At 32.7% G+C, this 144,179-nt stretch overlaps 2 protein-coding genes and 1 long non-coding RNA gene across 3 annotated transcripts in view; 1 reads left to right on the top strand and 2 right to left on the bottom strand.

Moving 5' to 3' along the window:
* Positions 1-57,363, top strand: part of LOC148277725 (G protein-coupled receptor Mth2-like) — a 149,173-nt gene extending 91,810 nt beyond the window's left edge. The window contains exons 5-8 of the mRNA XM_088232495.1: positions 41,543-41,727; positions 49,148-49,319; positions 51,030-51,215; positions 55,842-57,363. Coding sequence (XP_088088621.1) covers positions 41,543-41,727; positions 49,148-49,319; positions 51,030-51,215; positions 55,842-55,989 — 691 coding nt within the window. The 3' untranslated portion in view covers positions 55,990-57,363. The remainder of the gene's footprint in view (positions 1-41,542; positions 41,728-49,147; positions 49,320-51,029; positions 51,216-55,841) is intronic.
* A 13,791-nt stretch (positions 57,364-71,154) lies between these two features.
* On the bottom strand, positions 71,155-85,727 carry LOC148277724 (retinal guanylyl cyclase 1-like). The gene is made up of 8 exons (XM_088232493.1): positions 85,717-85,727; positions 84,799-85,023; positions 83,375-83,503; positions 81,421-81,550; positions 78,508-78,844; positions 75,187-75,405; positions 73,850-73,944; positions 71,155-71,274 (listed from the first exon to the last, which is right to left on the bottom strand). Exons 1-8 carry the CDS (start codon positions 85,725-85,727, stop codon positions 71,155-71,157), a joined length of 1,266 nt encoding a protein of 421 aa, XP_088088619.1.
* A 6,945-nt stretch (positions 85,728-92,672) lies between these two features.
* LOC148277723 (uncharacterized) lies at positions 92,673-141,500 on the bottom strand. Its single transcript, XR_015823378.1, has 3 exons — positions 141,466-141,500; positions 113,699-113,728; positions 92,673-92,757 (listed from the first exon to the last, which is right to left on the bottom strand). It is a non-coding gene; the product is annotated as an uncharacterized LOC148277723 (long non-coding RNA).
* Between the last annotated feature and the right edge of the window lie 2,679 nt (positions 141,501-144,179).

Genomic DNA, 144,179 nt, shown 5'->3' with positions numbered 1-144,179 from the left:
ACTTCGCCCCTAAAGAAATAAGCAACCATTTGTTTTTTTTAATATTTTATTTTTAAAAAAAATATTTGTCCTAAATGTTTTTTAAAAATGCTAATATGTCTTCTTGTCCATACTGATCATTGTTGTTTAGGATGTGACAGGGTTGAAAAATCACCCTATATCTTATGGTTAGTTTCTTCTTTTTAGACTTTCGACACTTCTCCATAGTGAGATCCTAAAGTATTATTGACCGATGTGGACCTAGATTATGATGGGAAGATAGGGACGTCATACCTTCACCAAGACGGTATAGTTGATGATAAATTCTCTGTAGCGATTACGAAGATCCACTACCGAACCCCACCTTCAAGTTTTGGGTAGAGACATCGATATAAAACAAGGGGATGCGTACGTCACGGTTCACATATCTACGCACTAAAATGACATAGCGTCAGTATGACGTCATAGTTGAAGATAAAATTCTCCCGACCGATTACGAAGATATACTACTGATTTCCCCAGCATCAAGTTTTGATGTGAGTACATCAGTTTGTTCCGACGGGTCTAGAAACTTTCGATACGTTTATCTACGCATTAAAAGTGACAATTTTTTTTGTTCTACCGAGCAATTTTTCCTTTAATTACAATTAATTTCAGTTTTCAATCGTTCTGAGGTTGGCACTATTTTTCTTAAAAGCCTATTAAAAATATGAGAAAGAAATAAGTAAATTTTGAAGTCGAATTAAATTTCAACATAACTGTCAGTTTTGAAAACGAGCAGCTAGATGCAGTGGCTAGACTGGCTAGATGCTGGCCAATCAACATACTAGAGCATCTAACCGTAAAATGTTACCACTGTAAGAAAATTTGCTTATTCGTTGGCGCGTTCGCTTACCATTCAAATATTTACTCGAATTCATTTTATTAATATTTACTGTTTGGGGATTTGAAATCCTCACCACACCTGACAAGATAACCATTCACTTAAGTTACCGTGCAAGGAGTTGGCAGCCTATAGGAGCATGGAGACTCTTTGTGGATACCATATGCTCCAACTAGGGAGTGGACATGGAATGATGATGATGATTAGTTACCGGTTAAAAACACATATTTTTCAATGCGGTCACTGCGTGAGCGTAGCCATTCTTATCTGGCGACGGCTATACTAAAATGCAAGTCTATCCTCACTGACTGCAAGATATTTCTGTAGAAACGAGATTACGAAAAGGAATGTTGAATGTTCCAAGGGGAAGTAGGTATAATGGGTGTTTTCATTGTGAACTATTTCAGGAATGAATTCTAGAACAGGTCACACATTGTAACAAGCGCTAAAAACTTAAACCAATTCTCACTCAAACCGACCCGTTTTTATGCTGTGATCAAAACAGCAATCAGTATCCTTTTCAGGAAATAAAAGAAAACTGAATGATTCGTTATTTTTATTTAAAATATTAAACTCAATATTTGATGATTAAGTTGTTCTGAACTGTTACAACTAATTCACTTGTGAGTTCCGGGCCGGGTTACCTGATTTAACAAACCATTCTATTAAAAACAATGTGCATAATCTCATAATCTATATCTGCAACAAATTACAGTGCGCATTCGCCAAAAAGGAGAATTCAGGCGTTTGCAAATGAATACGCAAATGATGTAGATATATTTAATATAACACTTTTGAATTTTAAAAAGCGGCGTATCAATTTACCATCTTCAAATTGAAATACCCAAATTATACTGAGTTGATTTCAATTGTTTACCGTTTATTGACTTATATATGTATTCTATTTTGTGAGTTCGAACTTTGAAGACTTTTTATAATTACTACCTACTACAGTAATTGACTGACAGTTTAAAATATGGCATTATAAAATTAAATTTGGTGTGTTTTTTTTACTAGAAATGCTTCCTTAATTCAAACTTTCTTGTTTTTTAAATTAGTATTTTTCTAACTTCTAATTTTAAGATTCTATAATTTATACGAAAAAATGCACTTCTGTTCTCTACACTGCAATATATGTATGTATTACTATGCATACTCATATATTTTCTACTAATATGTAATGATGATTATTTTTCTTACTCTTCTTAATTCATTTTTATTTTTTGCTTCTTTTGTGTAAAATGCATGTCTGTCTTTATATTAAAAACTCACTTCTGTTTATTCCACTGCAATATAAGTATGAATTTTATGTTGAGTAGGTATACTTATATATTTTATACTTATATGTAAAGATTATGTTCTTAATAATTTTTTTTCTTTTTCTTCTAAAAATCATTTATATTTTTTGCAACTTCTGTGTAAAATACATGTTTGTCTTTATTTGTATATTATGTTTGTAAAACGTGTAAAAGCCTACAAGACGTTTAAATAAATAAATAAAATAAGTAAATATGGGTAGATATTTCAACATAGATAAAGAACCAGTCTGAGAGTGGAATATTTCCGTCTAGACATGTAATTTCTCTTTCACAGTAGTAGCTGCTCGATTATGGAATAATCTATCCACTAAAATCAGAGACGCCCCTTTTTTATTTACATTCAAATCACGTATGAAATGTCACTTATTGAATATTTGAGTATTTCCTTTATCCTCCTTTTTTTCTTCCCTTTTTACCTCCTCGTCTCTTCATAGTTTAGTGTAGATATTAAGTCAATTTTTATTTATTGAAAAAATACATGTTCATCAACATTTTTTTTTATAATGAAAACATTTTAATATACCAACAATATGTTCATATACCACTGATTTTCTCAAATTGAACGGTTTGGGTAGGAAAATTTTTTTTTAAAAAAGGAATAATTCACTAAGCTTCTATTTTAGAAGCTTGTCAGCAGGTGGAAAAGGGGAAATATGGAAGGAGATTATGAAAATACACAACAACACCCAGACCAACTGAGAAAATAAAATTTTTGGATTTTTTTCTTGCAACTTTCGACGCCAGTTTCACAGTCGGTCGTCTAACTAACTGCGCCACCTCGCCTATGCCCGGACTTATGCATATGTACTCGTATGTTAACTGTATGTGTGTATAAGGTGTTTAAATAAATCATTTTCATCACTAACTTATCCGGATCTATTTAAGAGGTCTTGTGGGCTCTTTTCAAATCCGCACCTGAAGAAATATGTAGAAAGCCTTAAAAATATTTCAAATCGATTTTTAAAATGTTCGTGAAAAATTTTGAAATAAATTGTTGTGTTTTTAAATACTTATTATAGTTCTCAAGATGTTATGAACTAACCAATAAACTATTTTAATGCAACAGCAAGGCTTATTACTGGAGTAAAAAAATATTCTCACATCTCACAACGCCTTCGAGATTTGCACTGGCCCAGAGATAATAAAATACAAACTTTGGACGGTATTCTAATTCCTTCATAAAATGGCTTCAAGATACTTATCGGACCTTTGTATAAAGGAACAGACATGTCAAACAAAATCTACTCATAGATCAGCATTCGATTTAGGCAGAAGAAAACTTGTCAAAATCCGGTGCTCCCTAAAGACTAGATTCGGAGATCGTGCTTTTGCCGTTGCCGGCCCCTCTGCCTGGAACCAATTGCCTTTAAACTTACAAATCATCAACAGTCCCAGTCAGTTTAGATTCCAACTAAAATCTCACTCATTTAGATTATCATACCCTCAATTTTAAATAAGCAAATATAATTTGCCACTTTAGTTTGGCGCTATTTAAATATTATTTTAAAGTTTATATTTGAAGCACTAATTTTGTGGTTATTCGTTATAATAAAATAAATAAAACAATTTTGTTTTTAACGACTAATTTTTTACTATCGATCGGAAACCGGTCGGTGGAAAAAAAAAATGAAAATTAGTGGTTAAAAACAAAGTTGTTTTATTTCTTTTATTGTTAATATTATTTATTATTACAAATAAGTACATAAACTTACACAAAAAGCAGTACCAATTTGAAAACTTACTATAAACATTTTTACAACGTGAGCATATTATTAATTTGCGCAACATTTTCATAGTCTTCTTTTCACAATTTCGTTTAAATACAAGATTTAACTATCTAATCTTATTTTTTTTTAAGGTCTTAATTTTTCCTTCATATTTCTCCTGTCAGAATAAAATACGGAAATTTTAATAAGGTGTCGCGCGTGTCTTTATTACGCCACGCCGAAAATAAAAATTACCATTTGAATGAGCGAAAGAATTTTGGTATTTTTTTATTGACGAAATTCACTTTAGTACATAATATAATTCTGTCATAAAATCTTCTGGGACGCTAGGACAGACTAAATATCTAGACAAGTTTTTTGGGAAACCGTTTGAACCTAATGGCGTCATTTGTTTGCTGCTTTTTCCATTTTGATGTCAGTATTTGTTCTTCTTTGAAATGTTTCTCTTTCTTGAAATATCACAATAAATCATCTGAATGTATCATTTATTTGAATGTTGTTGTTTTACATTTATAAAAACTGTCAGACAAATTCATCGTATTATACAAACCAACGAATCGTTATTTCGGTGGTAAATAGCCTAATTGGGTATTTTCACATTTTTTTAAAAATGATTATTAAATAAGCAAAACATTACAGTGGTATTATTTTTTTTCCATGTGATATCAGATAAATTTTCTATTAGCTGCTAAGAAATGAAGAGAACACGAGGACACAATAAAAACAATTACAACAAATTGGCCGATGATATATTCTCCTTATTTGTTTTTTCCTTTTTCGATTAAACGTGAACAGAAGGTGTCAAAAATGCTCACTTTAGTCTACTTGACATTCCAGTTTGTTATAAACGTAAAAACAAACACAAAATTTTGTAAAACAGAAAAATTTCTTTTGAATGGCTTTGGTTTACTTGAAGTTTTTGTTTACTTGAGTGCCCATTTTCAAATTAGAAAAAAAACGGACACAACTTATGTTAACACCTAATACAAAAATTTAAAATTTGCATAATTTAAATTACTTAAAAACGAATCGTTTCTCGCACTATGGGACAAACGGCACCTATTAGGTTACCGTGACATACTTATATTTATTTATTTATTTTACATTTTATATAATTTATACAATTTATGTACATATAAGAGCGGGCATGTTGCCTTAAAACAATTTATTTCTACCTACCCAAACCGTTTAGTTTGAGAAAATTACTAGTACGTGGACATAGTCTAGGTAATTATGCAGAATCTTATAATTTTATACATAAATTTAAAACAAAAATTAACTAAAAAGTGCTTCCATCCAGTATGCGTATAGTGATGATTAGCCGCAGTAGTTTTTATTCTTCGTAGAGCGAGGCATCCAGTTCTTAATACGGTCCTATGTGAGGCTCTTTTTATGCACCTGAAGCATACAAGACTTTCCGTAAATATCCCCCACTCTTAAAATATCAAACTCTCTAAAAAGTTCCTAAGAAGAAGAAGAAGAAAGGTGGTTTGCGGAGTATTATTTTAATGATTCTTTTCGTAAAACATTTGGGTGTCTAAGATGAGTGTTGAAAGCCCCTCCCCATCCAACTATTGCATATCGAATCTGAATGAAGACCGTACTTGGAGCATAATAAACTGTCCTTAATTGATCTGTTGATTAGAGCTTTCTTCAATCCGTGCCTCATGTCTGAGGATGGTAATTACGCCTGACTCCAGGCATGGCTCGTCTGTGGACAGTCTCCCTCCCTCTGAAACGGTTTTGTGCTCTTCTATAGGCATTCCTTAGGGATGATTCTGATAATTCAGTGACTGTGCCGCTCTCTCTTGTTGGTTGACGTCCACTTGACCTTGTCCCTTAGACACTTTCCAAGAGAACAGTCTTCTCCAAACTATCAGAGTTCCCCCTGGAAATATGCCCAAAGAGCTGCAGGATTCTTTTTTCGCACGTGGATTTTAGTCTTTCTCCTATATTGATAAGAAACCTCTAAGCTTTAAAAACATGTGTAATAGTTTTTTTAGTCTAATGCACATTGAATCGATTTGTTCTTTCCATTTAATATTTTGATAGATTATTGTTTCCAAATATTTTATCTTAGATTTTTTAGTCAGAGTAACACATTGAGAAGGAAGTTTAATTTTCTGATCATGAATAAACAAAAGCGAATTGAAAAACAATAATTTATTTATCAAACGAGAACTGCCCCTTTTTAAAATGTTGCCCATAATTTGTTAGTTTTAAAACTTTTAAAGGAAAGTGTACCGAATCTGCAGTGATTACTCAAAGCGGGAAACAAAGCGGGTAATTAATCCTTCCTAACCTAACCCGCCCTTACTTTACTGACCGTAACTTGCGTACCTAACCTCTTTGCCACCATTTTATTTGTTTTCCCGCCATTCTTAAGCGCAAATAGACGCAACAAATATGGCGACAAACAAACAAGACGGTATAAAGGCAAAACTTTTATATTAATAAAAATTTCAGACAACTAAACTTACTCATACTAATAAAAGTTTTGCTTAAGGAAAAAAAACACTCTTTAAATATTCGCACTTTTCACTTGTTTTTTTTTCTCCATTGGTAATGCGACTTTAAAAAAATCACAAAATAAAAAATTTATCAATCAATACCTCAAAAGCCATTTAATATCAGAATAAATGAAAAAAAAAAGAATTTTTTTTCTATTTTATTTTATTGGTGGAATAATAACTTTCAATTATATTGAATTTGCTAGAGTATTAATAAATATGATATTTTAGATACGTAAAAAAATAAATTATAAAGTGTAAATGAATGCCTAGACACGGGTTGAGCCGAGTGAGGTGTTCTTACAGAAGAAAAAAAGTCATATTCATAAACTTATTTTTTTATTTGACAATTGTTGTCTGCGTTATGTATATTAATATGCATTATGTTATTTGTGTACATATTGAAATAAAACAATATAAATTAACATAACTATTTTGCGCCCCTAATGGTGCATAGGGAACTGTATTAGTAAACCAATCGTACCGTATCTTGATCATTTTTTATCACATGAAATTGTACAATTTTTCAAGTTCGACAATGTTTTTAGTATGTCTAAATGTTTGCAGATAAGCTGAATTTACTCCCTAGAGAGTTATTCAGATCTGTTTAAACATAATGAACCGATATGTTTAAACATATAATAGTGAATGTTACAAAGTGAGTAAAGTGGCCACTTAAACCAGCCAACGGCAGGTCATAAGCCGTGTAAATGCCTAGACTTTCATATCCCCATCTTAAAAATGTTTTCCCTTTGGTGCAACAAATTTAGAATTTTTCAAGATTTAAAAGTTCTAATTCAAAAGCTTCTTCAATTACCTGAAATATTCTAGAGTACAAACACTATAAAACAAATATTTCATGTCAATCATGTCTGGATTCGAATCCGAGACCTCTTGCATGTTACTCAAACATACTAGCCGCTGCACTATGAGGTCGACAAATGTAAATAGATACTTAAAAATTTAATCTTTACTGAAAAAAATCATTTAAATAATGGTAAAGTTACATGTCAATTATGTGAAAAGATTGGTTTCCGTATTTTTATCAGTATGTTGCAATATTTTTTATTCATCTAAATGAACCAACAGCAAAAATAAAAAATATAAATGTTTACTTTTACTACTTAATTAATTTGTTGTGTAAATAATTCATTGTAAACTGCTGTAATAAATATGTAAAACATAAATAAATAAAATAATAATAAATAAAAATTCCATCCATATTATTTTCCTCCGCAATAAATTCGTCAGAATGTACCTCTCTATCACACGCTAAAGCTCTACGTATATTTTCCTCGTCAGTATGTAGATACGCCGTATGAGCTTTGTGCAATAGAACAAGAGGCTGAGAACTTGAAATAAATCCCGAGTGGCGCAGTGCGACAACAGTAGAAGTCACATAACGCCAATTACCCTAATCTTAACAACAGTTTCCTTGGAACGATCGCTCAAGATGCCCGGAATACTAAATCAGATATACCCTTAAATATTACTGAATAAACTACCCCACAGATATCTATATTATGATGCACTATTGATGCTTAATATAATGTTTCTTTTGTATACCTATATTATTATGTTCCGTTTATGCAAACTAATACATTTACAATATGTAAATATTTGTATTTCACCACTTACCGACTTTTTATCGGGACAATCGGGACATTGCTGCACGCAAGCCATAGTTTGTTCTGTGTTGATCAAGGAACAGAACATTATTATTTCGCAACCGGCGGATCGAAACATTGAATGCCACCTGTTCCAGTAACGATGGTACATCAATTAAGCCATTCAGTAAATTAAACATAAATATGGAGTCAACGTTATTTCTACGTTTTTGTAGACTTGAGATTTTTAACATTGACTCCATTTCTCCGTAAGTGTAGTCTCCCCTCTCGAGGCCAATCATCCATGCTACTTTTCTTAGCAAACGATTTTGCACCGATTTGATATTATTTATCCGGCATACATAGAAGGGATACCAGAACACGGATGCATATTCTAAAAGAGGGCGAACAAGTGAGCAATATAATGTTTTAACCGAGAACATATTAGTAAAGTCACTAGATGTCCTGCCAACAAAACCCAAGAGTTTTAGTGACTTGTTAATCATAGTATCAATATGTTCATTAAAGGTAAATTTACAGTCCATGATTACTCCGAGGTCCTTAAAAGACTTGACTACATCTAAATTAATATTTTCTATTTTGTAATCAAAGGAGAAAGGTTTTTTCATTCTATAAAAAGACATTACTTTACATGTTTTAATATTTAATTCTAGGTAGCTAACTTTGCACTACATATTAAAAGAATCAATATCTGACCAAAGCAGCAAACAATCACCGGTATGTTTCTTGTCCACCGGTTTCGAGACGTACCCGTCTCTTCGTCAGAAACTCCTTACACCAACATGCAAATACTAAAATACATTTTCACCGTTACCATCACCGTAGTACACAAAGTTTTTACAAAAAAATAAACATAAATTACATGCAGATTTAAAGAGGATGCAAACACCGCCATGCCCAAGTGCATGTTTGGACATGGTGGTGTTTGCGAATATTATTATTAATATTTAAAGCATTATATACATGACCCTAGTAAGAAGCCAGTTACAATATGGGCCCTCAGTTTGGTCTCCTTATTATGATATGATATGATACCCATTATGATACCCACATAAAAAGTGTGGAGAAGGTTCAACAAAAATTTTTAAGATTTATGAATTTCAAATTAAATATTTCAATTGAAGTGCTAAATTATAAATGTTTGATAAAGCAGTTAAAATTCATATAAAATTAATAAAGAAGGGAAATTTCAGATTTAGTGCTGCTTTTTAAGTTATTAAATAATGTTCTTGACAGTCCCGAACTTTTAAATTGTGTGAGTTTTATGTGAGACAGCGTGAGACTAGACAAAATACTTCTTTTGCCGTTAGTTTTCATAGTTTAAACTATGTCAAATACTCACCTATTCCACGGTTCCACGTGTTAGCGAACAAACTTAGAAACTTGGATTTATTTCATTTATCTTTATACAAATTAAAATCATAACTTTTTAATCGCTTCTTTTCTTTATTATAAAAATGTACTAAGTGTTATACTTGTTTTACTGTTTATGCTATGATACATCGCCTCTGTTACTTCAATACTTTTTATATTTAAACCCTTTATTTATTGTTAATTTGTTGCATACCTATGTTATAACTTCTTATTTAATTTTTCTTTATTATTTCCTTACTTTCTGCTGATTATATTTTATGTATCTATGTTTTCTATACAGTGTACAGGTGTTTTTTTTTCATCATATTTATTTTTCAATATTATTTTATACTTTGTCAAAGGCGTAAGCCGTCGAAATAAAAAAAAATAATAAATAAATTAACTTTGCGGTCAAACATTTTGCTAAATGTTGCTCAGGGTGCGCTTAAAAACCAGTAGACATAAAAAAGTGGGTATGTAGTCATAGAAAAATATTTAATAATATTTTGCGAAATTTTAACAATTGGACTGTTTATTTTATTTTAAATTTATTCTGATGTATGAGATAGGTATTTCAAGTAAAACGTTGTTTTTTTTTCTTTATTTTCAGGTAAGGAGACAAACAAATAATAACAGACGCGTTTTTTAGGTAAGTTTTCTATAAACATATTACAATCGAGGTGAAGAATCTTTAAGAAAAGGGCATATGGTTTTGTAGGCATTTACAGAGCTTATAATCTGTACTTAATTTATTTACATACATGTAGCTTATTACACATTATTTGAGACATACGTCCTAATCTTTTGGGACTAAAAGTCTTGTGTTGAGATGGGACGAGCAATTAGTTGACACAGACACATAAGTATATCATCACAAATATAGGATCAGAAACACAAAAAATAATTCAAAAACACATATATATGGCACATCAATATCGTTAACTGTAAACTCAAACATTCGGAAAATCATCAACTTCTGGAAGTGTGGGAGTGTTTTTTTTTTGGGATTTGGTAGAATAATTTGCTTTCACACACATAATTATTCTAGATATATATAATTGCCTTATATCTAATATATTGAATTTCTCAAACAACTTGACGCTAAAGTACCCGAAGGGCTTTTTAAATTTTATTTAAATAATCGGTTTTTGAGCAGATTCGAGAGGTTTTAATGTTGATTTATTAGTGCCTTCCCATCCTATTATGTCATAATTTAGAATTGGGTTACATAAAATATAACATAGTTGTTTGAGTTTCATTTGGGATAAGATGTTACGTTTTGACTTGAAGATTTGGGAAAGTTTTCTAATTTTTTGTGTTATATATTATACTCGTATGTGTTCTGTCCATTTAAAATATTTATCGATAATTATTTCCAAATATTTTATATGGTGTACTGGTTCAAGTATTTCAAAGCATATTTTTAATTGAAGGTTTTGATAAGGCTGTCTCAATCATATAATACAAATTAATCCAATTCCCATGAGTTAGTACTACTCAATAAGGTACTAAGGTAATACTTACAATTTTCAAGCGACCACATTACACGCTGCGCTGTGTAAAATTCACCATTCTAGAACTAAGGGTTTCACTGCCTTTCATATACTTGTGATGTTATTCTGGGTTGTTATAACGTATATTGTTTCTCCTTCTCGCTGACGTTTCAGATAGCGTTGCAGTATCCATCATCTGGGTTAAATTTTCTAAATTTTTACAATTGTTTAATTTTTTATAATATTTTGTAAACTTGCCAAACACAAGAGCCTGACTCTTTTTTGGCAAGTTCAACCTTAAGCGTTCTATTTTTTTAATGTATGTATTATTTTTTTGTGCTAATAAAGGTTTTTTTTTTTAAATTTAAATAAATAATTTTCCACAATAACAAAGTTTTATTTTCATAATAATTTATAATGAAGTGTTACGAAGTGAATGCCGCTTATATAAAAATACATTTCCATTTAAGGCATGGCACGACAATCCAGAGAAACAACAAGTATTCACTATTCTGGCTGAGTTTAAAAATCCGTATTTCTTTCATATCTTGACTTTTGTGAATTAAAAGTCAAAAGTGCTGAAAGAAACATACTTGGTTATCATAACTCATAGTTATCATTTTTCACAAATAATAAATCATTTGTAATACGTTTAAATAAAAATATTAAATTCTATAACCTAAGCGTATGTACTTTTATTTTAAAAGTAAACGAACAACTTAAGTAAATACAAGATTACACGAACGTTTGTTTAAAACATTTAACTAGCATAATTGCTCCTGAGAGATTATATTTATTAGAATTCGCAACTTTGAGTAAAATAACATTATTTAACTTTTTTTTTGTATCTTTAATCTAACTAACTAACGTGGAAAACAATTCTCTACTACTATTACCATCAGGCGATTTCTTTGTAGGGGTAGGCAGAGAGAATGGACCGCCACACACGTCTGTCCTGGCATATATTTCTAGCTTCTTCCACATTCACACATCTTGTCATAGATACCCTTCGGTTCTGCCTGCTTTTGACATAACCAGACTTAAGATGTTGGTTAATCTGATCATGATACGTCTGCCTTGGTTGTCCTCGTCCCACGTTACCGTTCATTCTCGCCATATATACCTGTTTTACCTATCTTTATCTGATATATTAATTACTGTACATCTTAGATACCTAAATATACGTGTAGAATTAATAGTTCAACTGTGGTGATACTGAGAGTTTTCTGTCTCTCCACATATGGAAATCGCTATAGGCTCAGTGACAACTTTGTAGCTCGTTTTAGGAATCTTTCCAACAATTTGAATTTATTTGAATAAAACATTTTGTTAGTTTTTTATTTATTTATTTATTTATTGGGGATATCAACAGTAATACATGTAACAAAAATATAACAAATAAAATATACAGAGAATAAAACCAATGACAGATATCCACAGAAATACATTAAATACACGTACAATACATACTAGTGTGTTTGTGTGAGTGGAAGTGAGTGAGAGGGTGGGTAAGTGGGTGTTATATTCAAATGAGGGTGGGCATGTGTGTCAATATTGCACAAGTGTCAAGTGTCGAAAATAAAAATATATATTAAATATTAAAATTAAAAATTAGAGAAAAAATCAAATAAAATAAAATAAAATAAAATAAGACTTTATTATTAAAACTAAGTATAAGACAAAAAAGTATGTTTTAAGACGCGCATTTTAAATGTTATTTTTTTCAATTAAATGGATCAATAAGGGGAAAATTCAAATTGTATTCACGAGCAAAACGTATAAGTGTAGAGTTCTGGGCATAGTTCGTACAAACTGCTACCACATAAAAGTTTAATATATTATAACATTACTAGTTTCAGGTATTCTAAATTACCCATCATCAGGTATAAATATCAGTTTATAAAAATAAAAATTACAAAGTGTTCTATTTTAAATAAATTCAAAATATCTTTCCACAAATTAAATGCCGAAACAAGACATAAAATCTTTCCAACAAGTAAATATCCTTAACAAAATAGGGATCCTATGTCTGAAACCCGTATTCGAGAGTAGGTTTGATATGGGATTTGTATATTTTAGTAGCATATTTGGTTTATGAATGAGAAGGTCTTTTTATCAAGTAGATAATTGAATTGAATATTTTTGTTACGTTTAATATGTGACATTCCCATTCTTTACCATTTAGATTATATGTAAGTTTGAGGTTTTTCGAGCCGATGTGAAGAACCGTAGATTTGTTAACATTGAGTGTGAGAAATTATTTCTTGGTCCATTCATAAATACTTGTACATAATATGTATTACCTTTCTACTTTGCGTGACCTTTTGCAATTATAAAATTAATTACGCAATACACTATAAACTGACTTGTGAGATAATAAAATGGACTCGGAACAATAAATCAGCAAGTCAATTAATCAGCATCCTAATGATATAATTGGACATAATGGCCAGTAGTAGACAGCTAAAGATGGACATGGATAACACTTACCACTCCTTTTCTCACTCGACAACATGAGACATTGCTCATTACTCATTACCTCATTAGATACTGTATAAAGTTAATTACCAATGTCAACCGTCAACGCGCCCATTTTCTAACAAGTAACAATGATCGGAAAATGTACCCACAATGTCAGATAAACAAAACGGAATAATTAAATTGTAATTAAAACGTTTTACTCCATAATCAATAATACAATTGATATATTAACGCAGTAATGCAGAAATCCATTCAACAATCTCGAAAACTGCACTTATGGAGAAAAGAGTCAATGTCAAAATCTTAACTCTACTAAAACGTTGAAATAACATTGATTCCATATTTATGTTTAATTTACTAAATAACTTAATTGATGTAGCATCGTTACTGGAACAAGTGGCATTCAATGTTCCGATAATAATGTGATGTTCCTTGATCAGCACAGCACAGACATTGGCTTGAATGCGCCAATGTCTCGATTGTGTCGCATAGTAAAGTCGAAATCTGGACTTTTTTGGAGTCTTCTAGAATCAAATGATCACTAAGATAGACCAGCTCTAAAAGCACTGAGCTCTGTCGAGATAAATTCTAAATTGACCTTGGAGTGCCTACAGGCGCGTAATTGTGTCGGTGAGTATAATCATGTGACAATAATTTTGGTGCCTGGACACTTGAATATCGACGGTTACAAGGCAGCTGATAAATTGGCAAGGCTAGGAGCTGAGACAGCTCTAATAGACCTTGAACGCTGCGGGGGGTTGCCTCAATATGCTCATCGTAATGAGTTCGGTCATGGGCCAGGAAGCAGAACGTAATGCTTTGGCAAAAAGTACCTGGTCAGCACCATGCAAAGGAACTGATAAAAGGGTACTCGCAAAGTCTTTCTGTTGACCTAATAAAGCTCAGCTAAAATTAACTGAGGGTTATTACTAGAGCCTTTACAGGGCACTGCAGATTGAACAAACGCTTTGCTAAAATAAACCTTTCCATAACTTCTAGATGTAGGTTCTGCAGTTCAGATGAGGAAACACCTATTCACATTCTAACATGATATGTAAATGTTATGCATTACATTTATCATAAAAGGAGCCTCGGAGGACCACTGATTAAACTTGAAGATGATAAAGAGCTCGCCTCCTACCTAATAGCCCGATTCTTTACGGATCTGAGCTTGGAAGGGGAGATTTAGAAAAATGTAAACTCTCTCCTTCCACTCAGTAGTTTGGCTCTTTATAGATCTGGGCCTAGAGGGTGAGAAAAATTCACGGGGACCCGTCACAATTGATCTTCACAGATTGCAGTGACGTCAGGATCTTGCATATCGTATTATCATATCAACACGTTTTGCTACAGAGCGCCATGGCGGTTGAGTTTCTAACCTCCATTTACATTTTACATAAAATGACTGAGAAGCGCATTGAATGAAAAAATAATCCAATAAAATAAACAAAACAACTTCGTTTTTAACCACTATTTTAACAGATAGAAGTGGACTTAAATAAATATTGTTTATTTGGTTATTAATGATTATTTTCTTATTATGAATAACCACAAAGGTAGTGCTTCAAATATAAAATTTATATCGGAAAAAATAATCATTTACAGATAGAATTCAGATCACATCATGTCCTGCAGCTACAGAGCGCATAAGCGGTTAGAAATCTAGACCTTATTTACTGTCGAAATTTTATATTTACACTACATAAAAACTAATGTTACCAAACGTCTTGCAGTTACAAATCGCATGGTGATGAAATTTCAGCAACTTAAAATGATTTCAAAAAGTCAACAATTTTATTTTTTTTATAAAATAGTAAGTTTGGCAATTTTGGTGTACACGATTCAACGATACAAAAAGTAAACATAAAAAAACTAAATGAAAGATAAATTCGATAACCGAATTACATCACGGCAGAAAACCCAAAAAAACCTAATCAGCATTCGGAAGGCCCTAAAAATCGAGGAACTTCGGTATTTTTTAATCAATTTCGGTTTATTTACACTAGTGAAATTTTAGATACTAGCTTATTGAGTTGAATTTTAGGCTAATGAGGACATCAACTAAAATAACACATTGGACTTTCTTATATTATAAACTTGGTAATACTTTTAAATATCGGAATTTAATTAAATAAAGTACTAAAGATCGAGAGAACAATAAATTTAAAGATAAAAATAGCACCCTTCTAACCCATTTAGCACAGTATTTTCTTCGTGCTAACCTCCCAAGATCCTAAGCTAATTTGTTTTTCGTCTTTTCGGTTCCCCTTCAGCCGTCGTGTTTATTGCCCCTTATCGAATTTCCCAACCCTTTCGTGTAAATTTCCCCATCGCGTTTATCAATAATAACCTGTCGGCTCCGAGCCAATATTTTTTATCAGAGTTATGAATTTGTGGCTAGCAACGAAATGAATACCGATAGAGGTTGATATTTTGTATGACATATGATTTCATACGAAAAATGAAATAAATAACCTGGCTTGTGATTGTAAAAAGCTATATTGAAGCTCATCGATTAATTCGATTCTTATTTTCCTGATATCTATTATCGAGTTTTTATTAAATATAAGTATTTTTAAATAAGTATAAAATACGATGGTTATGCCATTATAATTTTTTCCTTGTGACGTCGGATATGTTTCCAAAATGGTTAAAAGTACGCATATTTTAATAACCTGAAAACTAGACATTTTGCGGCTTATGAAACAAATGGCACGTATTACGTTACCGCGCTATACTTTTCGCAACGTTTATTTTTAGCACAATTGGCGGGCATGACGTGTCACATCGGAGCCGTTTTGTAAGTGCTTATTTTAAAACCCAATTATTATTCATGAAAACTTGCTTTTCATACATTGATAAAACCATGTAGGACTATCATATGATTAATTGTAAAGGATCTTTACCGACAAGCCATATTCTTTGGCTTGGTGAGTCCTGTAAAAAAAAAAAAATGTCAAAAATGTCTTAAAATAACTAAAATGTAATATTGTATGTACATAATAAATAAAAAAATAAAAAAATTGATAGTTATATTTCTTCTTCTTCTTCACGTGTCATGTCGGGTCCCTCCGACGTTGACGATCACTTGGAAGAAAGCTTCCCTATCCTGAGCAGTGCGAAACAGCTTCTCCACAGTTTTAATCCTGGTCCATGCTCGGATGTTTCGAAGCCAGGAAAGCTGTTTTTTTCTAATCTTTCTACGTCCCTTGATCTTCTTCTTCAGGACGACCTGAAGTATGGCATATTTATTACCTCTCAACACATGGCCAAAATATGAAATCTTACGGAGCTTAACAGTGGTGAATAGTTCTCTATTAGTATTGGCTCTACGTAATAATCCATTGTTGGTTATCATATCGGTCCAAGATATTCTTAACATTCTACGGTGGATCCACATTGCAAATGCTTCAAGGTGGTTTATAATATTAACTTTTAGAGTCCACGCCTCTACACCGTACAGTAAGACAGGCCATATATAACATTTGACCATTCGTTGTCTCAGTTTAAGGTTTATATTATCGTCACAAAGAAGATTTTTCATCTACTTTGTTATATTTATTTTATTTTATTTATTTCAAATACAAACAGATGTACAGGTTAAATTAATTAAAATAAAAACTATTAAAAAAGGAATACATAGTGGGGCCTGCCATCCAATTATACGTATTCACTAAATTATACTGCAATAAAACGACGGCGGTATAAGGTTTAAATTATATAAATAATAAATATTGTACATATTAAAATAAAATAAATATAGACAAAACAAGAAGATGGTGGGAAGGAAAAGAAGGAAATTGATGAGTGGTGAAGGATGATCAAAGGATTAGAATTATAAAAATTCGCACTAAATATTCAAACGTTTCCAATGTTATTCCTGATTTGAAAAAATACCGTTTTACAATCGTGGTTGAGCCAAAATTATTGCGATTTTCGTATTAAAAAAAATTGTTTCAATAATTAATTTTATAAGACAAAATAAATCCAAAATTTCAATATAAAATAGCTATCAAAAATTGATTGAACTTTATTCTCTTTTGAAAATTTTATTATTGTTTGGGACATGAATAAGTTCTTACTTTTTTGTTCGACGTCTCTCGGCTTAAATTCGTACGGCACCCGATTACATAGTTTTTGAATAATTTCTAATGCTTTAAATGTTTGGAAACTGTTGTGTGATCAACTCCTGATGATTCTGCAAGCTCCTTTTGCGCCTGATGTGGATCTTTATCGAGTAATGCTTCCGATTCTTCGTCGTCACTCTTTCGGTGGCCAGAGCGCTCTTTAACTTCAACATCAAAATAATTATTTTTAAAGCTTAGAAACTAATCTAATACATCAGCATATTTAGAGCTATGAAAAAAATATGTATGTTTATTTTACTTCAGCTGAGTAACAAATCCTGTCATTCACGATGAAATTGGCCGTAGTGTTGCCCGATATAAAATACTAAGATAACACCGTCTGTCTGTCGGGAAAAAGCGAGAACTTTTTTCAGTCCCTATTATTATTAATCCGTTATATAGCGCCATTTCCGTAATATAAAACCTCATAGGGGCTTTTCAAAGTTATTCTATGCAATATTAAATATGCAATATAAATGGCGGCCTCCGTGGTGTTGTGGTCAAGACGCTTGACTCACGCGCGGAAGGTTCCGGGTTCGATTTCCGGTGAGAACACAAAAATTAATATGAAATTTTTCTCAAGCCTGGGTGTTCTGTGATGTAATTCACCACTGTCATTGGACCTCCAGGCCTGTTGTGGTGCAAAAATAAATAAAGTAAAATAAAATCAATGTAACACTTTCTTTAGCAAAACAATTCGTTTTATCCTCACATCCTACGGATTATTCAAATAATTTAGAGAACAGTTAGTCATCAATTTTACACTTCTACTTTCCTTTAATCATCCTATACTTCTCCTTATCTATTTCTTTCTTTTCCTTTCCACTATCTCCTTGTTTTGTCCATATTTATTTTTTATTAATATATATTATATTTATTCTTTATGAAGTATAACTGAGTGAATACATATTATTAGATGACAGGCTCTACTATGTATACATTTTTTATAGTTTTTATTAGTATTCGTTTTAACCTGTACATCTGTTTGTATTCGAAATAAATAAAATAACTCTCACAGTTCCGCACTTCTGCTGGGAGAGCATTCCATAGCATAAGACTGGCGACGGCCAATGCGCGCTCACTAAATTTCGTGCGCCGGTTACGCACAGGTATATTTTTTAATAATATGCATTTATATGTACATCCATTTTATGTTAAACATGCCAGGAATTGAGCCCAAGATCTCATGCATGGTAGCCAAATTTGCTGACAATTACTTGAACCTTTTTTAGGCTATAAAAACATAGAAAACTATTTCGAATTTAACCTTAGACCAATAAGTAGATTAAATTATTAAAAACAGTTTAGTCCGACTTTAATTATTTTATCATTACAAATTATATGCATTAATTAACCTTTACAAAATAATGTAATAAGTGCACGTGTGATATTTTGGAAAAAAATACTTTTTTATGTATGAAAAAATAATATGAATGATACAACAACGATTTTCGTTAGTAGACCAGGGCCCGATTACAACGGGAAGTTAACATTTATCTTTAATTTTATCTACAAAGTAAAATTAGGTTTTCTGTATGAAGGGCAGAATATGATTACATTTTTTTCATTTAAACATGTTCCAATTATAGGTTACCAACGAAGATGATTTAAATGTTCATGAAAATATACTCATTTTCATATACAAATATCGGTTTTTTTTATAGACAGTCAAAGATAACTTCCAATTATAATCGGGGCCTTGGGCCGCGATTATAAGCTGCTATCTTTATCGATATATACTGAGACGGTATTTATTTATTTATATATAAATGGGCCCAATGGGCATTTTTAAGGACATGTTTGTATATAGAAAATTATTATAAAGGAAAGTAGAAAGACACAATAGCATATAGTAGACGTGATGGGAGTGAAAGCGGGGGATATAATTTAATTTGATTCAGTGATCGTATGAAAGAAGACAACTTGTTATCAAAGAAATCAAGACTGGTATATTTGTTGGCAGACCTAAGAATTCTGGGCATAGGGGAATAAAAACCACAGTTAGTTCTTTTATTATTATTATTATTGAAAACTTATATAGCGCCATTTTTTTTATTAATACCTCAAAGGCGCTTTACAAAGTGATTATATAAAGATATAAATTTAATTTTAACTTTTTAATTTAAGAAAAATAATGTACTTTGTCACCACATACTAATGACTTATTCAAATGATTTAGAAAACAAGTGGGTTTTAAGTTTCTTCCGAAACATCACTTCACTCTCACAGTTTCGTCGGACTTCTGCTGGGAGAACATTCCATGCCGTAGGGCCTGCGACCGCAAATGCACGTTTGCCGAATTTAGTGCGCTGTTTGCGTAGCGGTACAATGACTTTTCCTTTTGACGTAGATGTAGCTGATCTAGGCGTAAGACGTCTGTCAGCTAGTTCATCTGGAATGCAGAGTACCCTTAGATATTCTGGAGCAGAGTTTTGTATTCCACCCTTTGTGGAAAACGTTGCCAGTGTTATTCCTGAAGTAGTGGAGTGATATGACTGAACTTAGAGATTTCAAAAATAAGTCTCGCTGCGGCATTCAATACAGACTGTAAGCGAGTCATTTTATTCATTGGTAGACTTGCGTAGATAACATTACAATAATCGACTACAAACGCATTTATTAATCGACAGGCGGCATCTACTAGCAAATTTTTGCGTAAGCATTCAATCCGTCTCAGCTGGTAAAAGCATGAAATTATCGTTCTACTAATTTAAGCGTCAAGAGAAAGGTCAGAATTAAGGATGACTCCCGGTAGTTTAACGGTGGGTAAAGCGGTACTCCTCACATCGGGTAGTGCCGTATCCTGAATCAAATTCTGTCATCTGGCTGAAGCCATCCATAGTTGTTCCGTTTTAGATGGTTATCGGATATCTATGGTTATTGGTATGAAATAATAAATTTTGTCTGAGGTTTCTAGTTAGGGTATTTATTTTATTGAGCTCAGCAGTTTAGGCGTATCAACTAATATCGATATTTATGTACGAAAGTGTGTATATTTGTGTAAAAATTCATAGTTTCTTCGTCGGTAACCGGTAATTGAACATGTTTGGAATTTTTTTTTATAAATATATTCTATTTTTCATACAGAAAACTTAATACTACTTTGTAGATAAAATTGAAGATAAATTTTAACTTTCCGTCAGAATACGTACCCTGAAAAACAAAATTCTTGAATGTGGTACGAGTAATATGATTCTCCCAAAGGGTTAGCGAATTCCCGAATAAGTCTTTAGTCAATATTTTTACCGATAAAGTATATTTACCTTGCTTTTTGTTACACTGTCAACAGTCGATGGATGTTTTCCCGCGCGTTGAATTTAACCCCAAATTAGGATGGCCGACCCAATATTTGCAGCTTTCCCAGCGTCTGGCGCCCGACCCTTAAGAGGACATGCGGCGACTGAGAATTTTAATTAGCTATTGTAACATTGTATTAATGTAATAACTTATATTTACATATAATTCATTCATTTAAAAATACTTGGTACACTTCCACTTATTTATTTGACCAGTTAGCGCTTTTAACATCTAATGGACATCTTCAAACTGGTGAATATTATGCATTGTAAGGATGATTTATATAAAACTAAATATAATCTTAAACACTTAAGCCCCCTTAGTTGGACCCCGTACATTGTAATAAAACAATAAATGTTTTTCATACAATAGAATCTTCTCTTAAAGTACACCGCCAACACATGTTTCAATAATTTATCTCCCTCTGTTCCATTGAAATATTACGTATAGTATCTTTTTCAACTTATTTTTAAATGTACCTACACTAAAAATAATATGTAGTTTTCTATAAATTATCCTTCACTGTATAATATTCACCAGTCTGAAGATGCCCATTAGAGGGTGAAAGCGCGAATTGGTCAAATAAATAAGTGGAAGTCTTCCAAGTATTTTTTCAATTAATAACTCATATGTAAATATAAGTTATTACATCATTACAATGGAATTCCATCAAGAATTGTCAATAAATAATTTATGTTAAATATTGTAACATTGTTTTTCTGTCACTTTCTCGCAAACACTGTGTGAAAAAAACAACTGCACATCAGACTGATTATACCGAATAAAAATCAATGGCTCACTATCCCGCTTTCCACACCGATGAACCGATTTGGTTGTTTTTTTTTTTTTTAAAGTATCATAATGAAATTTCTGTCTAGTACTATTTCCATTTTCCAAATTATTCATCATTTCTATACCGTACGTCCAAAAACTGTGGCCTTATTTTGGAAGTAATTCGTTTCGTATGAGAGAGAACGAGAGCAAAATACGATTTAATTGCCTTAGACTGAGATGGATATATGACGAACGAACGAACTTACGAAAAAATTGTGACAGAATAAGCCTGCCAAGCGCATTCATGGGTTTTCAGATGGTCCTAACTCCTATAAAAAACTGTTTATCACAAAAATCTATAAACACACGTCATCGGCAAATATCTATGGTGTGTAAAAAAAACACTGCTCTTGAAAATACGAGAATACTTTTGTACGAAGAAAAATCAGACCGCGTTTTCTCTTAACTTTATTACTCGCGGGATACAGACTCCACTACTATAATGTCTTTACCCAAAATGTTTTAAATTTGTTCAAATGTTCATAGCCAAGAACTGGATTTTGAGGCCCTAGAGAGTTATTTTGACTTGTCAATAGTTGGATTAAGTGGCCACTTTACAAACTGTGTAACATTTACCGTTGTAATTGTAATAATAAAAATAAGTGCTTAGTTTAATTCCACTTTATTTATAATTTTCGACCTGGGGTGGTATTCTGAATCCTCTCTACTCCCTAGAGAGTAGTTGATTTGGGAATTTTTATGTTTTTTAATACTAAGACACTTTGCTTCATATTTGCTTTTTAAAAAAAAACGAAAAAAACAAATACGGTTTGGTAATTTCAACCTAATTGAGTGTTTGAGTAATTTTTAAGGTCGCAATAATGTATTTTATGAAAATCATTAAGTTTGGTTTCACGTGTTTATATTTATTTGACGTTTCATCACCAGTGTGGCCAGATATGAAGCAAAATGTGAACGCATACAAAAAATAATAATCCGTAAATATTCACTTTCTACAGGGTAGAGAAGATTCAGAATACCACCCCTGGTTTCGATAACCCGATAAATGATAAAAATTATATATTTAATTAGAATTAAATTTAATACTGTTTATTACTGTAATTAACTTGAAGTTCCTAGTTCTAGTTTTCTTATATAAAATAAAAGTAAATATTTTCGAAAATATTTTTATTTTTATTTTTATTTTATAAATTTGTGTTTCTACTGAATATAGATTATAGTTGTACATTAAAGTATTATTATACGAAGTACATTGTTTTATATTGAAATGTGGTCAAAAATTGCCAACGTCAACATTTTCTAAGTAATTTAATATTAATAAACATATTAACAAATTACAACATGGATGGAGAAAATTTTAAAGAAGGAAATATAATAAAAAGGCAAGTCATTTACAGGGTTTATGACCTGTTATTGACTGGTTTAAGGGGCAACTCTACACACTGTGTATTATTTATATTTCTACAATTATTCGTTTATCTGTTGATTAAATTAAAATAATTTTTATTGTTATCAAAAACATTTTTCACTTTGTGGTATGACATTTTACACTTACTTGTTTATAAATTTGTATAAACCACTTAGTTTTTTGTTTTATTAAATTAAGTGGTTTATACAAATTTATAAACAAATAAGTGTAAAATAATTTTAAATTAAGTGGTGTGTACAAATTTATAAACAAATAAGTGTAAAATAATTTTATTAATATTTTAGTTAATTATACTTTGATAAAAAAAATTGTGTGGTTTTGGAACCGGGTGGTAAAAAAATAAGTGGTTAAAAATCTAGTTCTTTTAAATTGATTTTATTATAATCAATAAATATTAGGTGTTCAAATTTAATTTTATAGTTTAATATTAATCGTTTAATGATAATTGTACTTTATGAAAACTTCTGAAATAAATAGTATATCCATCAGAATACTTTACCATAATAGGTGTTTTTTATCCATGACCTTAGTTTTGAAGCCTATATAATTTAAACGTAAAGTTCTCTATCATTACAGACCTTAAATATTCGGTAAGAAATTCACAATGATAGGTTTTGGGAACGAAAGTGAAGCGAAATGTGAAATATCGGTAAAGTTTTATTAACCGTTATACTACCTATCTAAGTTGAGCGCGAAATAAATATATTTCTTTATAATATTTTTAATTGAATCGGCATTCACTTCGTAACACTTCATTATAAATTATTATGAAAATAAAACTTTGTTATCAGTGTTACACAATTTTATTATTTTACAAGAACACAACTATAGTTTCGGGAGAGCACTCCTCCCATCGACGGGTGATATAAAACTAATATAATAAACACAGAATATTGTTCACAATGTCATCGAATCTAAACGAAAAATAAACAGATTAATCAGTGAAACTTAGAGCAGGGGGTTTTTTTCTTATCTAAGGTGTTGGCATATGAATGGATGGTTATCTTAAGTACAGATATGAAAACATGGACAAAACATTAAGTCGAATTTATTTCTTCAAATTTAGCACATAAGTGGAAGTTGCAATAAGTAAGTCTAAGATTTAATGTGTGGGAAGACATCGCTCGGCTAAGAGAGTGTTAACAGACGCGGGTCTAAGAGGGAGAGTGCGGTGAGGGTGGTCGCAAAGGGAACATAGTCAATAAAGGCGAGGGGTGGTTGAATGTGTGATTATTAATTAGATTGTTTTCAGAATTTAAATTTTTGTGAATTTCTATAATTTCTAAATTATTCATATTACTGCCTTTGTTATTTACTTGGTGCAGGAGTTTTAAGGTGTGATTATGAAATGAGTGGTTACTGTCTATTATATGATTCGCGAATTCAGAGAAATTATTATTGGTCAGGCAACGGCGGTGTTCGTTTAGCCTAGTTTTAAGATTTCGCGCTGTTTGTCCAATATAGACTTTTTTGCATTCGCATGATATCTGGTAAATGCCACTCTTGTTTAGCAGCTCTGTTTTTGACTTAGAATTAAATAGTGATTTGGCAATATTATTATTAGTGTAAAAAGCGGGTTTTATAGCTGTGGGAAAGTGATTACTTATTTTTCTAGACAGAGGTCCAATGTATATAATTCTACGCCAGGTTTGTGGGTTGTTGGATATATCACCACCGCTAGAATATAAAAACGTTTGACTCAATTTGTTATTTTGTTTGCGTTTTATCATTTTATCAATTATATTGGGGTCATACTGATTGTTATGGGCAATAAGTTTAATAATGTTTAGTTCAGTTTGGAAGTTGGAGGGACTCAGTGGGATATTGATCAATCGGTTAAGCATTGAGTGGAAACTGGCCAATTTATGTTGCATAGGGTGTGAAGATGAAGCCGGAATGACCGAGTCTGTGTGAGTAGGTTTTCTGTAAATATTAAATGCAATTTTATTGTTCTCGATTTTTAAGGTTAAGTCTAGGAAGTTTAGGGAATTATCATCATTGGATTCCAGGGTGAATTTTATATTGTGATGTAGGAGGTTAATGTGGTTAAGGAAGGAATCTAGTTGTCGGGATGACCCTTGATAAAAACAGCAGATGTCGTCCACAAAACCGAAACTATAGTTGTGTTCTTGTAAAAGAATAAAATTGTGTAACACTGATAACAAAGTTTTATTTTCATAATAATTTATATTTCTTTATGTTCAAAGCTTTAACTTTGTGGTCAAACTAGTAACATTGTGGTAAATATAAGTATTTAACCACTCGCTGTATAAAACAAAATACGCAGCAGCGTTGGGAGGATCATTACCGCGCTTCTTCTACAGGTAAAATCACTAAAATGTTTTTCCCGACGCTGGCTGAAGCAGCAAATTTCCATCGTCATCACCAAAGTACTTTAGACACGACCCAAATTTTTACCGGACACGGAGCTATGAGAAGTTATCTATATAGGTTTAAATTAAGGAATGATGACTATTGTCCATGCGATGATATTTCTTCACAGAGTATAGAACATCTGTTATTTCAGTGAACATTTTTCAGTTTGCAACGCCATAATCTTGAAGCAGAATGCAGGAAAGATGGAATATCCTTAACAGATACCCACACTGTAGTTAAAAGTAGTTATCACGCGCCATTGTTCTTGAACTTTGCAACAATGGTGATTGGACTCATAAAGGTAATAAACCAAAATCAGTGATCGAACATCCCATTTCTAAGACAAACAAAAACTTCTTTTTTTTCCGAGTACCTTAGCCTTGTACATGACACGTAAGGCTTCTAAATACAGGGGTCCAAATATATATAAAAAATAAAAAAAATTATAAAAAAAAAAAAAACACTCGCTGTCTTTTTAGTAAAGAATTCGATTGGTAAATAATATCTCAACTAAAATTTAAAATTTCTTGCCAACACATATTAAACCTACCTTTTATACTAAAAATAACATTGAAAATTTACTAATAAAATGTAAAAATAAAAATGATGTATTGAACAACTCAGGGGTGTACCAATTACAATGCAATACATGTCTATCGATGTATGTTGTGAGAACGTCACGTAGCTTTAAGTTTCGCATAAAAGAACAAATGAAATGTTTAAATAATAATAATTTTTCAGAATTTTCAAATCACGGTTTTAATAAGGATTCAGGAGTTAAAATTTTACATTAAAAAAAAAAAAAGGACTTAAATTAAACAACACACAGGTATTTCACATTGAAAACGAATATTCCTCTTATAAATAATCAAATATCCTTTCAATATATCCCTCTTTTTTATTTAAAAATTAACGAATTGTATAACGTTCAAACATTTCGTTTATCTCCTTCCTCATCCCCACCACCTAAAATTCTGCAACATATTGTTGAATACTATTAACCTAATTTTAGTAAATGTTCGGACATGGTGGTGTCTGCATTTCATTTAACTCTGCATATAATTTACGATACGATGCGTATACATAGTATAAAGATTTCATATCTAAAATCCTAAATATTTATATTTTTTTTATGAGTTAGAAACTACTTTGAATATATCTTCTCTTCAAGACCGTCAAAATAAATCCGACCTTATTGTCCTATTTAAAATTCTCAACTCACTCTTTGATGCGCCTGAACTACTGAGCTTAATAAAATTAAATATCCCAACTAGAAACCTCAGACAAAACTTACTCTTTCATACCGATAACCATAGAACACACTATGGTTTTCATTCCCCTATGCCCAGAATTCTTAGGTCTGCCAACAAACATACCAGTCTTGATTTCTTTGATAACAAGTTGTCTTCTTTCAAACGATCACTGCATAAAATTCAATTATAAACACCTGTCTCCCGCTTCCACTCCCACAAAGTCTACTTTAAACCATTGAGTCTTTCTAATTTTGTTATAATAATTTTATATGTATAAATGTGTCCATAAAAATGCCCATTGGGCGTATATGTAAATAAATAAATAATAAATAAATAAATAAATGGACAATCGGAAAAATAGACGGGTATTTTCATATAACTTTTATATGTAACATTATATCATACTTTTACTTAGGATAAGGCGTCAGCTAATGGAAAAATCTTATTTCAAAAAAGTCGCCGCAACGCAAAATCGTATGAGAACCTTTGGCTTAAGGTAGTGTGACATTTTACACAACTATTATTGACGCATGTAAAATATAATCATAGGATGTGTGACCATAACCAAGTAATGTGGTTTCCTGGATCTATTTCATTATATGTTAATAAAACATTTTTAAACATATAAATAAACTTAAACATTTAAGAAAACCTTATATCATCATAATTCCTCCCACTCTAAAGTCAGGTTCGCGTCTCGTAGTTCTGTTACGAACTGCCGATGGACAGTCAGCAGCGGGCGTCCAGGACCTCAATGAACTTTTGATTTTGTAATTTTTTTAGGCCGAGTATCAGAATAAAATATTCTGTAGCTGTGTGTTTTTCAAAAATAGTTATATTTGTATACCGTGCGCCCGATTTACGGGTTTTTGGATGGTTCTAGCTCCCATAATAAACGATTTTTCACAGACGATTTCAGCTCTTTAACTACACAAAACTCAGCAGATGGAAGAAATGGGAAAATGTGAATGTTACACTGTGTGTAAAGTGGCCACTTAAACCAGCCAATGATAGGTCATAAGCCCTGTAAATGCCTAGACTTCCAAATTCTCTTTTAAAAATGTATGCCTTCTTTATTACAACCAATTTAGATCTGGATAATTTACAATCAATGTGTCTATGCTTGCCTAAATACAGAACACATAAACTTAATTATGATTGTAGAATTCAGCTTAATTACTTAATTAAAACTTCCTATTGTTTAAAAAGTAATTACTTTTGATTCCTTAAATATTGGTACAGAACGATTAATAATTTTTAATTTTTAAATTCTTCCATCACATCTATGATTCTAATCGTGAAAATAAAACATTACACACGGTTTCAGAAATCTGTTATTTAATAACCATTTAAGAGGGTTTGCGTGTCAGAGAAATTTATTGAATTGGTAATTGAACATATTTTTTCTGTGACTATCTCGCAGGTGCCTTCCAGATATTGTGCGAAAAAGATAACTGCTCGTCAGACTGATTATGCCTAACTAAAATCAATAAACTCTGTGGTTTCGTTCTCCCGTTTTCCGCACCTCAAAACTAAACCGATTTTATTTTAGAGAAATAGTATCAAAATAAAATTTTCTGCATTGATACGTTTTCCGTTTTACAAAATTGTTTATCATATTTGTACGCCGTACGTCTAAAAATTTTCAGATAGTTTAAGTTCCCATAAGAAACAATTTTATAATATAGAATCAATTTAAATATCCATATATTTAAAAAAATACTCTTATGCCATAATCCAGGGTAAAAATAAGGGAATACATAAGTATTAAGAAAAGACTGACCGCGTTTCCTTTTATTTTTAATTTTTATTTTGTTTATTTAGAAAAACAAAAATATATACAATACAAAAATATATACACAACATCATAAAAAAAACATAAAATATAGCCAAATCAGTTTTCCACATAAATACAATTATAAAAATCCAGTTCAGTTAGATATTAATTCATAGAAGTGCATGTGTGCTAGTTTTTTTGTGTGAGGATGCGTGTGTAAAAAAGTGGAGTGTGGTTTTGGTAGGTATGTGAATGTGTGTGATTGTATATGGGTGTGAGGGTAGGTTTATGGACAGGGTGAGTGTGTGTTTGATATGAGTGAATAGAAATAACTGAAATTTCTAATGTAAAAATATTTTTTTTATTTTTTATAAAGAAACATATTTTTTTTCATTTAATAGTTTTTAATTTTGGTTTTAAAAGTGAGTTTACTGGAGTTAAATATGTCTTTGTTATAAAAAAATACATTATAATTACGAGTCAAGCGAATCATGGGAGAGTTCTGTGCATAGTTGGTGCGAACTGTAGGTACATGGAAAAGAGATAGATTCGTGTGACGGGTGCGGTAGCCCGGTACATTAAGGGCCAGCTCAGAAACCAGAACAGGACTATCAAGACGTCCATTAAGAATATCATGTAATGGGCGTCTTGATAGTCCTGTTCTGGTTTCTGAGTTGGCCCTTAATGTACCTGGCTACCTAGTAATGTTATTTATGGGTTTCAATACATTCTTCCTTAAGGCTGTAGTCTAGTAAAACGCACGCAAAATGAGGAAATCATACGATTTTGCCATTTTGAAACGAATGTTTTTTTTCAATCGCGCAATAATTAAAAAACATAAAATACCTTATGTTCCACTTTCCATTATGTTGTATCCCAACTCAACACAGGGCTGTTGGCCTCATAGAGATAGGGATTTTTTTTTTGTTTTTTTGTTTAGTATATTTATATGTATTTGTGTGAATAAATAAAAAAAAAAAGTTATTTAAACTCCAGTATTTATTTATTTATTTGACACTTTATATACATATACAATATATATACATATAAGGGTGGGCATATTGCCTTAAGGAAATTTCTTCCTACCTACCCAACCGTGCAGTTTGAGAAAATTATAAATACACGGACATATTGAATCTTACAATTTCATACAAAAATTAAAAACAAAGATTAACAAAATAAAAATATTTAAAAAAATTAACACTATATTATGAAGAGTGGAGAGGGGATGGGAAGGAAAGAAGAAGAATAAAGGAACAATATACATATTTAGATAGTGACATTTCAATCTTGACCTTAATGTAAATAAATGGGGTCTCTAACATTAGTGGGTAGATTATTCTACAATCGAGTGGCTACTACTGTGAAAGAGGAGGCAAGAAAATTAGAGCGATGACAGGGTATTAAAAGGGTTCTCTCGTTACTAGAACAAAGAGATAGTCCGTGTTGTGAAAGAGGTTGGATGAGCTCTCTCATTCAGGTAGATTCAGGCCCTTTTTAGGGCCTGTAACACAAATTTATACTCTATAGTACCCCGGTATCGCTAAAGTCAGACCCGAAAGTGGAATATTCATCCTTTATTGTAGGTCCAACATTTAGCCTACAGATACCGGGGGCCCTAACTATATTATTGCATATTTTATTCACATTCTTAACCTAACCGTCCATTACAACAGCTATTAAATAAAACAATAAGGAGAAATATATTAACAATACTAGAGCCAATTTAAAAAAACCATTGTAAATCTAATAATACATAATATATAAGAGAAAGAATTTACATAATTGTATGTGTATGAAAGTTGTACTCATGTGTGTGAATTTGTGTGTGTGTGTGTGAATGAATGAGAGAGAGGGTGCATGTGCGTGTGTGAATGAATGAGGGAGAGGGCTCGTGTGTGTGGGTTCGTGAGTATAAAAATGTAAATAATTAAAATCTTGTAATTATATTGAAAAGTCAACAGAAAAGAGATTGGTTAGAAGTTTGATTATAAAAAATAAAATAAAAAAGCAATAGTTTATATCTACTATCGAAACCTTTTTGTTAATATTTAAGTCAAGAAATGTTCAATTGATAAACAAGTTAAGTGGAATTATTTAAAATATCGTGAAGAAGTGATAGAATGTATTTCGTTGTTTCACTGAAGCGTAAGACTGATTACCTTGGCTTCATGTAACAGATAATCGAAATAGCCTTTGGTTTACTAATGACACTGATTATGAATGACATCCGCTTTATCTTACACATTCGTTTGTTATATATAATTATATTATAGTTCATTGTCTTATAGCCTAGTGATTATAATTTATGGTATCTCTCGGTGTCACGTACGATAAAATGGCGCGTCATTTCCATTGACGCTATTTAGATTATAAATCATTAAATTACACACCATGAGTTTACACCTCAGGCTCAAATTACCTGAAGGTAGGATTTCAATTTATCATTTTGACGTTTACAAGGGTCGGGTCGCGCCTGGAAAAACTACGAATCTATCAGAGACATGCGTACAATTTCACATCTTGTTAGGTCATTCATCATAATAAAAATAATACATTAAAAAAAATATTAATAACCGTAGTATATACAATGTGATAATAAAAAAATTATACAACAAATTTTTAAACGGTTAAATAGCCGACTTATTGCCGCTAGCAATTTCTTACGGTCAGACCAAAAATAATTCAAAAATATAATAGCAATTACAATATTCTGAGTTTATCCAAATGTTTGTAGACTATATACTGAATATCACCCTCTAGGGAGTCATTATGATTAACAAATTCAATTTCAATTTTTCAATTCAATTTCAATTTATTTATTTTAAATATAACATATACATTACAAAAATATATTCAATACGTACATATAATAAAAAAGAAAAAAAAATACACGAAAGAGACTCATGTCAAAGTAGTCGAAGAATCCTGCTCCGGAAAACCCCTTCGGATACATGGAACAGATCAATATCCAGAGCGATGTTGTTCAGCATAGCGGTAGCCCTTCCAACAGGCATAACCATAGGCAGGTTGGTCCTGAATATCGGAATATGAAACAATCTATGCTGACGCTGTCTTAGGTAATTATCAGGAACATACAAACCAATGCTCATCATAATTTCAGAATTATCGATCATACCGCGCAACAATCGATAAAAATGTGTAGTCAAATACACATTCCTTCTAGTATCTAAACTGTTGTAGCCAAGCATACCCTGGAGAAACTCGATCGGGTAGAGCCAAGGATAATACTCAATCTCATGTAGAGATATCTCAGATTACATCAGGGATGGAGAACATTTTGAAGAAGGGAATATGGAAGTCTCGGAATTTACAAGGATTATAACCTGTCATTGGCTGGTTTAAGTGGCCACTTTAAACGCAGTATAACATTCACCATTTTGCCTATGTTTGAACATCCATATTTCTTCAATTCTTCTGTTTGTTGATTTTAGTAAAATTAAAGAGCTGAAACCTTTATATATACCGCGTAACTACGCTTAACATGTAAAAGTGTCGCTTTTTCATTTGATGAATTAAAAGCTGTTCCTTTTTAATTGTTTTTCTCTCATTTTCAACATACATACAGTAATTGTTAAAAATAGACCTTGTTATTTTTTTTTTAAATACAACTATGCGAATAGGGTCCGATCCCAATTGATTCGAATAATTTGAGTTCTACTGTACTACAAATTAAAAGCGAACCACATAAAATTTACTTTTGAGAATTCGGAAAAACTATTATTTTTTGTGAACTTGTCTATTCATCACGGTACACAAAAAGTTAGCTGGTCCATTAACCTAACACCCTTATAATTATAAATAGAGATTTGTAATATATTATATACAATTACAACAGGTAATACATTACCTATTTAAGTGCTTTATTAAAAACCTTAGGAAATTGGGTCATTTTTTTTCCAATTTCCGTTTTGCCATTGAATCATATTTAATCCCAATTACTTTCATCAAATTTCCGGGCGTTTCCATGATCACCCAATGTAAACAATGTCTACTATAAACTGTATCGTCTATCACACGTAAACACGAGAACAATATATTCGCAAACTGCCACACGACACGCCACTTACCCGTTGTCTGCTTTTGCTGCGAGCAACTGAAAAATTAGCATTAGCAGCGTAAAAAAACGACAAAATATAAATAGCAAAAATTCAATCAAATCAAAAGTTTCAATAAATATAACAGACTATCAAAACGCGCTGTAATGTTGCACCAATACAGTCACCAGTCACCTATGCATATATAAAAGAAAATCATGGGGAATAATCAAATCGGTGTTTAATACAAACAAACACAACAAACAACAAACAACAAACAACAAACAACAAACAACAAACAACAAACAACAAACAACAAACAACAAACAACAAACAACAAACAACAAACAACAAACAACAAACAACAAACAACAAACAACAAACAACAAACAACAAACAACAAACAACAAACAACAAACAACAAACAACAAACAACAAACAACAAACAACAAACAACAAACAACAAACAACAAACAACAAACAACAAACAACAAACAACAAACAACAAACAACAAACAACAAACAACAAACAACAAACAACAAACAACAAACAACAAACAACAAACAACAAACAACAAACAACAAACAACAAACAACAAACAACAAACAACAAACAACAAACAACAAACAACAAACAACAAACAACAAACAACAAACAACAAACAACAAACAACAAACAACAAACAACAAACAACAAACAACAAACAACAAACAACAAACAACAAACAACAAACAACAAACAAACCATTACGCCGTTTCCCCGTAGCGTTAGGCAGAGAGGATAGAACGTTATATCACTCTGTCTTTGCACACAGACCTCGATTCCTCTACAATCATACATTTTCTCAAGCACGCACGCTGATTATTCCAACCCTTGACATGACCATCTTCAAGTATTTGATAAACTTAATCGTACCATGTCTTTCTCGGTCTTCCTCGTTTTCTGTATCTATCGACATTCGCATCTTAGATCCTTTTAGCCGGTTTTTTCGCTGTCCATTCGCTCTACATGTCCAAACCAACGCAGCATCCCTTTCTTGATTCTGACGATAATGCATGTCTCAGCCTTACACAGTTCACGGATCTCGACATTTGTGCACCTATCATGCATCTTTTTACTACACATTCGTCTGAAGGATCGCATTTCGACAACATTTAACCTACATTCATCATTATTTTTCCAATTCCATACTTCGCTCCCATACATTAAAGTAGGCACTAGAACTCCATTGTGAACTGCTAGTTTTGCCTACCACAATAAACATTTGTTCGTCAAAGTAGATTCCAGTGCACCGTTCACCCTGTTCCCGGCACTCACCCCCCTTTCAATATCTTTCCATCCCTAGTTAACATACTTCCCAGATACACAAATTCTTCTACCTGATTCAGAATATCTCCGTTCACACTGATCTTACATTGAGTTATATTTTCATCCCTTTCAAAAACCATCACTTTCGATTTTTCACCATTCATTAGCAAATCGCTTTTCTTGCATACATCGTAGGTTTTTAGGAAAAATGTAATCTTGTGGAAAAAAGTCCGCCATGTAGAGTAGTGATTGGCTTTATATTTTAGTAAAGCTAGGGTTTCTTAGGACAGCGGTGCCCGTATCTTAACGGCCGTAGTAAACGGTGATGCGGTGGACAGCCGTCGTAACGGTGACTAGAGAGTGGTTTCCTAATAAAACGATGTTAAACGGTGTTGATAACACCGTTTTCCTATGAAACCACTCTCTAGTCACCTCTACGACGTCTGTCCACCGCATCACCGTTCACTACGGCCGTTAACATACGGGCACCGCTGTCCTATGAAACCCTAACTTTAGACAGTAATTATATTACCTTCCATACAGCAAAAAAGATTCAGATTAATTATTCTGTCTATAATAATAATTCAGTACCTTTTGCACCACTGGGTGCGCATAATTTAGATGCCAAACCAAAAATGGCTTCATAAAAATTTTTTTTATTTTTTTATCAGGCACTTGCTAAAATAGACTTGTAACTCAAAAAAGCAGAATTTCCAGCATAGTCAAAACACCACGTTGCGTTGTCCTTTTTTTTATTGAGTTTTTTTGTTTTCATTTTTTATCACCTTTTATGAAAACGCCTATGAGTCATATATATTTTAGATTTTTCTTTAAAATGCTAAAACACTTTTTAAAGAATATCTTGATTTAAAAAAAATATGACACCGTTTGAGAACGGCGGCGTTCAAATAAGTGTCAGTGTAAATGCTTCATCCAGTCATAAAGCAGGTAAATCGTTAAGCTAGATTTATGTGATTTTTCTATCATATGAGAGTTTTTTAAAGTAATTTATTCTGTACATGACTAGAAATCTGATTTTTTTAGTTATGAATCTATTTTATCGGCTCTGCGATAGATATAGAAATTGATTACATCCTTGAAAAGCTGTAAATAACATTTAAGTATAACTCTTTTTTCTTTTTTGCCTGTTACAAATCACGCAATGGTAGCCATCGTTCCGATCCAATATTTTTACGCTGAGTCATTACTTATAACCGTTAAAATAGCCGAACTATTAAAACTACCCGCTCATTTTAGATTATCTATTGTTAAAGGCAGGGTTGTTACAAATAAGAATTCCCCACATTCCCATGGAGGTGAAGGTCGTTTTGGTGTTATGGTAAAACCGTGGTTAGGTTGATATTTAACCAGCTATAAACCAATATCACATCACGAACTGTTGCACACTTAATATACTTTTTTACTTCCGCGTCGCGTGACTTTCAGCCATCCAAGTTCATAAATTATTTCGTTGTAACTTTTATTATTTTTTACCATAAATAAATGTTATTAATTTGCAATAATTGTTTGCATTTATTAAAAAAAAAACTAAGGCTGATAAAAGGTAAGGAAATCATATAATTATGCCGTTTTGAAACGTCGTCCAAATTATTTTTTTTGAAAGATCTGACTACAATTATTGTTTCGCCTTATAATGAAATTCTTAAATAAAAGTTATATGTCTAGTTTTAGGTCTGGGTACTTAAATAATATTATCAAATTACAACAGGGATGGAGAATACCTTAAATAAGGGAATATGGATGTCAAGTCATTTACAGGGCTTATAACCTGTCATTGGCTGGTTTAAGTGGCCACTTTACACACTGTGTAACATTCACCATTTTGCCTATCTTCGAACATCCATATTTTTTCAATTCTTCCATCTGTTGATTTTAGTGAAGTTAAAGAGCTGAAACCTTTATTGTTGTGAAGAGATTCATCTGACTGAATTATTTCACATACTAGGCAACGCCTGAAAACAATTTTTCAATTTTTAAACTTCTTCTTTCATTTTGAAGTTAATTCCGTAAATTTCTAAAATGTTTACTTTTCGATTTGGTTTTGAGTTTGTTTGGGTTTTGGATTTTGGGAACAAAATAACGATGCTACGTCTCCATAAACTAACGAATCTTCGTGTTTCTTTCAAAGCGATAGTTGGAAGACCAAGCTATTTATAAACCCGATAAAATATATCATTCCGTCGGGAAAACTCTTATTGATAAACAGCACAACTATTCGATTACCTAAATAATTTCTCCCTAATACCACGTGAGCGAGGCCGCGGTAAAAGCTAGCCGATAATAAATTGCTATAGTAATTTGTGAATGCTTGTAATGGTAAGGGGAAGTAAGGTTACTGACTGCATAATAAATGTAAACAACGAATGTCTCGAACAAGAATTTTTGTATCTGAAAAGCATTTTATAACTAACATTGAAGTCCGAGAATGAACGCAGCAGCCTCCTATAACGAGCGTCTTGAGGATGCGGCGGTGAACATGGCTTTGACACGTGCTGCGCATGCCTCAGGAGAACCTAAACCCTAGTTGCCTCTTCTTTAAACTTGCGGGATCACGCCGTCCTGGAAGACCGTCAATGACGATCTTTTGACTTTATTCGACGGAATTAGGGGGCGCTGGATTGACATGGGAAGAAACGAGAGTGCTAGCTGGCAATTGGATCTCCTGGAAGCAGCTAGTGATGTCCACATGCTCCACTTAGGAGCGGATGTGGAAAAGAATTGAAGAGAAGAAGAAAAGCATGTTTTCAAGAGATGGAAGAGAGAAAAAGATGTTGAAAGGAGAGTGAATGCGGGCAACAAAATGAACGGAGTACTAAACACAGTAATTGGTAATAAAAATATGCCAATCGAAGCTAAACTGGCAGTGCACAACGGAGTTTTAGTCCCAACACTTAGGTATGGAAGTGAAACGTGGAACTGGCCGAGGAAGGATGAAAGCCGAGTGAACGCGGTTGAACTGCGATCTCGAATGTGCGAGAAATCAATTTATGACAGGGTACGAATAATAAAATCAGGCAAGAGTGTAAACCTGAGTCAAGTATAATTGATAAGATTAATAAAGAATCTCTTAGATGGTTTGGTCATGTAGAACAAACTGACGACGAAAGAATGGTAAAACAAGTATATGTGGAGAAAATATACGGTAACGTGAGACGAGAACGACCAAGGAAGATGTGGCATGATCAGATAAACCAAAATCTTAAGCCTGGTCATGTCAAAATCAGACAGAACCGAAGGGCATGCATGACAAAATGTATGAATAAGCTAGGAATGTATGCCAGGATAGACATGTGTGGCGGTCCATTCTCTCTGCCAACCCCTACGGAGAAAAAGCGTGATGGTAGTAGAAGTAGCAATAGTATTTGTAATATACTTTCCTACATTAAATAAAAACAGTAATTAATTAAACTGTTACTTCAAATGAAACATCCTGTACACAGAAGAGGTTAAGTCCACTATCTACAGTAATTTGTATATACATGCAATGTTATCCTTCTTGTACTAATTAATTACTTTAGTAATTTCCCTAGCATTATATTGTAATCCCATACTTAGGGTAGGGAATAGAATATTATGTTCCTATTAATCCTGTCCACACTATGTGTAACCTTAATCCTGTAATTAAACCAAAAGATACGTGTCATAAAATTTTACGTTGTGTTTATTCATTATAATTAAAATTTAAATAAAACAACTTTTTTTTTTAAAATTTTTTACTGGAGTATAATTGGGGTTTGTTTTTCAAAACGCGATATTCGCCCCCCATGGCAATTTGTTTTTTTAAACATTTATTTAATGCCAGTATCGAAAAGCATCGATTACCTGAAAAAAAACTCACGAAAACTCGCTAAAAACCGGCTTTAAAATTAACAATGTTTTATCGTTTTTTCAAAACACGAAATTGTATTGATGCTTTATAATTTATACTGGGTGCTGTTGATCTGTAAAAGAAAGTTGTAAACTCTATAAATTAGATGACGTTTAAGTTTATTGAGAGGCGTAATTCAATCACAAACCCTCTCCTGACAAATTGCGTTTCAAGCAAATGTCAAGTTTTGAAAAAACGGTTCTCAATTTAAAAACCGGTCGATAAAAAAAAAGATGGCGGTTAAAAAAAACAAATGTGTTTTATTAAATTTTTATTTTATTATTGTACTTATTCATTTCACTCAATAAAATCGATATTTATGTTGATAGATATCTTAACAGAGACGAAGAAATCAAATGAATAGGTTTATCAAATAAAACATACCTTTAAGGTTTTTATTAAAACGGTAAATTATTTTTTTTTCTAAATTACAGATTTTTCAAAAAAAAATATTGTATTACGTCTTTATCAAAATTTTGGTGTCAATTTTAACATTTCGAAATCAATATATTTTTAAAAATGATAATTAATTATTCATATTATTTTCAATGATTCACAAAATATTTTTACCAACCTTCCACTTGGCAAAATAACCCCAAGTAATTATTTACTATATTGTACTATTTTTCCTGGTGATTTTAACGATCTTTCTGACTTTAATCCATAAAAATATTTACGCATTCTGAATTCTAATGTACCAAAGCAATATTATATATTATGTTAGCATGCCACCATCACCACGTCTCTTATACGTGAAAAGCATAAAGTTATTTTGAGGAGGTTCAGACAGGATCTAATACAGAATCCGACGAGCTGAAGAATTGCAGCACCAGAACCCTTTCAAAAATTTGAACTTCAACGCATTATTTTAAGTAATGGAAATAAAAGATTTCTGCCGTAGTCATTCGGTCATATAAACTGACGAACCGAAGGACGATCATTAAAAAATATACCCAATATTCCAAATATATTTTAGAATTTAGAAAAATAAAATTAAGCACCCACTCGTAAACTATCGTCAAAATGTACATTTTAATAACTACGAAGAAGCTGCAGTACATAACCAAATCGATATATTGCAATCTAGAAGAATCGTTAATGATACCGTCTTCCTTTACAAAATATGCAACAACTTAGATTGCCCTCAACTGCTTGAGAAAATTAAAATTCGTATCCCTAAACGTACATCTTGGCTGCAACAATTGTTTCGTGTTGGTATTTCAAGCACAAATAACAATAAGAATGCATCCTTTTCCCAGAATTCTAAATTATTACATCTTTTTTTCTGAAATCGATAGATATTTCCTCACTCTATATAACCATAAAGAAAATGCTACGACCTTAATCGGAAATAATAATAATTATTTTATCTAACTGTACCTACCCAACATTTCATTTTTTGGTAAAGAAGAAAGGAGGGAGACTGATCTTGGGTTACTCCGTGTGGATCCGCCGGTAAAAGTATTTTTAAGACCGAGTAAACCAAAAACTTTTTCTTTTATTTTATTATTTCATAACTATTGTTTTTTTTACTAGTGGAATGATGTAGAGTAGCTTTTTAAAGGTATGCTTTTAAAAAAAAATGTATTTAGTTATAATTCATAACATATTATTTAGAAAACTATAATTGGCCTTTAATTTTGTTTTATTTGTAAATGTTGTATTTTTTTGTTATTATGGCTGTTGTTTTCTTTTAATAAATAAAAATAAAAAAGTTGGGATCCCTCATTTCATATTATGGTATAATAAAAGCTATAGCTGAGCTTCCATGAGCACCTTGCGAATGCTTGCGCTGCCATCTAGCGGCGAGATTCACAAAACTGAAAATTCTCACTCGCACATCTAAGAAAAACTACTTTAAAATTTTTAACATTCGCATGTTTTGACCTCAGATCAATACAAGCTAATACAAGATTTGAATATATTAAAATTGCATTCAAATTACAAATAGTATTATAAAGAACGTTACACATTGTGTACGTAAATCGGAAACCCGATTATTCTTGCGTTTGTTAATTTCTCATAATTTCCCCCAAAATTAGTATTGTATCTTACTTAAGCTAGTACGATAAATCTTATTGTGGTCAGTGTGATAATCTAGCCCCGACAATGAAATTGTAATAACGTCTTTTTAGCCATAAAAGCAACCCCTTTCATGTTAACCCATTTGAATAACTGTGGAACCAAAATCCTACCGCAATTATTGTGGTACGATTTTGGTACCTCAATTTTGTTTGTATTATGTATGTTTATCTACTGTACTAAAATCTAAATTCGGTTATTTAAAACAATAAAATGAAGAAGAACCTTCTTGAAAAGACAAAATTGTGAGACGTTGTAAGTATTTTTATTTTATTTTTAAAATCTTGCGTTTATCCAAATGTTTATAGAAAAAAAACTGGGTTTCACCCCCAAGGGAGTTAGTAAGATAAACAAATTACAACAGAGATGGAGAACACTTTAATTTGGAAATATAGAAATCTAGGCATTTACAGGACTTAAAATCTGTCATTTGCTGGTTTATGTGGTCATTTTACACCCTGGTCCAAAATTGTTTTTAAGCATTGCTTAGTATGTGCAATATTTTTTTCAGATTTTTTTTTTCACAATAATACAGGTTTCAGCTATTTAACTTTACTAAAATCAACAGATAGAAGAATTGAAGAAACTTGGGTGTTCAAACATAGGCAAAATGGTGAATATTAGACAACGTACAAAGTGGCCATTTTAATTTGTAAATGACAATTTGTAAGCCAAGTAAATACTTAAACTTCTGTATTTCCTTTGCTTAAATGTTTTTCAAACGTAACAATATGAAATATGAAGTAATTAGTAATTTGAATAATATTCTTGATAAAAATAAAATAAAAGAAATACAAATAAAACAAATAAGACATAATAAATTAATCCATCTAATGATTACTGTGTGTGGATTTATTTGTATGACCGGTGTAAAATCGATATATTAAGATTCAACCCTGTGCTTGTATAAAGAAGGGTGTAATAATTTAGTATCGGGCGGGTCAACGAGTTGAAATAGTATTTTTAAAGCATTTATCCCCTGCTTAGCGCGGGTTATCAAACCGATTTATATCGAAAAACAGTTTATCTTTCCGCTAATATAAAAGTAAAAGGTACTTTGGCGGTTTTACCTTGGCAAACCCAAGTTTAGCCAGTGCTTAGCTTGATAAATGGGAACATTTAGTCATAGGAAGAGGAATAATTTATACCCCTTGAATATGGGGATAAAAATGAGGTCGCTTTTCAGGTTATACAGTTTTTTTACTTACATCCTATTTTATCTTAGTATTTAACTACCTGTTTATCACATTTATATTTTTATTTAATCTAAGTCCATCTTCACAATGCCCCCTTATACTCAGTTGAAACATACCTATTACATATTATGTGTTTAGTCAATAATATTTTAATTGTGTCTAATTTTTTTATAAAATGTCTTTCATCTCCGTTGTAACATATTAATAATATACTATCGAGAAGGTTGAATCCAGTTCTTATGTACAAAATTTTGGACAAACTCAAAATGTTGTTGATAAAACCAGCTTATTCAAGAAGAAGTTTAAAAATTAAAAAGTATTTTCAGGCGTTACCTAGTATGTAGTTGAAATAATTCGATCAGGATCTCACCGACATCAATAAAGGCATCACTTTTTAAACTTCGCATAGATCATAAATGAAAATATTGAATGTGAATGTAACTCAAGGTATAAAGTGGCCACTTAAACCAGGCATTGACTGGTCATTAGACCTCTAAATGCCTAGATTTCTGTCTTTCTTGCTATAACATGTTCTTCATCTTATTTGTAATGTATTAATATTAAATTTTAATTTGTTCCAGCGGGTTCCGGGCCCCGCGCCAGGGGCGGCGCGTGGCGGAGCGCCGGCGCTTCCTGCTGTACTGCCTGTATGCCTGGGGCGCCCCCACGGTCCTGACCGGGGTCTGCGCCCTCATGCAGTTCCACTCCGGGATCCCCAAGCACCACGTGCGCCCCCAGTTCGGCGTGGACAAGTGCTGGTTCTTCGGCAAGTGCTCGAAAAAAAAACAATTATAACTTATTAAAACTAGTTGTTTAGATTTTTCTTATAACTATCTAAATAAATACATTACGTAACGATTATCAGCTTCAACATATGAAACAATACAAATAAACTGTAATTACAAAATATGTAAATTATCAGCTGAATTTCAAAATGATGTTAGGGTCAAATTTTTCTTGGAAAACATTTCTATAGGCTGATTTCAGGAAGTATATATAATCCAAATATACTGAAAGAGATCAGTTTGTATGTTCCTAAAAATAATACTAGAGTGAGATTTCATGCACTGTTTTACGCACCCAGAAGCCGTACAAATTGAAGTCAGAATTCACCCATTAATATGGCAATTCGCTTGTTGAATACGACTTTTGCGGATAATATGGATCTATTTTTCTGTACATATCGGCAGTTTAGCAGCTATCTGCTTTCTTTTTATTAACTTCTAATTTATATTAAATGTAAATTTTACAGTTTGCATAACGTGCTGAGAACAAAAAAATAACCCGTAAACAACCGTTAAGTAATGCATACTAAAATCGGCATGTAAATAATTACATACATTGTTAGACAGGAGAAAAGGTATGCGAATTCGTAATTCTTGTTTTTTAAAAATCTAATTTTTTTTCTTCTTCTTTTCCCTGGCACCATTCCAACCCAATGTCTCCATGGTATGTTGGGGCCAGCTCTTATCATCCTCAAGCTGTAGGTCTGTCTGTCTCGGAAGACGTCCCCCAGGCCGCACCTCGGTATCTGGTTACCTCTTTGCACTACCCCTCGAATTATTCGGTCTTCCTCTGGTTGTTATTCGAAGAAGATCCATGGAGATTGCTTGGCTCAAAGTGTGATATTTCCATACCATATCAATAAAAGAATGAAACATTCTTAATTATAGCTATTTTTAAACAGATGTAAATTTATTGAAAAAATAAAAGATCAGTGATTTTTAATCGCCAAATTTGGAAACGTGTTTATATTTTTTGACGTTTAATCATGTTTGGCCATATATGAAGCAAAAATTAGTCGCACGGAAAAAATCAATATCCCCAAATTAACCGCTCTTTAGGGATTATAGAAAACTCCGCGATTACAAACGCTATTTTTATCGGTACATATCGAGACGGAATGAAAAATAATCGATATTTAAGTAAATGTATATATTTGTATGAAAATTTAAAATATCTTCATCGGGTACCTGTAATTAAAAATGTTTGGGAAAAAATTAGAAAAAAAATTACACGATTTGGTTTTAGGAATGAATATGGTACAAAAGAAGCTCTCTGTTGTATTCAATTGCTTGTTGTTGCCGCGACATGGACGTAAATGCATACGTATGTTTCATAGACTATGCCAAAGCTTTTGATAAACTCCGTCACCAAGAACTTCTAGAAATTTTAAAAATAAACAACCTAGATTCTAGAGATATAAGGATAATTGGTAATACTGGCATCAAAAAGCTGCAGTGAAAGTGGATGACGAATTTACATCGGATATAGACATATGTCGAGAAGTCCGGCAAGGATGCATTCTGTCTCCTCTCCTTTTTAATATGTACTAGAAAACCAGTTTTAGAGATGCGCTAAATGAACTAACAAACAGCATTAGCATAAATGGACAAATTATAAACAATATCCGATTCGCGGATGATACTGTCCTTCAAGCAGATAGTGTGGAAAGCCTGCAACTATTATTGGACAAAGTTCACACGGCAAGTTTGAATAAAGGGCTAGAGATGAATATTTCCGAGACTGAATGTATGGTTATTCGGAAAAAGCCACAAACTTTCCCAATGACTTTAAATTTGGAGCGCAGGTAATTGAGCAAGTTCATCAATATAAATATTTAGGGTGCTGGCTGAATGATAAATCGGATCACTCGCAAGAGATCAAAGTCAGAATAGAGATGGCGCGAGACTGCTATTTCAGGATGCGTGACCTTCTTTGCAGTGGAGACTTTAATTTAGACTTCCGAAAGCGCATTGTTCGATGTTACGTCTTCTCAGTACTTTTTTACGGCGTCGAAACGTGGACACTCACCCAAAACACTTCAAAAAGATCGAAGCCTTTGAAAAGTGGTGCTACAGGAGGATATTGAAAATCTCCTGGGTGCATAGAGTCCGAAACGATGATGTTCTCCGACGGATGGAAAAAGATAAAGAGGTACTGAAGACTATAAAGAAAAGAAAACTTAAGTACTTTGGGCATGTGATGAAAGGCGAAAAATATAAAATTTTACGAGTCATTCTACAGGGAAGGATTGAAGGAAGACGCAGTGCATGTAGAAGGCGCATCTCTTGGCTTAAGAACTCGCGCGACTGGTTCCATTGCAGCACTCGGTCCTTGTTCAGGGCAGCTGCCAATAAAGTAAGAATCGCAACGATGATTTCAATTAGATGAATCTCACCCGCATAAATAAAATTTTTAGCTCTTTAACTTCACAAACATCAACAGATGAAAAAATTGAAGGAATATAGATGTTCAAATATGGGCAGAATGGTGAATGTTACACAGTGTGTAAAGTGGCCACTTAAACCAGCCATTGACAGGTCATAAGCCTTGTAGATGCCGAGACTTCTATATTACCTTTTCTTAAATGTTCTTCATCTCTGTTGTAATATGTTGATATAAACAGCTCCCCAGGGAGTTGAATCCAGTCCTTGTTTACAAAAATTTGGACAAACTAAAAATATTATTAAAGTAAGTATTTGTTGACATACATGAATGTATTGTGAAATAGTTAATGAAGCTTTATAGTTTTATATCTTTAGATAATTGTTGTGGAAATTGTATAAATAATATTACAATAGGTTGGTGTTCTTTTTGATTTTAATACGTGATTAAAATATTATAAATTTCTGTTTTTATGCTTGTAAAAAATAAATAAAGTGTTTGATTTCTTTTATTATAAGTCCAAAAACGTAATTATACTTTATAAATAAATGTTAACTTTCCATTGAAGTACGGGCCGTGGATATTTGTCTGAACAGCATTTAATTGCGATTCGCATTTGAATTCGGCAAACATTTCTATTTCTTTGGGTTAAAATAATATTTCTCAGAAATAGATTATTTTCTAACACTCCATTTTAACATCAATGTTGAATAATAATATATTCCTTCAGAGAGAGGAGGATATTTGCTCAGAGTTCCGTGAGAAATGTAACAACTAACAATATTGTGCGCGTGTGTTTATTGTTTCTACGCTCGCGCTGTTCCAACCAAAGTGTTTATTTGTTATTTGTTGTATTTGGTATATACATATTGTATACTATTGTATGCATTCCTGGGCCCGTATCCTCATGGGAAGATAACGACGTCATACCTTCACCTTGACGGTATAGTTCTATAGTTGAAGATAAATTCTCTCTAGCGATTACTAAGATACACTACCGACCCCCCCACCTTTAAGTTTTGGGTAAGTACAACGATATGAAATAAGGAGAAGCGTACGTCACGGTACACATATCTACTCACTAAAATGACATAGCTTCAGTATGAAGTCATAGTTAAAGAAAAAATTCTCCCGGCCGGCTACAAAGATATACTACCTCCATCATCGGTTTATACCGACGGGTCTAGAAACCCTCGATACGTTTATCTACTCATTAAAAGGGACAAAAAATTTGTTCCACAGAGCAATTTTTCCTTTAATTACGATATGCTCAAATTTTAAATCGTTTTGAGGTTGTCACTTTTTTCTTAAAAACCTATTGAAAATGTGAAAGAAAAATAAGTCAATTTTGAAGACAAGTTCAATTCCGACATAACGCTTAGTGTGCTAAAATGAACGCCTAGATGCATAAAATAATGTCGCTAGGTTCTGACCTATTAACATTTTTTCCATCTGTTTTACTATATTTCTGAATGTAGGTATCGATACGTTAAAGAAGCTGGCTTTGTAGTCAATCGGTAGATAAATACAGACGATCGTTAAGCGTAGCGTCTAAGGTATTTCCAAAATTCGTATAAAACTCATGTTTAAGCGAGCATTTTTTGCTTGAATTAGGATTTATTGGAGTTTATAATCACTTTGAAGTGTGCTCTTTTTATCACAGAAGCCTTTTTATTACAATATGAATGTGAACTATTTTTTATGTAAATGACGTAAAGAACGCGGACTAATTTTTTGCAGTCATTCATTGGGTTGTGTCGATCATATTATGATCTCCATATGACAAGTAGGAAGAATATACCGAGGTAGATACAGATAGTGCAGAAGTTAAGGATACCGTCTCGACATGAAAAGATGAAGATAATGTTCATAATCGAGGCGCTGGGCCCGTATTATAATGGAAAGTTATAACGCATCTTCAATTTTATCTACTATTAAAAATATGTTTTCTGTATGAAAAATAGAGGGAGAGACTAACAGAGAGACTATCACTCCCTCTCACTTCTGTTCAATGTACTTCATAGTCCTAACGCTCCTATATACCTGTGTGAAAAATTTCAACGCTTATCAGTTCATGGTTTACCTCTTCGTTCTCATTCTCAAGGCACTCTCTTAATACCCATCCACAATTCCTCTTACTTCTCTAACTCATATAGTGTCCATGCGGCTTGACTGTGGAATCATCTCCCATCCACCATCAAAGATGTTACTACATTATCTCTGTTTAAATCACGTCTGAAGAAACATCTCCTTTCTCTTCCTTAATATTTCCTCCTTTCCTCCTTTCCTCTTTCCTCTTTTTTTCCTTTTTTCCATTGAGTAATTTAAGGTAATTTATTACGTTTATTTAAATTTTAATATATGTATATCTTTTGCTTTTTAATCTTTTTTTCTATTGAATATGTTCTGTAACTTGAATTATAAAAATAAAACTATTTTGTTATTGGTTGGTTGGTTGGAAGAAATTGCCATTTGGCAATAAGCCCGCCAATGTACAAATAACATTAAATATGATATTCATTTTTTTTTCTAAACATGTTCACTTATAGGTTACCAACGAAGTTTTTACCGAAGAACTTTGAATTTTTATACAAATATATACTTTTTTGTAAGTAAATATTGAAGTTTGTTTATACCATCTCAATACGTACCGATGAAGATAGCGTTTGAAATCTCAGCGGTTTGAAAACACGTACTGAATTTGCCAACACATGTGTACTCGTTTCTGGTAGAAATTTATTTATCAGTTCCCGTATTTTCTTTCAGTGTATCAGCTTGCCTCATGAGATATTGGATAAAAAGAATTCTTTCGAATTACTAATAATAGTAAACCTAAGCATTCTTATAATAGTACGCTTTTAAAGTCAATATTATTCAAACTCTTTTATTCCTAGATGTCAGCATGAATATATGTACAAATTTACACGTACGTACATACATATAAATACATATACATACATCTTTTTTCTTTTTTCTCTGCTGCATTGGCATGTTTTTATACTTTTAAACTACTTTTAATTACTTATATTACATATGTAAATAGAAATCAATATATTGCTGCTCTTACTATAATGTGTCATTAATTTTGAAGATGTTTTTTAAATTGACCTAAATTTATTGTCTTATATTTCACTTAAAGATTCTTCTCATCGTTTCTTTGAATCCCTTAAAATAAATATGTGTTTCCTTTTTTCAAAAAATGTTATTACTATTTTATTTTATTTTTACATCTGAGCATGTTTTTCATTCTTTATTTCAATTCTTAATTTTCAATTACTCTTACGAATTCTCTTCATTTTTAATATTATTTCCATTTGTAAATACTCATTATAAACTACAAACTTTAAAATATCTTTTTTTCACTATATTTTAATTATTAAACAACGTTCATTTATGTTCTTCTTTTTCCTTCTCTTTTTTGTACTTTCATAATTAACCTTACATATAATTGCTTTATAATATGGAAACTTCACTGGTCCATTATAATTAAGTCTAATTTGTAAAATATTAAACTTTGTAACTGTACTGTATGTTTCCTGAATAAAAGAAAATAAAATAATAAAAAATAAAAATAAAAATAAAATATAAGTATATATTTTTTGCAATAAAAATTATCCGCAGTGTAAATATTTTAGTGTTAAAAAAAAAAGAAACCTATTTTACAGGAAATTTAGCTGAAGTAACCAAGCTCATATCTTTCCAAGACTCACTTTTTGAATAAATAAGTGCGTATGTTTCCACGGTCACTAATAACATTATGTATTTTTTTTAGTGATCCCGTGTAAGTTGGATTTGTTCCGACGTTTCGGCTACCATTGCAGGAGCCATTTTTAGGGTAAACTGTGTGGTTTAAAAAAAAAACATATCCTTATGGACGGACCAAAGATTTTTTTAAAAATGGACACCATTTTCAGAATGTGATTCATACAGTTGTTTTGTTTGAAAGTGGTCTAGTTGCTTTTAGCAGAACATAGAATTGACCTCAATGCACCCGACAACATCAATTTCTCATTTTTCAAAATTGTGCACTAGCTGCTTTCCGCATTACTACGTTCAAGTACAGTGGTGATTTACATCACAACACACCCAGACTTGAGAAAAATCAAATTTTTGTGTTCTCACCGGGAATCGAACCCGGAACCTTCCGTGTGTGAATCAAGCCTCTTGACCACTACACCTACCATTGTGTGCTGTAAAGGAATTAAGAGATCTGTGTGTATTTTGAAAAGTTTTGCATCGTTAATTTTTTTAGGCTATTAGTGTCATAAATTTTTACCCATCCGCAAAAGTTCACAAAAAAATTCTTCCCAATAATAGCAATTTTACAATACGAGCCATGAAACGCGTCTTAAAAGAAAACAGCTATACATAGCACCTAAAATGACAACATCATTTGGTCAAAGGAGTCAAATATACCTTGGACCAAGAATATATAACAATATACCATTAGCCACAAAATCAGATAAAAATCTTGAGCAATTTAAACTATTTGTAAAAAAATGGCTACTTGATTTGGGTTCCGAAAACTGTCTCGAGATAGTCACCCCACCAAAGCAGTAAACTTGTTAATATATAATTATTTTTGCATTTCGTATTTGTATCCACACAGTGTCTCTATGAATATTTGTCATATACTCGTATATTTGGCATTTGTGCGGATGTTGGGCCACCGGGAGCTGACAATAGCTTGTTACTTGACCTAATGTCTGCGCAGTAGTTAAATGTTTGAGCTGTACTAATAATATAATATTGTTTTCTTTTTCTTTCTTTTTCTTTCTTTTTTGATTTTTTTTTCTCTCTTACTATTATATATGTACATATATCTGTGTGGATTTAAATGTGAATATGTAATATTTTATATGTATTTTATATATATTTTTAAAACACTATAAGTATCATATATTAAATCATGTAAATGAATGCCTCGACACGGGTTGTGCCCAGTGAGGTATTCATATTTTTTTTTAAGTTTTATGTAAAACGTGAAATAATAAATAAATTTGTTTTTCTGATTACAGACTGGCGAGCTGAGCTATTTTACTTTTACATGCCCGTTATAGTTCTGGTGGTATGTAACCTGGCCCTCTTCGGTAGCACCACCCTAAAGATTCTTCAGATCAACAGAGAAACCGCCGTCCTTAAGTCGGGAGACAACTCTAGACACGACCAGTACAGCAAAGACAAACAGAGGTAAACTAACTACGTGTTGATCAAACATAACCAATCTTCTAATTACAAATACCATGTTTCCATTAGTAAGAAACACTAAGTAAATGGTAATTTATTTTGAGTACTACTACAACTACTATCACGCCATTTCCCCGTAGGGGTAGGCAAAGAAAATAAACCGCCTCATACGTCTATTATGGCAAATATTCCTAGCTTTTTCTTCTATGCTTATACATCTTGTCATACTTGCCCATCGGTTCCGTCTGCTTTTGACATGACCAGACTTAATATTTAGGTTTATCTGATCATGCCACGTCTTCCTTGGTCGTCCTCGTCTCACGTTAATTTTCGCCATATATACTTGTTTTACTATTCGCTCTTCATGACCATACCATCTGAGAGGCCCTTTTTTAATCTTATCAATTATACTTGATTCAGATTTACACTCTCGCCTGATTTCATTATTCGTAACCCTATCATACATTGATTACCCACACATTCGTCGAAGAGATAGCAATTCAACCGCGTTCACTCGGCTTTCATCCTCCCTCTGCCAGTTCCATGTTTCACTTCCATACATAAGTGTTTAGCGTCGATTGACATATTTTTATTAGCAAGTGAAGTGCTTAGTCCGCCGTTCATTTTGTTGCCCGCATTCACTCTCCTTTCAACATCTTTTGCTATTCTTCCATCTTTTAAAAAAATGCTTGCCAGATTCACAAATGTTTTTACTTGTTCAAGACGGATATTATTTTGAGAAAAATACTAAAGATATAATTCCAAAATTGGTGCATTTAAAAACTGTAGGGAAATATTTAGTTTTTTTTTACAATTTCAAATTAATAAGGGTCTATAAAATACTGTCGACATTGAACATATTTTAAAATTTATAATTTTGAATTCCCACTAAAACGGTCCTTTGCAAGGCCCCTAATAAATCACGATTCGTGTAAATTTTAAACTTTGTTTGTTACCGTTGAAATTTAAATAGAACATCGTCACGAATCTTGACGTCATAATTATTAGGTCCAAACAAGGAGCGTTTTTGTAGGAACATATTTTTTGATAATTTATTTTTTAAAGTAATGTATGAAAATATTTCTCCACAATATCCATATTAGTTTTGAAAATCCAATTATTTTTTGTAAATCCATTCCAGCTGTAATTTTTACCGCTCGTAAAATGCAATTTACCGTTGCACTGAACTCCTTCATTGTACTGACTAGTGTCGTTTTGACTGTTGGGGCTTTTTCTGTTTTTTTTTAATATTATTTTTTTTAATTAAATATAAATATTTGCGTTCTTATGATTTACCCATATATAATTTTTTGGGGTCATTTTCAACGAGTTGTAAATAAATTACTATTAGAAAACGGGAATCAGGTTGTGGTAGGGGAGGGGTTCGAACCTCGGACCTATGATTCGTGAATCCGTGACACTAGCCACAGGATCATAGCCCCCTCTACTCTTACTCGCATTCAAATTTCACCATTCTCCGGTTAACGTGGGAATGTAATAAAACTATGAACTAAGATTTTCTTTTGGGTTTGATTGGTATTTTTTTATGATAGATTTCTGAATCGGGGTGTCTTTGAAACAACGTAAAAAGGTGTCTTTGTAAAACCTGTATAATAATTTTAATATATTTCCGGTCATCCTAGATTCTACTTATCATTTTTTAATATCAACTAACTTATTCCTATCTAAATAACTGAAATCTTCGTCTTCCAGATTTAACCTCTACCTGAAACTCTTCCTGGTGATGGGAGTCAACTGGGTGGCTGAATGGGTTAGTTGGGTGGTCGGCGGATCTCACTACCTCTGGATCGTCACTGACTTCACCAACACCTTGCTGGGACTGTTCATCTTCATCATCTTCGTATGGAAGAAGAAGATTAAGAATCTCCTCATCAAAAGGTATTTTGGTCCATCAAAATCAACACGATTCGAGTATTTGATGCTATTTATAACACAGCTTACGACACAGTTGAAATCTGTTGCCATGCTGATTTGACGTTGTGCTCTGAAATGAAATACTGTCTTATTTTCATTACTAAGTTTGATAAATATACTAGGTTAAGGAAGTTTAATGAATCTGTTTGTTTTGTGATGTGATTTGCAGAAGAAGCACCGCACGGAGCTCAAAGAGCCAGAGAATCGCGGAACAGATATTAGTAAAAGACGTAAACAATCCACCTTTTACTCGCTTCATTTTGTAATTTCCTTCTCTTATCTTAGAACCGTATTTGTTATTTTATTTTTCAAACAATACCTGCTCGAGCATTTATTCACAAATATTTTAAAAACTTTTCTAGTATTTTTTTTACAAAACAACATAATATTCTTAATGAGTCTTGGCATGGCGATCCTGTTAATATTGCTTAAATCTGCAATACTTTTTTTGCTTGAGAAATTAATTTAAAGGTTTGTAATAATTAGAGTTAAGTCTATAAATTGGAACCCAATCTGGTATTCGGGAATGTTCTGTAAATTCTGGATGTTTTTAAAACTAAAGTAACATTCTCTATTCAATAAAAATCTAAAAGCAATATTTTCTCTATGGTTAAGGCAATTTGCTCTGTATTTTTTATTAATTTGCACCACGGCATACCGCAGCCTAATAACAGTGATTAGTTACAGCTGTTCTAACTATGCCAGACTGCCAAGCCTCTATCATCATTCAAATCTAAAAACAAAAAGCGAATTACTTAACCTTTTTCAAATGCTCTTGCAACGTAGGTTGTAATTTAGGTACGCATGCTTGTAGTAGCATCACACCCTTATATTTCAGTACATATAGCATCAAGTACCCGAATAAGCAGCGGCTTCTCGGTAGCAACATCTGCACGACCTGTATGCATAGGTTACTTTCCCAACAGAGCAGCCCTGCTGCGGAAGTTGGCAGCAGCCGTTCTACCTCTCCTCAGGAGAACTTCGGTATCCGGGTATGGAAGTCCACGACGTCCCTGTTCACCACGATTTCCTTCCAGCACAAATGATTGGACTAGGTACTATGTGTATGTGGGTTGATCGTGCGCAAGGAATGACCTAACCCGGTTTATACTTTCTGCCATTAACGCAACTCCCTATTGATCTTCTGGCACTTGCAACCTGATGCGGCCACTGCGCCAAACTGTCAAAATATTTTTTCATTATTCTTGGATACTTAAGATATATCACCCTGTCCAGGCGAGGAACATTAAAAGATCTGCGATTGAGGATAAGAGAAAAGCATCTTTTGTCTTTTACATAGGCAATGAACATCTTTATGCCATTTGAAACTCGGAGAGAGCATATGGAAACGACATCTTCTCTGCTCTGCTATAAAATGATATTAGACGTCATATTACCTATTCTAGTCAAATAAAAATAAGGCTAGCTATGCGTAAAGTTACATAACAAACAGTTAAACCAAAGTCCGGGTAGTCTTTATACCCAATTCTGAGAATAGAGGTATGTGACAGCCTAAGTCTTACAGACCAATCAGTCATATCTCTTTCTTTATTAAAACTATGGATAAGGTGAATTATTTTTTTCATTTTTTTTGTGTTAATCAACATGCCTATCATAAAAGCGAGTCCACAGAAATAAAATAGAGAAGGTATTCGAAGACAAAGAAATTGCCTTTTATGCCATTTTGAATTTTAAGAGAGTTTTTGATGAAACCTAAACTGAAATCATTACTCATGTAATGACGAAACGAGGCATTGACTCGACATCTGTAAACTGGATTGAGTCAATTCTATCGAACAAAACGGCCCGGATGAGACTTCTTATAAAGAGCTGTCCTCAAAGAGTTCTATCGCAACTTGAACGGTATATTGTGAATTGTGGTTAACGGTCTATTGTGTGAGCTAAATGACGCACTATTTGTAACTTAAGTGTATCCTGACGACTTGCTGGTCTCAATAATTGTGGGTAGTTAATAATTTCGTCCATTGAATGTTGGTATTATGATCATCAAGATAAATTTACAATTGGGAAATAAAGTGTTTTTTTTTACATTTTTAAAGTAATAAAGGTCTTTAAAATACTGTCCAGTAAAATAAAATTTGGTAGCATAAAAAATATTATTAGATTTGTAGTTTTTAATTCACGCAAAAACGGTCATGCCATTGGCCACGCCCCTAATACGTCACGATTCATGTTTATTTTTTCCTGACGATTCAAATTGTTTTAGAACATTGTCACGAATCTTGACGTGACAACTGTCAAGGCCAAACGTTTTGCGTTTTTCTAGCGATGTATTTTTTTGGAGTTCCTTTTAAAATTTGTGTACGAAAATGATCTCCATAATATCCATATTGATTTTGAAAACACAATTAATTATTCTAAATCTATTTCATATATTTTTATCGATATTTCCCTATTAGCAAAAAATACTTTTTTATTGTTTTTATTTTTTTATTTATTTATTTACAATTTTAAAAAACCCGTTAGGGTTACATTAGAAATTTAATATTGTCTAGTCATTTTATGTCTCGTCTAGTCTAGTTAGTTCAGTCATCATGTGCTTTATTCTTACTCAGTATTTCAATCGGTAAAAAAGCGATATTTTTTAAGTATCATTGTTTTGACAGTTTGGTTAAGATGTACGTATATATATGTTTGTTTCCAATATAAATATTATGGGTGTGTGTAACCTTTTTACTGTGTTAAAAATGTCATTTTGTTAAATAGTATTGATTTCATCAAAGATTGTAAAACTAGATTCTAGTTTAGAATAGATAAATAAATCAGAAAATACAAGGCACAAGGATATCATATACCATGATGTCAGATGTCATATACCATACCCTGGAACTTTTTAAATTTTAGTATCAGATATGAGAATGTTCGTAAAATGATGTATGTATTTGTTTGTTACTAAGATTTATTCGTAATTACCTGCACTGGTTTTGATAAATGTTAAGGTTGATTGAGATTTTACTTGTATGTTTCAAAATCAGCTTTATTTTTTTGTTAATTCACATAACCTCGCTTATTTATATAACAAATAATTTGTTTCATGTTAAAATTCATCAACGCGTTATTTTTTGAGTTGTGAAATTTATATACGTAATAAAATATAAAAAGCATGATAATCATTTATAGCAAATAGTTCACAGGAAATGTTTTAATTACTTTTTTTTTTCAGGAATGATTTTATTTACTGTATTATTTTGTATTCTCATCTATGTAGTATTAATTTATCGTTGATATTTGTATACGTATCCTTATAGACTTAATAGATATACGTTTTTTTATAATCACGTTACTACCTGTTCAAAATTTTTAAAGTATTTCTTACTTCGCACGTTACAATCTGCGTAATGAATATTGTATGTTCTTTAAAATAATAATTATCTAGAGAAGCCCTTTAGCTATACGAGTATTGCATATTACAAAAGTAAAGTATTCCAAATTTTTGGATTGATTTTAGTTTAACAACAAACGTGTAACGGACTGTTTTGATTTGCGCTTACCATTCTCGACGCTAGTACCTACGGCGCGTTGTATCGCCGCAAACTGTTTGTAACGCATAATAAATTAATACTTTATTACATGTCAACGTGTAAAAAAAAAACGCTTCAAACTGTAAGTCAAAATTATTGCGATGTTTCACACTTTTGTTGGAACAGGGTGTAACGTACCTACGTAAACGTTGGGTACAGCATTGACTTAAAAAAAACAACTCGAATTTTTCATTCGTATCAAACACAAATCATTCATTGTCTTCCCGTTATTGAGTGTATCGAAATTGTCAATAAAATTTTTAACAAATCACAATTATAATAATATTACAACTTACATCTGGAAAATTCGAGATATTTTTTTTTCTTATTATGCCTTTTATGGTGTTGATTATTTTATAGTATTGTACCAATTTATGCATTTTTAGGCATTTAGTCGTAAAAAATCTTATTTTAAGTTATTTGTTAACATAATTATATGTCTACGGAAAAACTCGATGTTTTGTACAAAACAGCATTTATCAACTTAATTCCGGGACAATTACTTTTCATTTCTCTCCTTCCCTTGACCCATCTTAATCAAATATAAACGGAAAAGCAGACCTTTATTGTGTAAAAAATATAAATTATCATTCAGTTTTGTAAACGATTGGAATATTTTAGAAAAGGGAACGATAGAAATCAAAGCTAATCGACCAGGAATGGCATCAACAAACACTGTTTTGTACTAAACATAAAAAACGAAATGAAACACATTAAATTAAATTGACTTCCCTTTTCAGATCGAAATACTGTACCTTTTAAATTGCCTTTTATAATCATAATCGTAATATTAAAGATTTTGACCAATCAAACAATACAAAGCTTCTGTTAAAATAACAGCAAAATTTGACTCATGGGTATTGCTGAAAAACCCTAGCAACTAACAAAAACAGCTTATGTTCACTGCGTAATTTTACTATTCAATTCCTGCAACCATTTAACTCTTAACACACAAGTGTGATGATAATGTTAGCGTGTCATCTTCTTCAATGATTATCATGAAAACCTTCCAGTGTATGGTTCTTAATGTGTGATGAATATTTTGCAGATACCACCTGTTCCGTTACGGGTCGACATCCCAGGGTAGAAGCTCCTCTCGATTCCGCTCTGCTAATACTGCTTCAACCTCCGGAATGGAAACTGAGAAGTCGTTCTTGTCCCAGGACGAGACTGCCATGCGGATGAGTCGCCTGTAATCCAACACTTCGAGCATTTCATTTCACCATTTTGAAGAAGACCGCGTCATGAAACTATTATTTCAAGATTTAAACATGTGGTTTATGGATAAAATGTATCCTGTCATGAGTATATCATGAGTATATCAAGCTTCGAAACAGTAGATACTTGTTGCACATTGCTAATTGAAATTTCACACAATGTTTTGAGTATGTCTTTGAATTTCCTCCCTAAGGAGTTATTCCGATCTACATTTGTTGCAATAGAGAGAGAAAACAACAATCTGCTAACTGTTAAAAGAAGAAGTATGAAAATTGGATTTTTTTTTTCAGGTGTTGCCTAGTAGGTAATTGGGTTCAGCCAGATGAATCTCACCCACATGATAAATGTTTTAGGTTCTTTACTTCTAAAAGTCGACAGTTGGAAGATTTGAGGAACTAAGGATGTTACACAGTTTGTGAAGTGGCCACTTAAACCAACAATGTCAGGTCATAAGCCCTGAAAATGCATAGACTTCCATATTCCCTTCTCAAAAGTCTTTTTCCTCTCTGTTGCAAAAATTTTAGATCAAAATTTCACACTATCATTCCGATTTTTTGCGAAAAATTCTAATAGATTTTATCAAAATTAACAATATCCAGTAGGTCCGGGGTTTCAACGTCACTATCACAACTTGTTTTTTGCGAATAAAATAATATGACAACAGAATTGAAATATTTGAGTTAATTATATCAAACATTTTTTTTTAAATGGGTGATTTTGCTCTAATCTTTCTAGTTCCTAGACAGGGTCAGAAGCGTATGACAGATCATCTTATCTTTGTTTACCAAATGATCAAGATAGCTTCAATCAGAGCACCACACGGTGCTTACTTTTAAGTCTCGCGTTTAATAGTCAAAGCAAAAAATAAGCAACTCCCGTCAAAATAAAAATACAGTACTCTATGCACCATCGAGAAGTTTTTAAAACAACTGTTCCAATGCATGATGGTGCAAGATATGAGACAATTGTACCTAAAAGAAGCACTTACACACTTTTGGTCGAACAATAAGGAAAGATCTCAGCAAATGTTTGTCCGAGATTTTCCCAGAGTACGAATTATGTCGTACCCAAAACCCGTACGGCTTTTGCTCAGAGACATTTCTCCTTTATCGCACCGAGAGTGTTCAATATTTTTGGAGGGGCGTATTTAACTCTCAAGGACAAAAACTATTTTCAAGAGAGGAGTTAAGGACCGAATTTTCCTTAGTGGGAGGGATTTGAGTGGGAAACTCCTAGATGATTTTCTGAATGTTTGAGTTTACTGTTTACCATATTGATGTGCCATATATTTGTTTTTTATTGTTATTATTATTGTTGTGTTTTTGATCCTATAAAATATTTGTGATGATATACTCATGTGTCTGTGTCAATTATTTGCTCGTCCTAACTCAACACAGGACTTTTAGCCCCCTGGAGTTGGGAATTACGTCTCAAATAATGTGTAAGAAACTGTCTTTTATTAAATAAATAAATAGATGATGATGTGTTGTTCTGATTTCTAATGAGATCACTTTTACTATGGAAGCGTAATTAGATACATTTCCAACTGTTCTTGTACATCATTTTCATATCATCCGCACCCATTGGTGCATAGGGCACCGTATTGTAACACCAAACGCAGCGAATCACGATTATCTGTTAGGTTGAGATAAAGTGATTAACCCTACGCTTCTGCCCAGGGATAGTTTAGTATTATAGAGTAAAACTACCTATATTTTAGATCATTTCCTAGAAGTCGTAAATAATTTGTGCTAAAAACATGGGAATCGAGTTGCTGTAGAGTGTAATTTTAACCGTGGACCTTTTATTCGTGAGCTCGCAACTCTACCACGGGACCGTAACCCGGTTCGATTAATACAGTAGAACTCCAATTATCCGAACTCCGACTATCCGAATCGCTTTCAGAAATTCAGAAAAAAAATTAAGACGGAAACGCACTGCGACTCGCAAAATAAAGATTGTGCGCGCTATTGTCCTTCCCTCCGCGAATTGTCCTCCCTTCCTTCACTGTTCGTGATAATGACAGTCTGACAGCTTACTTTGACCGAGATGTTTAGCAAGCAATGACATTCATTTACCGTACGGTACGTACATACTGTACTAATTAATGTACAGCTCTTGTAAAATTATTAATTTCATTGATAAAAGCTTTTTTCTTTGAAAATAGTTATTTCTACACATACAGTAATTAATTAAAATAGACCCTTTTTTCGGAAAAAATCCAACTATCCAAATAGGGTCCGGTCGCAATTGTTTCGGATAACTGGTGTTATACTGCAATATAATTTCTTCAAAAACTGATATAAAATTACATAAATCGAATTGTTTTAGTAGATTTAAGTAAATCATTCAGTATTTATTAATCTTGTATTTTTTAACACAGTAATTTAAATACATTTAATATATTTTTAAGGGATGATTTTAATTTTTCCATGCTTATTAAGTGGCTATACCTACAAAGGTTGTTGGCGTGTGGAAAAAGAAAATGTAACAAACCTTTTTTTATTTAGTATTATACCAAAGAAAAATGGAGAATTCATTAATTGAAACTGTTTATGAATATGTACTGTTAATATTAAAATAATGTTAGTTATAATTTACATGTATATTTTATTAATTCCAAACATATATTTATTTAGTGATGTGACATTTTAAATTATTTGTTTATAAACTCGCATTAAATACTTTAATTGAGAGTTTTAAATCGTATCGACCGGTTTCTTGTTTACTACCTCATCATCGGGACTTATCACTCCGCTTTCCCCGTCCAGTTGTGAATAGGGCACTGAATTCATCAACCAAATGCAATGTATTTAGATCATCTGTTACACGAAGTCTTACGCTTCAAGTGCAAGTCCAATTTTTCGTAGCACTGAAATTCCTCACGAGTGTCATCGGAAAGCGTCTGGATTTTATAACAATGTTTTGTTTTTGAAATTATTTTTGTATATATATTGTTCATTAATTAAGGTATAACTAGGTGTTCAAATTTTATTTGTACAACTATCTAAATAAATACATTACATTACATATAACAAACTATTTAAAGAAATGGAAAATGCAAGAGAGAGATAAGGTAGATGATAATATTTGTCAAAACGGAAATATTTTCAAAATAAGAAACAGATAGGATTTTTTTTATTTCATCTTCAACCGATTGTGTATAGGCCATTATACGTATCATCATTCCTTTTTCGCACCTAATGGTGGCTTTTAATAGGTGAGATGATCATTCTTACATTTCAGGTACCAGTCCAGGGAAATATTCTAGTGTGCAAACACCCTTTTTAACAAATATTTCATATTTTAACGTATATATTTCATCTCGCCCTGTTTTTGAGCACCGCGCAAATACTTAAGTTTCCGACGGTGTATTTTGTTGTGTCAGCAAACATCTTTGGCCTGGCAATTTCGAGTCTTTCTGAATAGAAGTTTGGACTGCCTTCTTCGCTATATTTTTTAAAAGTGACGCGGGTTCTAAGAGAAACAGCCTTGACAAATGGAGTTAAGTTGGGCAGCTTTTGGAAAGCTTTTCAGAAATAAGGATATATCAAACAATCTGAAGGTCAAAATCTACAGCTCTTGTGTTCTGCCGGTGACAACAGACGGTCTTTAAACTTTTTAAAGATAATTCAACTCCTTACGATGAAGTAAAATCCCCGAAACCGATCAACGTATATTTACTCTTAATTAAAGTGTTTAAATATATTTTTAATAAGTTATTTTTACATGTATTTTAAATGCTTTATTCTTAACTCTTATGATTTATTTATAGTACAAATATAATGTACACAGATTTTTTTGTTTAATTTGGTATTATTATAAAAGAAAACATATTTTTCTTTATCAAAATGGATTTCAATCAATTGAATGATACATTTTTTATTGATAGGAAGACGCCCTAAGGCTTTTAACCTTGCTTTTTTTTTATTAAATGTCCAGTATTTTACAGAATCAGGTCCTGTATTTTTAATGAAGAATAGTATAATTAAAACGGTGAATTCTTACCCTTAAGGGAAAAAATACATCATGAATAATCATGTACTTTTTAAGAATGAGAAAAAAAAGGTTGCTCATCTTATTCAGCCCCTTCTTTGAGATCCATCTTATCGGTATTGTGGGTAGTTAAATTATAATATTGCGACTTAAAAAGGAAATCAGACTTAGAATTATTTTTATGGTAGATTTTATTATTTTTCTTATTATTATAGATTTTATAAGACATATTCTTACGAATGAGTTTGTTTTTATTGTGTTCGAAAGAATAAAAACACAAATTTATTTTTTGAAAATAATAGTTGCTAAATGTCCCCGCGATCAGCAATTACGTTACACATTCTGTCGTTCCGATTTTTGGCTAATTTTTCCAACAAATCCGAAACGTTCCGTTATGTATCGGCTACCAATGCTTCGAGAGCAGAAGGATTGTTTGCGTAGACCACAGACATAACAGGAAAAGCGGTGTCTGGGAATTTTATGAATAACATTTTAGCATTGTTTTTCAGTCAGTCTCTCGCAGCCTCTCCGGTACTTTGCAAAAAAGACAACTGCATAAAATCGACGTTTCGTTGCCTCGTTTTTTGCACCCCAAAACTGAACTGATTTGGTCGTTTTTATCAGAGTGAAGTTTTGTTAGAGCTTTTTAAGTTTTCCAAAATGATTAAAAATATCTGTACCCAAAGTAATAAAACACGGAAGTTCTCTTTTTGCTGTTTTGAAGTTAAAAATGACGAAATTATCGCAATGAGCTATTTTTACGTAAATAAAACACCGAAGTCCACTTTCGTCGTAAAAATGTATTTTTTAAGTTGAAATTAAAATTTTAAGTTCACATTGTTTTATTCCAAAAAGCATCAACAGTCTCGGATCAACTTTTTTATAAGTACTAGTATTATCAAAATAATTATTATTTTACATTGAAAGTTCTTTGTAGATTGAAATTATCTTATTTGGTTCAAAAGTTGATATTTTAAAAATCACACAATAACAAAATCTTGTTTCCTGAATATTTTGTTCAATGTGACTTACGTGGTTTATCCTTTAACGTACAGATATTTGTATTCTGTCCGAAACCAGCAGATAAAACTGTGAGTTATTATCAGCGGCGTGTAAAAAGATCACTGATCAAGTGCCAAATTCCAGGGAGAAAATACGGGAAAACGTTTGTATGAAAAAAGTCAGACCGCCTTTCTTCTTAACTAATATAAATCTAAATTATCCAATGGAGTCAAATCACAGGACCGCGCAGGTCGATTAAGGGGACCAGAAAGGTTTCAACGGCCGAAAACTGGCTGAGATTTGAATGACGGTTGTGGACGAATAAATAAACATACACAATTTTTTTTTCGCATATTGTTTTATGCATTCTTGATGAACAAAACGAGCTTAGAAATTTCCAATAACATTAATAATTGGGAGGAGTATTTATATCTAAAGGCGACTGCGCAACTCGCGAACTGCTTTCATCTTGCCGCGATTCCGGGTTAACGAGTTAGATTTTTTAAATTTTCTTAGCACCATTTTATTGTTGAGATTTCCATCTTTAGAATGAACCTAAATTCTGTAAAGGATTGTCAAAATTAGAACAATGGCGGCCAAGAAATTCAAAACTTCAAAAATTCTAGTTATTTGTGGTTAAAACGTTATTAAAAAATCAATTTTTATACACCGACATTGGTTTAGTTTATGTAATACATTTTTATCTTCAATTTAAAAAAAAAATAAGCCGATATCTTTAGTCATCGCGGCAAAATTAACGGAAAATTATGTTTTATGAAAAACGCAAAGTTAAAGTTGATCGCGGGCGTTCTGCCGGCTGTGCACGGCCTTACATTTTTGGCTCTCCTGAACTGAATTTTGCAAATATCGAAGTTTATTTTGCGCCAAAATGTTTTTAAAAGATTGTTTTAACCGATTATGTAAAAACACAACTATGGATTTTTTCGAAATTTCAAATAATTCTAGTCCCCTTAACAAGAACATTTCTGAAAATAATGTCGCCAAACTTGCCGCGCAGCAAATTTATGGTTTCAAAAAGAGCCCTAAACGTCTAGCAAAAAAACTGATTTTGAAAATATGTTTCCATAATTTACAATCATTATTCGAGTTGTGGTGTGCCATTATTTATTGTTTGAATATTGTGACAGTTCACCAAACTGTCAAAAAAAAAATCTGCCATCATTTATTAGTCTGACAAGAGACAGCATAAACAATCGATGAAACCAAAATATAATATCCGTTGTAGGAAATAGAGGTATAAAAACAAGAAGTACCTTTAAATTTGTAAAATTAAACTAACCATTTTCTTTTTATTCGAAACTGCTTAGTTAAAAAAAGATTGGCATAAGCAAGTAACCTATTGTTTCGTTGTTACGAAAGAAATACAAAATACATCCATTTTCAATCAAATTTGATCTCCTTAATTTACTTTAATCACCATTTTGTTGTTGTCACTTTTTATTGATCACCAAAGCATACTTTTTTTATTTTTTTAGTCAAATTATTGTACAAATTACTAACTTATGTGCTTTTATTTGTATGTCTTAATTATTAAATCTTACGAAAATTCGATAACAATTAATCAATCTTGATAATTAATTAATCATTACCTAGATTTTTTATTTTTCATTTCTGTATTTTTGTGTTTAGTTCATAGACGTAGATGGAAAGATCTGTGATTTTCCGTAATTAGAAGCTCTTTAAAATGAATTCAAGTGGTCTTAAAACAAAGTGTTTAATTTATAATATTACATTAATATATTTACTTTTGGTTTATAGGAACCCGAATTTTTCACACTATGAGAAAATGTTTTTGTTTTCAAAAATATACTTTAAAGTACAAAAAATATTTTAAGTTAGTTTTTAATGAACGCCTGATGAATCTCAAACTTTTTATAAATTGATTAAGTTCATTAAGCAATATAAAAATCATAGAATTTAGAATAGTCCAGAGGAGCGTAGAATCATATTTGAATACATCGGACGGTGTCCGAAAAAATTCCCCACTTTGTCTCACTTTCGCCACGCGCATGCGAGAAGTCGCCGCGTAATGTTGTCAGATCGCAAAAAATATAATCATAACACAAATGTAAGATAATTATATTCTTTTTTAAATGCAAATAGTTAATTTCTCTAAAACCGCGGAAACATTGATTGACACAACAGAGTAGATTAGTAAAGCTTCATCAAATAAGAGTTATTGAATTAATGAACGTTGAACTTAAAAAATGAAACAAATTTTATTTTACATAAAGCGATTATTTTTGGCATGTTAAATAATATTTGCTACCATTATGTTTTAAAGATAATGTCGGCCAAACGTCCACCACAGCGTTGTTTAATACAAGAGGTCTAATTTTCGTTAGGTCTCTCATTAGATGAGCAAAGTAGCGAAAACCTGACTATCCTGGCAACACTAACAAAATGTCTATTTTGTTTTCTTTGAAAATCTGATAGATGGAAAATTATTTAAATTTTGAAGTAATGCATTTGCTACTTACAAATGCATTTGCAACTTACACGTGAAATGTGATTCCATCTTGTTTCTTTTTGATCCCAGCAGTATTTGTACACTTTAAAATGACAACACTGCATAGTTGAATTAAAATCGGGAATCGCGTACCTACTGAGCGACGTCTGCAAAAAAACTAATGGGTCAAAACGTAAAACTACTTGATTAAGAGTAGTTTAGTCGCCTTTTGTTTGATGCGCGTATGTGGTTTCTGGACTATTCTTAATTCTATGATATTTTATAATGATGATTTCAAATAATAAATATTTACAGTCTTTTTTTAGATTTATCCTCGTAATGTTTTTATTAGTATAACATGTAATTATTACTTTTTCTTTATTATACCCGGCTTACCGCCTTTTACAGAATTTGATTGACAAAATTAAATTTACCTGCACTTATTTATGCAATATGCTTACTTAAAGTTACAAAATTTAGTAGTAGAATCATGACTTTCTTGGAAATATTATCTAATCGGGGATAGTGTTTATCAACAGGCACAATATTATCTAGTGATTCAGTTACTTGCAAACATTTATCATATCCAAGAACTAGATCGAAAGGTATCTAATTACAGTTTTTGTTGAGATTAAATGATTTAGTTACAACACAGTCATATTTAAGCGTTTGCACGTATTATTGATTTTTTACTGGTTCTTTGATTTCTGTTAGATTTACATATTAAAAAATTGGTAAAACCTTACTCATTTGAAGATTGTACTAAGCACAGTATCGTAGGAACCATGTTGCCGTTTAAAATATAAAATCATTTTTGATATTTTAACTTCTGCATAAATATTGTTATGAACGCATTTGACGATTACTTTTTATTTAAATTTACTGAATTTGAAACTGTAAATTAATTTTAGTCCAGAAAGCAAGTAGAGGAATGTAATACTACGCTTTCTGTGTGCATTTTTGTACTGCATTTTATGTTATAATTATTCGGCGACAAAATTCCATCAGGGAGGTTTTTACAAGTCCAACCACTTCAGTTTTACTTGCGAATGTAGCCATGGTTGGACTGCAAGAATCGGAAGGTTCCTTCATCTTCCGACAATCTTCAGAAACCTGCGGACCCTGCATTTCAGGATATGAGGGAGAACTTAATTATATAAATTAATTATATTTGTCACTGAGGCGTTAAATGTTACTAGGTTAATTCTTATTTTTCATTATTTCAATTTACAATGTTGTAACAACTATTGTTAAAAAATGTGAGCTTTTGTAATGCATAAAAGTACATAAATTATTGTGCTTGGAATTGCCAAATACATATATTTACTTAAGTAGTCATAACTCACCTCAAATATCACAATTAGTTAAATATTTTTTCACTTTTCACTGTGTGTATTGTTGAAGGTAACTTTGTAACATTGATGTTTATGCTTAACTTTGAAATGAATTAAAAACTGTAGGCCTGTTTCGTCCAGTTCGTTAGTTCCTAAGACAAATCAAAAAACAGCGAGATTCTATAACAATGCATTTGTTAACAAAACGCAATGTATTTCAATGATAATTTCTTCTATTCCGCGTTTACATTCCTTAGCCAACAAATTTACTTGTGATATAGACATTTTCAAAACAACAATTATTCGTTCTTAAATGCAGTGTTTAAAACTAATTATTAATGTCGTAATAAAACGTTATTTTTCATGCAATTTTTTCTCTGTTTTTGATGTGTATTATTATTATCCCATCTCTTTCTGAAATTAATGTATGAAATGTAACATATAATATAATTATATCTTATATTTACTTACTGTAAACTAATTTTTATTATTTGTTTTTAACATTAATTTCTTAATACCATTTTTTTATACGTATATATGTATATATATATATTTATATATATTTGTTAAAATTTTTTACAAGTTATTTACAATTTGCTTTTTAATTCAATCGCTTTTCTCATATGCATATTTTATTAAAACTTTTTTACTTTGTAAAGTTTCACTTTTTATTTTGCATGGCAGTATGCTTTTATTGTTTCTACATGTATACAAAAAAGCGTTGTTTATTTTTTAAATTACTACTTACTATGTTTTGTGCCCTAAATGCCCCATAGGCGTTTTGTAAAATTAAATAAATAAAAAAATAATAATTTGGTTGTAGTCCTCGGATATAAATACAATATTTCACGTCCAGAAACGGAATAGAACCCACGACCTTAAGAACAGTAGGCGAACGCGCCATTTACTTTACGACGATGCGGACCTCTTGTCCATTTGATTTCCGTATTCAGAATTTTTACGTGAGAGCAGTTATTAAATCTAAAATATTTATCCAGAATTTTGATTCTTTTTCACATACTGAACTGTATTCTTCATCCGTCTGGACATATAAAAATGTTAGTATAGTTGCCCATAAATTCAATTTTTAAATTACAGCAATTTTTTTGAAACATCATCATCATTACCTTTCCGCACCAAACGATGCATTGTTGCACCAATCATAGCGTTTCTTAAACACGTTTGTTACATGAAGGTAAGATGGTCAGTCTCACGCTTCAGGAGCTAGTCCTGGGGACTATGAAATATTTGAGTGTAAAAACACATTTTAAAAAATATATTTTATGTCAAACATGTCGGGAGTCGAACCCGGGACCTCTTGCGTGCTAAGCAAACGTGTTGACCGCTACACTACGAGGCCGACGCGTTTTACTGTAAAGTTGTTAAAATCGACTAAACAGTATTTGTGAATAAAAAATAGCAAAACTGGGCAGCATTTTAAACTAATTTTCTTTTAAATAGTCTTTTGATTTAATTAAAATTTTTGTAGAAAATGCTTGACATCGACAGGGCTTCTGACCTGTCATTTGAATAAAAAGATGTATAAAAAGTCCACAAATAAAGGAGTTGAGGAAATGTGGATATTTAAACATAGACAGAATGCTTAATGTTACACAGTGTGTAAAGTGTCCAAACCCGTCAATGACAGGATTATCCCTCCAAATCTCCCTTCTTAAAAACGATGTTGATGAGAATCCAATATTTAGAGCATGTCAAAATAATTTTTCCTATTATCTCTGAAATTGTATTTTATCTTACTAACGAACTGGACGATTGATGTTATATATTTAAAAAAATTAAAAAAAGTGTATTTTTATGAAATTTGTTAAAGGATTACCATTAAACGTAGTTTTTCAGAAAGCCAGCCATAGAAAAGTGAGACTGAGATGATGGCAAATATGTGGATAGAGTGAATAATCCAATCTACACATTGGAAATGTTTTTTTACTTTGGCAATTGATAAATAATACAAACATTTGTTTTTTTATTAAATACAAAAAATAATTTAATTATTTATTTTTAAATTATGTTTAAAGTCTGGCTGACCACACAACTTAAGACGTGCAATTTGCAGAAAACAGCCAGCCATAATAAAACTTTGATGTATGTTGTGTCATTATGTATTGAACAAACTACTTTTAATTTGGGTACTGAATTGTAAAGAATAGCTTTATTAATTTGTTATTATAACTTTAAAAATCATTTTATTACGTATTAAAGGAATTTTGGTGATAGTTTTAAGTATGGCTGATTACACAACCGACAGTATGCATTTTGCAGAAAACAGACAGATTTAATATTGAACGATACTTCATTCAAACTTTGAACGTATGAGATGACATTCTGCATTAAAACATATTTTTTATTACAAGTATTTTTGAATTAATAAATTTATTAAATTAAAATACTTTCGTATTTATCCACTGTAAGTATCTTTATCTTAAGGTGATTTTAGTGCTATGTGTGTTTTCTGCAAATTGAAAAATCCCGTTTCTGTTTTAGCTCCATTTTCAGGTTATTGTTAAAGCTGTTTTTATGAAAGCGGCCTGGCTGTTTTTAGCAAAATATAGAATTGACCTTACTGCACCCAATAACCTGATACGCATTTTCAAAATATTTAATGCTATAAGTGATGTCCCATCTATGTTGCATTCAATTTCTTTTCATGTTCCCAACCGTGTCACTCGACGTCAAAATTTGCTATTTATTCAATCTTCTAAGAGCAACTTTTTTTTATGCCCTAATGTCCAGAATGTGTAGATTAGTAAATTCATCACACGACTTGGAATTCTTCGGGAGATCTTCCGGCTTTTTGTAGATCTCTTTGCGACTAAAACAGTGTGGGATAAAGTTGGATTGGCATGGTTTAGCTCGAAGTCTTATGTTTTTATTTTTTATGAATATATTGTATGCCATTATTGTACTGCCCTTGTTTGTCTTTGCCATATAGTTTTATGTTCTTTTTGTTCAGTTTCTTGTTATGTTTCTTCATGTAACTTTTGTAACTGGCTTAGGCCGTATTAAATAAATAACACTATCTAATTTTTTTTCAAAATTTTGGACTGGCTGCTTTATGCATAATTACGTTCAATTGAAACTTTGCCTCCATTAAGTATATAGATCATAAAAAATATGAACATATATTTTTTTTTCCTAAACACGTAATTTTAGAAATTACTGACATTATTTTATATGTGCCCAAATGTTGTAGACCAGTACTGTATTTTACCATCTCTAGAGCTTATAAAGATTGACAGATAAAACAACAGAGATGAAGAACATTTTAAAGGATGAAATATGGACACTCGCCCACGTCAAAAAAGGTTTCACCTCTATCGCGTCCCCAAACTCAAAACATAGTCTTCAATCTAATCAAATTAATGTAGATGGTCAATCATTGGCGGAAAGGTGAATATTACAGAGTGTGTTGAGACAATACATAACCCAACCACTGAAAGTTCATACCCTCTGTAATTATCTATACATCCGTTTTGTTCTCAAAAAAGTTCTCCATCATTGTCGTAATATATGGATAAAATTACATTTGTAAAACAAAGAGCATGTGTTTTAAAATTTGTAAAACCTTTATATTACGAGTGTATTGTTGCCTGTATTTAAACATATTTAAGATTGCCATTTATGAAAAATTCCAAATCCTAATTAAATCCATTTATAAAATGCCTTTTTATTTGTTTATTGATGTTTAAATACGTCCAGTGGTAATCCAATGGTTTAGGTGTAATCATCGCACTTAAAAAATAAAATACATATATTTATACAACTTTTTTATTTATTCCACAATTCATAGCCATGCCATGCCCCATCATAATTACTGTTATAATAAAGAGCAATCATTTCGATCTTTTGTATAGGAATATACTATATACAATTGTTTGATACAGTGCGTTCGAATATTTAATAACCCTTTTCTGTTCTTAAAAATGAGAGTCAGGGCATTTTTTAAGTCCTCTCCAAGCCTAGATCCATAAAGTATCGGGCTATTAGATAGGGCATCGAGCTCTTAAACATCCTCAAGTTTAACCAGTGGTCCCCCTGAGGATGCGGCTTATTTTATGATGAAAAGTGTCACATTTACATGCACATTGTTATGCATGCATTAACCAGAGGTTATTAAAGATTTGAATAGACTGTAGATTTTACATCAAGATAGATAGATTGACGTTCATACTGCGTCAAAGTGTCCATCATCTGAGCTAATGTAGTAGTAATGTAGGTTATATAATATATTTACTAACTTTTTTATTTTAAATCTTCAACTACAAAGAATAAGTACTTTGTCATTCTTATTGCTAACAGCAATATCTTCCAGCAAACTAAAAAAACGGACTGGTCAAAGGAAGAATTGGTAAAAATTTGTACTAAAAAATATCAAAAATACACATGTAATCAACCTAATTAATTATAAATAAGAGCTGTTTTTTATGGGTAGATAAAGCTTGGGCATGTAAAATTAATTAAAAATATATTATACACATTAAAAGATGGGGAGCTTAAGACGAGGTTATGAGTTTGGAAGGCGACAGACAGAGAATCCAGGAAGAGAAGGAATAAAAAAAAATAAGAGAGGTTAAGTTTCTTAGGATATATCATGTATTGTTATGTTTCAGGCGTTCTTTAAAAGTGGCCAGGGAAGATGCATTTTTCACATGAAGAGGTAGTTTACTCCAAAGTCTGGAACCTTGAACAGAAAAGGAAATGCTAAAGAATGGTGGGGTGTCTCGAGGAATGGAAAATGTCATCTCCTGAGAAGAGCGAAGCGATAGACCATTTTCAGAATAGTATGAATATAATATCGTGTGTAATTTTTTTTTCCTTATGATTAAATGAATGAAAATGAGGAGGATATGAACAGACAATATAAAAACGGAAAAAAAACATAAAATAGAACAACTCGTACCAGAAACCCGAAGAAACATTTTAGTGTAAGAACTCATTTTCCAATCAATATTTCAAGTCAACCATATTAGAAATTGAAACCTCTCGCTTGGTAGGCAAACAAGCAATAAATAAAATAGGTTGGCAAAAAATTAGAGCAAATAAATACGGCTTATGAGATGTTAATGTTTTAAATAACATTAATTTGACAGTGCTTAGTATAGGTTATATATTATAGCCACATAATATAATGAACAATATTTTTAGTTTGTCCAAATTTTTGTAGACAAGGACTGGAATCAACTCCCCGAGGAGCTGTTAACATTAACATATTACAACAGAGAGGAAGAACATTAACACTCTTTAACTTCACAAACATCAACAGATGAAAGAATTGAAGGAATATAGATGTTCAAATATGGGCTGAATGGTGAATGTTACACAGTGTGTAAAGTGGCCACTTAAACCAGCCAATGACAGGTCATAAGCCCTGTAGATGCCTAGACTTCCATATTACTTTCTCTAAAATGTTCTTCATATCTGTTAATATGTCAACATAATATAATGTTGGAAACCGAGCGCTATTTCCCGTCTCAAATACGTCAAGGTAATGTGCTAGATGATTAAGTCTTTAAAATGCATAAAAAAAGGTTTTTGGACGTACTGAATTGTGACAAAAGATTACAATTAATATGTATATTTTTACTGTAGGTATGTTCTTATTGTAAAAAAAAAACATTGGCTAAATCAGTCCTTAAAATAAAATTTCGCATAACAAATATTGAATTCGCTTTACAAAAGTAATTAAATAATAAAATATTTTCAGAAGTATTTGAGTTAATTGGATAAGATTCCTTATTCAACTTCTTCTATTTTTTCCACATCCACTCCAAAGTGTAGCATGCGAACATCACCGGACGCCTCCAGGAGATCCTATCGCCACCCAGCACTCTCGCCCCCTCCCACGTCAATCCCGCGTCCCCTAGTTCCGCCAAACAAAGCCGAAAGACCGTCATCGACGACTTCCAGAATGACGATAGCCCGCAGGTGACAAGAAGAGGCAACTTGGGTAAGGGCTCTCCTGAGGCATCAGCAGCACGAGTCCAAGGCAGGTCCACCGCCGCATCCTCAAAACGCTCGTCACAGGAGGCTGCTGCGTCCACCTCATTGTACCGAATTTTATCTTCTAGCACATACTTTTAATTTCCAATAATATTGTTTAAAAAATTGACAAGCTGCCCAATATTTTTTCTTCTGGAGAATTTATCTTCCAGTCAGTTTATTTTAAATTAATCAGCATTTTTTATTAAGTTGTCGCCTTTTCAGACAATTAACAGCGTTTCACCGGTGGTAAATGCAGATCATTTTTATTATTATTATTGTGAAATTCCCTACTTATTTTATCATAAGCGAGCATAATTTATGCATTTTTCTCATTTTTTTACTTAAAGTATAATACTCAGAAACTCTGGCGGTTGCGTGAGATCAGGAAATTCCTCAATATTAGACGGAATATTGTATCCTTCTTTTCCTGTAAGCCAATACGTGTCCATGTCTCCTTTACCCTGAAACAATTTATACATTTATTCCATTTATACATAAAAATCTTAATATAATTTTTCACTTATCCACAATTAATGGTTTATAAGGCTCTCCATTGATACTCCAAAGCATTGTGTCTACGATCATTGTAGGGGTCGAAGTTACGAACGAAACCTCGATAAATTTATGTAGCATTAATGAAAGTCGATTACAATATTTTGTAGATAGGTCAAATGAGTTAGCTTCAAGAAAAATATTTCCAATGTGCACACCAGGAGCGTGCGGTGGGGTTTTTGATTAGGGAAGCAATATATATTGGATTAAATAAATAAATAAAATATGATTAGAAATAAAAACAATAATTTTACATATCTAGTAATAAATTGTAATAACAAATGAACCAACTTCACTAAATATAAAAAACTGCGAAGTATTTTATGAAATTATATTTTATTCGTCTAAAATGCAGTGAAACCAAAATAAATATTATTTTGTTAAAAAACATGTCTTCAACGAAAAATAATTGGTCATTATTTGAACCCGAATAATCAATATATGTAGTAGATTATCAACTTTTCTTCTTATAACAAATCAACATTATATTGATGTTATGTTTGAATTAAATTCTAGATTTAATTTTGTATTCCTACTCTACCACAAATTATTATGTCCAGCGCCAAAATACCAAAATCGCATCTCTGTGCTGTGCGGCGCGGCGCGGTATTGCGTTCGCATCACATAGAAAATAATGTATTGTTTTGCTTCGATTGCTTCCGTTGCCTTGTGAGGATTTAAGTCTGTGCCTGCGCCTGAACTGCGCGTTCAGTACGGCGCTGGAACGGAATTTCGAATTTGCTTCCACCGCGATCGTTCTTTAAATCGATACCCAGCCAGCCAGTAGCAAGTACTTGCCGATCAGTACGCGCTTGACAGCGCTGGTAAATGGGTGTGCCAGAGGCGACGTTGCTTTTTAACATATTTTTTTATGGCGATAGTAAAATTTCTTCACAATTTATCGCGATTATTAATCAAATTATTATTACATAATTTGTTTATAGTAATCTTAATTAATGTGAGGTATTATGACTGATAATTTTTTTTTTTTTTTTTAATAATATCCCTACAGAGATGACGTAGAATTTTTTCAAATTCAGGATTATGGATATTCGAGCGTTTACAGGGCTTATGACCTGTCATTGGCTGGGTTAAGTGGCCACATTACGTTTTACAACATTCCCCATTCCGCCAGATTTGTGTATGTACAAAAATACACATACCAAAAAATAATGTTGTGTAATAAGATCTGGTCAAAATATAAGTATAAATAAATTGCAGAATCATCTGCAGGCGATTACTAGTACTTAATTTAACTCGGAAGAGTCTACATAAAATAAAGTAATATGCTAATAAAAAATACTTAACTTCAATATCAATACATAGATGGCGCTCCAACACGCTAGTGAATGGTTTCTCAGTTAATAACATATATACAAAAATCAAAAAAATGTTACCTGTGTCGATATTCGCTAATAAGCGGAATGGGGAATGTTGTAAAACGTAAAGTGGCCACTTAACCCAGCCAATGACAGGTAATAAGCCCTGTAAACGCTCGAATATCCATAATCCTGAATTTGAAAAAATTCTACCTCATCTCTGTAGGGATATTAATAAAAAAATATATACCTACTCCCCCTCGAGAGAAATCCAGATATGTGTATGTACAAAAATACACATACCAAAAGATAATTAATTTATTAAATATGCTATTTTATAAACATTATTTGCCAAAATGTAGGGGAACCAATGGTTCCATGCGTTCTATGAACGGACCGCGCCTGGTGCACACGGATATGAAATAAAATAAGGCTGCCATTTTGCAAAGAAGAAACAGAACTCGTTCGAGCAACCAGCGTTTTAGAGAACTTAATATGTTCATCCAGGACATTAAACACTCTTGGGGCCACAAAAGAGGAATTCCTCTGAGCAAATTTCGTACGTGTTTTTGGAATTAAATAATTCAAATTATAGGAAAACCTTGTATGAGCATTCTGCTGGGATCTACTCTTGTAGCCGCATGACCAGAAATGTGTCAATGACCCTTTTTAAAGAAATGACCTTCTGTCCAGAACCTTCATGAATTGTAATAATGTCTCAGATGAGAAAATGAAGGGACATCGCAGCATTACTCTTATTATTAGTACTAATTTTTTTGAGTTTATTAGGGGGTTCGTGATAGACGCAGTGCAACCTCCCCAGCCCACTATACCATAGGAAATAAATGTTTGGTTCGCTCTCATGTTATACATATAACTCGTATCGTCACGAGCTATAAGGTGCACCCGAGTATAGCTAAGCGTAAATTCAGTGTGATACAGCATAATCCGAAGTTTCGGCTAATTTTTTACCAAACCTCGTTTTACTAACGGAAACTGGGCAAAACCGAAAGCGAAACCGGAACTTCAGTCGGTCGCACTACCCTCTATGCATTGATTATATTGTTTATACCGATTTGCCAAATGAATGATCAAAATACTTTGCAATTTTGCCCGTTGATGATGAAAGGTAAGAGATATTTATAAAAATGATGATAATGATCACCTTGATATTTATATATCCTCGGGGTTCCATAATGTATCCAGCGTCGAGTTTATCTAGAGCTTCTTTTGTTGTTGCTGATATGTGAATTTTCATCTCTGCAAAACAAGAAAACAACGGATTTACAATATGTTCTTCTTTCTTTTTTTCTTTTCTTTTGGGAGAAAAATAAAAACTTCATGTTTGTTAATAATATTTCTTTGTAGTAAAACATTCTAAAAATGCTATTATATAGACATAGAAAAATTGGTTTAATGGCTATATACAAATATTTAATAACATTCAGTAACATCAAGTTTGTTCAAATATTTGTAAACTTTCCATAAGTCTAGCGGTAAAACTGGACTCATGACCTATAATTGGCTGGTTGGTTTACACTGTGTAACATCCACAATTTTTCCTATGTTTGTACACCCATATTTCTTTGATTCTTCCATCTGTCGATTTTAGTAATAAATAAGCGAGTTTAGTTAATTTTGGTAATTAATTCTTAATCACCATAGTATATATAGTTTTTCCAAAGCAATACATAAATCATAAGCAGATTTATAGAGATGCGAACACCACCATATCTTAACATGCACTTTATTTTATTTTTTTAAATTTATATCAATAAATTGGTAGGGAGTTGAGAGGGTTGAGGGGGAGTTGAGAGGTGAAAATTTCGAATGTTATTCGTTTTTTTCAGTATCAATGAATCTGAAACTGGAGATCCTCGGCGTTTAAAACGGTTTTCTGGTATGTGGAGGGTATGATTGAATATATTTTTTACACCCCAACAGGCCATGAGGCCTAATTACAGTGATGAATTATAACACAAAACGGCCTGGCTTGAGAAATATCACATTTATTTTTTGTGTTCACACCGGGAATCGAGCTCGGAACCTTCCATGTGTGAGTCAAGCGTCTTAACCACTACACCGCGAAGGCCGCCAAAACTGCGAATTCAGTAAGAAAAGATGATCAAACATATCCAGAATAGTGAATTTTACCCACTCTGTAAAGTGGTAACATAAACCAGCCAGTGACAAGTAATTATTTGATTATTACCTTTCAGCACTTAATAGTGCAAAGGGCACTGCATTGGTACACCAATCGCACTGAATCTCGATTGTTTTTATAACATGAAGGTAAGACGATCAGAATTATGGTTTAGGTACCAGCTCAAGGACTATAAAATATTCCAGAGTAAAAACACCTTTTCAAATAAATATTTTATGTCAACCTTGCCGGGAATCAAACCCGAGACCTTTTGAATGGTAGGCAAACGCGCTGAGCACTACACCACGAGGCCGATATGCCATAAGCCCTGTAAATGGCTAGACTATTGGTCACCGAACCTTCCCCCGAGGACTCCATGCGGCTGGCCGTGTTGACGGTGTCCCCGAAGAGGCAGTAGCGCGGCATGGCCGTGCCCACCACGCCCGCCACGCACGGGCCCGTGTGCACGCCCGCGCGAGCCCGGATGTCCTGCCCGGGCCGGTGCGGGATGCGGAAGCCCGCCAAGCCGGCCATGAGCTCCAGCGCCATGTCGGCTATCTCCCCCGCGTGGCGATCGCCTGAAACGAAGGCTTTTTAATTATCATGAAGTAAAATAATTTCATACCAATTGTTTAGTATGAAACAGCATTTATCAATATTATTCCTGGCTGATTACCTTTTTTTCCTTTCCTTCTCTTGACTTATTCTTACAGCACCTACTTAACATCAAGGTTATAACATTTGGATTTGGAATATTATTATTATTATCAAAATTATGACATTTCATAACGTTGCATAAGAATTCTTAAAATCTTCGCGCGTCGCTGGCGCTGTGAGAGTTATTACAATAAATCGTTTAATACTCGTATAACAATAATTCATAGTACCCATGGCCCAAAATGGAAGAACATCCTCATAGCAGCAAAGGTAGGTCCATTTCCGAGCTCCTTTCCTCGATTCAAATATTTCCAACCTTTTCAAAACTAAATGAAACTCGTTTTTTTTGTTCGCCACAGTTCGCTTTTCGTTAACACTAATGGAGCGGGTACATTTAAAGATGGAAAAATCGAAGCTTTACATTAAATCATTAAAACAAGTTCCGAGATAATCGCATTCAAAGCTTTTTAATTTTTTGAACGCATCGTTTCTCCCACAATTTTCTTTTTTTAAAGAAATTTGTTTCTTTTTTGTTTGATACCGTGTGTGTTAGATTTGTTCCAACGTTTTGGCAACCATTGCAGAAGCCATCTTCAAGAACTGAGTCCGTCGGAACAAATCCAACACACACGGTATCACCCAAAAAGGAAACGAATTGATTTCAGTGACCGTGAAATCTTCGTACCAATTTTTTTAAAGCTTTGAAATAGTAATATTTATTCCAGGCATAGCATTAAATTTGAAATCAATGTCTTGCACTTATATTTAAATATATTCTAAATATATAAAGCCTGTTGACTTAATGCATTCTGTCAATATAGCCTCGATATCGAAGTCTAAGCATTATTCACACGGCTTATGACATGTCGTTGGCTGGTTTAAGTGGCCACTTTGCACATTGTGTAACATTTACCATTGTGCCAAGATTTGAACATCAGAATACTTCAATTTTTCCATCATCTGTTGATCTTTGGGTTTTTCATTTTCATTTCATTTTCATACTAGGCAATGCCTGAAAATATTTTTCAATTATTTTATACTTCTTTCTCGATCAGTTGGTTTAATCAACAATATTTTAAGTTTGTTTAAACGTTTGTAAACAAATACTGAATTTAAAACCTTTATTTTAATTCGATGAATCACACTCATCAATAAAGGTTAAAAAAAATTAAATCATAAAAATAAACAAATGGTCGAATTAAATAAAAATATGGACGTTTAAACAAAGACGTAACGGTGTATGTTATTCAGTGCGTAAAGTGACCACTGAAACCAGTCAATGAAAGGTAATTTCCTTCTCTAAAGTGTACTTCACCTTTGTTTTAATATGTTAATCATAATAACTACCTAGGAAGGGAAATCTAGTTCCATGTCTACAAACATTTGGACATACTCAAAATGTTGTTATTGAACATAATTATGCGTAGGTATATATGGGAGTAAAACATATAAATTATACATTATTTTACAATTATAAGTAATGTCTAGCTTGTAGTGGTTACCAAGTTTGGCAAAACAGATCTTTGGTTCAGTTCTCGAAAAGATCGATACGAAATAATTATATAAAAGTGCGTTTTTTACTACTTAAGAATAAAAAACAAAGTACCAAAAATCAAAACTAAATCAAAAACCTTCAATGAAACTCGGAAAAAATACTAATAATTAGAGTTTTTTTAACCACAACTCACCAATAGACTTAATTACATCGGGGAATTACAGCGCATGGCACCCAGGATAGAGAAAAGTCACATTTCATTTTTGAGCTGTCACCGGAAATCGAACCCAAAACTTTCCCTGTGTGAGTAAAATGTGTTACCCATTACATCATGGAGCTCGTTCTAAGGGTGCTAAGTTTTTAGGTTCTCTTTTGGATTCTTATTTAATAGACAGGTAGTACTTTTAAAATGCCAATAACCTTTACCTAATGTGTCACGATCAAAGCTGTTTAGTATTGCACAGCATTTATTGGTACTATTCCTAACCAATTACATTTCTTTCCACTCCTACTCCTACCTTGGCTCATCCTTATGGTACCTACTTTACATCAAGATGAAAAAAAAAAAAAATAGAAAATTTGGATTTAGGACCGAACAAACAAAATGTTGACATCACATCACATTGCATAAGAATTCTGGAAGAGCCGCGCGTCTTGAAAATTGTTATTATAAATTATTCAAAAAATGGACATCCTAATAATAAGTGAACTTGCGTCATCCAACGCGCCAATATTGAAAACATCCTAATCGCATCAAGGGTAGGTCCATTTTCGTGCTCCTTTCTTTTATTCAAATACTCCAACTTTTTACAGAAGTGAATTATATTCCTTTTTACATTATACAGCCCACTTATCATTAACAGAAGCATTGCTATTGTTATATGCAAGCCATATTTCAAGCAGTACGGATTAAGGAACAACACATTTTTATAACATTCACATTTTTACTTTAAAATTAGGGTTATGGCTGCTTTAAATTTTTTGCACAAAATCGTATCTAACTATATAGATTCCCATGAGATCCTCGCTTAGATTAACTGTAATGTACCTTGCCGTAACTTGCATACCAATGCTGTCTTTGCTATAGGAACTTTTTGTACTAAAATCTGATTCTTTTTATCTCTGCTTAGGAAAAATACCAAAAATCAGTCAATAATGTATTATCTTTCATTATATTACAACAAATTAGTTACTGTCAAATTAGTACACTGTGCAAATATCAAGAGCAGCTTTGTGGCAATTTTATTCCCTCGATTGAACGTCAAGACAAGGAGGTGTTGAAAATGCTCATTATTGATTGCAGGGTTGTAATAAAATAAAATAATACATGTAACGTAACAGCAAACGCAACATCTTGTAGAGCAAAAAAAATTCTTTGTTGTATTTTCGAATTTGTAAAAAACTAGACTGAATTTATGTACATCTTAAATATAAATTTGAAATGCTTAATCCATAAGGGCTTTCGGTTGGCTTGAAATAATCACTTTTTTATTTTAAAAAAAAACATAATTAAAAACGAAAAATGTACCGTTTCTCTGCGGCAATCCTGAAGCAACCATGTAAGCATCTCCGATCGTCTCCACCTTATACACGTCATGCTTCAAGATTCTGGAGTCGAACAGCCTGTAGAGAGCGTTGAGCATTTGGACCACCTCCATGGCGGAGGACGATGCAGCCAGCTGGGTGAAGCCAGCGATGTCGCTGAAGTAGACCGTGACGCAAGAGAAAGACTCGGCTGGCACCGTCCTACGCAGGCGGAGCTCGCGGATGACGGCTGCTGGGAGCATCTGGCGAAGGAGGCGGTCGCTCTTCTGCTTCTCGGAACGGAGCTCCAGGGTTCGGGACTCGAGGCTTGTAGCAAACTTCTGCCAACAAAATACTTATTAACCCTTGGATGACGATCAAATCTAATTTTTTTATTTTTTTTAAATTTTTTAAATTTATTTAAACTAATCGATAAGTTATTAAATAAACCCTTTTGGATTGATATATAAACAATTCTTCAAATGAAAGTATAGATAGAATGTTCAAAATAATATAAGTTACATGTTGTAAACAACGTATTATAAGAAAAGAGTTACCGTGGAATAATGATTATCTCAGAGAGACGAGAGACAGAAAAGACATTATTGCCTCGTCGGTAAGTTTACTTTATGAACTGTTTGACTTTAAGAACTGCTTTGGGGTCTAGCAAGCTTTCAGGCAAATTACTTTGGTATGGATTGTACGAAGAAAGAGCAGATGAAGGTAGTTTCGCAAGATTGCGGTTATAATGTCCCCACATACTACAGATATCAATGTCCCTAATCGACATGAAAACTGTTATAAAACACAATTCACAATGTAATGTGTCGAAGTCACTAAAGCTGTCATTATTATCCTTTATTCTTCGAAGATTGCTGTTTTTCATGTTAATCACATGAAAAACTAATCGTCTATGAACGCAGAATATCGAAGAGCACAAAATAACGAGTTCGACTCATTTCCTACTAATTTAAACAATTTTACCTATTAAAAACTCAAATAATTGATTTTCAGCTATAAAAGTTTTGTTTGTTTTTATTCCAGCTCCATTGCACCCTTCCTTTGTTCTGAGCAACTCCTTACCACATTTGACTAAGATTTTATGAGTAAAGCAATTGTAAAAATATTTATAAAATTACGCCTCAAGGACAATATATTGTTCTTTGCGTTATTTTATAATTTATTTTCACCAATTTTTTTGTAAAAAGGAACAATGTACGCTGTAGGTTATACACGACCGCCAAAAACCTCGCAAGTACTGAGATCAATAAAAATATTAAAAATGAGGAACTTCAGCCCTACGGGAAATTGGATACAAAAAATGTTTTCTTGCGCGCGGTAAAAATTAGAGCATTAAATTGTACTTCAAAGTTTCTTGAAAATGTACGAAAAAATAGTAATAAGTATTTTTATGAAAACGCACTACTTTGATCGACGTCACGGGTTCATGTGGACCAACCAATGATATAAGAGCTGTGAAGGATATCCGGTTGTATTACCGTAAACAAACCATTCGGAAGAACTAACAGAGAACAATCTCTGACGTTACACGCGGAGTTATTTCAGAAGAACGAAACTTCAAAAAATCATAGCGCTGATAATACGATGTATATACAAATATGTTTATTTTTTTAATTGGCTTAGTTTAATAGTCTATTAACAAAAAAAAGACACTGAATTTTCTCACTAAGGCACCCGTTTTAATCCTCATATATTTTTTCCCATATTGCTATCCTACTCTTACAACATTGTTTCGTATTAACGACTCCTTTAACATGCGCAGTAGGTTTGCATACTCTCGTATTCCAACGCGATGATCTTCTGACATTCCTTCAGCCACTCGCGCTCACCCATAAAGTTGTATTCCTCCTTAATGTTGTCTTTTATAAGGCAGATTCCTAGCTCCAGAAGTCAGAGTATTCCGGGTCGTCTTCCTGCCATTCCGCTTACCTATATGTTTGGGTACTTTCTGCCTTAAGACACCTACTCAGGGCTCCCTTAGCCTAACCAGCCTGCTAACCGTGTTTGGAACTCTTGGTACTAGGGCACGCCTAGACTCTCAACCCGTACGATAATTTGTATACTGATCTGCCACTGCTTACAAGGTCGTATTCCTTAATTACTTTACCAGGTTCTTTGGTACGACATATAACTTGATTAACACAGATCATGGTAATTTATCCCTAGTACCTACAGGTTAAGTACTAATATTGGCCGTTAGGCCCTTTCGCAACTTCTAAGTGCGGTGTAAGGCATCAGGTTACTTGACAGAGAGCTTGACTGCCTTAAAGACCACGTGTTCCTTTGCTTTAGCCATCTTGGTCCCATGAATCACCTCCGTGTCGAGAAACAATAACTCCGTCGCTTCTCAATCTGTAAAGTCAGTATTTGTCAACCCGTGTGACCTGCAATAGTGAATTCCCTATATTTTCTAGTATATTTACTGTCCTCTATGTATGAACTGAATCAATATAAATATATTTGAAATATAACCAGACGTGTTATAGAATCTAAATTCGTATATAGGTTCAAAATATTTATATGACCAAATATTTTATTTTTTTAGGTATTTTTGTAATTGGTAACATATTTTTTAAACTGTGTCTTTTTTTGACTCATTAATTTGTAAATAACTGCTTAGTAATAATTTGTTTTTAATATTAAATTTTACTTATTCCACTTACATGTATGTATTTTATTGTATATGCAACTTATATGTAAAAGGCACTAAGTGCCATTTATTTCAATAAAACAAAAAATAAATAAAATATTAAAACACTTTTTGATGGGACTATCTTTTATAGAAATGCTTACAACTTTAGGAATACGAAATTCCCAAATACTAATTGAAATGCATATTTCTATCTCTACTTCCGTTTTTAAAATGACTAATGTAAAAGGAAACAATGTATAAAACCTGAATAGTTTGCGTGGCGTATCTCACAAGACCAATAATAATTGGACAGATGACCAAAACCAGTATTAGGAGAGTTGCTCCAATAGCTTGGCTTTTCCTTGCCTGCCACATTTGCGATGCTACCATCGATCTGAAAAGTAAAGTTGAATTATTATTCTAATTCCACCTCAATCCCAGGGGAAAAAAATCCAGCCGAGTAGTTTCAAGCTTTTCATTTCATTTCGGTGAATCAGTTCAAAGACCTTTGAAAGAAGAAGAACGCAGGCGCACCAGCAAAAGGCTGTTGAACTTTAACAAATAATAATATCAATTATTATTTATATCTAGCTAAGCAACTAGAAATGAGTCAATACAATAACAGGATATGATATGGTCAGTAACGTTCTTAAAGTTATTTGTTAGTAAATAAGGTTAATTGGATTGAAATAACCATATTATGTATGTGTAAAGCATTAACTTTGTGGTCAAACATTTTAACCAATGTAAGTAAATATTAGTTGAAATAACCATCATTTAAAACAAATAATGCAAAGCTATTTTAATTTAAAATCGTATAATGAACCATAATTTTTATCATTATGTACAATGTAAGGTACATAACGCGCTGCAGTATTCATAATTTGTAATGTATATGAAAGTAAGATGATCAATCTTACACTTCAGGTGGCAGTCTAGAGACTATGAAATATTGCTACTGGGAAAAGCCTGAAAACGTATTTCTGTTTTGACACTTTTTCTCGAACCAGTTGGTTTAATCAAGAATATTTTTGAGTTTGTCCAAATATTTGTAGACAAAAGAATGGACTTAACCAGATAATAACAGATCATAAGCCCTATAAATTCCTAGACATCTACATTTTGCTCTCTAAAATGTTCTCCATCTTGGTTGTAATATTGTGGGGTAATTACTACAACCAGGTTACTTCAAAATCATGATTTTTTAACTAACCATAAAAAAATATATTTGAATCATCCTCCATGAATGCTACAAACAAATAAGCCACGATGCATTCATATAATATTATGATGATGCCATGCTATACCATGATTACATGTCCAACTCGATAGCGTCCACGTCGTGCACCCTGGGCAATGGGATTACAATCATAACGGTTTGATCACAGCAGATTATGAAAAAATGAAAGGCAAGGTTCTGGCGCTTCCAAACCAGAACAAACCAGCTGAGGGACGGTAACTTCGACGAAAAAGTCCACCAGAAAGGGCAACGGAAAACCACTCTGGTCATCTTTACTTAAGAATCACTATAGTAAGTATATCTTTAGGATTGATGCTTAATCAGTTTGAGGTTGAGTGAAGGGAACGACGTTGAGGGTTAAAGTATATTTATTACTTGAGGAATAAATAGAGCAACAGAAAGAGAAACTCCGTAGACGTTTAACGTTGAATCACTGAGCACTGAACTGGACTACATGTTGGAACTTACCGTGGCTATCCGAACTACATATTGTAACTACCTTGTATGAACTCAGTAATTGAACTACGCGTTGTAGCTGATTTACTGTGGTATCTCGACGTGTAACTAAAGGTGTTGCTACTTATATATTATTATAGTCCAGTGTTCATTGTACTGCTAAGAGGTATTTTGATTTCGTTTACTACTTCCTTATATCATCTCCTGTCAGCGATTTTATCGATATTGCTGATATCCGCGCATGTCAGAATTTTTTTGTCATCAGTAATTTAGGTGCTTTAGTAATCATTAATGTACTGCTTCAGTGATCGCCAACGTCGGGGGGACCTGACAAGGCACTGAAAGGAGAAAATAATGATTTTAATGCAAGACTTTTCTATCGGTAGCATTAATGGAGAAGGATAAAAATGTATCCTTAGTGGTTAACTCAAACATGATTTTGAAGTAACCTCGTTGTAGTAATTGCCCCAAGATACATTGTTGATTGGATATTAAAAAAGTATGGAATTATATTAATCTTACTCAATGGTAGAAGTCAGGTGACGCTGGTACAAGCGGATAGTATCAATGTACCAAGACATTGATTCCATAAATACTTCTGCAGCAGTTGTATTTCCTGGGCGTGGTACATTTTTATAAATTTCACTAAGCCTGTAAACAATGAAAATCTATAAATCATCATCATTTCCCTTTCCAGATCCATGGTATTTAGATCATACTATGTTACATGAAGTATGATGATTGCGATGAGGCAGGGCAACAGTTGTATGGAGAAAAGAATGTTTGATTTTTATCCGGCACTTTGGGAAAAGGGTATCAAATGATGTTTTTAGCTCACATAAAAAAAATGATTAGAATTGGATAATCTTATGCCTTCGGATTGACTTTGAAATTTACGTTTTTTTGTTTGTTAAGGTGTTATAGCAAGGCTCAAAAAAGTATAAAAATGTGGGTCTTAAAAATCACTTAAAATTAAATAAGTAACATTTATTTATTACTAGGAAAATTTTTCAAATGTTACATCCATAAACATATTATTTTTGATATTTTAATTTAATTATTATGTCAGTATTTCAATTAGCGTGAAAAAAAATATGCTATTGAATTTCAGCATGACTTTTCGAGACTATTTTGGTTTCTATCAAGTCTTTTCTTCTCAATTTTCTGCACAATGTGGCTGAAACTTCTGTCACAGTCCTTATTTATCTTTTAACTGTAAGTATGACATGACAGACGTAAGAATGATAGTTTTCTTTGTCCTTTTTGGGCGACAAATAGTTGATATCTTTGTCAGATATCAATTTCAATACAAAAAATTAAGTGAAAATTATAAATAAAAGTGGAATAAAACTAATTGTTATAATTCATTTAAATTTCGTATCATACTAAAATGCTTGTTATATAATGAACATACTGGTGTTATAATTTTTTTAAAGACTTTCAAACCGAGCCAAAAAAAACAATTTTATATTTCGTATTATCATCGCTATGATTTTTTAAAGTTTTTTAATTTTGATGTCCCAACCGAAACTTCGGAATTACACCACCCGAGCGTTCACGACTTGAAATCGGTGAGTTTTTCTGACATTTAAAAGTTCAACTCGGTGCAATTCTCAAAACAAATTATTTGTACAAGCTAAAATGCGGTAATCGTCGAAAAACTTGGTTACTCTGGAAAAAGAAAATCTGTTGCGGGTTGGCACAACAACATAAAAATGCTTTAATTGATTGGTTATTGTAAACACGGTATCATATGAACTTGTAACGTTGTGAAATAACTCAAAAAATACATTTTTAAGAAATTGCGACGCAAAAATTTAAAGTCTTAATTTTTACAGAGTGTAAGAAAAATTAAAAAAATATATATCCAATTTTCCACAGTTCCAAACTTTCTCGTTAGAAAACCAAATACTGACAAAACGCATTTAAAAAAATGACTAGCGTACCTTTTTGTGCACTCGGAACAATAGTCCCGTTCCAGGAAATGTCTAGCGCTCGGCGCCAGCTGCTGCGCGGCAGACAGGTGATCGGTGGCGAGGGCGTCATGGCGCACGAAGCGGGCGTAGCTCTTCTTGTCCAGCGCCCCGTGCACGTAGTAGAATATGCCGAGGGTAGCTCCAGCCGAGGCGTGCTCCACGGCGCGGAGTAGCTCTCGGCTCGCGCACAGCTCTCTTCAAAGAACCGACATTAGCGAACTTGTAATCTGATATTGCCACTAAAGTCGAACTGGTGCAAACATTATCGACTGAGATGAGGTTTTCTGGAGGGAAATGACACGAGCTGCGATCGTGGAGAGGTGCTGATTGATCCTCCTCTGCCGCAGTGTGAAGATTTAAAGATGCCCCCTAACAAGGCGATATCTGTCGCTGCACGTTGAGTCCAGACCCCATAACTAAGTAATAAAGTCGAAGCAGATAAAAACCGGAAAAAACTATTAAAATGTCCGACAATTTGTATATTATTTAAAACATAAAGAAAGCTGATATTTAACAAACACGGTGAATTGCGAGGTAGTGGTGAAGCTGTAAACATTTCAGTATACAAAACAAGTCTGAATAATATTTTGTGTGGTTCTGGTAGCATTACTTTGAAGGACAAACACTTTTTCGGAGCAACCAATTACTGCGAACAACAACAAAAATGTGACGCTCAAAAGAGCTATAATTTTGTGCGCCCGTGATCCTTATCTCCTGAAGCCTGCAGGACCAATAAATTGAGACTCGGGGCGTAAATAAATAAGGCCCGGATGGCTGATAAAATGAAGCCTGTGGGGCCGAACTTTCTAACATGCAACAGACTCCTGATACGTCATAATTTCCTTATCCCTAACCTAACCTTAGCTTTAATTGTGTTAACACCCTTACCTGAGATGCATGCTTACTAGTTCTCTGCTCAATGTATTATTATTGTGTTTTTTATTTATTTTTTATTAACTTTTTAAAATCATTCTTATGTTGTTGAAATTCCGTTCGTCGATGCGTTTTGTAGCTGCAAGTCTTTTTGTGAAGTTAACTATCATATTATGTAAATGTTATCAACTATCAAATATCTAAATTTAGTAAATGGGGTCTAGAATTTCAACCGTCCATGCGCTCAGTAGCTGCGAGACTTGTTGTTATCTAACTTCTAATTTTATAAATTTGCTTTTTACTCGTATTTTGTTTTTTTAAATATCACTTTAACTCTTAACTTCATTGTCAAATAAAAAATTTTAAAATAGTAATGTAAATAGGGGCTAGATTTCTTATTGTCAATGTGCTCTGTAGCTGCAAGACGTGCTGGGATATTTATTTATTGTACAGCGCCCTTGAGGTGATTTTCGCGAAAATGGCGCTATATATATTATCCAAACATTATTATTATTATTATACTGGGGCGTGCTCTCCATTTCGGCATCAGCAGCGCCTACTGTCTTACTTTGCTTAGTTATCATAAAAGCATTTTTCGTAAACTATTTATTCGAATAACACGTCGAGTATACATCAATAAAAATCAATATAGATGGTTCTAATATAAAGAGATGACACTCCATACAAATTCAAGCTAAAAGTCGACGAAAGGGAATGACCAGCGGAGGGAACAAGTATCGTCACGTCATATCACGTTGACTTTGACATGTAAAACAAATAATACAGTAAAAAGCACGGTCAAGTAAACAAATACCTTGAATGGATTGAAAATGTTAAATAAAAACAATAAAGCGCTTTGCACCTACATCAACAAAATAAAATAGATTTTTACACTTGAAAATAGACGCACAATATCTGAATCTTATCTTTAATTTGTAATTTAATCATTGTTCACTGTATGTTTCTATAAAATAAATAAATAAATGTAATTTCTGTGTTTCGAATCTTATAGAAATTTATTTCAAATAAAACAATTTTAAGTTTTTTAACACATACGAGTTTAATATAATAACATAAAATATGTATGTTTACTTTTACTACTGAATTTATTTGTTGTATAAATAATTACTTTTATATTGCTGTAATAAATATGTTAAAAAAATTAAAAATAACACTACTAGTTTCAAGTATTCTGAATTACCGATCATCAGGTGTCAGTTTACCCATCATCAGTGTATATTTACACCTGATGTATATTTACACCTGATGATGGGTAATTCAGAACACCGGAAGCTAGTACTGTTATTAAACTCATATGTGGTAAAAAATTACAAAGTATTTTATTTTAAATAAATTTAAAATGTTTTTCTAGAAAGTAAATGCTAAAACAATCAATTAGGTTTTTGCAGTAATTGATTGTAATAATAAAAAAACTGATTTCAATTGAAAATGAATACATTTGGTATATTAATGTTTTAGACTTATAATACATCAAATGAAAAAATATTATAAGCTTTCCTCGAGGATCAATATTAAGGGATGTACGAGTATATTTATTGTTAACATAAACGAAATGAGTGGACCACGGCAAATAAAACGAACGTATTATATTGCTATGTATATTTACACTATATATTTTTTGCAGATGAAGTGTTTCTCTACAGATAATATAATATTTCACGACCTGGAGTATGGTTAGCAATCAATTTCAATAGTATTTATACATACCAAGACCTTTAGAAATTTTCTTGATACTAAAGAAGTTACAGTATGACAAGTGAACACCCACAATAATAAAGCTGAGGCCATTGCAAACAAAAGAGGTTTGGGAAGGCCACAAAAAAGATGACATTGCCTCGATAGCTGGTGGAACATGAATGAAAAAAGCGGGGGACAGGAAGGAGTGGAAACGCTTAGAACGCTTAGGCCTTTGTCCAGCAGTGGAGAGAACAAAACTGAAGAAAAAGAAGATGTAATTTATTGTAACCGAGAGGGAAAATATTTTTGAGAAGAGAATATGGAAGTCTAGGCATTTACAGGGCTCATGACCTGTCGTTGGCTGGTTTGAGTGGTATCCACATTTCCTCAACTCTTCTATCTGTTGACTTTTGTAAAGTAAAAGAGCCGAGACCTTTATCATGCGGGTGAGATTCATCCAAATGAACTAATTCGCCTACTAGGCAACGCCTTAAAACAATTTTTCAGTTTTATACTTTTACCATTTAGTTCAATCAACAATGTTTAAATTTGTTGCAACAGAGCGGGAAAACATTTTTGAGAAGAAAATATGGGATTCTAGGCATTTACAGGGCTTATGACCTGCCATTGGCTGGTTTAAGTGGCCACTTTACACACTGTGTAACATTCACCATTCTGCCTATGTTTGAACATTCTAATTTCCTCAACTCTTCCATCTGTTGTCTTTTTTGTGAAGTAAAAGAGCTGAACCCTCTATCATGTGGGTGAGATTCATCCAGTTGAACCAATTCACTTACTAGGCAACGCCTGAAACCGATTTCCCAGTTGTAATTAACAATGTTTTAAGTATCTCTAAATGTCTGTAGACAGGCAAAATTTCCTCCCTAGGGAGTTATTTAGATGTAAATTTGTCGCAACAGATAGGGAAAACATTTTCGAAAGGGATTTGGTTTCATTTGGAGGTCATTGGCTGGTTTCAATATGTTTTCTCTCTCTTTTGCAACAAATTAAGATCGAAATAACTCCTTAGGGAAGAAATTCAGCCTGTCTACAGATATTTAATTAAACTCAAAACATTGTTGAAGAAGAAGACATGCTAATACCGCGTTCATCAATCAATAAACAAATAAAATAAAAATTTAAATAAAAATTAGCGTTCTTATAATTTACCCAAATATTTCAATTTTGTTGGCCATTTTCAACGAGTTGTAAATAACTCACTATTATAAAATGGAAATCAAGTTGTGGTAAAGTGGGGTTCGAACCTCGGACCTCTGATTCGTGAGTCCGCAACACTAGTCACGGGAACACAACCCGATTCAAAAGAAGATAATCGTTCAGAACTATAATATTGACAAGTAACGCACGGTACAAGCCTCGAGTTCAGGATGGCTTAGTAGAACCATTTATTACACAGGCCAACAAAATGAAAAAAAAAATTTGGTGCCAGAAATCTAACATCTGATTTTAGATGTTTTTAATGTGCTGATTCCAAAAATGCCACCAGATTTTTTCTATCAGCTCTAGTTTTTGAGATACACGTTACAGGTTAAATGATATAGTTTTTTCTGATAAAGGACAACAAATAAAGAGATAAATATGTACTTAATCGTCAAAATAGAAATTTCCCAGAATCTAATTAGCCAAATGGATACCTGGAATTATCCCTGACCCAATGTTCCTATACTAGGAACTACTCAATACAATGCTCTTAATTACTTTTATACCTGTAATTGCCTATGACCCGATCCTTCTATACCTGCTTGGCTGTACTTGATTCAGTATATTACTGAGTTTTCCCAAGTAAAGTTGTGCTATCATTTTGTGTAAATTTTGGTCGTTTTGTAGTATCAAGACACTAAACTGAAACAATGGCATCCACAAGCAGACGTACCTGTGTAAATTATCCCGATGTTTTTTGTTATGTGTGTGGTGAATACACTTTGAAAGAGAGCAGAAAAACGGTTTCTGACTTTGTGAAAAGAGCTTATCTTGCCTATTTTGGCGTTCATTTAGGAGATCAAGATAAATCTTGGGCCCCACATTTCATATGTAAAACATGTGTTGAACATTTGCGACAGTGGACAACTGGAAAGAGGAAGTGCATAAAGTTTGGTGTACCAATGGTTTGGAGAGAACCGTGGAACCATCATGACGACTGCTATTTTTGTCTCGTTAATATTAAAGGCATAAATAGAAACAATAGACACAAATGGACATATCCTGATCTAGATTCTGCAAGAAGGCCTGTAGTGCATTCGGAAGAAATACCCGTTCCATCATTTAGCAGTCTACCCGAACTGACAGAAGATGATACAGAAACATCAACGTCTGACGAAGTTAAAAGAATTCAATCAGAAAACGACAGCGATTTTGAAGCAGATTTAGCAACTCCGCAGTGTTTCAATCAAGAAGAACTAAACGATCTTATAAGAGACCTGAATCTCTCAAAGGAATCCGCTGAATTACTTACATCCAGATTAAAAGAAAAAAATCTACTTTGTCGAGGTACTAATATTACATTTTATCGTAAAAGAGATAAGGATCTGCTGCCTTTTTTCACTCAGGAAAATGACTTGGTATTCTGTAACAATATAAAAGGGCTCTTAGAAAAAATGGGTTTGCCTGAATACACTCCAGATGATTGGCGCCTTTTTATTGACAGTTCAAAACGTAGTTTAAAATGTGTTCTTTTACATAACGGTAACAAATATGGCTCAATTCCTATTGGTCATTCTACTACCATGAAGGAAGAATATGAAACAATAGCATTAGTTTTGAGAAAAATTAAATACGAAGAACATCAGTGGTCAATTTGTGTTGATTTAAAAATGATTAACTTCCTCCTTGGACAGCAGAGTGGTTATACAAAATATCCTTGTTTTTTGTGCCTTTGGGACAGCAGAGCTAAAAATGAGCACTGGGTTAACAAAAATTGGCCTTCAAGAGATGTCATGATTCAAGGAATACAAAACGTGATCAACGAACCTTTGGTTTCAAGAGAAAAAATCTTACTTCCGCCCTTGCATATCAAGCTAGGCCTAATGAAGCAATTTGTGAAGGCCTTAAATCGAGATGGAAATTGTTTTGGGTATTTGTCACGTAAATTTCCTGGCATTAGCACGGAAAAACTAAATGCTGGTATATTTGATGGTCCTCAAATAAGGCAACTTGTTAAAGATCCACAATTCACCACATCAATGAACGAGACTGAATCTAACGCTTGGAGTTCATTTGTTCAAGTAGTACAAAATTTTCTTGGCAATCATAAAGCAGAGAATTACGTAGAATTAGTGGAAACTATGCTTTCAAATTTTAATATTCTCGGCTATAACATGAGTATAAAAGTTCACTGCCTCAACAGCCACCTAGATCGTTTTCCAGAAAACTTAGGTGATTGTAGTGAAGAACAGGGGGAAAGATTCCACCAGGATATTAAAACTATGGAAGATCGTTATCAAGGACGATGGGATAGCCACATGATGGCGGACTACTGCTGGAGCCTTCAGCGAGACTGCCCTAGTAAACTCCACTCTAGAAAATCGTATAAAAGAAAATTTTTATGTGATTAGTGACTAATGTAATTATGTAAATTAAGTTTTTGCAATAAATACTTAAATCCATGTGTCTTTGTTTTTTTTAACTGTCAATAGTAATATTATATATTATAACAGTTATAACGTAAATTATATACACAATTTTTTTTTAAATCTCAAAAACTAGATCTGATAGACAAAATCTGAGAACTTTTTTACATTCTGCATCCAAAAATTACTCAGGAACAGTTAAAAAATCGCAGGCACCAAAATGTGTGTTGGCCTGTGTTATTGATGAACAACATGAGTTCAGGAAAGACCGCTCGGTTGAGACCAATCTAATGATATTCTCAAACTACGACACGGAAGCTCTAGACGCAGGACATCAAGTAGACTGTTCATATAATGACTTCGCCAAGGCCTTTGATACTGTCGACCATGATGTCTTATTAAAAAAGCTGTATGAGATCGGTTTCTCGGATGGTATATTAAAATTAATGGCGAGCTACCTCCAAAATGGAAACCAATACGTCTCGTGTGGTCTTTTTGCGTCAAAGAGTTTCTATACTTTCTCGGGCGTCCCGCAAGGCTCTTACCTGGGTCCATTGTTGTTCTCTATTTTCATTAATAATATTAAAAATGTAATTTTGAACTCGCGTTTTCTGTTATTTTGCGGATGATTTAAAATTTTTCTTTAAGGTGACTTTGGATGATTTTTGTCTTCTCCAAGCGGATATATCTAATATATGTGAAAGAGGAAGGCGTAACAAACTTAGGTTTAATGTTTCCAAGTGTTCGGTCACGTATTTCACTAGGGCCCAAAAAACTCTATTTTTTTGCTACAAAATGAATGACCATAATCTGATACGAACATCAAATGTTAAGGATCTGGGCGATAGATTTGCGAGTACTCTGACATTTCATGAACACATAGAGACAATCAGTGCATTGAAGATGTTGGGATTCGTTCTGCGTACTGCCAGGGTTTTTGAAAATACCCGCGTACTGAGAACTCTTTACAACTCCTTGGTGCGAAGTAGACTCGAGAGTGGCTCGATGATTTGGGGGCCACATGAACTGAAGTACTCTCTTATCATAGAGAAAATCCAAAAGAAGTTTCTGAGATATCTCTACATGAGAGAGTGCTGGTATTATCCTTGGCTCTATCCGACCGAGTTTCTCCAGGGTATGCTTGGCTACAACAGTTTAGAGACTAGAAGGAATGTGTATTTGACTACACAATTTTATCAGTTGTTGCGCGGTATTGTCGATAATCCTGAAATTATGATGAGCATTGGTTTGTATGTTCCTGATAATTACCTAAGACAGCGTCAGCATAGATTGTTTCATATTCCGATATACAGGACCAACCTGCCGATGTTATGCCTGTTGGAAGAGCTACCGCTATGCTGAACAACATCGCTCTGGATATTGATCTGTTCCATGTATCCGAAGGGGTTTTCCGGAGTAGGATTCTTCTACTACCTTGACATGAATCTCTTTCATGTATTTTTTTTCTTTTTTATAATATGTACGTATTAAATTAAGGTTTGTAATGTATATGTTATATTTTAATAAATGAATTGAATTGAATAATAATAATGTTCGTCTTTCCTAGCTGAGTTGCCGGATAAATAAAAACTTATGAGCTTAAACAAAACAATAAATATACTGAACAAAAATAATTTCATACCTCCATACGTTCCCTGTCGCAGTGGTGGTTATTCTGAGGGCCATCAGATCCAGGAGAGCATCACTGATGAAGGCGTATCTCGCCACTTGTTCGGCTTGGCGGGCCACTAGGGTTTCTTCACTTCCCGGCCTGCAATTCCACACATGACTATTAGAATGTATTCCTCCAGTCTGTTGGCCTCGTTTCCTATATTATGTCCATTCTGATTCACCAGAGCGGGGTTTTTTGACCTGTGTATCGCGACCCCCAGGGAGGTCCCAAAGTCTTACTTAGGGTAGTAATTATTTCGCCTCAAACTACATACTTTTCTATAACCAAGTACCTCTTGATATCCGGACTTGTCAAAAGAAAATAAAATTCAATCACAGGATGTTTGTAAAGACCTTTTATACAATGAGGAACTTCAGCCCTGTGGGAAATCGGACACAAAAAATGTTTTCTTGCGTCCGGAAAAAGTTGGAGCATTAAAAGGTACGACAAAGTTTCTTGAAAATGTACGAAAAAAATATTCTAATAAACACGCACTACTCTGAACGACGTCACTAGTTCATAATGCACCAACCAATAATATGAGACCTGTGAAGGATTTCCGATTTGCTTACCGTAAACGAACCAATCGAAAGAACTGACAGAGAAAAACCTCTGACGTCACATAAGGAGTTATTTCGGAAATACAAAACTTTAAAAAATCATAACGCTGATAATACGATATATAAAAATAATTTAAATAAAAAATTGGCTTAGTTTAATCGTTTATTAACAAATAATAAAAAAACTGATATTCCTCATTGCAAAAAAAAATAAAAAAATATCCTTAATTTTAAAACTCCACCATCTTTCATAAATTATTATTCATTTATTTATTTATTAGTGTATACACGGCACAAATGCCTTTTATAAACATAATCATAAATACAATTAACATACAGTGTTCTATTGCAAAATTAAGAAATAATATAATAACAATTTATCTATACTTCTATACATATTACACAGTTGTTTTAGCACAGCTTAGGTAGAAAAATAATAAAAATAAAGATAACGCGGGATATTCGAAATAGCAAAAATCATATCTCATTGATTTGTTGGTATTGTTGCAATGTATATTGAACGCCCTAGGAATAATACTAACTGTTTCCTGATAAGAGCTCAGGGGTTCTCAACCGTTTTTAAAAATAAAATTTAAAAAGAAACAAAATAATAAACCTTTTAAAAATTTAAAAATCAAAAAAAAATTTTTAAATATGTAAAAATTTTAATTTTAAAAACTAAAAAAAATAAACATATCTAGTCGTACATTTATAAATATATTTGACATTTTTCAATTTATATATTTATTTTCTTTTTTATGAATGAGTGTCTAAAATCATTTTCAGTAATAATAAAGATTAAGTTTAGTGAAATATAAGAATAAAGATTGAATTAAAGAAATCGAATTGAGTTAAACATAAGTTACTACTCTTTTTTTTTTTAAGAAAAGAAACGAGAAAATAAGAACAAAAATTAAAAAATATATAAATGGAACAAAATTTAAAAAAAACCTTCCGCACAATTCACTTTTTGTCGCTTACGCTGTTCTGCCAATTATGGCTCGATATATACTTTTAAATGTATAATAAATTGTACCATTTATTATTTTACATTAATACTATATTGACAGATATTTCAACGGCCAGAACCTCTGAGAAGACACAATCACATAAACAATGTTAATGACAAAGTCGTAATCTCTGTAATTGCCTAGAATACAATATTCCTTCCTCAAAGATGTTTTATATCTCAAAGGTTTGAATATAGGTACAAACAAACAACTGCTACAAACTTAATTTATTTTTTAATAAAATAAGGTAACAGAGACGTATTAAAATATATATGAAAAGTATTACGTCGTTACTCGCGGAAGAAAATACGTTATTATGACATAACACAATTTTTGTTCTGAGAAAAATAAATATCACGAATAATCTTGTGTACTCGTAATGGAGTAAATCGTTCGTAACCATGGCTGTAGCCTATGGACCCGCACCCCAAAGGGGACCTTAGCAAAAGAAATGGGTTAACTAAAAAAAGTCTTTATTTTAACACTGATAAAAATGAAATAATTAGTAAAGGCCTAAAAATGTTGTTAAATTTTTTTGGTAGGTAAAGCGCGTTCAAATGTTTAACTCTTGTGTGGCTGTGATGTCACACTAGTCGACATACGATACAAGACTTGATATATTTTCTAATTATTTTTTTTTATTGAAAAAGATAAATACTTGGGTTGATAATTAATAATAATTTTCAGACCATTTCCTAAAAGTCGTAAATAACTTGTGCTGGAAAAATGGAAAGCGCGTTGTGGTAGAGTGGGATTTGAACCTCGGACCTTTGGCTTGTGAGTCCACAATACTACCATTTTATATCTCTCTTTTTTTTTTAAATTATGATGTTGTATTTTTTTTAATCTTCTAATTGGCATTTTCACACCGGATTTGGAAAGTAAAATTTATATAACTCTCCTGGATTTTAATATAAAAAATATTTAACCTTGCTACCCGAAGAATAATGTCCGCAAATACAGCAACACATCTATATTAGAGAGAGCACGAATATAGAACACATAACAAGGAAGACAGAGACAGTGAAACAAATTCGCGTGAATTATGAGCGGGAATTCATGTTTTTTTTTTAGAAGGCTAAATTATTTGTTCATTTTTAAAAATTAAGTTAAAAGAATTATTAAACTGTATGTCTCCGTGTTTTTTTTGTTGCAAATGTATGAGCGTTAGAATATTCCGCCTTTTGCTTGTGGTAACACGATGTTACATCACCGCCCGCAAAGGGATTATTTGCCACGGTCTTTTAAGAGATAATAAGCCTTTGTTAATATGTGCCTATCGGTGAACCAAGGAAACAGTCACATTTTTTATTTCCTTTTTTATTTACTATCAAACAAAAAAGTACCTTCTAATCTTTTACAAAATATTTTCTTTTTACTTTCTTATATTACACTAAAATATTATACCCGTCTATTTATTATGGGAGCAAAAATTTCATAAGCATTTCTTGTAATACCCACGAACAGGCCATACCTTTGTGGAATTTTTTTTGTTTACTATTCTCACTGATAATATGTATTACATTGCTATGTAATTATTCTTTAATTTTTTAATTCACTATTTTACCTTTCATGTAGGTATATTGTAAAAAAAAAAAAACATTTAAAAAAAAATCTAATTAAAATAAACCAGCCAATGACAGGTCATAAGCCCCATACATGCCTAGACATCCATACTACCTTTTTAAAAGTGTTTTTCTTCTCTGTTGCAAAAAATTGAAACATTTCGTTTGTGTGAAAAGGCTCACTACTATGTGCTATTTGAAAACATTCCTACACTTACACAAATTACACATAAGCAAAGGTTTATTTAGAATTTTATTTTATTTTATTGATTTATTTATTTTCAGTTCACAAACAGTAAAAGATATCATAATATAAATACAATTTATAAAATAATAACACTAAACATCTTTTACCAACAGTAACCAAAGAAAAATTAAAAATTGTATATCGACCAAAATTTAGTTTTCATTATATGTTATTAAAGCAGTTTATTATAATTTAAAGATTAATTTTAATAAAATTTAATTTAAGATAGATGCAATCGAATGTAACTTTACTAGATTATTAATAAAGTCTCGTAGTAGTAATAAGTTTTTTTTAAATGTATGTCAATAATTATAGTAATAATAGTCACAATAAAATAAAATAAATAAAAAACAATGCATACTCTTATTTAGTGTATCCGTTTTATTACTGTACATGTTAGTTAGGGTGTGTGAGGGTGTGTGTACATGTGTATGAGTATGTGAGTATTGTGTATGCGAGAGTGTGTAGTGAATATAAGTGGACTTATTGATCAATGATTATAAAAAATATCTGGTTTTTTTTTTTAAAAAAAACCTTAATGAAGAAACCTATCAACCACCTTATCGATCGATGTAAAATTGTTTAAATTGTTAAGAACGCTCCGGCCTAAAATCCAAATTAAAAAATAAGTAAAAAAAAAAATTTTTTTTTTAAAAGTAATAAGAAACTATTTATTTTATTAGGTAAACAAACAGTATATACACATATATTCTCATTTTCAGTACAGTAAGTAATTGCTCGGTTAATTGGTGAATTCTTGGCAGCATTTGTTTTATATTTCCTTATTTGAAACAGGGGCGTATGCCTTGTACGGCGTAACGGTACATATAAATTTATTAGGGAAAGTAAATCAGGATAGTTAATTTTGTTGTTAATGATGTTGTATAGGAAGTTCAGTAGTTTTTTTATTTATTATTTATCAATAGACTTTTAAACAAAGCAAACAATTTTTATATATCGTATTATCAGCGCCACAATTTTTTGAAGTTTTGTATTTCTGAAATAACTCCGTGTGTGACGCCAGAGGTTTTTTTCCGGTTATTCTCGATCAGTTCTTTCCATTGGTCCACCCACGGCAAGGAAATCAGAAACCTTCCGTAACTCTCATATCATAGATTAAATCATGTGAACCAGTGACGTCATTCAAAGTTGTTCGTTTTTATTCTTTTTTTCGTTTCTCCAATTTTTACCGCGCACAAGTGAACATTTATTGTATCTAATTTCCCGTAGGACTGGAGTTCTCAATTCGTTATATTTTAGGTTATTAATTGTTAAAAAGGCGAATCCTGTAAGTCGATTTTCCCCCGATAGGACAAGTCCGCACTACGAACTCTACCGAGGGGGGTACAGATCCTAAATACGGCTTTGTCAATAGCATTTTTGCTACAATGCATCCGACGAAAAACGACGTAGCCTTAAAATTTGACGTTTAAGTACACGGTGTTTCAGGGCCTGACCACAAAACTTGAGAGTAGCATTCCTCATTGTAAACTTTTTTTAAATTTTTTTTTTTGAAAACTGTTTTTTTTGTTGTTGTTTTTTTTACAATAAACTTAATAATAAAACAGAGTATTAAAAAAATAAAGCAAAATTACATAGCAATGAAATACATATTAATTAAAAAATAATAAAAGTCTACACACGTGCGTTTCCAGAAATTCTTCAGCAGCCAGTGGACCACATGGTGACGGTACCTACCTACTAAAGATTCTCTTCGGACATTTATCTCCCTTTGTTAACCATGGAGTTGATACAGTGCTGTATTTATTTAGTTTTTTATTGCTTACTTCTTGGCATGAACACTTGACAAACTTACTACTATGCTCTATTTTTTATAAATTTATTGATATCATTCTAACTTTGCTAGAATTCCACTCGTCCATGCGCTTTGTAGCTGCACGATGATTGGTTATCTAGCTTTAATATATCAACTTTAAAATACCTAAATTTTGTAAATGGGGTCTAGAATTCCAATCGTCTATGCGCTTAGTAGCTGCAAGACGTATTGTAATCTTACTCCTTTTTATTATTCATATTATTATTTATTTTTTTTAGTATCATTAATACACTAAATCTATTTGTCAATTTTTAAAATGTGTAAATGGGGGCTCAATTTCTAACTGACGTCCTGTAATCTAGCTCCTATCTGTTATATTTTTTTATTGATCTTAATTGAAAACGAGGAACTAGAATCCCAACCGTCCATGCGCTCTGTAGCTGCAAGACATACTGGGATATTTATTAATTGTACAGCGCCCTTGAAGGTTTTTTCACAAAAATGGCGCTTTATAAATTGAATTTAAAAATGGCGGTATACAAGAAAATGTTAATGAATTTTTGCTCCTATAATAAAAATGGGACAGTTATAATATTTTTGTGTAACATAAGAAAGAAAAAATAAATTATTCTGTAAAAGATAATATGGTTTTTAAAAAAAATACTATCTAAAAAGGGAGATAATCCTTAATGTATCGTACTTAGCATCTCTTCTACAAATCCCTTCTCCTCCCCTACCCAACCGCTTCCCTAGTCGACATCCGGTGCGTATCATTTCGTTGATCAAATACGTTTTTAATCTCTTTTTTTAATTTAAAAAGGGGATTTTCCAAATAATTCATGCGAATATATATTTTTAATAGAGTTAGGTGGAAAGAAAAGTGGCACGGGTTAGAAGTGCCACCGGGTGTATTTTGGACTATGTACACTTTAAACCACCCGGATCCTTCTCGTAGACACAGCCACATTTGTCGGTCCTAGCAGTCACACGAGCGTAAAGATTTTTACTGCCCAAAAATATTTTTTTTCGAATCGCACATAATTTCGATAGATTTCAAATTTAAAGACATGTAGGATTTGATTGTTGGTGGAGCTCTTACCCCAGTTAGAGATTGACAGAAAACACGCTGTTCAATGCGTATTTATTAAATGGCGAATAAATAATAAACTGTGTCCCGCGAGATGAGGAGTTGAAGTAACTGCACTTGAACTACATGCTGGAACTGAGTGACTGATTGAACTGGGCTTCACTGGCGTTGACTGCGCCCTGTGGTCTCTTTATAGGCCACGTTCCTTTGTTCTTCATATCTCCGTGATAGGGACGATTTTAAGGTACTGCAGGACTTTGATCTCGTGTTTCGCAGAATGCAATGAATTAAATTCAATAGAAAACGCTGACTTGCTTCTTGGAGTCATGACTCTATTTGTAATGTGTGTCATCGATCATTTACTTAAACTCCAAAGATAAATCCCATCTTATAAGTTATATTTCAGCCAGTACTACTTTGAAAACTTCGAATTAAGAACGTTTTTTTTTATACATTCATACTTATACCCGTATGCAGAGACAAAATTTAAGGTGAGGAAAGTACATTCTAATCTCAAATGCGGATAATAACCTGAATGTAAAGACAATACGGGTATTATAGTCCCTCTTAGGGTAAAAACTGGTATTTGGCACTTTTCATCTAAAGGGCGACTATAAATATAAATTTTAAAAAAAACGGTCTATATTATTTTTACCGCGCTTTAATTCCTTCAATACAATTTTGTTGAATATTTTTCAGGAATATTATTTTTGCCACTGCCGCTTTAGGTATAAGAAAAAGTGCTCAAATCTATGCCTAGTACATTCACATCAAATCATCAGTTTTCTCTCGAGGAAGTGCAACCCTCGCTAAAACTGGTCCGCAAAAAATGACGACTAGAGTGAGAAACCGTCGTCAAACTGCTACTTAAACCGATACTCTCGAAAAGGCAGACCTAATAAAGGTTCATCAGTTTCCTAAATTTCCGAAATTGGTAAAATAAACCAAAGTAGGGAACAAAATGCCGAACACTCCTCTAGTGGAACGGAAGGCCTGTTGACTACTGCCAACAGGCCGGCTTCTCCTGAAGAGTTTTAAGTGGTTTCCTCTCCACGTGAGCAAATGCTGAGAAGTTCCTGATTAGCCCACATTAATATATCACTCCTGATCCCAATAATTTAGATAAATTTTAAGATATTTAATTGCAGAAAAATCCACTTTTTGAAATACAAACCTTGTATATTATAAGCAAGGTAAATAATAAAGCAACTCCCATATTAAAAAAAATAAAATAAAAATAAAACAAAATAAAGGTTCATCGCAGTCAAAGAATAAAGGATCTGGGTAGCAGAAAAAAAATCCATTGGTAAAGCAATAAATTCTTCAAGATCGATAACTTTCCTCCTGCACAGAAGATGAAAAATACTTTTGCTTAATATAATGCTGAGTCTTAAAAACGAGAGTTTTCCGGGGGAAAAATGGGCCCACGTAAACAAACAATGGCCACATGAAAAAAGCGTTAAAAAGGAATCTTCTACTTTCGTTTAATGATATTATAAATATTTTTTTGCTAAGGCGAGTTGTTTATTTATTTGTGTGCATTTTCAGCCAACACCCCTGAACTTTTCACCCCGCCAACAGGGTGAAAAGTGTCAACAAATTTTCTCGAGAAAAGTGACAGTATAATTTTTACCTCCGGGAATAACTTCGTTCTTTTGAATAAAAAGGTATTTTGCAATAATATTATTACAAGTTGGTATACTCAGAATTCCTCGAAATATACATGTGCTCAGATCATTCAATACAATGTAAAAAATGGCAGTTTTCTCCCCATCCTACCCTACATCATAAAAAAATCTTCCCCTGTTTTGTGATGAAGCCCTGAAAACCGTGTATATTCCAATTTTTATATCTTAAATTGGAGTTCGCTACAAAGACAAATATCAATATTCTCTACCAGTCTGCGTCTCTTTGAAATAAGGGCTTAGAAGTTCTTAGTATTTTTTAATAAATGTTTTTATACAAATATGTTTATCTTATGAGTTTAACTTGAGAAATATTAATAATGAGATCGACGAAGACGCTTATCTGCTAGAAAAATATTTTATTTTTGGTAACATTTTATTTTGATAATCGCCTAATAAGAGCTCGTTTTTGCCAGTTTCAAGTTTGAATTATTTTGGATAATTTGTTTTTTTGACTTTGTAAAAACAATTAAAGGACATTTAAATGTTATATCCATTTATATTTCGTATATATCAAATATTAAAGCGGTTATTTTACGGTTTGAATCAGAAACAAGGGTCGATATTTGGGTAGGGAGTGGAATTATTCCTTTGATTAAATTATCGAGAAAAATTTCATTATCTTATGTAAGAGGACACCGCGGAATCCTATATTCTGTACGCATTCACAATATGGATAAACATTAAAAGGTGAACAGTGAACAGAGCTTAATTTTGAAAAAGATCTATAAAAATCCAGTACAATAATTTGAACGGAATTTCGCCTGGCGGCATGCTTTTCGGTATCGTTTGTACTCCTAATGTTATTAGCCGAAAACATTAAGTTTATTTTTTAACTAGCAATGTCCGATATCGTGTAGATCTTTCAACTGTGGTGCAGTTGGTTAGACAGCCAACTTTGGCTCGGGCGTCGCGGGCTCGATTCCGTGTTGCTAGTTCAAGAAAAAAATAAAACAAGTATTTTAATTGGCCTGGGTGTTGTGGTATATTTTATTTAACCTCCTTTCATATCCTCTCTTTCCTATCTGCTGACAAGCCTCGAAAAGAGAAACTAAGCGTGCTTCTCCTTTATAAAAAAAAAAGTTTTGAAAATACATATTATAAAGCCACATCATTAACAAGCTTCGTTCGCCAAAGTTTCTGCCCTTTCCGCAAGATACACGAGAAAAAAAAAAGATTTTACTTATAAATTTGTTGGATTTCATGACATTCAACGATAGGAGAAAGTAATTGCCCAGTTTTTAATGATTTCAGCATCATCATTAGATGTCCGCTCCTTTGTTGGAGCATATTTATTTATTTATTTATATACGGCATTTCTGCCATTTACATATATGTGGTATAAAGAGTGCTTAAAAATAAAAATATTTTTAAAAAATCGAGTATGAAATATTAATATACTCGTACTGTACACATTATTAATTACTTGAAATACATATATATTTTAAAGAAATTATACAATAACAAAATACATTAATCAATCAAATTATAACTATTCCAACCCAATCTTCTGAAGATGATTTGCTCTTTTTGATAAAAATATGTTGGTTACTTTATTTTTTAAGTTAGGCAGAGATAAACTAAATATATCAAAATGTGATGCATATTCATTCCCGGTATTCTGTAATCTAACAAAAGGTGAGTTATATTGAGCTACCGTTCGAGAATTTTGACAATAAAATATTGTAGACGTTCTGCATGGTGTCCACGAAGATTCTTCGGGAATTTTTCTAGGTAGTTCTGACATGAACTGCCGACGAACAGTCAGCAGTCGAAGTCCAGGACGTCAAGAACCTGATTAATTGAGTTAAGGCTGTCAGGAGGCATCCGCAGTACATGGCCAAGCCAACCGTATCACCTCCGCTTGATGACAGTTGTCACCGGAGGACAACTGTTTGATGATTTCAGTCGTATCAAATTGATTGACTTTGCATTTTCACACGTTTGCAGTCTTCCAGTATGTCACACACAAGCAATGGTTTGAAATTTTTTTCTGCAAATTCGCAGAACTAAACTAAGCATAATACTCCTTGAGAACATCACACGTTTAGTCTGGAAGATCGTCGTCTGTTGTTAGCATGGGGATCCCTCGTGATAATATCATATGCTATACTTAGTAGACGTCTCGATAGTCCAGATATTACCCTTTACAAGAACTGACACACTAAGAAAACTTTTTTTTATATGTACGTAGTGTCGTAGAGTTTGCTTCTCCGATTTGGAATCCTCAATATAGGTAATACTTTCAAAAATCGTATTGAACATATTCAAAACTGTTTTTTTAGACAATTAGATTTTAAAAATAATGTTTCGTTATCAAGTAGGAATGACTCCACTTATTTTCATAAGGTTCAAAATCTCGCAACTCGGCGTATCATGTTGGATATGAACTTTCTCTAAAAAAATGTTATTAACCTAATCGATACCCCAGAAATTATTAGAAGCATTTCATATCGAGTCCCTGACCGTAGAACTCGACAGTCTGTACTCTTCGACATTCCTAGCTCACAGACTAATAATATGATAAATAGCACTCTTCGAAGAATACAGACTACCTGTAATGACAGTTTAGTGACATCGACATATTACACTGTAAATACTTTATTTTCATCAGATCTTTCAGACATTTTAAATTTATCTCCTGCTTAACTTTTAATTTTGACATCTACTACCTGCATCTAATTAATTATTAATGGTTGTGAATTTTTACCAAGAAATTTAAATGTTCATGGAAGCAGAGAGAGAGGGGAGGAAATTAGAATTGAAACTATACAATGTCTTCTTCATTTTATGTACTTTTTATTTCATTTTTATAATATTTCATTTTTTTGTATTTATTTTTTCCCTCTCATTCTGTATTCATAATTAATTAATGTCAAATCTGTAATTGGTCTTACTTTTAAAAAAATTATCTTGCACCTTGTATTTATAAAAAATACAATTTTTTTATTATAAATAAACATGGTCTTAAAATAGTGTATTTTCACAAATCGGTTATTACGTTGAAAACTCCTTCAATTACTGGATTTTCACAATTCTAATGATAGAACATCAATGCATAGATAATAAGTTTTTATTTATAATTTTCGGGTTTTAAAATGAGCACATCCAAAACGGCCTGCAGTTGGCATCACGTCACTGTGACGTCATCCGTCATCCCCGCCGAGTGTGCTTTTGACAAACATTCCGCTGAAGTCTGACCAGAAATCCGTTTCAGCTGCTTCCAAATACGCGTATTTTGAACCAACCTAGAAAATTTATCCGACGAAACATGAAAAAAATAATTTATATTTAATTTTTTTTTAAATATAAAAAATGTGAAACGACCCTATTAGTTGGACTCGCCTGAACTCGTATCGTGTATAAACTTGTGTCTTACAAATATAGCCATTTGCAACAATTTTCGTACGAACACAGAAAGAAATATAATTTTTAAGAGACTCCAAGGTGTAGGTACGAGTAATATAATATTATAATGTACCAACGAGTAACTTCGTTCGTAATGAATAATGAAGACTCATGATAACCCATGAATAATGTATTATGGACAAAAATCCCTTAAAGGTTATTTTGTTTTTCTTAAGATTATATGTTATATGTAACGGGACCTGTTCGGTGAACAGAATTTACTCGGTGATTACAAATGATATGCTTTTATAAATTGTTCTTTACTTTTTAAAAATAGTTTTTCCATTCAATGTCCTGTTTATTGTGTATCTTTTGAATACTTCTAACGTCTGTGTTAAACACTGAAATTATGTCTAATTAAATAGAGATGACGCTTCGTATAACGCGAATTGGAAATCGTGTTCTAATAATAAAAACATTGCCACGCAAAGCGCGTAGGGGAGACCGAGGAGGGTTGAAACAGTATTTACATTACCTAGTATATTTCAGCCTAAAATAGACCTACCTCAATGAACTTTATAATTTAACTTAGAAAATTTTATACACTATATAATTTTGACAAAATAACAGGAAAAAAATTGGCTAAAACTGATAAAACTGCCTGCGTTACAACTCTCCTAGTACCGAGGTAAGTTGAAACAGAAGTCAAGGTGAGTTGTAACAGTTTGGTATTTGGGGATTATAATTATTTTTTTAAATAAAAACAATATTGCTTTTAAAAATAATTTATTTTTTTTAAGAAAAATACGCGTGAAACAAATTAAACTGCTGAAATCAACCATTGGTATGTTCATCAATAAAAATATATCGGTTAGGCTTTATCGTGCTGTAATCATAAATTATAGCAATAAGTTCTTTTGTACATATTGATTGAGCATTCTGAAACAAGAACAATTAACGATTCGGTGTCCAAATTCACACCACAACACATCATAGTAATAAAATAAATAAAAGAGGAGAGTTGAAACCAGCTGTTTGTTCAGAATAATGGCTTTTAACCTCTAAACTAGAGACAAACTATGTAACAACAATATCACGCTTTGAAATTTAAATAGTCAGTGTATATTGGAAATAATATCACGTCAACGTTCACGTAATACGTTTCGAATAGCAGGCTATCAAAATACTGGCCAAAAACACTTTTGTTATTTTTTCCCGTCCAGATGTAGTATACACACAACCACTCCCTGCGAACTGCTGTCGCCGACTCCATCAAGTGGCATGTTAAAAACACAATAAATGTGCGATATTGCCAGTTCACCAGCGATCATACATTTCTTGAAATCGCCATTGTTACAACTCTCCTCTGTTACAACTCTCCTCGGTCTCCCCTAGTAGAGTAAAAAGGACTAACCGTTTGTTCCGCTTACTCTGAATTCAGATTTGTGCATCGCGCACTTTTGCTCTGTTTCACATTTGCTTATCGTATGCAAGGAAAAACATTATTTCCTATCAAATACGGGATAAACATGTTACCCTTCCAACAAAAACATTAAATAATAAAGGTAAAGCAATGACAATGCCAGGGCCTCAATTATTATGGGAAGATAAGGACGTCATACTTTCACCTTGACGGTATAGTTGAAGATAAATTAGCTCTAGCGATTACTAAGATACACTACCGACCCCTCCCCCTTCAAGTTTTGGGTAGGTACATCGATATAAAACAAGGGGAAGCGTACGTCACAGTACACATACCTACGTACTAAAATGGCATAGCTTCAGTATGACGTCATAGTTGAAGATAAAAATCGCTAGATACGCTACCGATCCCCCCACCAGCAAGTTTTTATGTAAGTACATTGGTTTGTATCTAGAATAGGATAGGATCTAGAACCCCTCGAGACGTTTATAATTTTTCTTTTAATTACGATTTACTTAAATTTTTCATCGTTCTGAGGGAGAGGGAAATAAGTAAATTTTGAGATGGAATTAAATTCCGACATAACTGTCAGTTTTGGAAAAGAGCGACTAGATGCAAAAAAGAATGTCTAGGCATAAGAAAGTTGCCACTATAAAAAAATAACTCCGCTCCGGAACTTGAATTGAATGGTGCACGTTGCCGTATCTAACGTATACATATACATTTATTTACTTATAAGTTGTTTATCACACATTGTTTGAGACATAAGTCCTAACTTTGTGGGACTAAAAGTCCCGTGTTGAGTTGGGACGAGCAATTAGTTGACACAGAAACATGAATATATCATCACAAATATTATATAGGATCAGAAACATAGCAATATATTTACGTATCAATTATGTCAAAGGATAAAAACTTGTGAATGTTACAGTGTATGAATTATGATCACTTAAACCAGCCAGTGACCGGACATAATCCTTGTTTCTGGGCCGTTATGTTTACTTCTCAATAGCCCAGGCAAATTAGATATTTCGAGGGAGAAAAAGTTCGGAGTTTTGAAACTCGGCATAATTGTTTGTTAGTATCTAGTGCATAATGTAATAAAAGTCCCCGAGGGTTGGGGGTCCGCTAAAGGCGAAGGGGTGGGAGGTGAAAGCTTATTTTTCACGGTTTTTCACAAATATCTCCGAAACTATCGGTCTTAGCGAAAAATAAAACAAGTAATAAATTGAATTAATTAAAATGAGCTATAAAAAAGATTCACGTGTAGTTTTTTTATTGAAGTAATATTTTCGGAGATAAAAGGCAGACAAAATACAAAAAAATTATAAAAAAACAATTATTGGAGATTTTTTTTTTGGAAAACATATCGCGACATAACCTTTCCAATTCTAATAGGGGGACCACGGTGTAAAAATATTAATATTTTAGAATTTATTTTTAACATTATTTACTTGAAATTACGATTTGAAAATAGGCACCAGGATAATAATTCTTTTAACAATTTTTCGACAGAACTCAACGACGACAAGTTCTCCATTGTTTTGCACCATATGAACCACATCTTGTTCACCATTCTTCTCAGTGTCATCTCGGAATTATTGAAATTGGTGACTTCTTGTAGAACGGGCAATAACCACGTTATATTTTTTACTTTAGATGAAAATCATGAATATTCCTTATCACGCATTTGTCGAACAAATCTGTAGTAAATGTACTCAACCGGTTCTTTTTCTTTTTCTTTTTTGTCGACCATATAACATTATATTTGTCGTTACGTTGTAAAGTTGATAATAATGATCTTATCTAATCTTGGCAAAGAAAGTTCAGGTTTCTGGGCCCCAAAATATTTAATATGTTACCCGAATATTGTAAAACCGTGACTCGGATTCAATTTTAAAAATTTGTAAAAAATTGTTTACTGGTTTAGGTTGAGAAAAATCGGAAAATTAACTAAAAATACATTCTAAATAATAAATAGTATAAATTAATATTGTTTAACTGTATAGTAAATTAACAAGTAGGTAGTAATGTTATTGTTTATTTTTGCATAAAAATGTCTGTCTTAAAACAGGTTGTACTTAGTTAGGCAGACTAGACATGATCTAAAAATCTATTATCTAAATGTGTATGGAGTAGATAAAGTAATTGTTATTGTTTTAATAAATTATGATTATTATTATTACTGTTTTGGAGGAAACACTAGTAGCTGCCGAAACTTCATACATTGTATTTCTAAATTAAGAATAAGTCTCGTTAAAGTTCGTAGGTTTTCACGGCTTTTATTCTTGTGGTTTTATTCTTGTTATGTTTTTCTGGGTTATTGTCCCGTGTATTATTTTACGTTTTATTTTTACGTTTACATCAGCCCAGCTCATTAACGTTGTTCGAAACTTCAGCAAGAAGAGTAATAATACACGGCACTATAACCCAGAAAAACATTACAAGAATAAGTCTCTTTGTTTAAAAAATTAATTAAAAAGAAATTTGCTTTAATAAGACGTTATTAAATAACCTTTAAATTATTAATTATAAATACTTTGTGGACAATTTATGTATATATTTTTACAAAGCAAATAATGTATAAACAAAAGACATAAAACAACTGGTTTGGGAGAATATTGCGCAGAATTATGATTTGAAATTTACATTTACTTTCTTAAAAATTATTTATATCCTGAGAAAGTCATGTTCAGTTATGATAAGACTCGGCAGTAATTAGCTTAGAGGAATTAATGACTTATTCGCGGATTTTGGCAGGGTAATTAGTTGGCAATTTTTATTTATTTATTTAACTTTTTGTACATAATGTTATTTGTACATTGGCGGGCTTATTGCCAAATGGCAATTTCTTCTACCCAACCAATAAAATAAAAGTTTTATTTTTATAATTCAAGTTACAGAACATATTCAATAGAAAAAAAAGATTAAAAAGCTAAAGAAATATAAAAATAGAAATCAACGTATTTGTTTATAAATTACCTTAAATCAAAACTATTACTCAATGGGAAAAAGGAAAAAAGAGGAAAGAGGAAAAAGAGGAGAGATTAAGGAAGAGAAAGTAGATGTTTCTTCAGACGTGATTTAAACAGAGATAATGTAGTAACATCTTTGATGGTGGATGAGAGATGATTCCACAGTCGAGCCGCATGGACACTATATGAGTTAGAGAAGGGTATTAAGAGAGTGCCTTGAGAATTAGATCGAAGAGGTAAACCATGAACTGATAAGCGTTGAAATTTTTCAAGCAGGTATATAGAAGCGTTAGGACTATGAAGTACATTGAACAGAAGTGAGAGGGAGTAATAGTCTCTCTGCTGTCTAATTTTGAGCCATTTCAGTTGCCTACGATAATCAGAAATGTGGTCATATTTCCTAAGACCAAAAATGTACCTTATGCATGTATTCTGAAGTCGTTCAAGTTTATCGAGTTCCTCACAGCTTAAATCAGTCATGGAAACATCAGCGTAATATAGAATGAGTAGTAGTAATGCTTGTACAAGGGTGCATTTAGTATTAATGGGTAATCATTTTTTATTTGAAGTGAGTGTAGACTGAAAAATATTTTGCGGCTTAATTCGTTAGTGTGAGCTCGCCAGCAGAGATGTTCTTCCATTTGTACTCCTAGATTTTTTACAGATTTCCTGTATTGAATATTGGAACCATTGACATTAAGAGGATTAAGTGAAGATACGTCTAGCTTACTAAGCAATCTTTGGCCACCCGCAAACATAATTTGTGTTTTAAATGGGTTTATTAGTAAACCATACTCTTTTGTCCACGTTGACACGCAATTTAGTGTATTAGACATCGATTCTATTGCTTCGCTGGTGTTTTCAGGTCATTGTAGACATTATGTTAATATATTTATCTTTCCATAACTACAGTTATCAAAAAATGACGTACCCTTCATGGAATATAAGTAATACATTATCTGATGTTTTAAATAATGCAAAAGTGGCAATTTTTTTCGATAGTATATTAAATTTTGGAATTCGGTAGCTGCAGACATGGTCACCGTATTTTTCTTGCAACAAACAAACGTGCGATCGCCTCGGGAGTTAGATACTTACTACGACAAATATTTTATGAACCCTTTTAGCCAACCAAACGACGTGATTTTTCTAACACATTTATATACTTGCATATTACACAAATGATTTGTTTAAGTGTTAGTGTTAAAAAGGTTAAGTGGCGGGCACTCTACGCGGCTAAAACATACTTTTTATATTGAATATCATAAAAATGAAAGCACTTTTTCTTAAAATCTGAATAATTTTAAGTTCAAAAATCATCTTTTGCTGGCATCGAGTTCCTCGTTTTCTGGCAAAATTCCGTTTGTAGAAGTTCCCTGACAGTAAGTTGCCGCAGGTTGAAATGCATTTTATTGCGGTCTTTCGACATCCATTTCGTCCTTCACAACCAGACGCACATACACAAAATGGTATTCAAGATAGTCAGGTGCGGCTAAGTCCTTTGTGGATTCGGTGTTCCATCGTTGCCTGGAATCGACCCCCACTTTTCAGGTGTCAGTCGGTTATTCAACCACTGCTGTACTTTCAAAAATACTCTAAAAGCAAGCTGCTTTAGTCCTTAAAATAAAGCTTGATTAGAGTGACAGTTGTCAGCAAAAGTAACGACATAACTTTGTAGTGACGACTAAGGAGTGATTTATATTGACACTCGAAAAACCATTCGTATCTGGCATGTAATTTTTTTGTCAATACAATGCTTGACATACAAATCAACATAATTTTTTTTTTTTAATATTTATTAAATACAAATAAAAATACAATATTCCATCCAAATACATTTTTTTTACATTAATCAAATACATATATTTACATTAACGTTTTCCATTACGTAAAAGAAATAAACAATTCTTGTGTACATAATGGGGAGTAACGTCTTACAATAGCTTATTTTATTTCAATTAATAATATTTTTAGGATAACATAAATAAATTACAAAAAAGACATAAACGATGTTTTCAATCAGTGTTACATAAAGAAGAATTTTAGATGTAATTTGTCACTTCTTTCTTAAATATATTGTATTTCTGACTGTACTTTTTACTATTTTTGTTCATTCCATTAAAGAAAAATATTCCTATATAAAATCAGTATGTTTCTTTTTTGGGTTCAAAAAAAAAATATTGATAACAGTGACCATGAAAACCTTCGCGCCTATATAAAATGAGCTTTAAAACTAAAAAAAACTTACATAAACTTTATTATTAACGACGTTCTTACAAGTTAACGTCATTTTGCAAAAATGTTGATGGGACAAATTAATCAATGTAAATCGTTCGAATAAAAAAAGAATTCATTTGTTGTTGTTCATGAAAAAAAGTAGTAGATGTCTTATTTTTTAGTAAATAATTGTCTTAAACACACTATAATAGGCTTGTTTTTGCGTTTTTATTTCAATTTTCGGAAACAGAGTCTCATGTTTGCATGAAAAAACTGATAAAATCGATTTGATCGGTACATGATTAGTGATCAGTAATTTTCCATCACTAGTCACATTAGTTTGACAGCTGTCATTTTAATCGAGCTCTATTTTAAGGACTATAGGTAGATGTTTTGTAGGTGGCAGTGACGAAAGATCAGGTTGAATCTTGTTAACTTTTAACTTAACGTTAAATCTTGTTGAATGCCCGTGCATGTGTAAGAAAAATAAAAAAAGTATTGCTCACCAAGCCGTTTGCCTAATACTCGGATGAAAAATCTCAAATAATTAAGATTTTTTTTTAAATTTTATTTTGTCTGCCTCGTATATTCGAAAATATTAATCCTACGAAAAAATTTAAATAATAGTTTTCGTAGGAAGTATTATTTATTTTTGAATTGAAGTATTATTGAGTGATAGTGTCAAAAGTGACTTTTAAACCCTCCCCCCACCCTAAGCGGACCCCTCAACCTCGGGGACTTTTAGTATGTTATGCAGTAGATACCAACAAACAATCATGCCAAGTTTCAAAACTCCGGGCTTTTTTAACTTCGATCACCCTTTTTGGTCTAATTTGTCTGGGCTACAAAAGGTTTTTTGTTATTTTTATGTCCGGACGGATGAAAATACATTTCTGGGTGTAAAAAAAAAACCAGAACCCAAACGGTTTTTCAACTCGATGTTTGAAAATTCACCCCGTGGTGTAGTTGTTGGTGCGTTTGCTTACCATGTTTGGGGTCCTAGGTTCGATTCCGGGATGTAAAACATTAGTTTTAATGGTGGTTCTAACTGGTAGCTTAAGAATTATCACATTCCTTTCCAGATATGATCAGAAAATGATGCAGATGTCCTGCAATTGGAGTGCCCTATTCAGCACAGTATGCGGCTAGGGAAATGATGATGATAAAAAGGTTTGTCATCTTTATTGAAACAACTATCAAATAGTACTGGATTTATACTTTTCCTTAAAACTTCTATGACAAGTCATAAGCCTGTAAATGCCTAGACTTCCATATTCCCTCTCAAAAATGTTTTTCCTCTCGGTTGAAATAAATTCCACTGAATGTGTTAGATAATTTTTAGGTTTAATTTTTGTTTCTAAATCTAGAGTAAAAAGAAATGTATGTTGTTTAAAAATAATTAAACCAAATATGTTAACATTATAAGTTTTGTGAAAAGCAATTTTGCCGTGTATGTTAATAAAATATGAAAAATAGCTGCTTTTTGTATGATTTAAATGTTTTCAAGTTTTTAATAATAATTTAATAACGTATGAGTATACTATTGATTTGTATCATATATCTATATGTACTCCTTAAATTCCTCTATTCTATTTATTTATTCATATTTTGTTCCATTATAAACTATGATACATAATAAAAATAAAGTGACCTCATTGGGGTTACTCCGTACCTAGGACACTTAACAAAATACTTTTTTGTTGATATTTTAACATCTGAGAATAAACAAAAAAGACTTAATAAACAGAGATAATTAACAAAATTTTATAGTTCAGACAGTTATAAAAAATACGTATTTATGTTTATAATTAATTTATGTACATCTATATTATTTATATTACAAAACGCACAACGAAAGAATAAAACATAACATAAGCTATACATTTGTTGAGCAGTTGATTCAATACTGATTAATTTAATTTTTTTTAAATTTAACAACCATACACATACCGCACATCGATCTGAGGACCCGAGTCTCTGCGGCGCGGTGGTGCCCGCAACCCACATACTAGGAAAAATAACTGTTTGTTGCCGAACGAGAGCTGTCCGAAGGAGCTCTCCGTAATCTCGTGGCTTTGGAATCTTTGAGAGAAAAGAGGAAAGTAAATTCTTTACTGACTGGGATGCTCGGGCTCGGGGTTGGGACATGATTAATGCGCCGAAATTATTACAAAACTTTTTTTAAAGCCGTGAAATTCTTTTTGGAAGCCACCAGATCTAAATATCTGACCGGACCTACAAAAGGACCACGGGCTAAGCTCCATTCGTAGACCCCCTCTTTAAGGAGCAGGGGACAAGACCGCAGGATGTGTTCGGAAGATTGATTAGGATATCCGCAGCAGCACCAAGGAGAACATTTGACCATGACCCGATAACAACTGCGTAGTTCAGTGATCAGGGATAACCCTGGGGGATTTTAAGCGCCCAGGGATCGAGGAAAAAAAAAGAAAGGTTACCCTTCCCGATGGGGAAAAAACCCTGTGATTGCCAAGAATCAAGAAGAGTATTTAAAGTCTTTTTTTTATTTCCGATTGTGACTTTCATTCAGTTGGGTGTTGACTGTTAATGGACGCCACCGATCAAAGAGAAGCGGTTTTTTTAAGTGGAAATTCTGGACTGGACCCACAGATCCAAAGGGGACAGGCTCGTTAAAATCGAAAGTGCTTCCGTCAAGCATGGCATATACTGTGTGGTATTAGTATGTATTTGTTGAAGTTGTCTTTGTGTCGAGGATCTAGCGATTGTATTATTTGTATGTGATATATTGTAGGGGTTTTGTCTTTCATTTGAGTAAGAAGAGTTTTTGAATCTGTAAGTGAGTATAGTTTTAGCGTTTAATTGCTAAAGTTAAAGAACTGAAACGTTTATTGAAGAATAATTTATTTATTTTTATTGTTTTTTTTACCGACCACTTAAACCAGCAATGACAGGTTATAACTCCAGCAAATGCTTAGACTTCTAATTTCCATCTATAAAATGTTCTTCATCTCTGCTGTTATTACATTAATATCAAAAACTCCCAATTGGGTTAAATCCAGTTCTTGTCTACAAAAGTTTGGATAAGACTTAAAATATTGTAAATAATATATTAATCATCAAATTTAGATATTCAACCATCGAAAAATATGAATGAAGAAATTACTCACGGTACGTTTAAATTGTCCTCTCTAACTTGGCTGCGTGCAACAAAGAAAAACATTCAAGATTATTTTTTTATTTATTACAAATACGGCCTAAGCCGATTATAACACGCACATGGAGAAACATAATATGTACAAGAAACTGATCAAACAGAACATGGAGCAATGACAGACAAGGACAAATAATAGCAAACAGGATATTAAAAACACACGATCTATATACTATTCTTAATTAATCTTTTTTTATGAAATGGCGAATAGCACACTGGACGTCCTTTATTTAACGTGACTGAAAGGTATCAAAGTACCAAAAAGATGTTCAAGATTGCAGTCTACCTTTGTTGTGGCGTCTGGTAGATACAATTATTTTGTATATTCTCCAATCGTCACACTACATCGGCTCGGAAACAAATAATATGGAGAAATCGATGTTTCGTTTTCCGTTGTCAGATTTTAGATTTAAAATGCTTGCGGCGATAAAATCAAAAGAACTTGCAATATTTGACGCTGTAAAAATCAATGTTTGTTTTTTTTTTTTTCTTATTTGTTTATTATTTACATAGAAATAACATTAGGAAAATACACTTTAGAAAAATACATCTATAAATTAAGCTGTAACATGAATCGGAAAAAATCCCCACAAAGACTACAGCGTCTGAGCGTAGGCCATTACTTTTTTGATTATTAAAAGTTTATGGCACATATATATAGTATGACATGACCATGAAAAGAAAAGAAAAGAAAAGAAAAGAAAAGAAAAGAAAAGAAAAGAAAAAAAAGAAAAGAAAAGAAAAGAAAAGAAAAGAAAAGAAAAGAAAAGAAAAGAAAAGAAAAGAAAAGAAAAGAAAAGAAAAGAAAAGAAAAGAAAAGAAAAGAAAAGAAAAGAAAAGAAAAGAAAAGAAAAGAAAAATAAAAGAAAAACTAAATTAACATATGCTGAAATTACGAAAATATGATTTATTTGCAGTATGCATTTTTTAAATATTTTTTTTTAAAGAATGTGTATTTGCTCCTTCCATGGTAATCCAAGACCTCAAACTCTTTAAACTGTACCAGTGATTTGATGTTTTGTAGTTCCTTGGTTAGTAGATTGAAGGATCTTGGACCAACATAAGGAGTGCCTCTGTGCGAACTTAGTTCTGCATCCTGGAACTGACAGTACACTCTCAGATCTATTACTAATACGATTTTTAATTATAACTAAACAATTCTCTATTCAAGTAAACATATTTCAGGCACAACAAACTTACTCACTCACTCTTTGTGAAGTTAATGAATCTCACCAGCATAAATAAAGGTTTCAGCTCTTTAACTTCACAAACATCAACAGATGGAAGAATTGAAGGAATATAGATGTTCAAATATAAGCAGAATGGTGACTGTTACACAATGTGTAAAGTGGCCACTTAAACCAGCCATTGACAGGTCATAAGCCCTGTAGATGCCTAGACTTCTATATTACCTTCTCTTAAATGTTCTTCATCTCTGTTGTAATATGTTAATATAAACAGCTCCCCAGGGAGTTGAATCCAGTCCTTGTCTACAAAAATTTGGACAAGCTCAAAATATTGTTGACAAATGTATATATTTTTTTGTTTTATCCTTTATTCCCTCGATTGAACACGAACAAAAAGAGATATCGAAAATGCCCACTTTCGTCTACTCGAAATTCTAATAAAATAATACATGATACGCAAAAGCATACACAATTGTAGAACAGAAAATTTTCTTTCGAATGACGTACTTAACCATTTTGTTTTACTTTTGACAACGGAAAAAAAACGGACACGACTAATGTCAAAACCTGAAAATGATTTTATTTTTTTATTCATGAGACTGGCTAATCTACAATTGGTTTCATTTTGTAGGATACCGGAAATGGCTACGAAATAAATTAATTTAAAAAAATAACAAATTTCAACCCACCCTAATTCTACCGTGTTGTGTGGATTTGGACGAAATGTATAAAATTGGCAGTTGTGTTAGTTTAGGGCTTGGGCGCCATTTGCGGTTTTCTTTATCCTTTGACATATTTTGGACGGGTCGTACAAATCCTCACGGCACGAGAAATATACATATTTAGAGTGGATTGATTTTATTGTGCTGTAATGTTTAATGAACGACAAATCTCCACTCGATTTTCTTTCGCAGTATTTTACCTGAAATAAGCACCGGTGTAAATTTGGAAAATATTCCAAAACTTCTATTTTTTTATTATTTTTATTATTTATCATGCTATTTATTGCATTTAGCCGGCGGTTGACAAGCTAAATCTTATAAAAAGCAGTCGCCATAGTGATTGTAATTTAAGTTTCCCTTTTTTGTATAAGATACTCTTTACTATTTTGCAAATGCAATATATTTTTTTGTATTTTTTTTATTAATAAAATTCATAAAAGGTACATGTTTTAAAAAAATTCTTAACATATCTACTTTTACACATCTAGTAAATGTTATCACTGTAACTCTCCAAAAAAAGAGACTAACTTGGAGTGATTGGAGGGTGACTTACACTGTTGTAGTTGTTTATTTATAGGAGTTTATCTAATTTTAAATACGAATATATGAAAAAAAAATGAAAAACATAGGATTTATAAAGAAAAAACATAAAACAATACATTCATACAAATTAAAATTTAATGTAGTTTTTACACATGTTTAAAAAATATCTTTAGATTTACTTTAAATTTATTTATTGATTTACTATTTTTAATAGTTTTTAGTTCATTTTGAAGACTATTATAATTTTTTACACCTTTGAAGACAAAACTATGAATATATTGTATTATTTTTCATTGTATACGCCGATTTTTCGCAAGTGAGCTGTATTTATTTGCGAAAAAAACAAAAAACAAACCGACACGAGCGATGACTTAGAGATTACACACGCGTTGACTTATTACTGCGAGAACTTTAGCATGTTCATTATTGTTCATTGTGATGGCTCAAATGCTAAGTGTTTAAGCACGTCGATAGTTATTTGTGATTGAGCTACTGGTTAGCGCGTAAGTTGCCATAGTAAAACACATACATTAAATATCAATCCACCCTGTTATTTTATCGTGCCGTGTTGATTTTCGCAATCATACAAAACGGGCTTTTTGCTTTATTATTTGGCTCAAAACATGTACCAAAAAGAAAAGAGATTTGCCGAAAAGGGATTTACTGAAAAGAGATTTGCTAGCGGTATACCGACCAGTAAGCTTACTACAATTAAGGCTATAAACAGGAACATACATATTTGTATGCCGTTGTATCGGAGCGTGGGAGGGATGGTAACAAAGAAAGAAAAATAAATAACAGCGGCGCCCGTTCCGTAGGCTCTTCATGATCGCGAAAAGAGTTCACTAAAACCTCTTTTTGTGCGACTTTTTTTGTACGATTTCGTAGTTAAGCAATTTTAAGCAATTTCAAGAAATTTATTAAAAAAATGTAATAATGAAGTTTGGAGCTACGGGAAATTTGCAATGATAAACGTTTTTTTGCACGCGGTAAAAATTCGAGCATTTAATTGCATGGAAAAGTGTTTTTTAGGAAATGTACGAACAATTGATTTTTTTTCAACTGTAACAAGAAACATTAACGTTCTTATGATTTACGTTCCTAGTTTTAAATTTTTCATTTTTTTATTTAATGGACTTATGCAGTCCATTTTAACAATGGTAAATACAATTTCATATAATTAATACAGGTTCTAATAAAATAAAATACAACCAAATAAAATTAAAGCTAGGACAGAAAAAATATAAATTACTACCTTAAGTCAAGAGCCGGTCTATCTTAGTGTTTTTTTTAAATCTATAAGGACTTACACCAAAAAAAAGTCCAGATCTTGTATCGAGTTTACAATACGACACAATCGGGACATTGGTGCATGCGAGCCATAGTTTGTGCTGTGTTGATCAAGGAACAGCACATTATTATTTCGCAACCGGCGGATCGGAACATTGAATGCCACTTGTTCCAGTAACGATGGGACATCAATTAAGCCATTCAGTAAATTAAGCACAAATATGGAGTCAATGTTATTTCTACTGAGATTTTTAACATTGACACCATTTCTCCGTAAGTGTAGTCTCCCCCCTCGAGGCCAATCATCCATGCTACTTTAAATAACTGACTACAAGAAAATGGGAATCAAATTGAGCCAGAGCGAAGTGTGAACCTCGAACATGTGATATTAGTCCGCGACACTAGCCGCAGGACCACAACCCGGTTCGAAAAATGGTTTTAATAATGAACTGCTTTGAAACATTACAAGTGTTTGCGACAATAATCAATCAACTATAGCGTTGTTGTGTGTCGTGGTGTCGTGAGTGATTTCCAGTTTCCGGGTAGCCATTTTTTTCAGCGTTGAAAAGTAAGTGTATTTCGACAGCGGGGTTCTTTTTTGAAATAAAAGCACAACCTAAGAATAATAATACGCCACTGGCTAATAAAGTCCCCCATACAGACGTAACCATTTTTGATTATCAACATCAAAGTTAACTACAGTTTACAACAATTAAAAGGGCCGTAGATACTCAGGTCGAGAACTGCAACCGCAAACCAAAACTGTCCGTTACACTGTTGTTAAACTAAAAACCAAACCAACAATTCGGAAAACATTCGTTTTATGCGATAGAGCTGAAGGGCTTCTTTATCGAATTATCTCACCGACAACGACCATGACGTCACGAGCTGAGTAATTTTAATTGAGTAATTAAAAAATCATAGCGATGACACTACTATTCATACATTTTATTGAGTTTCGAACAGCCATTTAAACCGCTACAACTTTATGCAGCTCTCGCAAAAAACCGTTCTCTAATTCTCTATAGTGCCAATTTTAAATAATAACCCCCCCACCCGGTCCAGTTTTTGCTGCCGTGCACGCTGGTGTTATTAGTTTTGTGTTTTAGGGCATATTTTAGTGTTTCTAGTGTCTTCATAAAACTTATTATCAAGTGGGTACACACCTCCGTCAGCAAACTTAGACTCGCCCAGTACCTTGTGCCAAATTAAAATTGTGGTTCAAAAATTATCTACAAAATAGGAAAATACAAGTCAAGATAAATGACGACCAAAGGAATCTAACCACCTAAAATACTGGTGTGGCAACAGGCTCAATATCAGGACCAGTTTGCTACATAATGCAGGTAAATAGTCTTCCCAATGTTATCTAAAAATATACCAAATACATATTTGCTGACGACACTTGTATCTTGTGCGCTGACAAAGATTACACATGTTGAGAAAAACATTCAATCGGACTTAAACAATATCATGAAATGGGCTCACGATAATGGGATAATACTGAACATAAATAAAACAAAAGTGATGCTTATTTATTCTACACATACAAGTAAACAAAACAAAATACTTAATGTTAAAGGTCACGATTATGAATGTCTCCATTTAAAAAAATCACCTTGTGCCGGTCAAACCATAGAAATGGTCAAACAATATACATATCTAGGCTTAACTATCGAAAATAATTTTCATTGGAAATTACATGTAGAAAGTGTTTGCCAAAAACTAAAAGCGGTACTTATAAAATTTAATCATTTAAAATTCTGTGTTCCGCAGGCCACCCTGTACTGTTTATACCATGCGCTGGTTGAGTCAATTATATCATATGGAGTGAGTTATTACGGGCTAACATTTACAACGTATACAAATAGGAAAAAAAAACAAATTAGATTCCTTAAAATGTAAGCAAGTAAAACCAAAATTACTTGTCAAAATGACTACGAAAATCTTTTCCCGATGTGTAAAATTTTGACGGTACAGAATATGATATACTATCGCCTGGTAACAGAGAACTTCATGGATTTCTACAAAACGCCAATATCACATAAGCATTAAACGCGCCAAAATGTGAAAGGAAATTTCATAGAAAGAAGAGCTATAAATGCGTATGGAGAGACGACCAGGGTGTATATACTCCCTCGCATAGTAAAAAGACAAAATAAAGAATAGTGATATGAACAAAAACAAAGTAAAATTGGTTTTAAAAATCTTTTTCTTAAATTCTAAGTTTAGTGTGTAAAAAATATATTTAAAAAATGGGAAAACCAAACAATTTAAAACGGTGCCAAAACAAGTGTTTGTTTATTTTATTTTTTTTATATTTCGGTATCAAAAAAGACTTGATTTACTTGTATTTAATTTTTTTAAACTTTTATTCTATTAAATGTTTAAAGAGAGAAATCCCTGCAAAAAAACTGCTTTTGCAGTTTGGCAGGAATTAAAAAAAAATGTTCAGAAGAATGCTTATGTGAAAAAAAAAAAGAAAAAAAAACTGAAGCCGAGGGAACACGAGCTAAGCCGAGCGTATTGTGTAAATGTGCGTACACCCCTAGATGATACTTACTTCGACTCGCCCGATTCTCGTTGCGAAGAAAGCCGAGTTACTACGTGACGCGTTCATTAGTATTTTACGAATATCTGTTTTATCATAGTAAATAGTTTTACGTTAGATCCTTATTTAAACTTATTGCATTTTCAAAACTTATTACCAAATAAAAAATTATAAGAAAACCACCTAACTTTCTTATTGACAACGCGGTGTTTCACTTATTTATTGCAAGGTGACATTGGCACGTGTGGCAGTACTTGGATGTTTTTAGGAAACGAGAAAATCCGAATGATCACGGATCACGGATTATATTGTTAGGAAAGGAAAATGAACATTGAAAGATGGTCCAATTGGAGCTAGTCGTGTAGAACTATTTGTCAGAATCGTAGAACGACGACGGATGTGCAAAAATGCGACATTGACTTTCTTTTTTTAAATTTGCATACACATTACAAAAAAATACACTGATAACGTATCCCAAACTCTATTAGACCAAGGGCCCTGTGTTGAGTTGGGATACAATTGGGTTGTGGTCCCATGGCTAGTGTCTCGGACTCACTGCTCAAAGATCCGTGGTTCGAATCCCACTACCCCAACTTGATTTCCGTTTTCTAATAGTGAGTTATTTACGACTCGTTGAAAAGACCCTCAAAATTAAATATTTGGGTAAATCATAAGAACGCGAATATTTCTTTTTCTAAAAAAAAATATAACGAAAAGTAGAAGCACGTACATAATTAAATAATAGCAAAAATAATAGTTTGATATATTTTTACATAAAGATACATATATTTCAAAGGGCATCTGGACAACACGCTTAATAGTATATAAATCTATGCAATATCTTGCAGCAGTCTCCTGCAATGCTCTCTTCCCTTAGACAAAATCCAGACACACTCCTTCTGAAAACAGCCTTCGATTTGGAGAACTTAATATGTTCGTCCAGAACATTGAACACTCTTGGGGCCACAATAGAGAAATTCCTGTGAGCAAACGTTGTACGTGTTTTTGAAACTAAATAATTCAAATTACAGGAAAACCTCGTACGAGATCTAGGACTCTCAATCAATATGAGCAAAACTAAGCTTATGATCATTGATCGAGCAAATAAATTAGCGCCATTATCCTTACTGCGCAACTTAGAAAGAGTCAACAATTTCATTTATCTGGGTTCTCTCATCAGCGATGGCGGTGGGTGTGAAGGTGAAATACGGCGACGTGTTGGTATTGCCAAAAGTGCTGTGAGTCGGCTGGTTAAGATCTGGAAGAATCGCAGTATATAGCAAAGAGACTGGTGAACGCCTTGGTTTTCTCAGTGTTCATGAAGGGTGTGGAGTGTTGGACACTGAGGGAATCTGAAAAGAAAACAATCGAAGCTTTCGATATGTGGTGTTGGTGGCGAGTGCTACGGATTCCGTGGACGGCCAGACGTACGAATGCATCTATTCTCCAGGAACTGGACATAGGAGAAAGACTGATATTCATGTGCGAGAAAAGAATCCTGCAGTTCTTTGGGCATATTTTGAGGGGAGACTCTGATAGTTTGGAGAAAACTATTCTCCTGGGAAGTGTCGAAGGGACAAGGTCGCGTGGACGTCAACCAATAAGATGGAGCGGCACAGTAACTGAGTTATCAGAATCATCACTGACGAATGCCTATAGAAGAGCACAAGACCGTTCCAGATGGAGGGAGACTGTCCACAGACGAGCCATGCCTGGAGTCGGGCGTAATCACCATCCCCCGACATGAGGCACGAATTGAAGAGAGATAATATATAGAGATGACACTTCATTCAAATTCGAGCTAAAAAGTAATCCACAAAGAAAAAGTCATGATCAACGGAGGGAGCAAGTGTCGTCATGTCATATCACGTTTACGTTCATAGTTCTACGATCCTGACGCAATGTGTAGAGCCGTCTATATTATTTCTTCCTAAGAAGTGAACAATTTCGATCCATATTACAAATCGCAGCAAAGATTATCAATCACACAGCGACGACAGGAAATAATTGTTGTTCATAATTAAAATATTTTTTTTTTCTCCAGTTGATGTCTGACATTGCGGGTTGTTCCAATATGCCAGGGCCGCGATTATAAAGGCTATCTTCATCGGTACATTCCTACAGGGTATACTTAACTTTTGTACTATCTCTATCTACCTCGGTATGTTCTACCGACTTATCATCTCGACATCGTATGATCGAATCCAACCAATGAATGACCCCGAAAATTCAGTCCGCGTTCCTTACAAAATTATACTCGGAAAAAGTCTAAGAACGAAGAATGCATTTATTTTTTGTTGTAATACTCGCGCGTAAACTAAAATGATAACATTAATGAAGGGTGTGCAATGCGCATCTGATACCGTAACAAAATAATGCACGCAGTTTCAAATTACCTCTAGAAATGTAGGTCCGAGATCTACTACCGACCTCGAAGAAGGGATGTTATTACGTGAACTTACGAGCCATTAATGATCAACAATTCTTATTTTTCTCACTAATTGGATGAAACTTGAGATTCCTAGCAAGCCATTATTACGACACTGCTTTCAATTTACTGCAACCCACGTTTTGCGTCACAGGACCTGCCTTTACAGGCAGTCCTCGCGGACATGAACGTGACTTCATTATAGCGCGATTAATATAAAGGATGTTTATTAATAATTTATACAGCGCTTCTTTGTGAAAATTTCCGTATAACAAGTATCCCCTACGAACGTAAAGCCGGTTGGGATTCTAGTTTCTCGTTTCCAATATCAATTATCGATTTCTCATGTAGATTACTGTTTCACAGTATTATTTTTAATTAAAACATTTACGTTTGTAAGTGAAAATTCTTGATGGAAGTTCGTTGTAATTTATTACAAAAATAAAAGACGAGTGATACTTTAATCCACAAATTTGGAATATCCAGTGACCGGTTTCATCGCTTTCTCGACATCTTCAAGACTGGTATCTTTATTAAGGAGTTTAATGTATTTATACAAAACAGATGTAAGGATAGATAGTTCAAAGTTATATGAAAGTAAATTAAATAAAGTTATTTTTATCTCAAGGATCATTTTCAAAAATTTTTCGGGTTAACTAATGAGTTGATATAATGATATTTCAATAAGTTTATGTATTTTATTTTATTTTATTAATATACACTAAATACGTGTTAATGAAGAAAAGTTAGACTGCGTTTTACCCTAACCCCTTTAAAATTATGACACTCAACTTATGCCCAACGCAAATTTAGTCATTCTCTAACCGCCAGCCGAGTTTTGACGCGATCTTGACATTAACCTTGACATACCTAGCGTCAATACAAACTATTGTCAGAATTCGCTTTTACTCAGATAGTGTTCTACTTTAAACAGCTTTTTTAACCATATAGATATCTATCATACAGGATTACAATAATTTAAAAATAGTGTATTGAAAACTTTTGAATAAAGCTCCCGTTGATCTCTTTTTCTCTTACATCGATTCACATTACATACATTAATATTATTATTTTTAATAAAATTTCACTTCTGAAATTTGTATTACTGCTAAAATCGCTTTAATGAAACTTTATCGACTACTCTTGGTTTAATAATTGCTTTTTCAATATTTAAAGATTACTGGATATACCAGTTATTCTTTCTTTTTTCTCTGCTGCATTGACATGTTTTTATACTTTTAAACTACTTTTAATTACTTATATTATGTATGTATATAAAATCAATATATTGCTGCTCTTACTAAAATGTGTCATTAATTTTGAAGATGTTTTTTAAATTGACTTAAATTTATTGTCTTATATTTCATTTAAAGATTCTTCTCATCGTTTCATTGAATCCCTTAAAATATGTATGTGTATATTTATGTTTTTCCTTTTTTTTAAATGTTATTTCTATTTTATTTTTTTTACATCTGAGCATTTGTAAATACTAACTATAAACTACAAAATTAAAAAAAAAATTTTTACATAAATTTTAATTTTTAAACAACTTCCAAATGGAAGGAAAAAAAACACAAATGTGTTTTTTTTCCTTCTCTTTTTTGTACTTTAATTAATAACCTTACATACAATTGCTTTATAATATGGAAACTTCACTGGTCCATTAGAGTTAAGTCTAACTGTGTAAAATATAAAACTTTGTAACTGTACTGTATGTTTCCTAAATAAAAGAAATAAAAAAAATAAGAAAATAAAATAATAAAAAATTAAATTCGAAACCAAAACAAAAGGAAAATGCCTGATTGTGTGGTGAAAGCGTGCAAAAACTGACCGGATAAAAGGAAAAAGACTTTTCATTAATAAGTAGGTACGAGTAGTTAGGTACTAAATTGGGATAAAATTCCAAAACTAAAAATTGTTACTATTTAAATATTAAATTTAAGTAGGTACCTACCTGCTTATGATTAAATTCCAAAACACAAAGTAAATATTTTTTCAAACATGGCATTCTTTTTGCAAACGTCAAACTCCGGTCTTTACACCAACAGAGCGGTGTACTTATGTAGGAATACGATTTTTTTAAATGTATTGAATTTAATATTATTAAATTATTACCAAAAATCCAGTAAAAATAAATAAAGGAGTAGAAATTATAAGGCGTTTAAGGATCTGATTGAGATCTACAAAAAACAGAGAATGTTTGTAAACATTCAAAAGCAAACTTTTTTCATACACAAAAAAACAACATCTTTCCATTTTTTTGTAAATGCATTATCCTCGAATGCAACCCTGGTAGTTCGATAAATAATATATTTATGCTCTTTACTTCTTTTAAACATATTATATTGAAGATTTTAATATCTACGAACACGCACAGCGCAGAGATCAATATTTTTTTTGAAAACCGCACGTAAATCGAGTAAGCCGTTTAGGAGGAGTTCGGTGACATCACACGTACAGAGGAATTATATATATAAAAATAATAATCAAATGCTTAAAAAATTCAGTAATAAGAAAGTGTTATTATAAAATTTTTCATAGGTGTATTACTGGAAATAATGATGCAATAAGGCTACCATTTTTAAAAAAACAGAATCCCAAAATTGTGTTACTCGTATGTGTAAAAGTTTGAAAATGTATGAAGAATGAAGAGTTTCAATGAATTCAAAAAGAAATGTTATGTTTACTGTAAGATGATATAATAGATATTATATAAGTTAAGTGAGTGTAAATATTACTTTATATACTTTGTAATAAATGCTTACTTAAGAAACAATTTATTTTTTTCAATAAAAAAATACGATGTAATTTAATAAAATTTAAGAGATGGTTTACAACACGTCATTTAGCTACAGAGCGCATGGACGGTTGGAATTCTAGACCCTATTTACGAAATTTAAGTATGAAATAATTTGATTAAATTTACACTCGCAGACGAATATAATTATAGTGACTTAAAAATTATTTTTATAAAAAATATACATACGACGAACAGGGTAGCAAGTTTATGAAGTGTTCATGACTAAATATATAAAGCACTGTTTCATCATATCATAATTCCTCCGAGGTTTAATTACAAAGTTGACATGCATAAAAAAGCTCATTAAAATACTTTTTTTTAAATGTTTTCTGATGAAAATCATTTATTCCATTTACCGGATATTTTTTACGAATCTCATATATTTTTATTTTATAAAAATAAACTTCACTCAGTGCTTTTTACATATTAGTAACAAATACAATAATATACATTCATGTAAGTAGAATTTTAAGACAAAAATAGCATTTAAAACAAGTTTATACTAAACAATTATTAACAAGTTAAGAAGTCTGAAAAGATCATCATCATTCCTTTTCCGCACCTAATGGTGCATAGGGCACTGCATTGGTACACCAATCGTAGCGTATTTTGATCATTTTTTTTACATGAAGGTAAGGTGATCAGTCTTACGCTTCAGGTTCCAGTCCAGGGACTATGAAATATTCTACTGTGAAAATACCCTTTTAAATAAATATTTCATATCAACCATGTCAGAAATCGATCCCGAGACCTCTTGCATGTCAGGCAAACACGCTGACCAATCAACCTTGGCAAATAAGTGTTTGTCACAAAAGGCAAAATTAGCAGTTCAAAATGGAGTCCCGGTCATGACTCTGATGTATGGTAGCGAAGTGTGGACTTATTTAAATTTATTTCAACAGAGAGGGAGAACGTTTTTGAGAAAGTAATATGGAAGTCTAGGCATTTACAGGGCTTATGACCTGTCATTGGCTGGTTTAAGTGGCCACTTTACACACTGTCTAACATTCGCCATTCTGCTCATGCAAACATGACATCCATCAAAAATCAACCATCAAAAACATCCACATTTCCTCAACCCTTCCATCTGTTGCCTATGTTTGAACATCTATATTACTTGAATTCTTTCATCAGTTGATTTTCGTGAAGTAAAAGAGCTGAAACGTTTATTACGTGGGTGAGATTCATCCGGCTGAACCAAATCACCTACTAGGCAACGCTTGAAAATAATTTTCCAATTTTTTACTTCTTCTTTTACCAGGTAGTTAATTCAACAATGTTTGAGTTTGTCCAAATGCTTGCAGTTTGAGCATACTCAAACATTGTTAAAGTAATTTTATTTATACCTTTAAAATATAACAATGATCTACATCTGTTGACTTTTGTGAAGTAAAAGAGCTGAAACCGTTATCACGTATGAATGTTACACAGTGTCTAAAGTGTTTTCAAAAACGTTTTCCCTCTCTGTTGAAATAAATGTAAATATGAATAACTCCCTAGGGAGGAAATCTAGCCAGCCTCAAACATTGTTGAAGTATGGACTTGGAAAAACAGGGATGAAAATCGGCTGAATGCTTTCGAAATGTAGAGATCTCTCAGGCGGCTGTGTGGTTAAACTATGTTGAGATCCGTTCAATGTGTAAGGCTGAGATAAGCATTGAAATCTCTTTACTCAGTGCTGTTTTCAAGCCAAATTATCCTCGGCTTTTTCCGTCTGTGTGTCACAAGAGCTCCTCAACACACCTCAGTCAACTTCTAAGTAAAACTCGTTAACTTGTAAAATAAAATAAACAGTAGTGGAAAATGTCGTTTCTTGGGACATTATGCAGAAAAGACGTAACATGTTGTCACCTACTCGACTATTTATAGCATAGATTGCTTTATCAAAAGGGAAGTCTCGAAAACTTTTCGTCAATTTGATTAAAGAAGAATGAATATGAAGGGTACAGGACATAAAGTAGGGATGTCAATTTCTATATGTTTTAAAGTAATAGTGGCATCTGACATGATCTAAATTTCTGTTTAGTAAAATTTGACATCAAGGCTGTACTGTTCAAAGATACCATACCGGGGATGAAAAGTGAATGTTACTTAAATAATAGAAATAAAACGATAAGTAATTGTTGATTTAATATTAATTAAAACCATTATTCATGCTTTTAAACAGTATTGGCTATTTGTATTAAGCAGGTTCCTTTATAAAAATAAGAAATTTCATTAATATTCAAAGCATTATCTTTGTGGTCAAACATTTTACTAAATGTTATTAAATATTTGTAAATAATCGCTTACCGACTTTTCTATGGCTACCGGTTTCGAGACGCACCCTCCTCTTCGTCAGGACACCAATTAAAACAACATGCAAACCAACATGCAAAACCCACTATACACCCACAGAAAATAATATGGAAATATTTCACATTAGGACAGCTTTAAAAAAAATGTTCCTTTGATCAATAATATAACAATCTTTCAATGTAGTCCTTTATACGATGTTCCACTGTAATGGTCACCCTAAACCTACTAAACTCACCCCCTCCTTCCATCCCCACTACCTATTTTCAACTATTTCTCAAACAACATATAATATTTTCATAATTTAATTAGTGCATGTTTGTCCTAATCAGTGCTAAAATGCATGTCGCGTTGGTTTAATTGGTCACCTGACGAAGAGACTGGTACGTCTTGAAACCGGTAGACATAGAAAAGTCGGTAAGAGGTTATACACAAATATTTAATAACATTTAATAAGAAATTTTGTGCGGTAGATTTTTTTTAAAATCAGTTTTTAATAACAAAGTTGTTTTTATTTATTTTATTGGGTTCCTTTGAATTCATAAGTTTATTTATATGTCTAAGAGGTTTGAAAACTTGAAAAGTTCTATCTCAATACGTCCTTTTTCGACATTCATCCTTTTTATCCTGTACCCTTCATATGTGGCAAACTATCAAATGCGTAGTCATCTCGGCTGTCTCATTTAAACTTCAATTTCGTTCGGCGTTCTCTTGTTTCTGACAAACTTTTGCCATTTGGTATTTTGTTTTAGTTTTGTCAAAATAGTGAATGTTTTGAAACACTGTTAAATTCCTAATTGTATTATTTGTGTTTGATATAACACACATTTCGTTTTCATCTGATCGATTTTACCACCACATATATATATTTCTCAAAATCGTATCCTAACATTGATGATGTTTCAATTTCTGTACATGAAGGAGTGCGGATATTATCCATGGCCTCATCCCACAGAGTTCCTCCAGGATACGCTCGGTTAGAGCAGTTGGAAAACCAGAAGGAATGTGTATTTAACCACGCATTTCTATCGATTGTTGCGCGGTGTTATTGACAACCCTGAAATTATGCGGAGCATTAGCTTTTATGTTCGGGATAATTACCTTAGACAGCGTCAGCATAGGCTGTTTCATATTCCAATAAACAGGACCAACCTGCCAACGGCTATGCCTGTTGGAAGGACTATCTCTATGTTGAATAATATTACTTTGGACATTGACATTTTTCACGTCTCTGAGGGAGTGTTTCGTTACAAGATTCTCTTACTTTTTAAACATAATATAATCTGGATATTATGTATTGTTTATTTATACCTAATTTTACCTACAATATTTTGAGTTTGTTCAAATTTTTGTAGACAAGGACTGGATTCAACTCTCCGGGGGAGCTGTCAATATTAACAAAAAACAACAGAGATAAAGAACATTTTAGAGAAGGTAATACAGAAGTCTAGGCATCTACAGGGCTTATGGCCTGTCAATGGGCTACCGGGATGTTAGGCCACCGGGAACTGACAGTAGCTTGTTACTTGACCTAATGTCTGAACAGTTGTTCAATGTGTGAGCTGTACTAATAATATAATGTTGTTTTTTTTTTTTTTTTTTTTTTTCTCTCTTACTATAATATATGTATATATATCTGTGTGGATTTAAATGTGAATATGTATTTTATATATATTTTTTAGACACTATAAGTATAATATATTAAATCATGTAAACGAATGCCTCGACACGGGTTGTGCCCAGTGAGGTATTCATATTTAAAAAATAAGTCTTATGTAAAACGTGAAACAATAAATAAATAGATGGCTGGTTTCATAGATGGACAATAGATGGACAATAATAGATAGACAATAGATGAAAGAATTTAAGGAATAAAAATGTTCAAATATGGGCAGATTGGTGAATGTTACACAGTGTGTAAAGTGGCCACTTAAACCAGCCATTGAAAGGTCATAAGCCCTGTAGATGCCTAGACTTCTGTATTACCTTCTCTAAAAGGTTCTTTATCTCTGTTGTTTTATGCTAATTTTACTTTTTTATTTTCATTTGTTCAACATGTATGAATTAAGATATTCAATTTGTAACGTACATATAGGTATTTGAATAAATAAATTTGAAATTAAAATTAAAAATTATCGCTTAAACAATTTTAAAATCTCATGCCCGCTCCCTGACCGGAGCGTTAAGCGACCATAAACAGACTCCAGGCCTCTGTCGACCACCAGCTCGTTTACATCCAAACCAAGATTTTGAGTCCAATACCAAGCAACATATGCACTGGAAGTAAAACTATCGGTGCCGTTGACGAGTACATTTACCTTGGGCACAAAAGCAAATTGGGAAAATTTCATGAAACTGCGGAACTACCTAGACGATCCGGGTTACGTTGGGCTGAAAGTAAAGTAAAGCTGAAACACCTTTTCAGAAATAAGGAAATCCTAAATAATCTGAAGGCCAAAGTCTACAACTCTCTTGTCTGCCGGTGGCAACATGCGGTCTTGAAACCATGCCACTCACTGCTAGAAGTATTCACAAAATTATAATAAAAGAAGTATTCAGAAAGACAAATGTTGGGCGTCTCCTTAAGATACCAAATAAGGAATGAGGAGATGAGACGCCGTGCAAAAGTGACTGATATCGCAGAAAGAGTGGGAAGACAAAACTGGCAGTGGGCGGGTCATGTGGTGAGACGAGAAGTTGATAGATAGACCCCCAGATTATTAAATGTATGCATTGAAGAGGTTGGGATTCGTTCTGCGTACTACCAGAGTTTTTTAAAATACCCGTGAACTGAGAACCCTTTACAACTCCTTGGTGCGAAGTAGACTCGAGAGTGGCTCAATGATTTGGGGGCCACATGAATTAAAGTACTCTCTTATCATAGAGAAAATCCAAAAGAAGTTTCTTAAATATCTCTACATGAGAGAGTGCGGGTATTATCCTTGGCTCTATCGGACCGAGTTTCTCCTAGGTGTGCTTGGCTACAACAGTTTAGAGACTAGAAGGAATGTGTATTTGACCACATATTTTTATCGATTGTTGCGCGGTATTGTCGATAATCCTGAGATTATTATGAGCATTGGTTTGTATGTTCCTGATAATTACTTAAGACAGCGTCAGCATAGATTGTTTCATATTCCGATATACAGGACCAACCTGCCGATGGTTGTTGGAAGAGCTACCGCTATGCTGAACAACATCGCTCTGGATATTGATCTGTTCCATGTATCCGAAGGGGTTTTCCGGAGTAGGATTCTCCTACTACTTTGACATGAATCTCTTTCGTGTATTTTTTTCGTTTTTATAATATGTACGTATTAAATGTATGTTTGTAATGTATATGTTATATTTAAATAAATGAATTGAATTGAATAAACTGAAAATCCTACGAAAGTAAAAGGAAAGTAGGGAGACCACAGAGGAGATGGTCTGACGATGTCGTCGAACTCGTCGGCCAAGGGTGGAAACAGAGTGCCCAGGGCAGAAAACATGGAAAAATTTGGAAGAGACCTATATCCAGCAGTGGAGAGAAACGGGCTGATAAAAAGATGTTATATAGATGTATTGTATTGCTTAAAGTTTCTGTTGTTTATATACTCGTGTTTTATATATCTTTTATGTATATGAAAGCCTTGTGGGCGTGAAAATATTATTTTAAAAATTTGAATAACTCACTCTAAACGTACGGGCGTATTTGTATTTCAAATAAGAGAAAAATTAAGAAACCGGAATAAGCAAATGAAATCCTTTACTGGAAGGATTTATGAAAAAATTTACCTTTTGAATACATGTCACCATTGTGATAAAAATGAAAATAAAAATACAATAGATGAAATAAAAGAAAGAAAGCTTTACGTACATATTTACTCTTTTATTAATAAATGAAAAAATATTATTCAAGATTAAGAACACTGGAAAACCCGATGAAAATTGAACAGTATATCCTTAAAATATGTATACATTTGAGAGGATAAAAGGGTTACTCCGGGTAGAATTACATACATAAATAATGAGTCTACTCACGCAATATTGCCTATCGTTTCAGGGGAGACTCCGTGGGAAGGAAGTAGATTCAGTTTCGCGTCTGTCTCCTTGAAGACTTCATCCAAATACCTCCTGAATAAACGTCAATCATAAATATATAACAACAGAGATGAAGAACATTGTTATGGAGGGAATTCACAACGGATGCAATAATAATTTAAGGGTATTCAAAGATGGCCGTCAGAATGATGAATATCATACAGTGTGTTTAGTGATGACTTTTTTATTTTATTTTTTTAATTTAAATTAAAAACATATTAAAAAACTAATTTAGGGACATGCAGATAACAATATTTATTTACAGACATGCTTATATAACTACAACTAACTAAACTATAAAAAATGTAATATTGTTTTCAGGCGTTGCCTAACATGTAAAATAATTCAGTCAGATTAATCTCTTCACAACAATAAAAGTTTCAGCTCTTTAACTTCACGAAAATCAACAGATGAAAGAATTCAAGCAATATGGATGTTTAAACATAGGCAAAATGTTACGCAGTGTGTAAAGTGGCCACTTAAACCAGCCTATGACAGATCATAAGCCCTGTAAATGCCTAGACTTCCATATTCCCTTATTTAAGATATTCTCCATCCCTGTTGTAATTTGTTAATTTAAACTATAATGTTATTTACAAAAGCAGAATAAAAATTATGATACATTATAAATCAATAACTCATCGCAAAAAATAATCATTATTAGAAACTTATCTCCTATATTTTAAGCTATTATGAGTATAAAAATGTACGTATTATATTATACAATATAAAAAGAATGACGTATTAAGAATCACAAATATATAATACAGCTTAAAAGTATGTGATAAAGTATTAAAAATAATAAATTAAAAGAGTATGAAAAGAAAAAAATACAAAATATACAAAATACAAGCTAAAAAGGTAAGAAAATGAATTCAAACTTGTCAATACAAAATGCAATCTATAAAAGAATAAAAATAAAACGTTTAAAAATTACTTGTATGTACCTAAATAATACATGGTAAACACCAGGAATAACAGTCAATATTAATCATTTCATTGGCGAAACAATCATTATACCAAGAGGGCCCGGATGCATGGCAAGAAAAAAATATAATAATAAGCTTCCCAAAAAAATAAGGAAATAAATTGTATTAAAAAAATTGCAAAAGTATTAAAAGTGTTTCTAATACATAAATGTTTCTATATTATAAATGAATATTTGGAAGATGCAATTGAATAAATCAAAATATAATAAATGTAAGCAATAAACACAATAATTTTGTAATATATTTTATTTATTTGTATTTTTTATTTTATTTATTTATTTGTTTATTAATTAGTTAAATTATTTTTAGACTTTTTATTTTTTTTATCTTTTTTATCTTTTAAAATTATTTTTTATTTTTGTTTGTATTTTTTATTTGTTTTGGGTCAGGCTGTAAGAAACTACTAGTGGCGATAATTTTGCCATCTAACCATGTATCTCTCTCTATTTTCCATATCCGCTCCTAAGTGGAGCATGTGGACATCACCAGTTGCCTACGAGACCTTATCGCCAGCCAGCACTCTCGCTTCTTCCCATGTCAATCCAGCGCCCCTTAATTCCGCCGAATAAAGTCTAAAGATCGTCATTGACGGCTTTCCAGGACGGCGTGAGCCCGCAGGTTTAAAGAAGAGGCAACTAGGGTTTAGGTTCTCCTGAGGCATGCGCAGCACGTGTCCAAGCCAGGTATACCTTTGTTTTATTTTGCATTTATCACATTGTTTTTTTAAAAATTTATTTACAATTTTAAAAAACCCGTTAGGGTCATTTTATGTCTCGTCTAGTCTAGTTAGTTCAGTCATCATGTGCTTTTTCAGATTGATTTTAAATTTGTCTCCATTAAAAGTTTTCAAGTAGTAAGGTAGGTCGTTGTAGTGTTTAAGTCCATTATGTAGTATTTTTGACTGTCCTGTGTTTGTCTTTGCTTTTTCAATATGATAGTGTTGTTGTTGTCTGGTGTTATATTTGTGTATGTCAGCATTTTTGACTAATATTATGTCGTCGTCTTGTTTATTATGATTAATAAAGATTTATTATTATTGTTATTTTAATTATTTACTTAAAGGCAGTTTAACACATTATTTGAGACATAAGTCCCAACTCCATGGAATTAAAAGTCCTGTTTTGAGTTTAGACAAATATTATATTGGATCAGAAACAAAAAAATAATAAAAACAAAAAAAAAACAAATATATGGCACACTAATATGGTAAACAGTAAACTCAAACATTCGTAAAAACATCAAGGAGTTTCCCACTCAAATCCCTCCCACTAAGAAAAATCCAGTTCTTAACTCCTCTCTTACTAAAGGAGTATGAAATAAAATCTTTAAAATTATATACATAATACAGTTTAAAAAAATTTAAAAGCTTACACCTTACGTGACTATTCGTTCCGCATTTAATTGTTTTAAGGTAGCCTATCCCGCTGTCGCGGGATTTGCGGGATTGGGGAGCAGCAAAACAATTCGACGCTGGCTGCAGAATTGGCCATTTATTTACAAAATCCTAGTAGCTATGGAGCCACGAGTGCAGATGAAATATTTAGCTTACTATTCAAAAGTCTACATCGAAAGAATATTTTTAAAAAACTACGAATAAATACTTGTTTTCTTAAATACTCAAATAATTGCCCAAACATAGGAAGCTGTTCCGATTTGAGGGAAAAATAAACGTCACATTACTTATACCAGCCAATGATTTGTCATAAGCCCTGTAAATGCCTTGAGATCCATATTCCTTTTTCTAAAATGTTATTTATTTATATTGTAATATATTATTCTTTACATTTGTGATCTTATAAAATTATAAGAGTTTTAATTTTTTTATTTACTTAGTTTAATTACGATATGGGTACTGTTCTATAGTAGAAAATCCGTGAAAATAAAATCATAATATAATTAAGTATTTAATATATGTTATTGGTTGGTTTTAGTAACCAATTTACACAATGCCCATGTTTGAACGTCCGTATTTCTTCAATTCTTGAAAGCTGACAATTTCACTCTGTTGTAATATCCATCAACTTTCTTTGAAATAAAATCTAGCAACGTTACATTGTCAAAGCTACTGTCATCGAAATTTTTTATATGTTTGTTTGTAAACGTTGTAAATTATACTTTCAGTAACCTGAAGAAATTGAAAGCTTTGAAATATTAAGAAAATGAAAAAAATCGTACTTAATAAATTTTGATTGATGTAACTTTATTCATAGTTTATATTAGTTCTTTTGAACTTTATTAAGAAAGCATAAATAAGCTAATTAATGAAAAACATACAAACCGAAGCTTTTCACAAAGCTTGTTTTCTCTTATTAATAAAGTTGTTGTCTTATTATTTTAATACAAATAAAGTTTTACTGAAAGAAATAAGCGTAAAAGCTTTTACGAGTTGTGTTAAATGATCACTTGAACCAGCGCATGACAAGTCATAAGCCCATTTACAGAGCAAGGCTTCTGTATTTTCTCTTTAACCCTTATTTTGGCATAACGAAAAAATATTTATTTAAGAATTTCAAGTCTAAAAAAGCTTCAGAATCTTAAATATTTTTTGTTGTTGTTTTAATTAAAGTTTATTATGAATTTTCTTACGGTAATTCATAATCAGCATTCCATGCCCGCTCCCTAGTTGGAGCATATGGTATCCACGAAGATCCTCCTGGCATCTCTGTCAACTGCCAGCTCTTGTGCATCCTCCCAAGTCAGGTTCGCGTCTCGTAGTTCTGACATGAACTGCCGACGAACAATCAGCAGCGGACGTCCAGGACGTCGAGAACCTGATGCCTTGTAAAATAGGCAAGCGTGGCGAGCCTTAAGAATCTCAGGAGGCATCCGCAGTACATGGCCGAGCCAACCGTGTCGCCTCCGCTTGATGACAGATGTTACCGGAATTTTCTGCATCCGTTCTTTTATTACTTCAATACGCACAAAGTCAAACCACCGAACACCCAAGATTCTTCTGAGACACCTATTCTCAAAAATCAGTATTTTGCTGTTTAGGGCGCTAGTCAGGTGCCACGATTCACATCCGTAGAGGAGAATAGGTGTTATGCAGGCGTTATATAGGTGGCATTTGTTTTTTACTGAGTAAATCTAGATCTTACAGAGTAAAAACGATCTCCACACAGCCTTCAAACTGTTGAATGTGGCACCTAGCTCCTAACCGCACTCTTAGTTCTTTTTAAAAGCTGCCATTTTCTGTAACATATACTCTCAGGTATTTGAAACTCTCGACCTTTTCGATGATTTGGTTTGACAGAGTCAGGGGATTTCGGACATCGAGGCAAGAAGTGTTACACAGTACATGGGTTTTTGCAATATTGTTTTTTAAGCCCATGCATGCGGAGTACCTATTCAGCTTATCTATTGGGGCTTGAACACCTCCGACTGAATTGTCAATTATAACCGCATCATCGGCATACTCGGTATATATTTACGGTCGCAGAGCTTTTGGGAGGGGGATATGGATATTCCTCGATCTAGTGGAATTGACTTTCTAAGGATGAAGTTTATAAGGGTTATAAAAAGGAACGGTGCAAGGACGCAACCTTGATACTGTAGACAAAAATGAAAAATATCATAAAGCAGTTTTAAGTGAATGCATAGGTCTTATACATATTCTGACGAAAGGATGAGGTTCGATAGACCCTTGCTGTTCAAATCCTTTTGCTAGAATATGTGTAAGACCTAAACAATTGGTTTTTGATACATTAAAACTAATGAATCCAAATGTTTAAAGATAAAAACTGGATTTCAGGGAGCCATTAAGCTAAACACATAACAAAAGGGATGGAGAACATTTTAGAGAAGGGAATATAGAAGTCTAGGCATTTGCAGGAATTATGATCTGCCATTGGCTGGTTTAAGTGATAACTTTACACACTCTTTAACATTCACCATTTTGCCTGTGTTTGAACATCTGTATTTCTTTCATTCTTCCACCTGTTGATCTTACTGAAGTTAAAAAGCTGAAGCCTGTTGTGAAGAGATTCATCTGATCGAATTATTTCACATACTAGGCAACGCCTGAAAACATTTTTTAAACGTCTTGAACCAGTTGGCTTTCTTTCAATATTTTTAGCTTGTTCAAATGTTTGAAGACAGAAGACTGGATTTCATCCCCGAGAGAGTCATTAAGATTAACAAATTCAGACGTCGTGATCATTAAAAAGAATATTTATAGTAAACCGAAACCAAAAAAGCGAATAGCAATAAGTACACTTATTTCCGTTTCACATTTCTTGATACATCATCATCATCATCATCATCATCATCATCATCATTCCCTTTCCGCACCTAATAGTGCATAAGGTACTGCATTGGTACACCAATCGCAGCGTACCGTAATTATTTTTATTACATGAAGGTAAGGTGATCAGTCCCACGCTTCAGGTACCAGTCCAGGGACGATGAAATATTCTAGAGCGAAAACGCCGTTTTAAATAAATATTTCATATCAACCACGTCGGGAATCGAACCCGAGACCTCTTTCATGGTGATCAAAAGCTGACTAATACATTACGAGGCCGACATAAATAAATTGATTTAAAAAAAAAAAATTAATTAAAAAATCAATTATTTCCCTAATACGTGTTTTGTGGTGTTCAGCGTAATGACGAAATTCATAGCTATTCTACGAGGGGAGCTGAGGGTATAATCTGTATCATAAAGGACTCAAGATGAAATGAGTTGCCAAAAGAGATTAGGAATGCTAGGTCTATGGCATCGTTTCGTGGGATGGTGATGATTTTTGTTGAAAACAAATATCCATATGGGTAGAAAGTCATCGGAAAGTGTCTGGATTTTATAACGATGTTTTTGTTTTTTTTTGTGTTTTTCTTAATATTTTTTTTATAATCCTCATGGACTTTATCCTCTGGAAGTCAATTCCACTTGATCAAAGAATATCCATCTCCTCCTCCCAAAAACTCTACGACCTAGAGTATGCCGATGATGCGGTTATAATTGACGATTCAGTCACGGGTCTTCAGGCCACTGTAGAGAGCCTAAATAGGTTCTCCGCATGCATGGGTTTAAAAATCAATATTTCGAAAACCCATGTAATGTGTAACACTTCATGCTTAATGCCCTAAATCCCCTGACTCTGTAAAACCAAATCATCGAAAGGGTCGAGAGTTTCAAATACCTGGGAGTTTATGTTACGGAAAATGGCAGCATTCAAAAAGAACAGGCAGTGCGGCTAGAAATAACAGGTGCCACATTCAACAGTATGAACGCTGTCTGGAGATCGGATATTTACGCAGTGAAAACCAAATGCCGCCTATATAACGCCTGCATAACACCGATTCTCTTCTATGGATGCGAATCGTGGCCCCTCACTAGGGCCAAAAACAGCATAATTCTGAGTTTTGAGAATAAGTGTCTCAGAAGAATCTTGGGTGTCCGGTGGTTTGACTTTATGCGGAATGAAAGGATAAGAGAACGGACGCAAAAAACTCCGGCGACAACTGTCATCGAGCGGAGGCAATACGGTTGGTTGGACATGTACTGCGGATGCCTCCTGAGAGCCTTAACCACGCTTACCTATTTTACAGGCATCAGGTTCTCGACGTCCTGGACGTCCACTGCTGACGTTCGTCGGCAGTTCATGTCAAAACTACGCGACGCAAACCTGACTTGGGAGGATACATAGGAGCTGGCATCCAACAGAGATGCCCGGAGGATCTTCGTGGACACCATATGCTCCAACTAGGGAGCGGACAAGGAATGATGATTTTGTTGATCGGTTAAGGTATAACTTGATGTTCAAATTTTATTTGTACGACTATCTAAAATAAATACAATACAAACAAAAAAAATAAAAATACTTGGTTATAGAACTTTCGAATTGAATAGGGATCTATGATTGGTGTGGGGTAAACGAATACGTCAATTCTTTGTTCTGTGATAAATACACATCAAATCCAGGGAATCTGGGCAGTCTATCAATGAAGTGATTGATTTCCTTACGTTTTTCCGTACGGATTTTTCTTTCGAAGAAATTCAAAATTGCTCAAAGATAAAAACTTATACTGTATTTTCTGATTTTAATTCAATGATACAGAATCGGAATCGTATCTGTCAAGTCAATTTCGTCTGTAGGTAAAATGGATGGTTATAAATTATACAAATAGAAATCAAGAACGATATGACTTTCTTTTTTATAGGATCATAAAATATGTAGAATGTGGTGTCTCCATCACTCTTCTTCAGGTATAATATAAGCTCAAGAAAGTTAAACTTTTCCAAGTGAAAAAATCAGAATTTTTATAACTATGCGCAGCCATGTTTGTTGGCGTCTATCAGAATTATGTATATTTTTATTTGTGGTGAATACCCTATATAGCAGGGGCGAGTCGTCCAAATAAGCGAGCTTATCGTTATTTATTTATAAATACGCCCAATGGGTAAATTTAAGGACATATTTATACAAAAGAAATTATTATAAAGGAAAGTAGAAAGACACAATGGTATATAGTAGACTTGGTGGGAGTGGAAGTGGAAGAGAGGTGTTTATAATTGAATTTGATTCAGTGATCGTCTGAAAGAAGGCAATTTGCTATCAAAGAAATCAAAACTGGTATGTTTGTTGGCAGACCTAAGAATTCTGGGCATAGGGGAATGAAAACCATTGTTAGTTCTATGGTTATCGGTATGAAAGAGTAGGTTTAATCTAAGGTTTCTAGTTGGGATATTTAATTTTATTGAGCTCAGTGGTTCAGGCGTATTAAAGAGTGAGTTGTGAATTTTAAATAGGACTAGAAGGTCGGATTTATTTAGTCGGTCTTGAAGAGAAGATATATTTAAGCTAGTTTTTTACTCATTATTTGACTTTCTTTAATAATGTTTTATTGTAAATATATTTATGGGAAAATAAATAATATAATTAATCTACATTACAAATTACCCCCGCCGTTTATATCTTCCAACAAAAAAAATCTATAAAGTGCGCCCAGCGCCCAGCCCGTTAACAGTGAATGATGACTCTAGCCTCAGCTTATTCCTCTTACTCCATACAAAGAATTTTAAGTTTAAAAACTTACATTCATTTTTTTTTATTTTTGCTTTATTTTCTTGGTTTATTAATATGAAATAATGCGTACGTTCTTTGTGTTTTTTATTTCGTTATTTTAGTTATTTTATTGAAAACAGTGCCACCGGGGTTTCCCAAGAAAATTTGTGATAACTTATAGGTGACAGTCAGCTAAAGATTTTTAAAATTATTGACAACATTATAATTCCATTTATACAAACTCCAGTCATCCAGATTGCCAAATATCTGGATCGTTATCAGGAAATAAGCTCTTTTAGGCGTAAATTACTATGAAAATAAAACTTTGTTTTCAGTGTTACACAATTTTATTATTTTACAAGAAAATTACTACGGTAAAAATAGTTATTTGCGATTGAGCTACAGGAGTTATAGAGCAAAACTACTGCCACAGATCTCCTTTTTGTTCTGCAAGGTCTAGAACCAACTATCACATGCACTCGCCTATCCCTAGGCTCCATAGATATGGCAATCAGTATGAGGACTAGGCTGATATATTTAGTTCTGGACTGGATAGTTATAAAACGAGTCTGATTTCTTTTTTTCTCTCGCAATATTATTCTTAAACTTTTCTTTATATTTAAACGTGTTTTTCCTTTTTTTGTTTTTTATTTATTTATTTATTTATTTGACACTTTATATACATATACAATAAATATACATAAAAGGGCGGGCATATTGCCTTAAGGTAATTTCTTCCTACCTACCCAAACCGTTCAGTTTGAGAAAATTATAAATACATGGACATATTGAATCTTACAATTTTATACAAAAATTAAAAGCAAAGATTAACAAAAATAAATATAAATTTTAAAAAAAATAACACTATGCTATGAAGAGAGGAGAGGGGATGGGAAGGAAAGAAGAAGGATAAAGGAACAATTTAAATATTTAGATAGTGACCTTTCAATCTTGACTTAAATGTAAATAAAGAAGGGGCGTCTCTAACATTAGTGGGTAGATTATTCCACAATCGAGCGGCTACTACTGTGAAAGAGGAGGCAAAAAAAATAGAGCGATGGCAGGGTATTAAAAGGGTTCTCTCAATACTAGAACGAAGAGATAGTCCGTGTTGTGAAAGAGGTTGGATGAGCTCTCTCAGATAAACAGGCGAAGTGGGATTATTTAAAATATTGTGAAGAAGTGATAGAATGTGAATGTTTCTTCTATGCCTGATACTGAGCCAGTGTAGTTGCGTGCGATACTCGGTTATGTGGTCAAATTTGCGAAGATTAAAGATAAAACGAAAACAAATATTCTGCAATCGTTGTAACTTATCAAGCAATTCAGAGTTAGCATCTGGATAACATACATCCGCGTAGTCAAGGAGTGGAAGAAGTAAGCTCTGGACTAATGTTTGCTTAACATTAATTGGCAAGAAATTCTGTAATCTTTTAAGTGAGTGCAAACTGCTATAAAGTTTACGACTAACTTCGTTAACCTGATCGTGCTACTCTAAATGCTTATGAATGATAATACCTAAGTTTTTGACTGAAGTCATGAATGGAATTTCTGTACCATCTATTTTGAAAAGAGGAAGTGTGGAAAAAGTCACCTTTGAATACATTTGTTTTTCATATTTATGTATTTATTTCGTTAATATTTTTGGTTGCTTATGTGTATTTACCTACTTGTTACTATTGTTATAGTTATGTAATTTTATAATTTTTTGTTATGTTTTTATGTATGTATTTTTTTTTCATATTTATGTTCAATATATGTTAAAGGCAATTTATGCCATTTATGTAAAATAAATAAATAACAGCAATACGTATAAAGTAAATACAAACGTGTCACTGGCATTGAAGATGTAGTACGCCACGGCTACCCTCTCCTTCTGCAGAGCGGTGACTGCGCCACCGACCGCTACCGTCGCTTTTATCTACAAAATCAAACACACTTGTACACGTTAGTGTTAGCTACTAAAAGCATGGGTCGTATCAGCACGTTGGTTTAATATTTTTGTAAAATTACTATGTTGAAGTTGTATAGCAAGATTTACGTGTTAGTGCAATTGGTGTCCTGACGAAGAGACGGGTACGTCTTGAGACCGGTAGATATGGAAAAGTCGGTAAGTGATTATCTGCACTCATGAAATAACATTAATCAATATTTTTTTTTAATTATAGAGAAATTAACATATTGTTTTTTTTAAATATCTTACACTTGGACCTCGGATTAAACAACTCTGTGGTGGACGTTTGCCTAACATTATCTTTAAAACATCAAGTATTATTTAACATGATATAAAAATATCCCTTTTATGTACAATAAAATTTGTTTTATATTTTAAGTTCAAAGTTCATTTATTCAATTACTCTTATAAAATGACCCTCTTACTTATCTACTCTTTTGTGTCAATCAATATTTTCACGTGCACAATAAAATTTGTTAAAAATGAACAGATTGCTTTTTTTTTACCTTACATTTGTGTTATGATTATATTTTTCTCGATCTGGCGACATTACGTGGCGACTTCACACATGCGCGCAGCGAAAGTGGGGGGATTTTTGGACACAATCTGATGTATTCAAATATGATTCTACGCTCCTTCTGGACTATTCTTAATTCTATGCATATTCATTTGAACCATTTTCATCATCAACCCCCAAATCCGCAGCTGACGATGCATGGAACGCTTCGTCGGTAAAGTACATGCAGTGTATCTCGATCATGTGTTACAGGACGGCAAGGTGATCAGTTTTACGCTTCACGAACCAGCACAGGGACAGTGAAATATTAGTGTTAAATCAGCTTATAAACAAATATTTCATGTTGAACTTACCAGGAATCGAACCCAGAACGTAGTTGTGTAGAAAGCCAGCCAAAGAAAAGTGAAACTGAGATGATGGCACATTTGTAAAAAGAGTGAAAAATCAAATCTACACAACAGTTAGAATGTTTTTTACTTTGGTAAATGATAAATTATGCATATATTCGTTTTTTTTTATTCCAAAATAATTTACTATATATTTGACTAATTTAAATGATTTTTGAAGTCTGGCTGACCACAAAATCTAAGATGTGCATTTTGCAGAAAACAGCCAGCCCTAGTAAAAATCCGATGTATGTTGTGTCATTGTGTATTGAACACATTATTTTATATTTATATTAGGGTACTGAATTGTAAAGAATCACTTAATTCATTTGTTGTAATAACTTTAAATATAATTCAATTAAGTGTTAGAGGAATTTTGTCGATAATTTTAGTCAGGCTGACCACGCAACCAAACGTATTTTGCAGAAAACCGCTAGATCCAAAACTATATGATACCTTAATCAAACTTAGAATGTATGAGGTGACATTTTGTATTAAAACATGTTTTTTTACTACAGGTATTTTGAAATTAATGAATTTATAAAATTAAAATACTTACCTATACATTTATCCACCTTTACTTATTTAGGAAAACTAGATTTCTAGAGACATTCAGCTTCCCATCAGCATCAAAACTAAGATTTTTCTAGTGCTGTGCAAATAAAAAATGCTGTTTTTGTGATCAACGTTATTTTCTGATGGTAACTATTACATTTTTTTGTATAAAGCGGCCTCTTTTTAGCAGAACATAAATTGACCATACTGCACCCGATAACACCAATATCAGATTTATTTCAAAAATGTGGACTGACTGGTTTCTGTATGCCTACGTTTAATTATGGTACAGACATTATAGAGAAATTGTATGCTTTTGGTGAAGATTCTTGAATAATGCATTAGTCATTCGATGAGGATGTGGATAATTCGTGATAGCATAAATTATTGATCCGGATTCAAGTGGACTAAGCTTGTATGTAGTAATACAATCAACCCCCACCGAAATATTGTCTTATTATGTCAACATTGGGAGTAAATGCAATCACCATAAACAACAGAACTACTCAATCATCCGTCTGCATATTTATAGATCATTATGTCACTGTTATCTTATATCTCTTCTTGCATTTTATCGGGCAAGGGCTTCTATTCTGAATCTTCTCCATCCCTTAGAGAGTGGTTAATTTGGGATTTTTTTTTGCGTGTTATCAAACTTCGCTTTAAATATGGCCACAAAATTAAAATACAAATTATCAAGTCCTACAGAACTGCATAAAATGCAGTTCGTCAGCAGGGGCTTATAGGTAAGTTCTAATATATATACATAATCATAATCATAAAAATACTATATAGTTTTATTCCACTTTTATTTATTATTTTTTTATATTTTTTTTACCAGTGACCGGGTTTCGTCGTGACCGATGTCGTCAGACTGGTGGGAGGCTAAACAAATTTATTTGTTATGTACAAGTAAGGGGTTGTAAATCATGATTTTATATAATTATGGATATAAAAGAATTTAAATTAAAATTATTTTAGTATAAGGTTATAATAATTATAAGAATATAAGTTTTGTTTGAATATATATAATAAAAACTCGTGTAAAATATATAATTTTATGAAGTTTTATAATGAAAATGTATTTGAATTACATGTATTTAAATTTAATTAAAACTATATCAGGGGCCG

Source organism: Micrasema longulum, unplaced genomic scaffold, assembly GCF_059751315.1.
Source record: "Micrasema longulum isolate JH-2025_06_02 unplaced genomic scaffold, ASM5975131v1 h1tg000988l, whole genome shotgun sequence".
In the NCBI taxonomy this organism is placed as follows: Eukaryota; Metazoa; Arthropoda; class Insecta; order Trichoptera; family Brachycentridae; genus Micrasema; species Micrasema longulum.
Note: the sequence above shows the minus strand (reverse complement) of the source record. Positions and strands in the feature narration are given on the sequence as shown.

Coding starts and splice junctions, on each gene's coding strand:
- LOC148277724 (XM_088232493.1), bottom strand. Junction 75,406..78,507: donor AGGATTGCCGCAGAGAAACG/GTACATTTTTCG, acceptor CCTTCGTTTCAG/GCGATCGCCACGCGGGGGAG. Junction 73,945..75,186: donor CATGGAGTCCTCGGGGGAAG/GTTCGGTGACCA, acceptor CTTGTTTTGCAG/AGATGAAAATTCACATATCA.